Source organism: Corylus avellana, chromosome 7, assembly GCF_965113065.1.
Source record: "Corylus avellana chromosome 7, dhCorAvel1.hap1.2, whole genome shotgun sequence".
In the NCBI taxonomy this organism is placed as follows: domain Eukaryota; kingdom Viridiplantae; phylum Streptophyta; class Magnoliopsida; order Fagales; family Betulaceae; genus Corylus; species Corylus avellana.
The window spans coordinates 23,752,101-23,892,984 of NC_142496.1; the positions used below are offsets into that span (position 1 = coordinate 23,752,101).

The window sequence follows — 140,884 nt, forward strand, 5'->3', positions numbered from 1 at the left end:
AATTTATTAAAAAAAAAAACAAAACAAAACATGTTTTAGAGGGTTTGTTTTGTTTTTTGTTTGAAAAAATATTTTGATGTGTTTTGGGTCGTGCGGATATATAGTTTTGTTTGGTTTAATGGATTTGTTGCTATTTATTAGTTAGAAACGAATCATTTTTCTTTAGAGATGGGTTCCGTTTGTTAATGTGTTTTGGAGAGTGTTTATGAAGTGAAAAGGGGCATGAAAATAATCCAAGTGAGGTATAGTTAATGGTGGCCATAGAAAATGGGGGACAAGTAGTTCCTTTTGGGAAAAAAGGGCATGATTTTATAAAATCAGATTCGCTTTAGGAGGCACTCATGATGTAATAAAAGCTTCCAATCAACTTTTTTGAGGGGAGAATTTTGTGTGTTTAGATAAAAAGAAAGTCAAATTGAAGCCAAATCATGAAGGACTTAATTTTGCTGTCAAAAGTTAGGGTGGATCGGATCCTTATTCGGTTTAATAGTTTAATCTTGATATTAATCAAGAGTATTCCTTTACAGCTTAGGGTGGCATCTCCACTTTTCACCTAAAGTTTGCAGCAAACATACGTGACATATGCTTCTTCTTCTTTATTTTTTAAGCTTTTTTTGTACCCAATAGGCGGAGTGTGCAAATTTTAGCGGTTCTCACGGTTGAGACAGTTTCGGCCGGCTTCTAATGACAAGAAGAGGCAGGGTCAGAGTTAAACACAATTTAGGGTTTATGATGGAATTCGAAGGCAATGACATGAATATTTATATATTTTCGACCGTTTCCGATTTGACATACCTTCGCTTAATATATAAGTTTTCTTCTGTCTAAAGGTTAATATATAAGACATCAAGCTCGGATGGATCAATCATGTTGGACCTCCTATTTGTCTTTTCATACTGCTGTCAGGAAGATAAAGATTGATTACAAAATAAAAGCAAAACGACGTCATTTCAGGTTTATTTAAATTTTGAAGGTAAAACAATGTCATTTTGAAGCCGATATACATTCACCGTTTTGGCATAGTTCCTAAAAGCTTAATAGGTGAGGTCTAAAACACGTGGAATATTTAATTTAAATTTGGTAAATTGACGGAGTCAAAGTTTAAAGTCAAGATCTTTAACTGTAATACCATGTTAAATAACCACTTATCCATTATAGAAATATGTAAATTTAATAATTTAATCAATACTTTAACATTGTGATGACCAACACGTATAATATTTTAGTTAAATGGAGGGTAAATGATGGAATCAAGGTTCGAACTTATGACCTTTATGACCTTTGGCTATGATACTATGTTAAATAACCATTTGTCACAAAAACTTAAGCAGATAAGAAGAGATAAATTTAATCATTTAATTAATACTTTAACACTTTCCATTATACCATTTCTTTTCGTCTTTGTTGCAGCTTTGTCAGATGAAGATAAATCTTTATCTTCTGGCCCATCTCCGACACTTTTGTCCGACTCCACCTCTGACATTTTTGGTAGCAGAGGCGGAGTGAAAAATCAAAGGAATAGTCGAACCCTTTCAAATCTGGCAAAAGTGGGATCCAGAAACCTAATTAGTAATTTCCAATTCCGAAACTTCCTATGCAAACCCTAGTATGAAAATAATTATTTATTTATTTATTATTATTTTTTTTTTTAAAATGTAATGCATCCTTTTACGTACACTTTAAAGAGGAGGGTAGTACATTAATGCTCAAAACTTTAAAAGATACGGGATTTAGCATTATACAAAAAGGCAAGGTCGTGGGCCAAAAGGTTATAGGCTTTGGAGTGAACTTTCTACTATACCATAATATTTGAACATCCCACCTGAAACATCCCACCTGCACTTTCTTATTCTTTTTACATTAAGGTACCAAGTGACTTGCCCACTATTATTTGTTTTCTATTTCTTTCTTCTATATTCCTATTTTTTTAACCTTTTTTTTAAAAAAAAAAAATTAAAATTTTTTTTTGGGAAATTAAAGGTGATGACTAGGTAATTAGGTATGTAGTGGAACTTATGCTAAACAGTCCAAAACGGCATCTTGAGACAACTAAAGTTGATTACAAAGATTAATGTGCCTCAAAAGAAGCAAAGGGACAAATTATATCCTCATTGTCGAGATCTTAAGGTTTAAGAATCCTTCACCTATAAAAAAAAAATAAAAAAGGTTTAAGAATCCTTCATATTGGGCTGCGCAGCCCTAAATTATATTATATATAATCATTCCCACATAAAAAAAAAAAAAAAAAAAAAAAACCGTTAAATATATAGTTTTAGAGAATAATTTTAGTCGGGGTGGGAATTGGGTGGTGTTTTGCGCCATTCAATAAGAAGTAAACACTTTGTCATTAAGGAGTAGCTCAATCGACAGAGAATCATGCCTCATGAAGCGAAGGTTAGTAGTTCGAATCCCTTTCTCCTCCCCTCGTGCAAATATGTAAAAAAAAAAAAACTTAACTTAAAACACCAAAAATTAATATAACCATTCAGAATTGATAAAATCATTGGAATCACCATCTTGGTTGGTTTTAGAGACTCCGGTGTTGAGGGCTTGGAGGTGGGTGTGGGGTTCTGTTGTGGGTGATGGGCGTTGGGTTAGAACAAATTAAATATTCAATGAGATTGATTTGAATTAAAGACACGGTGTTTTCATCCCCACTGTATTTGATGTTTTTACATGATGTGTCAAATTTCTATTGAAAGTTGTAAAATGAAATTTTACAAACAAAAATTTAGCTCTCATAGTTTTATGTATAGATGCATCTTTGCCTTTATGTTTTTTTTTTTATTCCATACTTTTGGTAAAGATACATTAATAAGACTATATATATTAATATATCTTTACCAAAAGGAAGAGAATTATCAATTAAAAGTCGCATCCATCGATTGGCCCTATATGGCAAACTAATGGTGTAATAATAATATAATTATATGACTCAACGTTCCATAGATAAAAAAATTATTTACAAATGATGAATATACATTATCTTAATCTCCAACTTCACTCTTTTAGAGCATTCTTATCCAATCCTTTAAACAACATTTTTCTTCATAATTATGGTTTACAAAGATCCTTCAAGTGCGTTTGGCACTGCAGTTTCTTGAACAAAAAATACGATTTTAAATTAAACTCGCAAAAAATTGATCGTTTGGGACTGCGATTTGAAAACATAGAAAATTTGCGTTTTCAAATCATAGGTAATGTGATGTATTTTTTTTTTTTTTTTTTTGAAAATGTACAATTTTGAAAGGCTAAACTACGGTTTTGTCAAACTCTTAACTCCGTTTTTAAAAATCAAGTTTTTAAATTGCACATTTTATAACAACTATTTTAAAATCGCAAACCCAAAGGAACTCGATATGAAAGAATCAATGCAGCTTATTTATTTATTTAAACTTTTAAAGAAGGATGAATGGAAATTAGATATAGGGTGATTTTAAGAAGTGGTTCTTCAAACAAACAAAAAAAAAACCCAATAATTTAATGTCATATAAAAAAAGCCTTAAAAGCCTTGGCACTCTTGAAGTTTGGATATATATATATATATATATATATATATATATATATATATATATATATATATATATATATATATAAAATGTTAGGCGCTATCTTTTTATCCTATTTTTATTCTTTTAAAGCTGGTGTGACTTTCAAAATCATCATTGAATTTCATTAGATATTTTACAACTAGAATCCCTCTTTTTTCCGATCCAATTCCTCTACCACCGCAAAACCCAATTCAAGTATGATTCATCTAAAACTTAATAATAATTTTAAAAGCCACATCATCTTTACGAGAAGAAAAAAATGATCCTTAGCATTACTCATATATATATATATATATATATATATATATATATATATAGAGAGAGAGAGAGAGAGAGAGAGAGAGAGAGAAAGAGAATGATTCTTTTTATAAAAAAAAAAGTATTATTTTGTTGGCCAAAAGTTGTGTTTTTTTAGTAGAGTTTTTTATTTTTTTTTAATTTTATGATACACTGCTGACTCTCATGTGTACATAAATTCTAGGGTTGTGGATTTTGACATGAAAGAATAACTTTAATCTTTGGGAAATCATCAAATCACTATCAAATATATATTGATGTAACATGATTGATCAAGCCATTTCTATGGAGGATTATTGAAGAAAGAGAAATATTATAGTGCAATAAAAAAACTATTTTTAGCCCATAAAAGTCTTAAGTGGCAAGATGCCATAGGCCCCACCCATAGTTGCTATGGCCCCACCTACTAATGGGCCTATGACTTCTTGCTACTTAAAACTTTTATGGGCCAACAATTATCTTTTTATTGCACTATAATATATCTTTCGAAAAAAATGAGGATCACCAAGTTTGATCCAAGAGAATATTTTGATGATTGGGCCAACTCCCACTGTTGGATCAGTTCCTGGCTATTCCCTGCCTGCCCCCAGCAGTGAGCCCACAGCCCAAGCACAAATCCTATTTTTGTATGAATAAAAATGTAAAAAATAAGAATAAAAATGCTTTGCCTCTCTAATAAAAACAATTTGTTTAAAATTAAAAACAAAAATGAAAAATGAAAGTGGTATAGTAGTCGTTTGGGTGATCCTGCCAAAAAAAGGTATCTAAATCATCTTGTTCTATTTTATTTCTTATTAATATTATAAAAACATTCTCCCTAAAATACCACAACACTTTTTTATTTATTTATTATTATTATTTTTATTTTAACTTAGACTCAAAAAATGGTTAAGTTCATAATGCATGAGATGAAGTGTTAATGAATTTAAATTCAATAATAAATTCTTCCATTCTTCTTTGTATTTGATTTGAAATAAAATTCCAAGAGAAGTATAAACTAGAAAAATTTTCAAACTGACGTGACAATGGTTTATAAATTAAAAAAAAAAAATGTAATTCTCTCTTTATTGTCTGCGATTCACGGTCTACCACGTCAGCTTGAAAATTTTTCTGAGTTCATTTGTTTGACTGTCTAACACTTCTCAAACTTTAAAAAGAGAAAAACGAGAGAAATAGGCAGCTAGGGTGAAAGGTGCTCTTTTGTAAATTTTCCTAACAAAAACTAAGTAAACAAAACAATCATAAAACTATGCTTAATAGGGCTTTGATTCATTTTGTAAGCTAACTTAGACCTAATTAAATGGGCCTCCACATTCTAAGCCCAACAGTTGGGCTTGCCTATGGACTTTCATAGGCTTAAGGTAGGGTCCGTAGGGAATGTTACAGTCTTACAGAATCAGAATTTACATTAAAAAAAAAAAAAAAAAAAAAAAAAAACAAGAGGTCAAAGCTAACATGGGAATCATCAAAATGAGAGCACATGAGCTCCAATTACACTGTAGATCAGAAAGTCAAAATCTGCCGTTGATAGCAACCATTTTAATAAAAGCAAGACCCCAGATGATCTGATCTCGATAATCCAATATATAGAAAAAACAGACAAGGGCTTGGATACGTACATGTACAGCAACAGAGCTACGAGTTTGCACATCCAATCAATTCCCTTCGTCACCGCGAATGAAAGAAAATGTATATATATGGCTACCAAAGATCCCTGACCGTCTCTTTGGACTGGCAGGTGAAGGAGCTTTCATCTTACTCCCTATTCAGATTCACTTTCTCGAAGTTGAACCCATCGCTTGATTTCTGCACTGCTGCACATTCAGTCTTGATATGTACGCATAGGTGTAGATATATATTCTTGGTTTGTTGGCAAGTTTGTGTCTTTTTCGGGTGATTGTTCAGATGAGAAATTGTACCCATCAATGGCTGCGTCTTTGGTGAACCCAGAAGCAATATACGTGTCGGCCTCCTTTGACGATAATCTCAAAGGGTTTATTCTTGCTGCTGTTTCTGGTGTGTTTATTGGGTCCAGCTTCATCATCAAGAAGTTGGGTCTCCAACGGGCTGGCGCCTCGGGGACTCGAGCCAGTAAGCGTTCTTTCCCAGATATAATTTCCTGATTCTATTCATCTTTTAAACGTTTTGGTTTGGTTCATTTTCACTTCAGAAGAATGCAGTTAGTTAATTACAGTTCTGGTGTTATGCCAGCACGATGAGGAAGGATACAAACCATTAGCCTACTTGAAAAGGGTTAAAAAGTAATGCACTATTCATTTATCAAGTCAATATCAGTATTCACTACCCAATTGAGCTGATTATTAGAACCTTGCTATGACTTATTGGGATGATTACAATGATAGGATTGTAATTTTTTTCTTCCTGCTGAGAGGCATTTTTTTTTTAAAATTTTTTATAGCAAAGTCATTTACTTGTTAAATTGAAATTGCATGTAACTTGAGTTCACTAATATGAATTATTGTGCTGGTGGATTGTCTGGTTAATGGAATAAAGGTTCGGGTGGATACGGGTATCTGAAGGAGCCTCTATGGTGGATTGGCATGGTGACAAGTAAGTCTTGCATTGTTGAATTGTGAATGTGTTGATTTTGGAAAGCTGTGAGGAAATATGAGACAACTTTTTGTTTTTATCTCAAATTTTGACAGTGATCGTTGGTGAACTCTCCAATTTTGTCGCTTACATGTTTGCTCCTGCGGTGCTTGTGACGCCACTTGGAGCTTTGAGTATAATTGTTAGGTGCATCAGATGTCCTTAGTTTAAATTCTAGTGCTGGTGTGCTTGGTTGCAATAGAACCAGATTTTAGTTGAAATTCAAAATCTTTGAAAGTCAAACTACTGGATTAGTTGTGGAATAGTTGTGATTTGTGATCCATTTTCAGTTCAGTTTATATTGTTCTCATAAGCAAACAGATTTTGGAATTAGATTTTGGCTTCAATCCCTATTCCATGACTTCATTTCCTTGCAACCAAATGCAACCTGCCAACCTTTGTGTTTCAGATGAATAAATTTGTGGTTTTGACTTTGTTGTTCATTTTGTCACAAGTGCTATTCTAGCACACTTCTTCTTGAAGGAAAAATTGCAGAAAATGGGTATACTGGGGTGTGTCTTATGCATTGTGGGGTCTACTTTGATTGTGCTTCATGCTCCAAGTGAACGTAGTCTTACATCAGTGGAAGAAATTTGGGAGTTAGCAACTCAACCAGGTAAACTTTTTGAATATTGTTTTGCTGTTTCTATGTTTAGTTTTTCTCTTCTCTCTGTTGATTGTTTTCATGTTTTGGGTCCAGCTTTTCTTTTATATACAGCCTCAGCAATAGCTGTTTCTTTGTTGCTGATCTTGTATTTTGAACCACGCCATGGGCAGACAAACATAATGGTGTATGTTGGCATATGTTCCATAATTGGATCTCTAACGGTTAGCATTCCTTGTTTCTTCCATAAAGAGTTGCCTTTTTAATATGATAGTATTTGCAAATATGTTGTGTTGCTCCTACTATCATTTTCTTTTTCTAATTATGGGCATATGCTATCCATCTTACGAAAATATCCTATCCCTAGATAATCGTTGGAAGCACATGCAGACAATAGATTTTATGCTTCTTTTGCAGGTTATGAGTATTAAAGCTGTAGGTATTGCAATAAAACTCACATTCGAGGGTTCAAGCCAGGTAGCATGCTTCCAAACATGGGTTTTCGTAATGGTTGCAATTACATGCGTTATCACTCAACTGAATTATTTGAACAAGGTCAGTGATTTTATTTCTTCCTTTTTGCTTCCATTAACATCCCCCTCCCCCCCCGAAATATGAAAATTTTGAAGTCTGGTCTTCATAAAATGCACAAATAACTTACTCTTTAGACTCCCCTCTATATAACAGATTGCAACTAGAATGAAAAATGTGGTGAGTTCAGCACTCAGTATAAACGGAACTTATTACTTAATAAAAACCCAATCCTCAAAGTAAAATGTCATTAGTTTGACATTTTCAATGTTTAGTACTTCATTTTCCACCACCTTCAAATGCATCTGTCCTGTTAAAACTCTGCATTCATGTATATCTTCATCTGAAACTGTATCCATACTGTATTTGATGGAAACTGGTCCTCCATATCTGTAATGCAAACTTCTCTGCTAACAACTTAGATAGGGACTGCACTTTAAGTTCTTAGCGCCAGGTCGAGAAACAACCACATCTAGCTTCAGTCTAATTATATAGGCATCCGACAGCTAAACCTTTGAGTCAATTTCAAAATCTTGACACAGGTTATCACACGCATTTAATTCAGGAGCCATTTTTCTCCTGAAGCTCACTTGGAGCTTCTCCGTGATCTCCTATCTCATGAATGTTAGAATAGGGGATCTATTGAAAACACTAGTCTACCCTTTGCCATCAACAGCTACGATAGTTTTGATCTTCTTTTAATCTTTATATGGATTGCAATTGCTTTCCCTAGGTTCTTTTTCTAGGTTATGCCATTGGACCCTAGTTCATTTGTTTATATATTTCTTGCGTCTTAAGGGACATACTTTTGGACCCTAGGGATAGAGATAGTTAACTTTCTTTGTCAGATGGACTTGCAATCCAAGATTTTACTCTCTCTCTCTCTCTCTCTCTCTCTCTCTCTTGGTCCTTGGTGTCTCATTGAGTTTGTGGACTACACAACAGTTGGTGGCCATTGAGTTTTTGGACTTCACAATGCTTGGCAGTCTTCTTCCTTCCCTGGCGTAGGTGGGATTTGGTTCCAGGCCTCTTGATATGTATTGAAATAGGTGCCTTTCAATTATTTGGTGGTGTGTGTGTGTAGATAGTCATTCAGCATGTGTTGTGCCAAGTGCCTGTTTGTCAAGATCTTTCAACTCAAGTCAATATATGTTAGTGATGATCAATGTTGGCCAATTTGTTACCACTAGAAGTATTCACGTGTTTTAGAATCATTTAAGCTCCTGTCTGTGTGGTTTTGTAACAAGAATGGTCATGAGATTATTGGATTAATGACGGCATTTAATATCAATTTCATCATAAGTCCAAGAAAAAAAAATTAAGAAAATGATGAGGATAGATGTATAACTTGTATACCTTTCTCTTAAATGCCTTGATGCCTTCTTGTTCTTTTTATTTGTTCATCTACTTATTTTCCTTTTTCTGGGTGTAGAGGTGGTTAGTGTTATTCAAATACCAGCAAAGTTCTTTCTGAAAAGGAGGATTTTTTTGACACTTAGATGTTGTGAATTCTAGATATCTTAATTTGACTGCAATGGTCTCTGCTCCTCTGTAACTTTTCATCATATTTGAGATTTATCAAGAATCGTTGGTATGGTGACGGTACGATTTTTGGTTCATTCTTAATATGAATGGAATGAGATGATAGAAGAGAATATTATGTTTATGTAACATAACCAATGTTAAAAGCACCCACAATTAGGAGTGGGCAAATATCCACCCCGCCCGGTTTTCCTCACAAAAAATGCAGATCCAGGTCAAATATTAGGATACCTGCGCGGGGCGGGGCGTGTAGCATTTTTTTAAATTCTGGGTACCCACCCTGCAATAACCCTAAACCTAGAAAACTAAGACCCACAAACAATAACCTATCTCTTTCTTCAAGCCGCCTCTTCTTCATCTTTCTTCATGTTCTTCTTCTTTCTTCTTTCCTCTTTCTCTCTCTCTCTCCTCTGCGCAGCTTCTTCTTTCTTTCATTTTATTCTTTCTTCTTTCTTCTTTCCTCTCTCTCTCTCTCTCCCCTTTGCGCCCTTCACTCTCTCTCCTCTGCGCAGCTGCGGCCCTCTCTATCATCTGCGCCTCTCTCTCTCTCTCTCTCTTCTCTGCACCTCCCTCTCTCTCATCTGCACCTATCTCTCTCTCATTTGTGGCTCTCTCCTCTCTCTAGACCTGGATGATGCCCAAACCCGCACAAACCCACACCATCCGGCCCACCCCGCACAACCCGAAACCCAGTGGATATTGATAATTTGGTTGCGGGTCTAATTTTTAATACCCACAACCTGCGGGTCGGGTACTAAAATACCCAATACCCGGCCTGATCCGACCTGTGCCCACCCCTACCCACAATTGTAACTCATGAAATGATACATTTCAATTTGCATGCACCATTAGAAAGTTGTAAACGGATTCAAAATGTTTTTCTGTAGATATGCTTCACTGTTGTTTATAATTGGTGCCATTTGTTTGTCCTGTCTTTATTTAGAAAATAATGCAAATCAATGACCCAGGCTTTGGACACATTCAACGCAGCACTTGTTTCTCCAATCTATTATGCTCTGTTCACATCACTTACAATTTTTGCCAGTGCCATAATGTTCAAGGTATCTTTGATTCATTCGCTGGAAGCAATCTGCATTTTTAATTTCAGAGTGTATTATATTTTTTTCTTTCTGTTTTTCTAGGATTGGTCTGGTCAGAGTGCTAGCAATATTGTGTCAGTGCTTTGCGGACTCATAGTTGTGCTTTCTGGGACTTTGGTATTGCATAGTACAAGAGAACGGGATCCAGCTTCTGTTATAGGTATGTAATTGTGAACATGTTGACATACACCCATGCGTATACACTGACTAAATGGCATGATTTTCAATTGTATGGTTTAATTTGTGTGGCTTTTGTTTGCGTCTGCCCAGTTTATCATATTCTTGCAAAGGTTAAGTGCCCAGGCTAGATTCCAACATCAATAAATTGGCACTTTGGTTTATCTGTAGGAACCTCCTGGTGCAACATTTTGTCTACTGAAGCTCACCTTTCTAGGTTTCTCAGAAGCACGTTAATTCTTAATAATTAGCACACTGACTATGTATATAAATAGGACACCAATTGAGTTGGAAGATTCTGTCTCAAAAAGTAACATGTATCCTTTGAATATATGAGAAGCACATATTTTTTTTTGCTATTAAAAAAAATACTTCTCAGTTCTCACATGTTAAGGAATATGTGTCACTTTTAGGCGCTGGGTTGAAGAAAAATTCCTCCAACCTAGCTTGTAGGAAATTTCTGTCTATATAAAAATAATCAAACATCATCAATAACTTTCTCACTTTCAGCTTGTGTGTATGTAATTGATTCATTATTAGCTTTTTCTTCTAATCATGTTCTGTAATATTCTCGTGTGAAAAATGCCAGTATTTTGAGATCTGAATTTCTTTGTTCTTCTGGTGCGTAGTTAAGATCAACAATACAGATTATAATAGGCGGCTTGACTTGTTAAAAAAAAAAAAAAAAAAAGGAGAAGAAAACTTACCACTCTGGTTTTCTAATTCTTGAACTTTCAATCTAACACATTGAGGTTTCATAAGAAGCACTGCTAGATGCCACTAGACCATTAGAACCTGAAGTCATTCTAATTGCTTTTGGTAATTATGGTGTTTCTCCATATAATGTACTTAAAGTACTGATTAGTTATTCAGATTCTCTATGAAACAAAAGGAATTTGATTTCTTCGTGACTTCTTGACACCACCTTATAAGTTAACAGCACTTTGAGCATATCTGCATTATGCTTGTATTATAAATTTAGGTACAGTTATCGTGATTGTTTGCAAATGAAAACTAAGCATACGCACAAGCATATACCCCATGAAGTTCTGAACACAGACCAGATAAGAAATGCTTATGCATAGGCAGACTGGTCACTGTGGTAATAAAATTGGCTTTGCAACTTTAACATAGGCTAAACTAATCACAAAGAGAATTGTTGCTGAAGTAACTTATGAGTTGTTGCTTCTTTCACAATGAAAACTGCCTCCAATTTGCAGATCCCATTTAAATTGGAGTTATATATAAGGCTTTTTTTTTTTTTACTTGAGCAATGAGCTTAAATTATCATCAAATTTCAAGCCAAGACAATCCACTAGTGGAGATTTCTATATAGTCTGCACTATTAATATTACGAAACTCAAGTAAATAGTCGTGGTGTCGATAAGGATAAGTTATACCATAAATTAAAGGCTCTTAAGCTATTTTCTATAGCCAGCTTCCCTTTAATTATTTGAAAACATTTCAAATGAATCACCAGTGATTTCTAGTTATCTAGTGAGAATGTTTTATGTGGCTATTTCGAATATATGCAGATATGTATTCATCCGTGTCTCCTCAAGTATCATGGTTTGTCCATATGAATGGTGAAACTTGGAAACAGAATGCTGATGAACTATGCCCTGATTTTGACGCAATTCTTAAACAAGACCATTTCAAATAAGAATGGAAAATATCTGGGAACATCCATTCAGCATCTCATGCAGCCTGCTGAAGCCTGTGTAGTGCATAAGTGGCAAAAACCTGCCAGATATTTTTGCGTACACTGCCATTTCTTGATTCCAGATTCTATTTGGTTCTTCAGTTGGCGGCTTGACATTGACTTGTGGAGGGTAATAGTTGGAATTTAGTTGGAATTTTTCCCTTTCCTTCTTATGTGCTTGTAGGGTTTGACAATTAGCTGCAGCACCGTGTAGCTAATTTAGTTTGTGATTAATACCTGATAGTTATCGATTTTGTTTTGTATTCTTACCATAGCTCCTTATGTTTTCTTTGTACAAGTCAGGTCACCAGCACACAGATTGTAAAATTGATTCAACTCAATTCATTATCACCAGAGGAATTTTTTATTTGATTTGTAAATTCAATATTTTAATTTGTTGTTCCTCCTTCTATTCAATGCTTTATTTTTGGTCAATCTGCCTCTGATGCCACGCATTCCACTCCCATACTCAAGTGCATGTTTCCAGACGTGATAGTAAAAATTAAAGTTTGGATCTAAGATTCAACAGTAATCCATCTAAAATCTAATGGTAAATTTTATTACCATGTGAAAGAGTGTATACTTAAGAGTGTGGAAGTGAGAGTTGTGTGTAGCATTTCCCTTCTTTTCATTGTCAGTAGACTTGATGACTTGCTCCACTCAAACTCGCACCGAAAATTGCAATATTCTCTCAAACTTTACAAACTTGCAATATCTTCCCAAATTACTTGGCTCTTTCACTTAACACTCTTCCTTATAATTTTTTGTTAAATCTGACGGAACAAAAATGACAATAATACCCCTCACCCGTTTTTTTTTTTTTTTTTTTTGGGAGGATACCAAGTACATTTTCTCCATTATTATACTGTACTTGTCAAGAGTCCATTTCAAAATCTCTCAATTTTTTTCATTTACTGCATGTATGCATTTTGAAGGGTATTACATTTAATGCACTACCATTATTAAAACTTTTGGATTGCAATGCCCTTCAAAATGCACTAAATGAAAGAAATTAAGAGATTTTGAAATGAAAAGGATCATTTTCCTCAGTTTTAATGGCCTATGTTGCCTCTTGCCCTGGTCCATCTAATCTAGCTGTGAGAAGATTTGATCATGGTGCCACAGCCACTAAGAGGGCATCGGACGGGAGAGAGGGTAAGATGAAGGACAAGGTGAGACGATTAATGTTGTTGATGTCCAAATAGGTTGGCAAAGAAGCTTCAATAATTAATGTCGGCAGTTGGAAAAGACATTCACTACCATTTTAAGATGTGTGGCATAAAATATTTGAGATTTGCAGTTGGCTTCTTTTGACAATTGCACTTCTTATCAGCATCATCAGGAGCTGGCTCGCATTACACTGGAAACGTCTTCTTTGAAACGGTCAAACATATTTAGCATGCAAAATGTTAAGGATACTATTATAATTTTCCAGTCTATTTACAAAAATGGTTTGACAATTTAGGCAACAGTGTTGCGTTAGCCACAATCAAATTTAATTGTTTAGTGGTTGACTGAATGAATGACATGTGAACTTACAAGCTGAGGCAAGAGTCATGTGATACTACCATATCAGCCACAATTAAATTTAATAGTTTAGTAGCTGACGCGGTATGTGCCATGTAATTTGCCACATTAGTTTGTAACGAAATTATAGTAAAAATTGTAAGCCCCCTAACAATACCCATTTATTACAAGTATTTTCAAGTGCTTACTCTCTGATGTGACAGTAAAAACCACAATTGATGTGAAATATACAGATTAAGTCGTTCAAAATCTAATTGTAATTTTCACTGGCACATTAGAAAGTAAAGACTTGGGAGTAAGTAACATTTCTCATGTAAATATCTTAACCTACAAATGTAGGGCATCTTCCAAAGGAAACTGCATGTAACATGCTTTTTCTTTTTTTAATGAATAATAATTTATTAGAAAGAAGAGCTCTTACACATGCGAGCTTGGAAAGTAGGAGAGGACTTTTGACTTCCTTGGCAGTAAACAAATACGCAACAAATAAAATAATAGGGGTGCATTGAGCTTTCAAACTGTTGGAAAAACGATCTTTCACCAAACACCAGAAATATTCATTGTTGCAAGACTCATTCCACGAAAGACTACAGCTACCCATTCCCCTACGTTTGGATTTGGGAAAAGAAATGGAAGTCACAAATCAAAAGAATGCTCATGAGAAAAGAATAACCTGGTTTTTTCAGCAATTTCAAACCTTCACCTTGTTCTTTCTGAGATCCAAGCAAGACATATGCCCTGCAATCAACAAGCACTAGTAGGGTACTATTATTTTTATGAAAGTTTGTTTAAAAGGGTCATGAAAGATGAGAGCCCTAGTGGACTAAACAATTATCTTTCCCTGACTCTGATCATTTTGGATGGTTTATAGTCATCTGTTCTTTCCACATTAGGAGAATGTTATCCCACTATCCAAATCTTGGAAACTGCAACAAAGACAAGCTGGGAAGAAAAATGTATTGCATACAATGGTTCTTCTCACGATTAATTTACACATTCAATGGATCAACTCAAATTGAACCTATACAAATTGGTCATCCGTTCTTGCAAAGAGGATAAGAACATTATATATACTATGGTTGTAACAATTTCTACAAGATAATATACCAATATCATGTAATGGTACTTGGACCACAGAACCTTACCTCTTTCAAGCTTTTCTATGGTCAAATCTGGATGAGAAAATTGAGAACTCAAATGCGGTTTGCGAGTAAAAATATAAGCATGCAACTAAACTTGACTCTGGCCCTCTGGGTATGATTGTAAAAGGGATGACGATGCCCTCTCTACATTCTTCCCTGAAGCATAAAGTGAAACTCCTGCGGCTTGGAATGATGAAGAGGAAGAGAGAGCTGGGGCTGAAGCTGCAGTGGTGGAGAAAGCGCTAATGTTGCTGCTCACATTCATGCTGCTTCCATTAATGGACCCTTCAGTCAAGCCCTTAGGAGCAGGTGGCCTCTCAATCTCTGTAATCCCTTCTAACATCTGCACCACTTTGCTCATCATTGGTCTGTGTGACGGTTGCTCCTGGATGCACCAAAAGCTGACTTTAATTGCCCTCACCACTTGCTCCATATCAACCTCTTGGTCAGCAAGCCTCCGGTCAAGAATTGCCTTGATATTACCCTTCTCAAACTCTTCATAAGCCCACACACAGAACTTTTGCCTACGGGTTTCTGCAGATACTTCGAAATTACGTCTCCCACTCACTATCTCCAAAAGAACCATACCATAACCATAAACATCAGATTTTGAAGTTATTGGAAGATTTGCCAGCCATTCTGGTGCCAAATATCCTCTTGTACCTCTGACGCTTGTCAAGGTTCGGTATCTATGGTCCTTTGGATTAATCAGCTTGGCAAGACCAAAATCTGAGACTTTGGCAGCATAGTTCTCATCCAAGAGAATGTTTTCTGGCTTTATATCACAGTGGACGATGCAGTCCCGACACTCCTCGTGCAGGTATGTCATCCCCCTTGCAGTACCAAGGGCAATGTTGAACCGGTATTCCCAATTCAAGATTTTTTCTGACTGGCCTTCTGATACGAAAAGGAAATGATCAAGAGACCCGTTTTTCATGAACTCGTATACTAGAAGCCTATGGCGCCCTTCGGAGCAAAAACCAATCAATCTCACCAAATTCAAATGATGGGTGCTACTTATAGTCGCAACCTCCATTCTAAACTGTTTTTCCCCCTGTTCAATTCCCTCAAGTTGCTTCACTGCAGCAACCGTTCTATTAGTAAGAATCCCTTTGTACACAGCACCAAATCCTCCAGTTCCAAGCTTCTCCTTGAATCCCTTGGTTGAGCGCTGGAGCTCCTTATATGTGAACTGGACTGGAGCACCAGAAGCATACTCAAGAAGGGCATAGTGAGCTGACAATACTCCGAACTTGGGGCTGTTTCTACAACACCACCACCACAAACTACCCTCCAGGGCAACCAAACCCAAAATGGTGCCTATAACCACAACAGCTACAACCCACGGATGCATCCTCCAACCGCCGCCCTTCCCAGAAAGCTGGGCATTAGGTGACGGGTTTGGATCCACCGGTGAGCAAACCTTGATGTATGAACTGCTCGGCAGCGCCGGACTCTGATAGCCACTAATAAAACCTGGAGTCTTGAAATAACACAACCCCGTCCCATCTGACAACGAAGTTGAAGCATCGCAACTAGGATTCACAAGACAATTCGACCGACATGCGGATATACCCACAAAGAAAATCTGCGACTCTGTCTCCGGAGGGTATGTTAGGAACTGTGTATTTTCCATATCCAACATAGTCGGATTCCCTGGACAATTCACAGTCTCCACCTTCCTCTTACACCCTTTCCTACCATCTTTTGGATCAACGAGCTCGAAATTCTGAGATGGGCACCCGCAAATCGGGTCCGTATCATTGTAACTACAAATTCCCATATTCCCACAGTACCCAAAAACCTCACATTGATCCTCAACAGCTGCCCATCTCGCAATTTCAGTCCCACTCCCACGATCAGAGCTAAGTATCCTCAAATTCCCATCACCGCCCAACTTCAAATACCTCAGTGTGTCCCTATTCTCGGCATAATCATTGCTGTAAGCCATGATACCCCCACCAGACAAATTGGAATCGAAAATCGACAGAATCCCAATGTTCTGTATTCCCAAACTCGGGGAAGTCATATTGACATCATACGAGGAATTCAAACCCTGAGTGAAATACACAATACTATCGTTCCAACTAAGCGTGAGATTCCCAGAACTAATAAGACGAAAGGAGTACAACCCAGATCGCAGAACCTTACCGGTGGTGAAGTTCTGGGACGGCACGACCGTATCGGTGGGGTTGTCGAAGGAGGACCAGACGACGGTGTCGTTTCGGAGGAGGGAGAGTTTGCCGGTGTCCTCGAGTGAGGCGGAGGAGACGCCTTTTCCGGCGGTGCCTGAGTCCCAGACGGTATTTCCGTCGCCGTTGACGAGGCGGAGGGCGCCAGAGGGGAGGAACTGGAGGGAGGCCGCGGAGTCCACTGGGGTGGAGCCCGCTGTCCAGATGGGGACGCCGCCGGAGTAGGAGATGGCGGCGATGAAGGAGTTGGGGAGGCCAGTGGAGATGAAGCCTAAGGAGAAGGTGGAGCTTGGGGAGGACCACGTCGCCTGGTTCTCGTTGGAGGCGTCGAGGGTTGAGCCTGGTGCGATTGTGCCTGCTGCTTCTGATGCTTTTGCTGCCACTAACAGAAAAACAACAAGGAAGAGTGATCTGGGTTGGATTTGGAGGATCATTTCTTCCCTTTTCTGGGTATAATCCGTGGATTGATGGTTGTGAAGAGATTGAGAGAACGCAGACAAGAGGGCTTAAAACGGTGGGGAAGGAGAAAGGAGAGCGAAGACTTTGACTTGAAAATGTGCAGCTTGAGACTTTGTGGCGGCGGCTGCCAGGTGGGGGCGCGCCAGTCCCTCACGATTCAATTGCCCCTCATTTGGGGATAGTTTAGTCATTATATGGCCATAGAGTCAAACATTTTGAATTCTAAGTTTTGACAAAGTCCCACCATTTGGCATTTGATATTCTTAGGCCCGTAGGCCAATATCCCGGCCCAGACCAGCCCAAGGAGAGACCAATGGTCCAGTACATAATGAGTTTAAAGGACTATTTGAGATTGCGTTTGAGTGGCTTAAAGAGTGGCTTAAAAGTACTTTTAACACTCAAAAAGTCAGTTTGAAAAAAAAAATACTAATTTGGTAAAAAAAAAAAAAACACTTTTAAGGGTCCAAAAAATCTAAAAATGACCAAAACACGCTTTTAGCAAAAACCTAAAAGTGAAGTTTCTACCTAAAAGCGCTTTTTGGCAAAATTTTTATTTTTAAGCCTTTTTACCAAAAATACGTTTTAGTTATTTTTAGACTTTTTGAACTCTTAAAAGCGCTTTTAATTTTTTTACCAAACAAATATTTCTTTTTTCAAACGGATTTTTTGATTGTTAAAAACACTTATAAGCCTCCTCAAACACAACCCCAAACAAGCCCTGAATAGGAGTGCCCCATGAGATCATGCCACGTTATGTCATTTTAATCATTTCTCATATCCTCGATAGAATATTAGACAATGCTACACTAAAGCACACGTGTCACGCCTTACTTTTCTACATTCCTGCAATAGTAGCATGTGACGTTTAATTGACACAATTGCCTTGTTAGAACTACGTTGTGATAGAAGGTGAAACTTGGCGTGAAATGTGATTTGTTAAAGTTAGTAATTAAATATAACAACCAATCAAAACGCTAGCCAATGACAAGGATACACATCGCAAATCCCACATAATGAAGAGAATTCGTGAAAGCATCTTTAGCAAGAGTTTTTATTTTACTATTCAAAATACAACTTTTTTTCATTTTAGCTATTAGTTTTTCACTACACACTTCAACAAGAACATCTATTTTAACTATCTACTCTAATTAAATATCATTTTTTTAGTATTATTTTATTAGTTTTTTTTTTTTTATCATTTCTTTGTCTTCTCCATAAAAAGAGATAAAAAGAGAAGGAGAGAGAAAATATTAAAAAAAACAGAAAAAAATATAATAAAATATTACTTACAAGTTGTTAAAGTAACTTGTAAATATAAAAGTTTACTGTAGCAGTAGTAGGAAAACCTTCTATTTTATAATATCTGTTTAGAGCAAGAAAAGTTAACAAAATAGTTAAATTTATCTAAAAAGCTAGTTTAAAAACTGCTTAGATGCTCTCAACACAAGGAAACCAACCCAAAAGAAAAAAAGGTACACACTCTCACGACTCTCTTGAACTTCTGTTACACTCATCTCATTTTCACAAAAAAGAAAAAAAAAATTATTTCTATATGACTACACAAGTAATTAACTGAGAAAGAATTTCCCGCTTTGATTAGGAAAAAAAAAAAAAAACTGAGAAAGAAAAACCAATTGATTGTGATAAAGAAAGAAAGTTGATTTGATGCTCTTCAATTTAGTATGGTTGCAGTAGGTAGCAGAGCATTGAGGGCCTTTGGGGGAGGCGGCCTATGAATCTCTGTGATGCCTTCTAGCATGTGCACCACTTTTCCCATTCTTGGCCTCTCTGATGGCTGCTCCTGGATGCACCAAAAGCTTACTTTAATGGCTCTCATTACTTGCTCCACATCCACCTCTTGCCCACCCAGCCTTCTGTCAACAATTCCCACCACATTACCCTTCTCAAACTCTTCATACGCCCAAGCCCACAACTCTTTCCAATTCGTTTCTGCAGATACTTCCATATTCCTTCTCCCACTCACTGTCTCCAACAAAACCATACCATAACTGTAAACATCGGATTTTGAAGTTATTGCAGCATTTTCCTGCACCCATTCTGGTGCCAAATAATCTATATGGCCCTTTAAAGTAGCAACCTTTGCAAGACCAAAATCTGATACTTTTGCAGAATAGTTCTTATCCAGGAGAATGTTTTCAGGTTTTATGTCGCAATGGATTATGCTTTCAGGGCACTCATCGTGAAGGTAAGTGATGCCCCTCGCAGTGCCAAGGGCAATGTTAAACCGAGTCTCCCAATTCAGCAATTTCCCCGGCTTATCATCTGTTTGGAAAAGAAAATTGTCAAGGGACTTGTTTTGCATGAACTCATATACCAAAAGCCTGTGGCTCCTTTCACAGCAAAAACCAATCAATCTCACCAAATTCAAATGGTGGGTGCAACTTAGAGTTGAAACAACCATTCTAAACTGCCTCTCTCCCTCCTCAATCCCCTCGACTCGCTTCACCGCAACAACTGTTCTGTCAGCAAGAACCCCTCTGTACACAGCTCCAAATCCTCCGCTTCCAAGCTTCTCCTTGAACTCCTTGGTTAAGCGCCGGAGCTCCCTATATGAGAACTCGACCGGAGCACCAGAAGCATATTCAATAAGAGCATATTTGGCTGACAAAGACAATCCTCCGATTTTGCGGCTGCTTCTACAACACCACCACCATAAACTACCCTCCAAGGCAATCAAACCCAAGATGGTCCCGATAACCACCATAGCTAGTGCCCAAGCATGCATCCTCCAACCGTCGCTCCGCATAGAAGGCGATGCGTTTGGGACCGCCGGTGAGCAGACCTTGACATATGAAGTGCTGGGGAGTGCCGGATTAGTATACCCGGAGATAAAACCCGGCATCTTGTAGTAGCACATGCCACCCCCATCTGACAATATAGTCGAAGCATCACAAGTAGGATTGACTAGGCAACTCATCCTACAAGAGGATATACCCACCATAAAGATCTCGGAGCCCTCGACGGCAAATAGACTCTGAGGAGGAAACGTTAAGAACAGAGTATGTTCCATTGTCAACATGGTCAAATTCCCCGCACAATCCTCAGTCGCCACCTTCCTCTTACACCCTTTTCTGCTATCTTTTGGATCAAGCAGCTCGAAATTCTGAGAGGGGCACCTACAAATGGGATTCTTACCGCTATAACTACAGATTCCCATGTTCCCACAGAACCCAAAAACTCTGCATTGATCCTCAACAGCTACCCATCTCACAGTTTGAATCCCACTCCCTTTATCAGAGCCATAAATCCTCAAATTCCCATCACTATCTAACCTCAAGAACCTGAAGATCTCACCTGATTGATTATAATCATTACTATAAGCCATTATAGCCCCCCTAGTCAACGTGGGATCTGAAACCGACAAAATACCAGTAGGCTGTAATCCTAAAGTAGGCGAAGTTCTGTTATTCGAAGAATTAAAAGTACCTCGACTCCAATATGCAGTACTGTCATTCCACTTGAGATTAACAGTACCATTACTAAGAAGACGAAACGAGTACAACCCATTTCGCAAAACGTGACGAGTTGAAAATTTCTGCCCCGGCACGACGGTGTCGGTTGGGTGTTCGAAAGAAGCCCAGACCGGGATGGTCCCATTTCTCGTGAGGACAAGGTTGCCGTAGTCGTCGAGGGAGGCGGAGGAGACACCGAGGTTGGCGGTGGCAGAGTCCCAGACGGTATGGCCAGAGCCGCTGACGAGCCGGAGGTTGCCTTCTGTGGGATGGAGTTGGAGGTAGGCAGCAGAGTCGACGGGAATGGTGCCTGCGGACCAGATGGGGATACCTCCAGAGTAAACAATGGCGGCTAGGAAGGTCGGTGGAGAGGTAGGGGGGTTGATGGGGATGAAGCCGAGTGAAAATGTGCCGTTTGGGGAGGACCAGGCTTGGTTTGTGTTGGAGGCGTTAAGGGTTGAGCCTGGTGATATTATGTTCACCATTGCTAAGCAAATTGTGGGGAGGAGGAGGATCGAGAGTAGGAGGATTTGGATTTTGGTTGTCATCTTTCTTTTCCTCCTCTGTTTTTTGGGTTATTTCTGTTTCTGGGTTTGTCAGAAACAGAGATGGTGGGTTTAACAGGACAGAAATCCAATCATCCGGGGAAGGGAATGAGGAAAAGATCAGAGCTTTGAGTTTTGGCGATATCAAAATTCAATGGCCTCTGTTTTCCCGAGCCAATGTCCTCCGAATACATATACCGAATAATATTGACCGTGAAGGGGCTGCTACTAACAAAGCTCAGAACTTTGATCTTGTCCTCCTTAGAAGACTTCAGAGTAGAAGATCACAAATATTTCCGTTCAAGTCTTCGTTAAAAGCGACGACGAAGAAGAAGATAGTTTATGATTTCATCAAAAAAGAAAAAAGAAAAAGATAGTTTATGAAGGAATATTCAGATTTTGTGGACGTTGGTAAAACAAGTTATTGGGCACAAGAAAACCCATTTACGTTCAAGTCTTTCACCGCGTATGAAAATGTATTCCAAATTTTTGAACAAATATGTAGAATAATTTTTATATATACGTTAAATGATAAACTTCAACTCAAACATGTCGCAAGGTTGATAGTTGGTGTCTTGTAGGACTTGTTCCTTGAACATAATTACAGTTAATCACTAGATGTGGTGAAGGATTTATTTATTAATCATACTTTTAGATTACGATTTTCTTTACTAAAAAAACTAGATATAAACAATTTAAACCATAAGTTTTCGCTCTACCTACCCAATTAATTGCATATAAATTATGTTGACAAGTGACATGATGATCTTCATTTCTGATACGATTAAGAATTTTTTATCCTTTGATATGACTCATATAATGAAAAATATGGCAGCAATTATTGCAACAAATATAACTAAGCTTTACTAACAAAGATAAATCGATTGGATTAAGATCCACTGCAATAACTTTATTATGACAAAAAAAAAAAAAAAAAAGTGACTTGTAATGCAAGGAGTGATTGTTTGACCATCCATTTGGCCATAAGGGCAATCAACCACCTTCGTAAATTAGTTTAGAAAGTGGTCAAATCATTCATTTTGGTCACATGAGTGATTCGACGGCTTCCAAATACCAAGAAAAAAATGTTGAGGGGTAGATAAAAAAGGGTTTACTTTTTTAAGTTGTTTCACATGCATAATATACAGCCAACAAAAGGAAAAGAAACACATCTTGGCTAAACTACACTAAATTCATTAGCCTGCATCCTAGTAAATTAACCTCACAATTCTAAGTACCCATCAAACATAGAATTTAGATTAAGACTACTCAAAAAACATATGAGTTGACGAGATTTTTAATGTTAGTGGGATAAACTTCAGTTTTGAGATTAGATTCATAGGCCTTGCTTGCTATCTGGGCATTCACAGCTTCCGTTGGATGCAGCCCATCAAAGAACACATGGCTGCTCCTCTCTGCACACGCTTGCCCACCTCTTTTGCACAATATTCCATTTCCACCTTCATTCATTGATGCCACTTCACAACAAGATCTACTAGCGTCCTTGAAACCTGTAGACCATGCATCCATGGATTCAAATACTCATTCTCAAATCTCAATATATATATATAGGAGAAGTGATATTTACCTTTGGAAATGGGATTTCTGATGATATCCCTGATAATCTTATATGAGTTGACATAAACAAAAGTAGAACCAGGCATCTCTGACTTGAGAACATCCACCAGTGACTTCAAGTGAGTATTGAAGAGATGAGCTGCCCGGTTCAGACCCTGTACGCAGCCATTGCGACTAATTTGCTGGTTCAACATAACCGTTGGACTGCACCCAAGTGGGTTTACCGACATTAACACAAACCTTCGAGCCCCAAAATTGAACAGCTTCTGCATCAAATCAACAATCTCAGACGAACATATATAACTAAGTAATTAATAGAGGCATGCATTTACTATTGTTGTTGATGTTTGGTGGGTCTTGATAGAAACCATTAATATAAAGTTTCCCAAGCTAATTAAAGATTCTGGGACAGAGAAGTTTTGATTTGGTGAAGAAATGTAGTAGCCTATGTGTTGTTTTTGTCAAACGCACCATTAATTGCTGAGACAATGATGCTGTCAGGTTGGCAGTGAAGGCTTGAAGACTGACATTGCTGTCGGATTTGCCCAGGAAGTAGTTGAAGGAGTAATCGTTTCCCCCTGTTCCAACAACAAACAAGTATTTGGGAAGCACCACCCTGCTTCTGCACTCCAACTGAGCTTCTAGGTCCGGCAAGGTCACCTTCTCAAAGTTTCTGATCTGTTGACTCAGACTGATCACATGGCCCTGAAAACGAAACCCCATTTGCACAGATGTGAGCTTCATCTGTCAGAGCTTATTGTTGTGGCAATCAAAAAAATGTAAAATCCCAAGACTTTTGCTTCTCAATCAAAAACACTATTAATTAAAAGTTTCGATCCTATAACATGCCACAACCAATGAGAAGAAAAAGAAGAAAAAAGTCTATATATATGTTGTTACCGCAATTAAGCCAGTATCATCTAGAATACCAGAGGCACCAGAAGCATAATTGACACCATGAACAATTTTGCTTCCCTTAGTAGAGGGGTCAGCAAAAGCTGGAATCAATGAGGGGAGCTTAAGGTGGTCACCCAGAAGGTCAATCACATTCTTCCCATTTGTGAACCTTCCTGTGGGCCCAAGAGGGAAATCTATCCCATAAGGCAAGTAGTCAGCCTTAGCCATGGAGTCCTGGAGGAAGTTGTTGTTGCCATTATCAACCAGAGAGCTTCCAAATATAAACAACCCTTTGATCCCAGCTCCTTTATCATCATTGGCACTAGAATGACAAGTGCATGTGGAAAAACAAGCAAGGAGGGAGAGGGATAAGAGAAGTTTTGAAGGTGTCTTTCTAGTCATTTTGTTGAGAGGGGGATATATGGCCTTGGCTAGGGCTACTTTGTTGCTGGTTTGAACCAATGATTTGTCAAGATGGAATGGAATGGGATGGGATGGCTTATTCTTATATTGTTGTAACTTGTAAAGGAAGACTCTTGATCAGTCGAGGACATGGGAGAGGAAATTTAGTGAATCATGCATTTTTAATGAAGTTGATGAGATTCACCATCAACAATGAATGATATTTTCTTGTGGTAATTTGCATTTTATGATGGAGTGTGACGTGGTGCTTACGGTACAAACTTCTTTTTTTTCCAACGAACAATGTGTATTTCCATTTTATTCTCGTCATCTTTTTACTTATTAGGGCATATATCGGCATGCTATTAAGGGATAAATACAAAATTGTTCCATGCAATTTTAGGTTTTGACAAATAGTTTGTTAGAGTTTAAAAATGGTTTAAACATTTTTTGTGATAAAAACAAAATAGATATTAAAAAAGTTGATAGAATTCATTAACGTGCATTATACTCACAACTCATTGTGTGACACGTATCACTTACAATAAAAAAACGCATGAGTGGTCAGACCATTCTTTTTAACTAAATGAAGGTGACCGAACCACCCCAATGCATATTAGGGGTCTCATGAGTGGTTCAAACCATCCAAATGGGCAAAACAAAAAAAAAATAAAAAAATGAGCCATCTCCTAATGGGGGTCGCTCAATTAAATCCGAGAGACAAGTCCTGCAATTTCAAACCATCTTACCCACACATCTTTTCCTAGATAATGATTGATGAATCATGGAGGTTGGCAATTAATATCAAATATACATGTAGGGCATAAACAACTCTTCAATCATGAAAAGACCTTATATATGTTTCTTCGTAAAACGCAAATGTCATGTACCAAAAACGTATCACCATGCTTCTATCATTTATATGTATATCCCTGTCACATAAAGAAATAAAAATTTCATCATAAATATTCTAACTTAAAAAACGAGGGAACTTTATAGTGCACCTATAGTTTTTATATATTTTTCAATTGAATGCATTTAAGACATGTAGCTAAAGCAATCTTTTCTTTTATGTTTCCTTTTTACCTTTCATGAGCAATCTTTTCATTTCTTCAGCCCCACAAACAATTTGTAAGTGGGTGACGCCTTGAAAAGTTAGTCCCGTCATAATTAGTATCAGAGCAACTCAATAATGTTATGTGGTATGAAGGCACTACATAAGGTGGCTCGTGGGACCTTATTTAAGACTTCAAGGATCGAGTGGAGGAGATTGTGAAAATAATAACTCTTTTAGAAAATGAAAGAGAAATAAATCATATTCGATGAACTTATCATAAATACTTTATGTGATTTTTCTCTATCACATGCCAGTTTAGATCTTTAACAAGTCTCTCACTTACTCACGAGGCAAAACGTATTAAAAAAAAAATATATTGTTTTGGATTATATCCGACTCCCAGATAAATATTCTGGTTCCGTCCTTGTTTATAATGTTTTTTTTTTTTTTTTGCTTAAAGGATCTATCTTTTACCCTTTACAGATTGAATTTAATCTCAAGTACTCTCTAATACAACAAACAAAGCTATGGTAGGATGGATTAAAGCTATTGTCTCATTACTGCATAAAATGCACTACAACTTTGAGTCCAGTCTTGCCCTTAAAGGCTTAAAAGAAAATGACATTCATGAGTGATATCCACATGAAAATGCATTGATTGCATAACGACCACTTTTACACAGATTTTTCCTTAAAAAACTTGTGAAAAGATCATGTGGACAGCAGTCAAAGGCACAGAGATTTGTATATCTATGCAGTAGTATGCATTGGCTTCTGTGCCTTCTATCCCATAATTGTTACCGTAGCACAAATGAGAAAGAAGGAAAGAAGGAATACAGTAGAGTAGAGTGGAGTGCTTCTCTGAGGTGAGAGCAGCACTGCAGGCAGTCTTGGAAATGGGGTGTACGCTTCAAATCATAAATGTAGCAAATGGGGAGGACTGAGGAGTGTTTGACCGCCTCAGCTCAGTGGGTAGCTCGGTTATTGATTAACATCACAAAGGAAAGTCCTGGAAGAAGACACTCTGATATTGCATAAACAGACAAGAGTTCACAGCAATTTTTCTGTCTTGAATTGCTAACAATTTATCTATTTAGATGAGTGATTGGACAACCCAAAATTTATTTAAGCAAATAAATTTTATATATCATCTACTACAATTTCTAACCATTTGAACAAATCATTACAGTGAATGCCAATCCTGCAGAAACTAGCTATTAATGCATGGAGGGGGGGTTGGGGGGATGGTGTCCTTGGAGCTGACAGACTACTGGAAAAACGTTAATGGAACCTACCAAGACAATGCACATTAATTGCCTTTCTTTTCTTTTCCTTGTTCAGTATGTTGGAGGAATTGTCTACATGCAGTGTGCGGTTGGTAATGGGACACTATCACTTGCACCCAATCCAACGGCCGCTTGTGGCCTATTTATGAACTCGTAAGAACGGGTTGACTTCCTCCTGCCATTCTAAAGATTCAGGTGTAAGAGGTTACTTATTGCATTGCAATGTGCAGCTTCAAATGAGAGGGCACTTAGGCCCATCTTGTTCAGGTAGATGCTCGAACAAGGTAGAGCCCTCTCATTCTACATTTCATATGAAGTTGTCCATTACTCCCTCTCATCTGAAGTTGTCTCATATGCCTTAATATAAATTGGGTTTTTAAATCAAATAAGTAGAATTGCATAGGAATATATAAAATGTCAAACCACAATTTATCATAACAGCTTAAGCTTAAATTTAATTATTTAACTAATACTTTAATACTCTTCCTCACGTAAGATCAGATGATGTGTATATTATTTTAAGGGAAATCATATATAAAATTCTTATTCTTAGGTCAACGCGCTTTTATTAAAAACTCTCTGGGTTTTTGAAATTTAGTTCCTGAGTCACTCGAAATTATTAGAATACTCTCTATCGTCAATTTTTGTTAACTGCCGTTAGTCCACTCAAAACTCTCCGTTTTATCTGATTAAAATATTAATTTTTTATTAATTTAATTTAAAAAATTAAATCTAAAAAAAAAAAAAAATTAAAAAAAAATTGAAGGGTGGCCAGGGGTGGCGGCGCCACCCCTGGCCACCCCCCAACCCCTATGGGGTGGCTTGCCCACCCCTAGGGTGGCTTGCGGCCACCCATGGGGTGGTTTGCCCACCCCTAGGGTGGCTTGCGGCCACCCATGGGGTGGCTTGGGGTGGCTCGTGGCCACCCCATTCCACCCATGGGGTGACCCGCAGCCACCCCATGGGTGGTTTGGGGTGGCCGCAAGCCACCCCATAGGGGTTGGGAGGGTGGCCACCCTTCAAATTTTTTTTTTTTTTTTTTTTTAAGATTTAATTTTTTAAATTAAATTAATAAAAATTTAATATTTTAATCAAATAAAACGGGGAGTTTTGAGTGGACTAACAGCAGTTAACAAGAATTGACAGTAGGGAGTTTTTAATAGTTTCGAGTTACCCAGAGACTAAATTTCCAAAAAAAAATACCTAGTGAGTTTTTAATAAAAAGCGCGTTGACCTAAGGATTTTATATATGATTTCCCTTGTTTTAATTTAAACGAAAAATAAATGCTGAGAGAAGGTTCAAACTCTGGACCTTTGCTCATGAAACTATGTTAAATTGCCAATTATCACATAAGCTTAAGCTGATAGGAAGAGATAAATTTAATCACTTAATCAACACTTTAACGCTCATCCTCACGTGTGGACTCAAACTCTCTTTTAATATGTGAGGCCCAACATGTGAAATATTTAATTTAAATGGGAGGTGATTTGACAGAGATAAGGTCCGATCTCAGGACATTTGACTCTGATACCATGTAAAATTATCACTTATCCTATAAGCCTAAGCTTTCGGGACAAGTGGTAATTTAACACATAATAATATGCAAAACTCAACTAAACTATCCCACTTTTTCTGCATCAAACAAGAAAGCAAAGCATCAATCTTGGCACCATCCTACAGCATTTAAGGCTTTTAAAACAGATTTATCTTCTTTCATTGAAAAATTAAAAGAGAAATAATATACACTATGAAGATCGACTGCGGAATAGTATACATATGAAACTGAAAATTCAACTACTTTAAAGATCATTAATGCAGCACCAAATTGGGCTGAAGGATGAGAGAAAAACATTAGCAAAGGAATACTCCACAAAAACCAACTCTCAAGGATTATCTAAGTTAAGTGACATGTGTAAGTGAAATCAGATACCTCTCAAGTATAACCCAACTTGCTTTACAGGGCTACCTCTTGTACAGTAACCTGCTTAATTGGAAAGCCTGCAGTAATTTGGACTTCAATGCTGACCTGAACGTCAAATTAAAAAAGTAAGATGAAGAAAAGGGCAAAAAATAAAGGAGAAAAAACAATATCCTTACTTAAGAGAACCCAGTCACATAGTGAAAATAGGTTTAGGTACACTAATACTTTCAGTTACAAAGTTTATATATCAACTGTTACAACCCAGAAAGAAGCTAAACGCATTAAAGGCTTAAAAGCTTCCAAATTATTTTCCCTCAGTTTCCTCCTACAAACACCGAAGCTGTTGATTTTTTCTTTTGATAGTTTAGGTCATGCGTTTATCCACCAACCACCGTTGACACAAAGCTAGAAGTCTAATAAAAAAATTTCATCAAACAATGTCTTACTGTTTTGGCAGCTTCCTAAGGCAAGAAATCAGAAAGCATTCATACAAGCTTACCAAGGAAGAATTTGGATAAGTCAAGGAAAAAAGCAAGTCGTAAAAGAAAACATCTCCACAGATTTATGAATTTAAGATGTAGGAAGAATAGAGCTTACCATTTTTCCTGACCTGTTGACCTGCATTCTGTCCTTTAATATTTCTATTAGTTTGCTAATCGTTTGCGGATTAATTTGGTGATATTCTTACAAGATAGAGTAGTCTACTGAGCCAAAAAGAAATCATATCAAAACTCCCAAAGTGTTCCATGAGAAACCATAGGGATCACCAAGAAACTACTTGGATCGCTGTAAGAATAATGGTGATGTGCTGTTTCCAAATTCTTTTTTGAGTTTGAAATAGGGAGGAAACCTATCTCAAAGAGAACTAGACTAAATATACAGATAAAGGGATGCCAGAAGATGGCAACACTTGTCATATCTCAAACGAACCATAAATACGCAAATGAAGCATTACCCAAATTTTCTGAGTGAAAAGAAGTTTACCCTCATGAACTTTTGTGTTTGAAATTAATAAGCACAAAGTATACCAAGGTCTTTAAATAAACTCAAAAAGAAATATACCAATAGCTGTATCAGTTAATGTGAACATGAAGGACTCTTGTTGTCCTGCCCACTTCACTGTTCCTCCCACTTCAGCACCCGCTTTCTCACACCATTGTCAGAAATAACCTTTATCCTCTATCTCCCAAATCAACAATCTCAACACCAAATAAATTTCTTTCCCTCCATGATGCTGTAATTGGTTTGTCTTAAACATATGTATGTGATTTTTTATCCAAATCCAACTGCATCCAGTGACCTTCTTGACAACTTTATGTTCTATGGACTTTCTTACCCGAACCATACTCTCCCATCTGCCCCTCATCTCATATAACCGAGCCAATACCAAATAAGGTAGAGACGACTGCGGTTCAAACTCCATCATCCTCTCTGCAATTGTTTCAGTGAGTTTCAAGTCTCCATGAATCAGACTAGCACGAAGAATTGATCCCCATATAATACAACTAGGTTCATAAGGCATTGCATGTATAATATCCATTGCTTCTTTTAACTTACCAGCTTGACTCAACAACTCCACTATGCAAGCATAATGTTCATCCCTGGGTAGAACTCCATATTCCTTCTCCATTGATGAAAAAATAATCATTCCATCATCAACAAAACTCCCATACTTGCAAGCCAATAGCACTCCAGCTAGAGTTATTCGATCTGGTGGAGGACCTTCCTGAATTAGTTCCTTAAATATGTCCAGGGTCTCATACACTCTACCATTGTTAGTCAAACCCAAAATTATTGTGTTCCAGGATATCAAATCTCGTACACCCATATTAGTAAAGATTTTCATGGAAAAGTCAATGGACCCAACTTTAGCATACATTTCCACAAGTGAATTAGCAACAACTGAATCTGACTCGAAACCCACTTTAATAACTAAAGAATGAATTTGACTACCCTGTTCTGGTGGGTGGAAAGTGGAAACAGCACTTAGAACACTGCTTAGTGTGAACTCAGTCGGCCTGAGGTTCTCCCTCAAGGTCAACACAAAGAGTTGCAAAGCATCCTCCACAAAACCATGTGCTGCATAGCTTGGAATCATGGTATTGCTAAGTGCTGAATCCCATTGACCTAGTTCTTCAAAAAGCTGAACTGAATCCTCCAATCTGTTGCATTTAGAAAACATATCAATAACAGCACTTGATACAATGCTATTAGAATTAAATCCCACCTTGATGCAGAAAGCGAAAACCTGCTTACCCTTTTCCAAATCTTGCAAGTCTGAACAGACACTGATGACTGTTGATACAGTAAACTGATCGGGAGAATGCTCTGTGGTTCTCATTAAACAGAATTGATCCAGTGCCAATTCTCTGTACCCAGATCTATGACAAACTAAAATTAAAGAGTTCCAGGAGATCATATCCAACTTCTCCATGGTCAGAAACACACCAAAAGCATAATCAACAAGACCTAGCTTGCCATACATATCAATTAATGAATTCCCAAGCACCACATTAGATAAATTCAGACCATGCCGAATCATACAGCCATGAATCTGCTTACCATGACGAGCACGCGACACAGGCGACAACAGAATCGACAAGGTGAACCCACTTGGTCTCACACCAGCATTTTGCATTTCCATGAAAGTTTTTAACGCATAATCAACAAAGCCACACGAAAAATAACCTGAAATCATCGTGTTCCAAGTAACAACGTCTCTAACAGGCATTTCATCAAACAAACGACCTGCCCTTTCAACTTGGCCGTGTCCTAACACCCCTTTCAGGCAAACATTCCAAGATATACAATTCTTGTCGGAAATGCCATCAAACACTTTCAAGGCATCATTAACGCTGCCAAACTGAGAGTACAGGTCGAGACAGCGATTACCCAGAAAAGTATGGCTATCAAATCCCACTTTTATCAACTGGGCGTGGATGGCTTTGGCAAAATTTAACGACTTTAGTGCTAAACAGTGATCTATCAGGTTAGAGTAATAGGACAGCGAAGTTCTGCGAGGGCCTTGCGCTTGCTTTAGAAATGGGTACATGCAAATGCTGCGACACTGCGTATTACATAGCTTGTTGCTTGTATAAAATCTTTAAACAAAGAGACTAAACCATACCCTCATCATAAGCGAATATATGTTATGACATATAGTTGACGTCGCCTTGTTGAAGACCTTGCTGGGTGAAGGAAATGGATGCTGCAGCCTGCAGGGTTATTTTCTTCACTTTAGTAGTGACTGTGTAAGTATGGTATTATTTGGAATAATGACGATATAATGCGTTTCTGTCGATTTCTAGAGCTGACGAATAGGTGAAAATCCCAGATGTTTGGAAGAAAAAAATTTCGTCAATAAAACTAAGGAAATAAATAAACAATTCAACAAATTTAATTATTATTTAAAACATATAAATGTAACTTATAATTTATTTTATCATGCCTAACATTAATTTATTTTATTGTCATCGATAAGTCTTCATATGCTCTTCGGATTTAATTGGTTTACCATAATGCTATTAAAAAAAGAAAAAATTCCTAAGCAACGATTTACCGGCAAATATGCTAAATCTACTATGGCACAAGCTCGTTTAGAATTTTATTGGAGCATAATAAAACCATTACTTTTTTTCATAATCTCAAGTAACTAAAATTATATGAAAATATAAATAAAATACATAATAAAAATTATATATATTCATAAACTATTAATTTAAAAGAGCAGTATAAATATAAAAGTTTGATCAATGTTAAAGTTTGGTTACATACCTAAAACTTTTTTTTTTTTTTTTTGACAAATTTGATTACTCGGAAGAAATATAATAACAAAGGGTTTAAAGTTTGTGCCAAAAAAATTAAAAAATTATTATTATTTTTTTTTTCTTTTTACATGTCCACGTAAGAGGGAGAAGGAGAATTCAAACTAGTAACATCCGCTTTATAAAATGTGATCCCTAGTAGATTGAGCTACGGTTGGGACGGGTCATCCTTTTAGTTGCCAGGTCATTTGATAATTTGTTGGTGTCTCAAAGTCTGGAACACTACGAGCATTTCTCCAATTTAAACAGTGCGTATTTCTTTTATGAAAACGATGCGTTTTTGCCAAAAAATCAAAAGACACTCGTCTTCCCATCTTTCTTCTTCTACCTTACATCTGACCTAAAATATCTTAACACCTGAAACTACAGTGACAAAAAAAAAAAAAATCATGTCGGCGGCCAAGCGTGAATCCGGTCATCTTGAAAAATATTTGCTCGTGTAAAGTTGATGCCCCCTGATGATCGCTTGATGATTGTTTGAGGGTGGGCTTTGAAAAAATTCTACCGAAGCAAGGGGGATTTTTGGGAGGTGAGGGGTGGCACTTGACCCCCCTCACCTCTTATCTCCTATTCCTCACCGGAGAAGGAGCTCAACCCGCGAGTATTCCCAGGCAGGATTTTAATTACTACCCGTTTATTCTTATAACCCGACTATTATCCGTTTTAGCAAGTCAGTTATAAGAAAAAAAAGGAGTCAAAATCAACCTCGGAGTACCGGATCCGGGTTCAAAGGTTTATGACCGGTGTCCAGTAGTAGGTCGGCTCGTTCTCCCAACAAATCTAGGAGACAAAGAAGTCGGTGGTTCTATATATATATATATATATATATATGAAAAAATTTATTTTACTCCCTTAAAGTTTCAACGATTTTTTAATTTAAACTCTAAATTTAAAAATTGACAATGTACTCTTTTAATATTTAAAAAATTTTCAATTTAAACCTTCTGTTACTAATTTTCATTAAATTGGACGGAAATTTAAATTTTTTTTAAAAAAAAAACTGAGGGTAATTACGTAATTTTAGAGATTTCCGTCTAATTTGACGGAAATTAATAACATAAGGTTCAAATTGAAAATTTTTAAAACATTAGGAGAGTACATTACCAATTTTTAATTTTTTAGGTTCAAATTGAAAAACTCTTGAAACTTCAGGGGTGAAGTAAATTTTTCTCGTGAATATATATATATATATATATAAAAGAAGGCCTTCATCATCCATTGTTTAATCATCTCTCTCTAAGGCCACAAAAGAATCCTAAATTTGCATATGAATTTGCACCAAAAATAATAATAAGAACAAATTTATTCCAAACAACGCTTATAAGTTTGTTAGGATATAATTAATTCACACATATGATAAGATTTGTCGATTCAAAAGAAAAAAAATGAGAAGATTTGATAAATAAAATAAAAAAGCATCCATCTGAAGAAGTAAAATAAAAAACTATCAAATTGTAAAAGGAAAAAAAAAATGATCAACATCATTAATCTTGATCCACTTCACGCCGGCAGGTGGGACAAGTGTTCCGCTTCTCCAACCAGGGAAGAATACAACCCTGGTGATAAAGATGAGAGCAATCCATCCGAAGAAGCTCTGCCCCCTCCGGCGATGAAAGCTCTTCCAAACATACGCTGCAGGTACCCAGTAGTTCTTGATCACTCTTGCATGCAACAAAGCAGCCCTTCTTGATCAACTTCTCAATCGCGCTACTTGATCCTCCGCCACCGCACGTGGGTGCCAAATCCACATCGTCCAGAACTTGAACAGAATCCAGATTAGGCAACCCCGATTGAACAGGAGCGCCGACGCTTCCAACGTCAAATATCTCGTCATGATCATCTCCGAAGTGATCGAACTCGACCACCATGGAAAAGTTCATCTGCAATGCGCGCGTAATCATGCGCTGGGTAGTACCAGGGTCCAGAGGCCCGAAGTTGAGGTGAAAGTGCATGGCCACCTCGGAAAAGCAGTGCTGGTAAAAGGCCGGTTCTAGGAGCCAAAGCGCAGGAAAACCTTCAAAAAGCAGAGTCCACGGCGGGGTTAATATGATGTCATTTAGGACTTCCAAGCCGTTGTGGGTCCGCACCAGTATTCGGTAATGAGGGAAGATTCGAAGTTCAAGCCTGCCGGTTCCCGTAGGCCTTCTTTCCATGTGTCTGGACAAACCCGATGGGAGTGAGCTGAGAGCTGGAAGGGAAAGTTGGTGACGAATGAAAGAGACCCACTTGGCTCACGTATTTATATAGATATAGCCCATCGACTTCTTATCTCCTATTCCTCACCGGAGAAGGCGCTCTAGCCGCGGGTATTCCCAAGCAGGATTTTTCTACCCGATTATTCTTATAACCCGACTATTATCTGTTTTAGCAAGTCGGTTATAAGGGAAAAAAAAAAAAAAAAGGTTCAAAATCAACCTGGAGTACCGGATCCAGGTTCAAAGGTTTATGACCCGTGTCTGTAGTGTCAAATACTACCTAAATTAATAGATAATAATTTGTATGTTTTAACTCGCAAATGTACAAGATCAAAACAGTAGTATAGTGCAACAAGTACGAGATCGTTCCATTAGAGATTGTTGATTTCGCTTAGAATTGATTAAAATATCAACTTTGTCACGAAATTGATATTGATATATTGAAAGGAAATAAAGATAAATAAAAGGTAGGGCTTTGATATCCACCACTAATCATGCTCAAATAATATAACAATATGCCAATACTCTAATCATATTATGAATACTTCAACTTTGCCAACCTAAGAGTATGGGTGTCAACTCCTTAAGGTATTGATTTTTCTAAGCAATGAATTAGGCATGAGTGTCTACTCTAATTCTTTTATTTCTTAAAGGATTTAGTATGGGTGTCTACTAAGTTGTTCTTTAAGAAATAATAAATCTGTGAAAATCGACAAATACATAAGGCCTAGGGCATGAGTGTCTACTCCCGGTTCCCTATGTTGATTAACCCAAGAACCCCTGAGGAATTCTTTTATCACTCTATTAAACCCAGGACCCGATCATCCAAATTGACTTAAAGGTTAAATTTACTCTACTCCCCTGAAGTTTCAGGAGTTTTTCAATTCGAACCCCAATGTTTAAAAGTTGGCAATGTACCTCTCTAATGTTTCAAAAAATTTCAATTCAGGCCCTCCGCTACTAATTTCCGTCTAATTTGACGAAAATCATCCCACGTGCGTCTCACGTGGGATTTTGATGCCCTCTATTTCAATTTTTTTCTCATTAAAACCTTTGAAATTATATAATAACACTCAATTTCATAGGTTTAAATGATGGTAATTACATAATTTCATAAGTTTTAATGAGGGCAAAATTGTAATAAAGAGCATTAAAATTTCACGTGAGACGCATGTGGGATGATTTCTGTCCAATTAGACGGAAATTAGTAACGGAGGGTCTGAATTGAAATTTTTTGAAACATTAGGGTGGTACATTGCCAATTTTAAAACATTGAGGTTCGAATTGAAAAACCTCTAAAACTTTAGGAGGTAAAGTGAATTTTCTCCTTTACTTAAATAACTAATTCATACCACATGCATATAATGGCCAATCACACACATATGAGGAATTCAATAAAACAGGAATTAATCAAGTTAAGCATCGCAATATGATTATCACAAAGGCACCAATATTGAAATATTAAATAAATATAATTAGGGCTTCAATCTAGCCCTACTAAATGTTTAGTTACGCATAATTAAAATAAAACAAAAAAGAAAAGGGAAAGAAAGAACCAAAAACGACTCTTTGAAGTACCCTCCAATTCCTCTCCCTAAGATTGTATGTTGTATTGTGTGGTCTAGAGGTCTATTTATAGAGCTTAGGAGAGTCCTAGAAGCCCTAGTAATCCTAGGAAATTTGGAGTCCAGTCTCCTTGTCAAATTTGAAAGCAATCCTAGTTAGGAGTGGGCAAATTAACCGTTACCGTTTAACCGGCCGTCTACCGGCTTCGACCGAACCAATATAAACCGTAGCTAATATGCTGATATCCTTATCGGTTAAAAAAAGTATACCGGAATTTGGTCCGGTCCGGTTAAGATGTTCTTATCGGTTAACCGGTTTAACCGATAAGAACCGGTATACTGTTCACCAAGTGAAAACGGCGCCGTTTTAGTGTAGGTTTTAAATTCCCATTTTTTGGTTTTTGCCCTCTGTTAGTCGAATAAGAATTGCAATTTTCATTTTTCAAGCCCTAACTCCCAGTTGACCGTCACCCACTCCATTCACTCATAGACCCACTATTTGCGCCACTCTCTCCCCAGACCCAGTCCCCACTCCCAGTCCAGTCCGGCTGAGTCCCCTCTCTCGCAAGTCGCAACTCGCAAGCCGCGTCTCTCAGACTCTCACTCTCTCGGTCTCTCGCCTCTCGCAAGCCGAGTCTCTCAGACTCTCACTCTCTCGGTCTCTCCCCTCTCTCGCCAAACTCGAAGTCTCGAACGGTCGAACGACTCGAACCCACTCAACCCAGTGAACCCACTGTAACTCTGTAAGTGCACCGTGCACGGCCATTGCTCACTTGCTCCGAATCTCCGATTGCCTAGCCTATTCACCCAAATCCACTCATCCCAGACTCCCAAAGTCCCAGTACGATCAGAAACTCTTGATTCCTTGCCTGAGTCGCCTCTCTGTTACAGGTAAACCGTAAACTCTGTAATTTTATTTATTTTTTTTCTTTTGTTGTTTTCTTATCTGGCGTCTCTGACCCTCAGGCAGTGCACCGTGTGTGAATTATTTCAGTTCACTTCCAATTTCCGACTTCCCACCAAATCAAGCTCTGAGCCCTTGCTTCAGGTAACGAAATCGTTTATGAATTATGCTCAATAGTTTGGAAAATCTTTAGTTGTTGGTTGAGATTTAGAATGGGTATTTCAGTGTTGTGTTTTGATATTATTTCGTTGTTGATTTGTTGGCGGTTGAGAATGGGAAAAGTTTTCTTGGCTAATTTTATGGTACCCACGGCCACGGGTTCACTGGATAACACATTACAATTTACACATGTATCTTGAATCATTGATTTGCATTTTGCACTATTAGGTGAAAAACTCAGTTTTATGAACACCATAAATCAGCAAATTAATTTTGCTAATTAAAACCAACCATTAGTTTGAGTTTTAGTCATAGCCCATAGGTCAAACATTGTCACATTAACTAATTAATTTCAACTATTACTTTTTACTTCAGAAGTTCATATGACTGCACCTCGACCTTCGACATCAACTAGTGCTTCTTGTCCCATAGGCATAGATGATAATGAAACCTTTGATGAAAACACATTTGATGAAGAAACCTTTGATGATATTGATGAATCTGATGAGTTTGATACCTAAGGGATTAGATGTGCTGGTTCTAGGGGTTTTAGGGGAGCATCTCATGGTCGTACTCGTGGTCGACGACCCCCAATCCCTTGTAAAAAAAGATTAAGAACAAAAAGATCTTCAGTATGGGACCATTTTACTAAAGATGCAAATAGTTCTGAAGAAGCTCCTATTGCAAGTTGTAACTATTGTGGGGCTCAGTATAAATGTCATGGGACAAACAATGACACCTCGAGCATGTTGTACCATTTCAAAAAATGCCAAAAGTATAAGAGCTTAAAAGCAAAAACAGATGGCTCTTAATCTACATTCACCTTTATGGCCAGGCAGAGTCAGAGTGATGGTAGTATTGGTAATAACCTAATTGTTGGGAAGTATTCTGAAAAACTTATTAGGGAGACTCTTTGTGAAATGATCATTGTTGATGAATTTCCCTTTTCAATTGTGGAGAAGATGGGTGTTAAGAAAATGTTTAAGGTTCTTGAGCCTCGTTTTGAGCTTCCTTCTCACTATACAGTGATGAAAGATTGTGTTAAGTTGTTTATGACCAAAAAAGAAATAATCAAAAAGAAGTTGATGATGGTTGGTCAAAGGGTTTGTTTGACAACTGACACTTGGACTTCGATTCAGAATATGAATTATATGGTTGTAATGGGACATTTCATTGACTCTACTTGGAAATATCAGAAAAGAATATTGGCATTTCGCCAAGTGTCGGATCACAAGACAATAACAATTACTAAGGAAATAGAGCAATGTTTGGTGGAATGGGGGATTACTCGTGTGTTGGCGATAACACTTGACAATGCAAGTGCTAATGATAAAGCAATTAGTGAGTTTAGTAAAAGAAATATGTCCAATGATGATGTTATTTGTCGCCATGAGTTTGTTCATGTGAGGTGTTGTGCCCATGTTCTAAATTTAATTGTGAAGGAGGGTATGAAGGGTGCACATGATTCAATTGAAAGTGTTCGAAATATGGTGAAATATGTGAAGGGATCCCCCCAAAGATTAGCCCGCTTTAAGTCTTGTGTAGAAAGGAAGAATCTTGGGTGTTGGTCTTCCTTGACTCTTGATGTTTCCACTAGATGGAACTCTACTTATACCATGTTGGAGGCGGCACAAAAGTATGAAAGGGCATTTAATCTTATGTTAGATGAAAATTTGAATTTTGTACATTATTTGAATGATGATTGTGGAGGGAGGGATGTGTTGGGGGCTCCAAATGAAGATGATTGGAATAAGGTTCGACACATTGTTAAATTCTTGCGTGTATTTTATGACGAAACAATTCAGATGTCGGGTTCCTTGTATTCAACTTCTAACTTGTTTTTTGGTATTCTTCAAAATGTGTATCATTGTTTGGATGAGTATTGTAAAAGTAGTGATTATTCATTGAGTACCATGGCAATGCAAATGAAAGAGAAATATGATAAGTATTGGGGAAATTTTTTGTCTATTAACCCCTTGTTGTTTGTTGCATCGGTGCTTGATCCACGTTACAAGATAAATGTCTTGGAATTTTGGTTCCAAACGAATGTGGTTCTAGTAAAAGCAAAAGAAATTGTTACCAAATTAAAGGATGTCTTGAGCCGGTATATGAGCAATATGCTAAGAATGAAAATGGGGCTAGCCTGGCTAGGTTTGGAAATGAAGAGCGTAGTTGCACAAGGTCCGAAGGTGTGGGTACTAATAAGAAAGATGCTTTAGCTATTTACCATTCATTTCGGGCATCCAAAAATGTGACGATGTGTCGGACAGAGATAGAGCAATATTATACGAAAGAGATGGAGACTCCAAGTGACAACTTTGATATTTTAATGTGGTGGAGGGTAAATAAGGTAAAGTTTCCAATTCTCGCCGAGATAGCACGACTATTCGTAACAGAATTATCCGACTCCCAACCCTAACTGAGTCATATAAAAACTCTACTGGAGACTTTGCTCCCAGATGTAAATCGATATATAATCTTTTTGTCAACTGAAACCAAAAATTGGAAAATGTATCTTTGTGGCCTTCTAATATCGAACTCTCATGTTTTAGGCGTTGGGAATTTCCGAATTTGTACCAAAGGAAGATTTTATGAAAAAAAAAGTTTGTTTGTATATGATTAATTCACACACATGAGAAGATTTGGTCCCGTAGCCTCTCACCTGTCACCCAAAGATCCTTGGTTGGTTTGATTATGGAATTTCTTGGAGAAGCATTCCGTAAAGTTATCAATTATTTTAAAGATTTAAGTTGGTAGAAAATGATAAATTTAATTATTTAATTAATATTTTAATACTTTCATTTACGTAGGTTCAAATTTAATACTTATACTTTGATGTCATGTTAAATTATTAATAATCCAAAAAATTTAAGCTTATAAAAAATGAAATTTAATAATTTAACTAAAATTTTAACACAATTGTAAAGAACTAAACTCGATTTTTTTAAGAGTGTCACTTGGGCGCTCCAAACTACCCACCAATGTCAAATTAAACACTTTTGTATTCGTCTTCCTGAAAAACCCATTAAGTAATCAAAATATAACAATTTGATAAAATTAAAAAAAAAAAAAAAAACAATAAATCTAAAAACTCAACTTTTATACAACAGAATTGTTCTTAAAAAAAAAAAAAAAAAAAAAAATCTGAAAATACAAAATAGAACGGCTCTTTTCAAATTAGTCCATTAATTTTTTTATTTTTAATAAGTTGAAAGGTAATTGGGGGTGAAAAACGCTGAATTAATAAGTAAAAACTCCTAATTAAACCGAAAGAATTATGGAAAGAAAAAACAGAACACCTTGAATTCATCAAAACGACAACGTTGCTTACAATATATTGGAAGAATTACAACTCCAGTAAAATCAAAAACTAAGGAAACTGGGCGGAAGCATGAAGAATCGAACATCATTCTTCTTCCTCCACCTCGTGGTGGCAGTAGGGACAAGTATTCTGCTTCTCCAGCAGGGGAAGAATGCAAGATTGGTGATAAAGATGAGAGCAATCCATCCGAAGAAGCTCCTTCGTCTGATCCGACGACGAAATTAGCTCATCCAAACAGATACTGCACGTGCCCAATTCTTGATCACTCTTCTCTGCAACGAAGCCGCCCTTCTCCATCAACTTCTCGATCGCACGTCTTGATGCGCCCGCAAAGTGTTCGACTTTGAAGTATTGCAACTCCACCGCCATGAAATACCCCATGAGACCGGTTGGGGCGGCGGCCAGGCGCAGGGCGTGAGACACGATGTGCTCCGCCGCGTGGTCGTGGGAACACCTGGAGCAAATCGGGAGGCCGAGGGTTGAGAGCAAAGCGGAGATGAAGTTTTTGTGCGAGGGCGGGTGTAGGAGAACTTGGTTAGGAACTTGGAGTAAAAGGTCAGGCCTCAAAGTGGTTCTCCGATCATCAAACACTACGACGTCGTTGAGAGACGCCCGTCGGAGTTTTAGATGTCTACGGATGAAGCTAATTTTCACCATGCCCGTCGGTTTGGCTTCCTGCACTCGGTTTAATCTTTTCACGTCTACTGATAGCCATCGATCTGTAGAAGTAGCCATCGATCGAACAAAACTCAGACACCCACTTGGCTAACTTTCCAAATCTTTTTCTCAAAAAAAAAAACTTTCCAAATCTTGAATTTCTGTATGACATAATTGTGTGTATATATATATTGGCATTGAGTTGTAGCTTGTTTCCTGAACCTGGCCGGACAAGGAATTCTGGTACAATTACGATCTTCAAACGGGGAGTAACCGACCTAGTAGACACGGATATGGATCGAAAACCTTTGAACCTGGGCCGGTACTATGAGATTGTTTTTGACCCGGTGTCTTTTTTCTTTTTTTAAAACATTGAATTAAAAAAAAAAAAAAAAAAAAGATTTTGTTTTAGAAAAGAAATTAGATTCTAACTTTCGTGCAAAATTTAACGAAAATCCATGTCAGAACTCTTAAAAAATTGACACGTGTCCATATATCTAACTAAAAATAAAACTAAAATTATTAAAAATATTAAAAAAAAAATGGAAAAGGGATGGCTCGAGCCACCCTTGGCCGGTTCGACCACCCCCAAGGTTGTTAAGGTTTAAATTTTTTTAAAAAAATTAAATTTTTAATGTTTTTTATAATTTTAGTTTTAAATTTATTTATTTATTTTTAATCAGGTATATGGACACATGTTGACTTTTTAAGGGTGCTGACGTGAATTTTTGTCAATTTTTTTTTACGAAACTTGGACAGAAGTACCATTTCCATTTTTAGCCATTTTCGAGATATTATTTATGATACAAAATGAAATTAAGGTGACAAAAAATAAAGTTGTTAAATCACGAGGACAAAAAAAGTATTTAACTCTACTAAAATTAGAAAGTCAACGACTAAATTTAAATCAGATAAAAATTTTAAGCCTAAATACGATTTTTTTCAAAAGAAAATGCATTGTTTTCTAATGCATGGTCTAGTTAATGTGTTAATTAGATAGTTATATGAATTAACAATTTTTTGATAAATTTGATGATATAATAAAATGTCATTTTGGTAGACTTCATTTTGAATTTAGTTTGACATAGGGAAGCTTTGTATACTTATAAGTATCTTACAAGTATTTTCTCTTTTGAATTAAAAAATTTGGTTTTATATTAAAGAAAAAAGATGATGAAATCATTTATAAAAACCGGTTAATAACCCGTCTATATATATACCTAGTCTTCATCAATAACCGCATAAATGGCGGTTATTTAAAATTGAATAATCGCCTAAGAGTTTGAAGATTGGTTTTTATTCCATAAAATGATATTTACTTTGCTCCGGGATGTAAATCATTATAAACCGAAAATTGGAAAATGTATCTTTGTGGCCTTATAATCTCTAACTTTGCATATAAGGCCACAAAAGAATCCTAATTAATTTTGCATATGAATTTGCACCAAAAATAATAATAAGAACAAATTTATTCCAAACAACGCTTATAAGTTTATTAGTATATAATTAATTCACACATATGGGAAGATTTGCCGATTTAAAAGAAAAAAATGAGATGATTTGATAAAAAAAAAATAATAATAATAAAATAAAATAACATCGATATGAAGAAGTAAAATAAAAAACTATCAAATTGTAAAGGAAAAAAAAAAAATGATCAACGTCATTAATCTTGATCCACTTCGCACCGGCAGGTGGGACAAGTGTTCCGCTTCTCCAACCAGGGAAGAATACAACCCTAGTGATAAAGATGAGAGCAATCCCTCCGAAGAAGCTCCACCCCTTTCGGCGATGAAAGCTCTTCCAAACATACGCTGCAGATACCCAGTAGTTCTTGATCACTCTTGTCTGCAACAAAGCTGTCCTTCTTGATCAACTTTTCAATCATGCTTCTTGATCTTCCGCCGCCGCATGTGGGTGCCAAATCCACACTGTCCAGAACTTGAATAGAATCCAAATTAGGCAACCTTGATTGAAAAAGACCGCCGACGCTTTCTACGACAAATATCTCATCATGATCATCTCCGAAGTGATCAAACTCGACCACCATGGAAAAGTTCATTTGTAACGCGCGCGTAATCATGCGCTGGGTAGTACCGAGGTCCAGAGGCCTGAAGTCAAGGCGAAAGCGCGCGACCACCTCGTAAAAGCAGTGTTGGTAAAAGGCTGGTTCTAGGAGCCAATGTGCAGGAAAACCTTCAAAAAGCAGAGTCCACGGCGGGGTTAATATGATGTCATTTAGGACTTCCAAGTCATTGTGGGTCCTCACCAGTATTCGGTGATGAGGGAAGATTTGAAGTTCGAGCCTGCCAGTTCCCGTAGGCCTTCTTTCCATGTGTCCAGACAAACCCGATGGGAGCGAGCTAAGAGCTGGAAGGGAAAGTTGGAGACGAATGAAAGAGACCCACTTGGCGCACGTATTTATATAGATATAGCTCGACTTCTTATCTCTTATTCCTCACCGAAGAAGGAACTCTACCAGGTATTCTCAAGCAGGATTTTACTACCCGTTTATTCTTATAACCCGACTATTATCCGTTTTAGCAAGTCGGTTATAAGCAAAAAATCGGGTCAAAATCAACCTCGGAGTACCGGATCCGGATTCAAAGGTTTGTGATTCCTTCTACCAACAAGTCTAGGAGACAAAGAAGTCGGTGGTTCTATATATATATATATTAAAAAAACAGTAAATCTAAAAACTCAACTTTTATACAACTAGAATTGTTCTTATTTTTTTTAAAAAAAAAAAAAAAAAATCTGAAAATACAAAAAAGAACGGCTCTTTTCAAATTAGTCCATTAATTTTTTTATTTTTAATAACTTGAAGGGTAATTGTGGGTGAAAAACGCTGAATTAATAAGTAAAAACTCCAAATTAAACCGAAAGAACCATGGAAATAAAAAACAGAACACCTTGAATTCATCAAAACGACAACGGTTGCTTACAATATATTGGAAGAATTACAACTCCAGTAAAATCAAAAACTAAGGAAACTGGGCGGAAGCATGAAGAATCGAACATCATTCTTCTTCCTCCACCTCGCGGCGGCAGTAGGGACAAGTATTCTGCTTTTCCAGCCAGGGAAGAATGCAAGATTGGTGATAAAGATGAGAGCAATCCATCCGAAGAAGCTCCTCCGTCCGATCCGACGACGAAATTAGCTCATCCAAACAGATACTGCACGTGCCCAATTCTTGATCACTCTTCTCTGCAACGAAGCCGCCCTTCTCCATCAACTTCTCGATCGCGCGTCTTGATGTGCCCGCAAAGTGTTCGACTTTGAAGAATCGCAACTCCACCGCCATGAAATACCCCATGAGACCGGTTGGGGCGGCGGCCAGGCGCAGGGCGCGAGACACGATGTGCTCCGCCACGTGGTCGTGGGAACACCTGGAACAAATCGGGAGGCCGAGGGTTGAGAGTGAGGCGGAGATGAAGTTTTCGTGCGAGGGCGGGTGTAGGAGAACTTGGTTAGGAACTTGGAGGAAAAGGTCAGGCCTCAAAGTGGTTCTCCGATCATCAAACACTACGACGTCGTTGAGAGACGCCCGTCGGAGTATTAGATGTCTACGGATGAAGCTAATTTTCACCATGCCCGTCGGTTTGGCTTCCTGCACTCGGTTTAATCTTTTCACGTCTACTGATAGCCATCGACCTGTAGAAGTAGCCATCGATCGAACAAAACTCAGACACCCACTTGGCTAACTTTCCAAATCTTTTTCTCAAAAAAAAATACTTTCCAAATCTTGAATTTCTGTATGATATATATCGGCATTGAGTTGTAGCTTGTTTCCTAAACCTGGCCGGACAAGGAATTCTGGTACAATTACGATCTTCAAACGGGGAGTAACCGACCTAGTAGACACGGATATGGATCGAAAACCTTTGAACCTGGGCCTGGTACTATGAGATTGTTTTTGACCCGGTGTCTTTTTTCTTTTCTTTTCTTTTTTTTTTTTTTTTTTAAAAATATTTTTAAATTGATTTTTTTTTTTTTTAAAAAAAAGAGATTTTGTTTTAGAATTTCTAGTTTCCTTTCAAATTATATATATATATATATATATATATATGATGCAATTGCAAACTAGCCCAATTTTAAGTATGAAAAATTTGTGGGGTACTATAACTAAGGAGTGTTTAGGTGAGCAGTTAAAATCGCTCCGCATCTATTATTTATGTGTCCGTATGAGTTATGAGCGAATGTTTAGCAATGGGTGAATACCATATCCCTATATACACATATGCAGACGAATAGTGGAATTTGGGTAGGCGGAAGAAGATAATATCCACTTCCGCCCACCCGTGTACATATATATATATATATATATATATATATATATATATTATGTCCAAAATATTTTTATTTCTTTACATCAAACAACCCAAAAATACAAAGCAGATGTCACATATAGTTAGAACAAAAAAAAAGGGTCCCACCCATGTACGGTTACTAAAATCCATCATCTACAAAGTGTACTTTACACCCCTAACTACAACTTTTACTACAAATCATTTATTTACAAATTGGCGTGGCAATTCATATTTTACATAAATTAATAAATCAATTTTTTTTTTTACTTAATTATTTCAACGAATTTGTGGATTCATGTGAGTTCCACAAAAATTTAATAGCAGATTCACTTGTTCACTATGATATCATAGTTGAGATAATGATTTTTATTATTTCTCTTAATTATTACATCAATTTGTAAATGAATTTGTAATATCTCTAGCATCATTCAAATGCTATAATAAATTAGACTGACATGGACGCTCTTATCAACTTTTAATTTCGGTTTATCAAGAAAATAATTGATACTGCCATATCAGTCTAGCGGAGTGGAGTCTCTTATGTTTAACACTCTTACTATAAAATTACATGTTTAGTTTTAAATTCTAATCTTGAAACTTGAAAGGCAGAAGTCATGATATAAATTATAATTATATAAATATGATTAATATGTGGTTCATCATAAAAATAAAAATAAAAATAATAATAAAAAAAAATTAAAAAAAGAAAAGAAGAAGTGGGACCTAAACGCACAGCTTATCATAGTACATTCACACGGGGCAGGAACTTCTCTGTAGATGCTCACAGAATCTGATCCCCCTCTGCATCTCCCCCTACATATAAAAAGAAGTCTACTTTGTTAGATCCTTCGTTGCCAGCCTCTCAGGAATCGAAACCTCTATAATCACGTCACGGTACGCATAGACTAGACAGATTGACGGACAGAGAGAAAAGAGGTTTGTTTCTCAGATCTTAATTAGTCCCTTCACGTTAAATTCTCTCAAGCATTTGGGCAACTTCTTTCATGTTATATTCACAAACTACAAACCCATGTGCAAAGTCTTTTAATTCATATATTTTAGTCTCTACCTAGATTTGATTGGCTTATTTTTCTTCTGTGTATCCATATATTTGTGTTCTTTAACTGTCAATTTTGATGTTATTTGAAGTTCTTGTCTTTTTCATTCAATTGTCAAAGATTTCAGTATGGGTTTCTGTTTTTTGACTTTATAGAGTGATGGGAGCAAGAAAATTGTTTGTTGCTGTGAGGGTCTTAGGGCATGGGTTAATGGGTCTATAGGATGCGCATATACAATAATTTAGGGCGTGCAAGTGAATGACATTTTGATATATTAGGTCATAAGGTGCAGTCGGTTAAATTGGGAAGAGAATTACTCTGTACTTGTTGAGGCAAACATACACGTTTTATGAAAAGGAATGACTAAAAATGAAATTTGAATTTCTTGTTTCAGTCTGCATTATCAGCAATCACTGTGGCTAAAATCTTTATTTTTCATCAAATCTTGAAAGCTTAAGAACAGACTAATAAAGATAAAAATGATGGTGATGTTTATTATTGCCACCATGTTTCTTTGTAAGTTTGTAACCATGGAGCAACAAGGATATATATGAAAACTATTAGGCCATTGTTTGTTCTCCCCCCCCCCACCCCCCCCAAAAAAAGAAAAGAAAAGAAAATTGGGATGTAAAACCTCTTTTTCTTTTCTTATTGAGAGGTGTTTTAGCATGCGGGTTGATTGCAGTACTCTTACTATTTGTTCAAATGGTTACCATGTTGAGTAGCACAACATCCGTTTTGGGCCCTGGCTTCCTTCTTTGTGATCTTATAAAATAGTTGTACATGATGTGCTTCAACATTGTTGTGGACAAGCTTTTGAAGGAAAAAGGATGAAAAATCAAAAGTAGAAATTTAGTCCACCAGCAAGCAATTGTTGTCCACATTTCCATTTTTTTTCTTGGTTCATTAGTTGATCAAAAACTTTATAGGTATTGTGTATCTGTGATGTAGAACCAAACCTTAACTGGTAGATTGTTGTCCATATTTTCATTTTTTTTCTTGGTTCATTAGTTGATCAAAAATTTTATAGGTATTGTGTATCTGTGATGTAACAAAACCTTAACTAGTGGTGAAAGCATTTGCTGTTGTCTGCTTGTCTGGGCAATTGAGAGAGAGAGAGAGATTTGATTATAACTTCTTATCCTTATGGTTTTTATACAATATGCAATTACTTTATACCCAGAATAACAGGTATATAGTAACAAAATGCGACCGCTTCTCTCTCTCCTCTCCCCATGTTAGAGCTTTTCCTCCTCCTAGGGAGAGGCCTTCCTCTGCCTAGTGAGTGTCACCCTTCGCCCTCCTCCCCCCTCCCCACAAACGCCACGCTTGCTCCCTTGCTCTCCTTCTCCTTCCCTCTCTCGATTCTCTATTTTTCTTCTTCTTTTTTTTTTTTCTTTTTGTGTGTGTGTGTTTTGAAAGTCAGATCTAGTGGCCATCCTCCTCCACCTTCGCCCAGTAACCCCTTATCACCTTCCCGCACCATCTCCCCTCCACCACGAGTGGCTATACGCACCACTGCTCTTTTTGGTTTCGCGCAGCAGTTTCTTGGCTCTTGTGTACATCATCTCTTTCCTTTTCCTTTTCCTTTGCCCCTCTATAGCCGGTGCCCCCTTTTTGCCTATGAAAACTGTCAATTCCAAATCTGATGTCCTTTTCAAGCGTTAATCCTTGGAAACCTCTCTTGTTGGACATTGAAGTGGAGTTCCTCTTTAGTGGCTTCAATCCAAACATTCTCAGGGCAATCTTCCTTGTTGTGACCATCAAGTTTTCTTGTCGCTGCAGTAGGAGTTTCTCCAGGCAGCTAATCCTCTAGACTATCTAAAAAACCGTCGGTTCTGACCGCCTTTCTTGACGGGTCTGGTCCATTCCCACATGTTAAAAAAAAAAAGGTTTTTTAGGGCATCTTCTAACTGTTATGGGGTCTTTGTTGGGGTCCCCCATCCTCTCCTTCTGTACTCCTTTTTTTTTTTTTTTTTTTTTTTTTAATTAATGCAATCTTGTTTAGAAAAAGAAAAAAAAAAAACTGCTCATGTTAGATTATGCAAATGTGTTTAGAATGTTGTGTAAGGCACATGAAGATAATACTTCTATTTAAACAACAATCTGAAATATGCAGTTTTGAGTCTTCACAAAAAAATTTGCTGGTCTGCCCTTAAGTTCTAGGATATTGGATTATTATGTCTTGTGATGATTGGTAGTAGTGAAATTATGCCCTGTTCTTGATCTTTCTGGGCCCCAATTGATCCTCAAATTCTATTTTTGGTTATTAATATTGTTTATGTTGAGAGAGAGAGGACCAGTTTTATTTCACTGGTTTTATTTATATTCTCTAAATTATTTTGTTGGTACTTTTACTACTATGAATTTGGATAATGGATGAGATCTGCTCTTTGTCCATTACACACCAAAAATGCGAACATCAGTATGATTGCAAGACTCCTATATATTCTCTTTGTGCAATTTGTAAATTGAAAATTCTCATGTATGATAGTAGATTTCTGATTGTTTCTTTTGTTCTATTGTGGCATAAGCTGCAGCAGACGTCTTTTCCAGTGGGAGACTGCTCAAGAGTCCAAACATGAGTCTGAAATGTCTTACTTGTCACAGTGTAGAAAGTCCATCACAATCTTTTAGGAGTTACTCTGTTTCAAGTTCTGACAACGATGGAAGATGTTCTGCTATTGCCAACTGCCTAGCCCGGCGGTCATCTCTTATACCCACATCGGCAAATCCTTGTGTCACATTGTCATCCAAAGTGACCCCGCAACCAACATTACCAAGCAACAACGGCATGCCGGGCACCCCACGTCTCGTCCGAAGCCGTGCTGTGAGGAGGGATCTTGTTAGAGACTGGAATTTTGATGAGGTTGTTGTGATGGAGCGTTGATTTTGTAAGTTTAGGAATAGGAAGGGTACAGCCCTTTTTCTCGTATGATAGGTTTAGAGCACGACCTTGCTTTATTTTTGTAATTGTATTTTGTTATGGGTGCAATCGAACTCACTTTCCTTGTGGAAGAGTTTGGGCATTTGTAACCATTTAAGAAAACTTGATTTTTTTTTTTTTTTAATTACTTTGTCCATATTTCTGTTCTCTTGGTATTCTTTTGCTGGGTTTGTGTTCTATTTGTTCACACACAAACACAAAAATTTCTATGTATGTCTTGCAGTTTCCTTGGTGTGTCTAGGTTATTTTTTGTGGTTCTGACTTCTGTGGGTTTTGGGGAGGATAAATTATTCTCTGGGTTGCTGAATGTTTTAGTGAAAATTAGTGCAGTTTTGGTGGCATACTGCTATGGCATTTCTTGTTCAATCTAATAAAAATTCCCATAAGATATTTAGAACATAATTTGCTTCTTAATATTGGCTATCATCACCTTTCTCTACCGTGGCTCCATTTCAGTTTGGACTTTGTTTCTCTTCAAATTGGGTTGGAGGAATTTCTTTCAACTTAGTCTATAAAAGTGATATAAGTTCATTTTTTTAATAACATGTGAGATGCAAATAATTTTTTAATAAAATTTATTCTAATGTTGTCCGTGCTATTAAAAAGGCATGTGCTTTTCACATGTTCAAGGGACACATGTAATTTTGATTGATTAGGTTTGATATCTAGGTTTCTTCTATTTTCTTCTTTCGCTTCATTTTTACTCTACACAGTTCCAGCCTCTGAAAGGAATTTATTCCTTTCGGCCCTGAACCACACGTCAGGAATTTTCATGGCCAAGAAAAACAACAAAGCATAATAATAGATGAACATGCTTAGCCCTTCATCGATTTGAGATGAACGGAAGCAATAACAAAAGAGTAATACTACATACTTCTACTTTCTTACCCCTATTTTTTCATATTTGTAAGTGACTTTTAAAACTACTATTAGATTAAAATTTAATAAAATTCGTCTTTTATTCAATAATAGTTTTAAAAGTCACCATAGGTGTGGAGAAAATACTACTTATTCCAACTTTGAAATGTGCCTTATGGTGAATTGAGGTTCTATAAATCTAAGTGATCAAGGATTTAGAATACAATTCATAAATAAAAAAGGCAAAAAATTGAAGGAAAAATTGTGACCAATGTTGTCTGCCAATCCACTTTATCCTCCTCAATTAGGGATGCCATAGGAATTATCTTAGCATCCTACTAAAATTGCACTATTGGCATAATTTTACTTCCAACTAATAAAGCTTTTCCTTGGATTAAGCATGTCCCTATAATTCCCCATTTTCCCTTTCTCATATTGACTAGAAAAAAGAAAAAGCATGTCCCTATAACACTGTTTTACATTAATTTTTTTTTTCCCTTCCCTTTAATAAATAATAACAACAAATTCTATATTGATAAGTGCACCTATCACTAGACAAGTTTTGTAATATTTAAAATAATTGTTATATCATTGCTTTTTAAATAGCAATGTTTCAATTTTGTAATGTCCCTCCCAATTTATCATTAAGATTGCAATGTTTCCGTTTTGAAATTTAAAATAACAAAAATATTCCACATAAGAAAAAAAAAAAAAAAAAAAAAAAAAGAAGAAAGAGAAAGCAAAAATTTAGAATAGATTTTTTGCTTACTCCTCAAGATGCCCCTAGGCTAGGGCTAAAGTGTTTTTTTTTTTTAAAAAAAAAATCTCAAAAAAAAAAGTTTAATACAAAATAGCAAATAAATAAATTAAAAAACACACAAAATAATTTTTTTTAAAAAAATTTTAAAAAAAAAATGAGAATGGTCGAAACCACCCCCAAATGGCCACCCCCATTTGGTTGAAGTGCTTCTTCCTGTATCGCCACCGCCCTCTCCCGCTCTCTCCTTGGCACTCACACAATCCTCTGCACAGAGCTCAACAGCGCTCTTCCTTCCTTCCTTCTGACTCAGGTAAGCCAAACATTCCATTCAATTTGAATACACAAAATCTATTTCCCATTTCTTCAGTTCAGTTTGCCATATCACACACACACACACACACACTAACACACCAAGCTGTTCTTGCAATGACCTCACTCCTCAGAAGAGCAAAACCCATCAAAGCCATCCGAAACCCAGCACAAATACCTCACAAACTCACTCAAACCCCAACCCCAGCCCGACCCCGCCAAAACCCATGCCCCTCACAGCTCCAAACCCTAAACCCTTCAAGGGTTTTACAGTTTGTCTCGTTTTCGACCCAATCCTCCTCCAAATTCCCTGAGTACGAAATGCCTTCTGTCACCTGGGGTGTGGTCCAGGGCCGAAAGGAAAAGCTCGTTTCCCGTGTAATCATTTGCGATTACTTGAAGACCTTAGGCATAGTTCCTGATGAACTGGAAAACCTCGAGCTTCCCTCAACGGTCGAGGTCATGAGGGAGCGCGTCGAGTTCCTACAGAAGCTAGGCTTGACCATTGATGATATTAACGAGTACCCATTGATGCTAGGATGTAGTGTGCGCAAGAACATTATCCCTGTGTTGGGTTACTTGGAGAAAATTGGGATTCAGAGGTCGAAATTAGGAGAGTTTGTTAAGAATTACCCGCAAGTGTTGCACGCAAGTGTGGTTGTTGAGCTCGCGCCGGTTGTCAAGTTCCTTCGCGGGCTTGATGTGGAGAAGCTGGATATTGGGTATGTGTTGCAGAAGTATCCTGAGCTTCTCGGGTTTAAGCTAGAAGGGACCATGAGTACTTCGGTTGCATATCTGGTTAGCATTGGCGTTAGTCCTAGAGATATTGGTCCGATGGTCACACAATATCCTTATCTTTTGGGGATGAGAGTTGGGACTATGATTAAACCGCTTGTAGATTACTTGGTGTCTTTTGGTTTGCCGAAGAAGATTTTGGCTAGGATGTTGGAGAAGCGGGCTTATATACTTGGGTATGATCTTGAAGAGACTGTTAAACCAAATGTGGAATGTTTGCTTAGTTTTGGGATTAGGAGGGAAGCACTTGCTTCGGTTATTGCTCAATACCCCCAAATTATTGGGCTGCCTCTGAAAGCAAAGTTGTCTTCGCAGCAGTACTTTTTCAATTTGAAGCTCAAGATTGATCCCGACGGGTTTGCTCGAGTGATAGAGAAAATGCCACAGATAGTTAGCCTTCACCAACATGTGATTATGAAACCTGTTGACTTCCTCATAGGGCGGGTGATATCCTCTGAGGATGTGGCCAAGATGATTGTCAAATGTCCCCAATTAATTGCATTGCGGGTTGAGCTAATGAAGAACAGCTATTACTTTTTTAAGACTGAGATGGGGAGACCTATAAAAGAACTCGTGGAATTCCCAGAATATTTTACTTATAGCTTGGAGTCTAGGATTAAACCCAGGTACCAGAGGTTAAAGAGCAGGGGAATCAGGTGTTCCTTGAATTGGCTCCTCAACTGTAGTGACCAGAGATTCGAAGAAAGATTGCAGGGTGATTATATTGAAACAGAGGGTGTAGGCCCAACATTCTGTGTGGGTGGAAAGTTGGAGCTACCAGGGAGTGAGATTGTGTCCGATGAGGAAGATGAGAGTGATGATGAAGTACTTTACAGACGTACTGTTTGTCTTTAATGAATCAATGAGTCAAGCTCAAAATGAATTTGGTATTCATAGAGATTGACTTTTGTTTATGTTTTTCTTCTTTAATATATTTCTTGGTTTCTGTTATTTTTGAATTATGTGCAGCTCATGTTGCTATCTGTATTCAGCGTGTATACTCAGAGTTAGAGATATTAGTTTCAAAGATCGCCCAATATGGTGATATACAAATCCTGGTAATTATTTCACTCTTATTTATATGTTAAACCAATTCTGTTCAGAATTTTATCCAAAGTAATGGTAGTAGAGATCCATAGGATTTGAATCAATGGGATTTATACTGTAGTGTGATCTTAGTTGCCAACTACAAAGTAGTAAGGAAAACCTACAAATATTTTAGGGGCATGCGTCTTTGGAGCTTTTCATAATAAGATACAACTAGAAATTTTATGCAATAATTTTTTGTTTTTTTTCCTGGGTTGATGCAGTGTAAAACGCAAGTCATTTAGCTCTTCTCCTGGGTCAGATTTAACATTCTTTGACGAAAATCACCAATTTTTTTAATCATCCAACGTAGTGAAGGTAGAATTATTTCATCGAATGGGATTTTAATGCTTGATACTGACTGCAAGGTTCGCTTACTTAGTTTGGCCTTCTCAAGTCATATTTTTCGTGAGGTTACTTTGAATGGAATTTGGATCATTGTCAAGATTTTGTCTTAACACTAGCATGTTTTATTGAGCTATACCTCATGTAAGTGTGATTCTTTTATTGGTCGCCTCTTTTGTATCCTTCTAGTTTAACATGCTTTTGTGCATCAATGACAAAAAACTTTTGCTTATTACCTTTGTTTAACTAGCCAGGCTTCAGTCTAAAAGTTATTTGAAACTTAGCTGAAACTGTTCACTTTGTCTCTGAGATTTTCACTCTTTTTTTTTTTTTTTTTTTGAAGTTTATGGAGGCAAATTAATCATTTTTGGCCTAAATACGCATAGTCTGTATTTATGTTGCTCCAAATGTATACTACCATGGCATGAAATAGAACATGTTAAGAGGTAGAGTTGTGTTTGTCTCGTTAATTGGATGAAAGTCTGTATATCCCAGCAATGAAAAGCAAACCTGAGCAGAAGCTGAAATTTTGGAGGCTCTTCTAGTTCTCTTGCATGTTCAGTATTTTTTTTTTTGGGGGGGGGGGGGGGGGGGTGGTGGAGAAATAAAGGCCTAACTGCGTATGCTGTTAATTGTTATTTTTCAAAGATCATTAGCTTTGAGTTCTCTATAGACTATAAACACTCATCAAAACCGCTTTGCTTTTTGGTGTCTACCCAATCTGCTGGTTTTTATGGTGTAGTGGACGAAGCAGTGACCACACTTACACCTTGAACTTAAAATTCATTGAAGGACAGAAAGGTCTGTGAGGGTTCTTCCCAGATTGCTTGGCAGCTTCTAATTCATGGACAACAAATTTGGATTGAGAATAATGTAAGAAGGCATGAAACTTAGTTAGGACTATGTCCTGACACAAGCTCAAATAGAGATGCTTGGAAGATGTGGGGTTTTAGTTCAGCTACTTGAGTCATTACCCTCACTATGCTTTACCATCCGTTACGCGTCGCATCTTGATCTTTTTGGGTTCTTATGTTTTATTTTATTTTTTTCACAAGATTGCATTAATAAAAAAAATAAAAACTCGAACGAGGGAGTGGGGCACTCCAACAAAGACCACATAGTAAAGATTTTAGTGTAATAAAGAATGGTATGGCACCAGGCCAAGAAAGGGACTGTTGGAAATTACAGTTTTTAAGATAGTTTAGTAAATGGGCTACTTGGAGAAACTTTATGGTACGAGATCTTGTTAGTCACAACAGGCAAGATAATACTGATAACAACTGCACCGAAGCTATTGAAGAGAAACTCCATTGTGATGTTTAGCAATGGAGGAACTTTGTTAATGATGCTTAGGGGACATCAAATATAGATTTGGCCGTCTCTGTAGACGAAAAAAGGGCATCGGCTATGAGAAAAGGCAAATGAGAAAGTAGAGGGAAAGAATATACATGAGAGTTGAGAATCGGCCAAAAGTGAAAAGAAAAAAGTATGCTGGTGTGTTTAATAAAGAGTTTTGAGAAGAAAAAGAAAAATGAAATTGATTGATGTGATATAAAGATGAAATGAGTTTTGAATTTTTTGGGAAAGAAAAGTTAAAAAAAGTTGTTTGTGTAATGTGAAGAAATGAGGTTGACTTTTTTTTAGAAGAAAGAGGAAGAATGGTTTGCCAAACATAGCCAACAGTATGTAGGGTACACGTATGATGGGTGGTGCAAAGGTAAGAGAAGGTGGTGGAGTGACATATGGGTGAAAGTGGAGTCAGATGGGCAGTAGATTCAACTTCCAAAACAAAAACATAGAGGGAGAAAAAAAAAAGGAAGAGGACGGGAGGGAGGAGATAGAACTTCTCTCCTCTCCTCTCCGGCACTTTTTGGAGGGTCCATCAATAGGCTAAAATTTATAACAAGGCTAAACAATTAGCAATCTTTTGGCCTTGAAGATTGAGCTAGAAATTTTTGTGTGATGGTCTAGGAAGAAAAGAAAGGAAATGCACCAGAAACTATCTCATCAACACTTTCCCTAGGCCGACCAGATCTCCAAAATAAGTTAAATTTTTAGAGAGAAATAGGTGTAAGTAAGAAACTGTACGTAGCCAAACTTAAGTTTTTTTTTTTTTTTTTTTTCATCGTCACTTTATTTATATTACTAAATCAAAGAAAATAATGTAGATTTCTTGCTATTCTTTTCTCTTCTTCCCTTTTCTCCTCTTCTCTTGTTTTCTTCTTTATCACTTGAAATGTTCATCAGACCGTGTGTTGAGGTTCATTTTCTAATTATTCTCTGACCAACTTTTGTGTATCGCTCAAGTGTTTAAACAGACAGAGGGCTCTAACTCTGCATTTGATAACAGCAACATAAATAGGAACCGAAGATAAATGAAGAAACTTTACAAAGTACATCACTTCTAAGAGTCTATATATAGTAGCATGTGACGAATTTGGTCACAAAGCATGTATTGTTAATGATCAATTTGTTTCCTTGTAAATTAAAAGCTTGGCTACAGGAGGACCTCAAATACTTTAAGGATAGAAAGGCTTATATGTTTACAGAAACTCTGAAATCTCAAAAACTCTGGCAGTTTCATCAATTGAAACTGAAACAAGGAAATCGCAGTTAGCCGATACAGATAGAGACTGAATCACACCGACATGGCCACCGAAGGTCCTTATACAATCACCGGAGCGACCATCCCATACTCGTACTTTCCCATCAACACAACCTGTTGCAAGGTAATTAGATGCACCAAGCCATGTCAAGCATGTCACTCCATCCTGTCAAAAGAAATCCCTCTGTTAGATTAGTTATAGAAATCTTAATTACAGAGCTTAGTCCACCAAACGCAGATGACTGGAAATTAATTAAGATATATAGAGCACTAATTTTATGCAAACATAAAATTCAGACAAACCTCATGCTCGCATGTGCTACGAGGCATCGAGTGCTGCAGATCCCAGACAATAAGCTTACGGTCCATGCCTCCTGTTGCAGCCCAATTGGAGCTGGAATGCACAATATTGAGTCATAAACGTGTTACCAATAGACACATCAACAGAAAGCCATATCAATTACAGATTTCTCCAACCAATATGAAAATTGTAAAAGATCTTATGTTCATTTTGGGAGGAGAAACTGCAAAAAAAAAAATTACGAGATCTTATGAATTTTATCTCTTCATAGTTGCACAATCTTTTACTTCTTATTTGGTCACAGCTGTCTTGGATATCTCAGGCATTCTTCAACCCAATCAGAACAATCAATACTTGAGCTATTCAATTCTTATAGTTTACTTAGAACTAAAACAATGGAAGGTCCAGTGAGTGAAATGCCACTTATGCAATTCACATACTGACATCAAGCAGACAGACACAACTCAAGGGATTGGGTGCATTGAATTGATGAACAAATGTCTCCTACAGGAACACCCAGGAGGCCTCTCAATTTGATAGACAACTCAAAGGCATCAAACTTGTGATTGTTCTCCACTCTCCATATTGTCCACATAAGGCAAAGGGCTGCTTTCCAATTAAAACTGTTTCTATGCCTTCCAAAAATGCATTTCCAAGTCAAATCAAAGCATGATATGCATGTAGACATCCACTAATATCTATCATAATTAATTTTATGTCTAAGTACTTTATTTTCCCTCCTTTTCCAACCAAATAATACTTGTTTATATTATCAGGGAGAGAGCTTCATGTTGCTGTTTTATCCTGCCTACCCTTATCTACCGATTTGTTTCTCAGATGAAGTCCGATTCAGAATGCAATGGGGTATCAAAACGAAGATGCACGCCACTTGGGAGCTTACACGGTAATATTAGTCTGGAGTCTTAGCACATTTAGATTATGGTTATAGCTGGTAGGTTTGCAGCCATAAAGTTGTGTTTATACTGTTAAGGGTATTTAGGTCATCTTATGTTTTATACAGCAGCAACTTAGTTTGCTTTGTGGTCTTATGTGTCAGGTTCGATCAGTTGTGTGGGTCTTTTAGGTTCAATTTTTGGCCCCAGTATGTTCGACTTGGGCCAACTTGGTCCAACCCAAGTTTGGTTGATAGGACCCTATTTAACTTATGATACAATATTTTCTCAAGCAAATAAATGAATGAAAGAAAAAAAATTGACTGCTTGATGATTTATTGGTGTTATGTCAAGCCATATTATGGATGCATAAGCATCCTTTCTTGGCAGTAATGCCTAAGTATAGGTTTGATGCCTAGGTTTCTTCTATTTTATTCTTTCTCTTCATTTTTACCCTGCACAGTTCCGGCCCCTAAAAATAATAAAAGTCCTAATTGTTGCCAGTTATTGTAGCGCCCAAACCTTCTTCCCAAAATCTTTACTACATACCCTCCTTTTCTTCAAGTTTCAGTGCTGAAACTAAAGATGATGCTTCAGTTTTGGTGTCAAACATCCTGTCCTATGTCTTTCATTTCAAATGTGCACCAAATCTTAAAATCTCTCTTAGTGCAAATATGCATTTACAATTAATAGAACCGCTTTTTCTTTCTTTTTTTTCTCTTTTCTGGGCAGTTAATAGAGCCTCCTTACCGATGAAGAGAGATTAGATTACCTTGGTCCTTGGCTTGGTGCAAAACCAACACATTCAATTGAATCTGAATGAGAATCCAGTTTACTAACAACCTGTCGGTAGCAACATGCAAATCTATTAAAGGGCTGCATTTAGATTAGATATAACCACATCTACTACATACTTTGATGACATTAAACAAGAAAATATAGACATATATGCTGACATAATGTACCAATTATCAACTAAAATAAACTATAAAAAAAATCAATTATCAACTAAAATACGATCAAAATGGACACTAAATCTCAATGTGATTAGGAGGCACAATCAACCTAGCTGAACTGAAGAAAAGAGAAACAAGCAAATGTAAGACTACTACAAAACAAAATCCCATTTTAAACATGCTACAACACCTAGGAGCCGTGACAAGCCAGCCTCCAAGTTCACCATGATACATGGGCACAAAGGCACATCCCATGCAAGCTTATTTGGCTCCATGAAGACAGTCAAAAAGGAGTTGAATACTATAGAGCATAGCCAAAAAGAAGGTGAATCCTATAGAACCCAGGGCAGCTCTCAGCACCAGTGGCAACATTGAAGTTATAGTTGCTCTAGCACTGAAAAATAACACAAGCAGTCCTTAACCCTCAATCAAATCTGACTTGAGAATGGAAGCCAGGGGCTCCAGAGACACATGTAGACAGCATTTCACAAGGCTAAGGATTCACAGTGGCAGACGCCTAAAGAAACATCCATGACCATCCAGTAACATGGACCATTTCTGTTGATTGATGGTAAGAATTCCAAACACCTTTGTACTATTGATTATTTATTCAATTAGAACATATAATTCCCTATGGAAATTGCTACACTTAACGAATTTTCTCCCAAAAAGTTAGTTCACAAATAATGTGTCACCATCCCATGAGATCTATTATTTTGAGAAATGTGACATATCACTTGGGAATCAACTTTTGAGGAGAAATTTTGGTAAATGTAGCCTTTCTCAATTCCTATTAGAACATGGTAAATTTTTAGAAGAAAAAAACAAAATCCCCAGCATGCCTGAACATTACCTAACAGGAATTTTCTTAAATGATGAAGCAACTTCTGATTGCTACTTTGAGACACATAGTTAGGTAATTTGCTCCCATGTTTGTGTATATAATTATGCCTCGCCATGAATTTAGAAGGTTCAAAGCTTGCAATCAATTTAGTGAGGCTTGAGGCACCATCCCAAACTTATCATACTCACACAGTAAGGCAAGATGGTCTCAAATGAACCCGTGTAGAACCTAGGTTTGACTCGCGCTAGACATACCCCCTTAAGCCCTCTTTTATTAATCCAAAAAAAAAAAAAAAAAGATTTACACAAAAATAAAAGATTATGATAGTAAATGCAGCGAATGTACTTACCCTCCCAGTTGTTATATTCACAATGCGTAGAGAACCATCCTTAGAACCGGTAAGGGCACATGTAGAATCAGGGCTTATTGCCATGCATGTAAGTCCCTCAGTATGATAGGGATGACCTGAGAAGACAAAAGTTCCAAGAATGTCAAACAAAAGCTCAAAAACAAGTACTAGCCATTTTCATTCCAATATTCTTTAAAAATGAAACTATCCCAATTCAGAGAGAATATTCCAGCTTGTCAGTTCCTGTTTTTTGTAATTCTTGTAACATCACTCTTATAGGCCATGGTTATGGGCAAGGAGTTTATTTTATTAACAGGTGAGTCTTATATGGTCTATGGGCTTTTATGTGTGGGCTTTGGTTCAATCCAATAAGGAGTTTGTTCACTATGAGAAACTACATCTAGAGTCTATACAAACGTGCCCTTGTATTAAAATGAATCAGAGTTGATTCTGGCATGATATTTGGTGTAGGGACAACTCTTTGAAGCAAGCCTTCCCGTCCTTATACAGTATCGCCAGACACAAAGAAGCTTGGGTGAAGGATAATTTTATTGAGAGGACTGGGGTTGTTGAGTGGAATGTCATTTTCGTACGGTCGGTCCAAGATTGGGAGATGGATTTGATTTCTCCTTTTTTTGATCGATTGTATTCTTGCAAGGTCTCCCTAGGCAGTGTAGACCGTATTTGCTGGTCTTCGTCCAAGAAGGGCAAGTTCGAGGTTAAGTTGTTCTATAAGGCCTTGTCCATTTCTAATCAAGAGGAGTTTCCTTGGAAGAGCATCTGGCGTACTAAGGCGCCTCTGTGGGTGGCTTTTTTCGGATGGATTGCGGCCTTAGGCAAAATTTTGACTCATGATACGCTGCGTAAGAGGAACATAGTGGTTGTGGAGTGGTGTTGTATGTGCAAGAAGACCGGAGAGTCAGTCGATCACCTTCTTCTCCATTGTGAGCTCGCAAGTGCTCTTTGGCATATGATTTTTCAGCGATTTGGATTGCATTGGGTCATGCCTTGCAGGGTGAGGGCCTTGTTTGGTAGCTGGTGGTCGGGAAGATGTTCTCGAAGCGCGATTGTGTGGAAGATGATCCCTCTGTGTCTTATGTGGTGTATTTGGAATGAAAGAAATGCTAGATGTTTTAAAAATTCCACTAGGACCATAGAGGAATTGACTCATTTCTTCTTCTTTACTCTTTACTCTTGGACGGCCGCTTGGCTAGCTCCTTTAGTGATTAGTTTCTCTGATTTGCTTTTCATTTCTCCCCCTCCTAGGCGCTCTCGGCTTATACTTCCCGTGTACATGGGTTGCCCCCCTCTGCGCTCTTTTTATATATCATCATTACTTATCAAAAAAAAAAATGAATCAGAGTTGATTAATAGAAAAATTGAGCGTTTTGCTTAGTGGAAGTTCTGTATGCCAAGAGTGCTTTTTATTCTTCTTTTTCTTTCATAGGGACTGTTCACAGCCTCTGGACAAATTCAATCTCAGCTTCTTCTCACCTCTTTTGCAACCCCAAAACAGGCCTTCTTCTTGACCCTATCAAAACCCTATAATCCAACATATATTCCACGGCCTTTAGCCAACAATTAATACCAAAGAAAGAACATAACATGCCTGTTTTTACTACTGCCCAGAATTCTTGCAACCTTTGTTCTTTATTTTAGCCCCTTTTCACCAATTTAAACCCAGTCTTTTCCAAATCATATTCAAACCATAAACCCGATACATACTTATATTTCCAAACCATTAACCTAAATGCACCAAAGCACAAGTAGATAGATCCACTAAATCTGTCCAACATCATAAGGTACAGCAGACGGACAAGCTTCTTTACATTCTTCCTGAAGTTGCTTCAGAAACTTTGTGCTAATATTTCCAGTTTCTACCAAGCAAGTTTGAAGATCATCAAGGAATTTATCCATTATCATTGGTTTCAGCGTTTGACAGTTCCTCTTATACTTTCTTTTCTTAAGGTTGAAACTTTAACTGTGTTACTTTCCAATGGAAAAACAAACCAGAAGATTTTAAATACGTACCTCCAACCACATGAATGTTTTTACCACTTTTTGGATCCCATATCCTCAAAGTTGCATCATCAGAACCGGTACAGACTAGTTTACCTTAAGCAACAAGAAAAAGGCAGATTTTTTAGTTTTTATTTTTTAAAAAGAAGAAATAAATAATAATGATAATAATGAAGGTTCTTTAATCAAAAAAATAACCGAGAAGAAGAGTAGATAGATACCATCAGGGGTAAAATCGCCACATGTGACACTACCGCCATGTCCTGAAAATGTGTTGATACAGGCACCTTTGTCAGCATTCCACATCCAAACAGTGGAATCCTCTGAACCAGCTAAGACCAAATGTCCTCTTGGATGCCACCTGATCCACTGAGAGGGAAACTCATAGTCAATTTTCAATAAATGAGAGCACAACTATAATATGTTTAAAGGTACATAACAAATTTACCTCAATCCCCATTCCAGGACCGTCAAGTGAACATTTGAGATTTCCGGACTGTATGTCCCAGATTTGAATAAGTCCACCCAAGCATCCAGATGCTAGCAACTGTCCATCAGTGCTAAAGGCTAAATTACAGACAGAATCCCCATGACCTACAGAAAAATTTATAAGAGGTTTAGTTGAAAAATAGGTGATGAATGGCCACAGGACCCAGCCTATGCATGTTTTACCACTTTAGTGACCACAGACAGAAGAAGAATTTGGTTCACTTGAAAACCATGAGAGGAAATACTTATAAACAATAAGTATTTAAAAACTTATAAACACCACTGAAATTTAAAAAACAGGTGGGGTTGGTGGGGTTCCTTATATTTAAAACTTCTGCTAGGTTTTCAAAGTTGCCCCACTAAAGAGGAGTGTATCATATGAAATATTGAAAATGTGCTAAAGCTTATTAAAAGCAATTAAAAAGTAGGGGCCAATTTCGAATCTTCAAAAGAAAACTAGATAGTCAATTTAAGATATTGAAATGCTCATAGGTATTCCATAATATTAAACCATTACTTCCAAATCATCTTAAACATCCAATATTTCTTCTCTTCTACTATTCTTTAACATTTAGAAGCATCATTGAATACAGAGGAAAACCCCCAAATGTATTCTTTTAAATTTGACTCATTTTATCCAAAAATTGATTGCTTTTGCAAAAAAAAGAGATAGGTTGTATGTGGAATGAATTGCTCATCCTTTTTAGTTTGCATTAGATCAACTATTATTTAAAGTTATACTTTCAATTTTTCTTAATTAAAAACCATGAAATTAGAGGTGTGGCAGCGATTTTAACTCCTGCAATTTGATAGAAACCTCAAGTGGTTATCATTTCTTTCAAAAAAAAGTTTTATCAAGTTAATTTTTTTAACAAATGAATAAGTTGTATCATGAAAAAATTGTTACTTGCTCCCATTGGAGGAAAATTCTGGCTCTGTCACCGTAAACAGTGAAGAGAGAAACTATGTAACTACTGCGCCACTCACATACCTTGGAGCTCAAAAGCCCAATCTCCTTGACCAATCCTCCAAAGAAACCCTTTGTCATCTCCACCCCCAGTTGCCACTAACCTAGCATCCGTTGGGCTGCAGGCAACCGTGTAAAGCTCACCTGTGAAAAAAAGAAAATCATACAAATAAAGGAGGATGTATACATAAACATAAATTTCTCAGTATAACGCATGGAATACATTTTTCTTCAGACGTCAATCTATGAAATTCAAAGCCATATTGTTCCCAACCCAACAAATGAATAAATATAATCAGATAATCCACATTCATACATAACTTACACAAACTAAGAATTAGAGAATAAAGTAATAGCCTAAAGTTTCAGGATACAAAAAAAGTTACTTTTGTACTAGGTAAAGCCCTCAAACATAATACGGGGTAGAAAAATCTTCACTCTTTTATTATCACCCTAGCACAAAAAGAAAAGGGTGTGAACATAATTCCAAAGCTCATCAAAAAAATATTTTCTTTTCCACTTGTTCAATTGGAGTTCTACTCCTTTCGAAGAGCTAATAAACTTAACGTATTAAAAAGAAAAATCAAATTTGGATAGTAACTTCCAGCTATGTCACTTCTCACTATACTCTAACCAATTTAAACAGAAAAATTGAAAACCCTTACCGGTATGACCAGTGAACACGTGCATGGAATCATCATCGGGCTCCTCTGAAACCAACCAAAACAGTTTATTCCACGTCAAATTTGTTAGAATATTAACTAAATGATTAAATTCAACCCTTTTCTATCAGCTTAAGCTTTTGGAATAAATTGTCTTGTACTGAAAATGAATCGAAAAAAAAAATATATATATATATATATATATATACGAACAAACAAAAAACACACATGAATTGGGAGCTGAGTGGCTTACCGAAAACATCGGCATCAGAGCCGGCTTCGTCTTCTTCTGCATCAGGAAGATCTGCGTCCACAAAAAAACACACACACACATTGAATACATATTCACAAGTAAAGCGAGAGAGAGAGAGAGAGAGAGGGGGGGGGGGGAGTAAGGACCTTCTTCGTCAATAGGGAGTTCGTGGATGATATCGGCCTCATCGAGAAAGACCTCGCCGTCATCGTCCTCTTCGTCGTGCTGGTGTGCGGTTGGGCTCTTCATTGCCCCTTGCCCTTTTCCTTCTCTGCTTAGTGAAGTCTTCACAGAGCTAAATGATACAGACGAGAAAAAGGGGTTTTTCGGGGGGTTTAAAGCCCCCTCAATTGTGGCCCAAGCCTACTGTCTGCCTCGGCCCAAAATGATCTCTCCTTTTTCTTTTTAGAAGATGGATTAGTGGACCGGATCAAAACCAATCAAATTTTTTTTTTTTTTTTTTTCTGGAAATTATGTCACACCACCGTTCTAGATTGAGAAAGCATTTATAATTTGATATGTCATGGATTAATTAAAAAAATTCCCAAACTTCTTGTGGTCGGTCAATCTCTATGAGAAGGACAAACTTACTCAACCATAGAGATTTCAACTCCACGACACATCAATATCAATAGAATAATACTCAAGTAAATGATGTACATTTTCTTGTCTTTATATGTCAAGTAAAGTGAGATTTAATATATCAAAATCAGATTAAATTAAAGTTATTCACCTCACATTGCTAATAATCTAACGGTATGTTATATATTAGAAAATCAGCGAAGCTTACTTGTTTGAACAAATAGAGACAGTCTAAGACTTGATTGAACCATAAAAATTACCTTACATTTATTATCCAAATTACAGTAAAATTGATGGGATATCCTTAAAAATCCTATAGATGTGGTAAAAGGTTGAGCTTTGGCACTCAAGCAAGTTAAAATGTAACGTCATTATTTGTATGAATACCCCATGACCCATGTAGACGCAGGTTCCCCAGAAGGATCCCGAAAAAAATTGTCCCACAATTGAGAAAGCCAGCGGAGCTCCGCGCGTCCACACCTGCCATTTGTTTTTCTTTTTTTGGTTACCTTCCCTCCTAAGGAAACAGACACCGCGTCTGGTCCGTAGCAACAAGCTCCACTCCCTCTTCTTGTATTAGAATTATCCGGTTGCCTCTCTTCCTCAATTTCCAAAGATTCAATTTTTTTTGCGCGATTTGGAATCAGGGTCTGATTGTGATCTAACTGAGTCATGTCGATGCTCGACTCCTTCTTCAACAAGGGCTTCAAAGCTGCCAAATGGTCTCTCTCTCAATTTTATCTGCTTTATATCAATTGATTTCTGATCTCTTTTGAAATATAACACTCAGATGCAAACTCTTTTACGTTTGTGTCGTGTACAACTATTGGGCATACGATAGTTAGAGTTTCCTTTCTGTGTTAGTTTCTCGGCTACTAAAAGGAGGGATCGTGAATTGTTTGAATAATCTGCGTACTGTTAATTAAATAAGAAGAGAAAAATTGGGATTTTTTTTATTGGTTCGTAAGCTTTTTGGGTTTGCAATATTGAAAGGTAATTCCTTGTGATATATATAGCAGTTGAGCTTTTTGGGTTTGGTTGAAATTTAATTCCTTGTGTATCTTTGATATATGTATGCATACAACAGTAAAACCCTACTGAAATTGACGATTCCGAGGATAAAGTTGCTGAGGAACAGGAGAGAGATTCAGATAAAGCAGATGCGCCGAGACATTGCCAAGCTTCTTGAGACGGGTCAAGAAGCCACAGCTCGCATTCGGGTAATAACTGCGTGTAGATGTTCTTTATCAGCTTTCTTTTTGCTACAAATTTTTATATGCGAAGTATGTGAACCCCTTGCCTTTAAATTGAAAGTGGAAAAATCAAATTCTTGGTGGTAATGATTTGTTGAAATTTCACTTCCAGGTCGAGCATATTGTGAGAGAAGAGAACATGATGGCTGCTCAGGAGATCATTGAGCTGTTCTCTGAGCTTATTTCCGTCCGCCTTCCAATTATTGAATCACAAAGGTTTTAAATTTTAATCAAACAAATTGCTCCACTTGTCTTGTATTATGATTTTTGCTTTTTGTTTACTTGGTATTTTGGCTGAGCATTGGATACTACCTAAAGTTGTTATCCCATCATACAAGGATCATAAAACAAAGAGTTAATACTAGTCAATGTGTGCTCAACACTATTGAAGGTCTGACTATTCTGTTTTTGCCAAATGATCCACTTCAGACGAATAGGAACTGCACTCCACATCCTGTCCCTCTAGGAGCCACCCAATTTCCCCTTAAGTAAAAAATATGTGTTTGTTTAAATTTTTTAACATCAAACCAAAAACACTTGAATCTGTTTGAAAAGATTCAAAGTGTCATATAAATAGTCCATTGTAGCAAGTACTTTTATTGATATCATCAATCAAAATTTCCATACTTTAGTTGACCAGTATACTTGATCACCATAACCCCCTTCCTTGCACAAATGCACACATAGACAAAAAGAAAAGCAAAAAACAGAAGAAACAGGGAGTAAAGAGGAACACAAAAAATACTTTCTGTATAAACATGGATATGTACATAAGGAAACAGTAGTTGGTAGATGTTATGCCCATGGTTTTTTTGTGAAAATGTGTTCAATATGTACTACATCATTGTACTTTTTTAGACTTTCGTGCTGCTACTTTACCTTTGAAACTTGTGACATGGAGCTACATGTATTGGCTTTTTAATCATTAGTCCAGCTTAAATGTTAGAACTGACTTTCAAGGAGGAGTTTATTACATTGGATCAATTTTCACCGGATAGATTTAAGGTCGTCATGTGCTAGGACTTACAAGAAGCTGAGCTTATTCATTGCTGATGGCAGCTTAGCAGTGGTCTAGTGGGCTCCGCAGATAATGTTGGGACTGAACATGTTGCTTCACCACCTGAATTGATGTAGTTTGGTGGTTATGACCTTGTGGGTATCAAATCCATCTGGTCACCAAGCCATTGGTTGTGGGAAGCTTTATAGATTTTACTTTGTGTTTTGGTTTTTGAAGAAGCATTTGATGAGCCCAATGAGTTATATTTGGTTTTAATGGAGATTTCCTGCAGTTCATGCTGTTGATTTGTCTGTGATTCCCAATATTCCCTCCATTTGGCATAATTCCATGATATCAGCTACTTCATTGGTTAAGTCAGCATTCAAATTTCTTATAACCTCTCCATAAATGGTCATTGGTTATCTTTTTGAATTTCCTGGGGCTCTTCAGTAGTTCATGCCGTCAATTGTTTATGCTTCCCAATATTCCCACCATTTGTTTCTGCTAATCTCATGAATGCTATTGCGTATATATGTGTGCTGCTTGATTTGTTAGATTCAACAATTAATTTCTTGTAAACCTCAAACAAAAATTCTAATACTCATTAGAACCTTTCTAGTTTTTTTTTTTTTTTTCTATTCAAACGAGAGCATACTCACAGTTATTACTCAACCTATCTTCAGTAATTGAATATTCAACATTTTTCAGGGAATGTCCTCTAGATTTGAAGGAAGCAATATCAAGTGTTTGCTTTGCAGCACCAAGATGTGCCGATCTACCAGAGTTGCTGCAGGTTCAAATGCTATTTGCAACCAAATATGGAAAGGAATTTGTATCAGCTGCATCAGAGCTTATGCCAGATTGTGGTGTTAATCGCCAGGTTTCATGCACCCTATCTTTTGGTTTGACTTAATTGTGAGGATAACTTTTATTTACTCCTGTATCCGTTTATGACATCTTCCTCTGAATTGTACTGCAGTTAATAGAACTGCTTTCAGTTCGTGCCCCTTCACCCGAGAAGAAACTAAAGCTTCTGAAAGAAATAGCTGAAGAGCATGAGTTAGATTGGGATCCAGCAGCCTCTGAAACTGAGTTTTTCAAAACTCATGAAGATTTATTGGTCTGTGAAATACTTGCCTGCCTCTTACTCTTATCTATTTTCAAATCCTTTGTTATCTCTCTTCCTCCCTCACATGTTTTATTTTCTTTTCAGAACGGCTCAACACAGTTTGTAAGTGGGTCTAAATTGCCCCTTCCTAAAGAAAAACATGATGAGGCATTGTATTCTACCACTGAACAATCATACAAAGAACAGCCAGAATCTGATTCCGGCTTTGATGCATTAGATCTTCCTGAAGTTCCTAAGGTATCATTACAGCCAAGTGCAAGTGTTGCTTCAGCGCCAGCAGTGGTCCCATCTTTTCAAGCTGCTCAGCATCCTATTATTGGTCATGAATCACCAAAGCATTCTGGAGTTATTGAAAATTCGTCACAGGAGCCGCATTTAGAACCTGAGGAAGTGATGCAAGAAAGATCAGTGGCGAACAAAAATGAACAACCTAGTGTTCCAGCTGGTGTTGTGGAAGATAAACAATTTGTGCCATTTATCTCTGCTCCATCCCTATCTTCTGCATCATTTTCTGCAACACAAAGTAACCCACCAGCCACATCATTTATCTCTCCCCCATCCCTATCTTCTGCATCATTTTCTGCAACACAAAGTAACCCACCAGCCACACTCTCAAGAGCAAAAAGTGAGGCCAACGTGGATTTTCAGGATGTCTTGGCTGCAGCTCAGGCTGCTGCAGAAAGTGCAGAACGTGCAGCAGCCGCAGCTCGCTCAGCAGCTAGTCTTGCACAGGTCAGAATTAATGAGCTCACCAAGAAAAGTAGTGACCAATTCCTTGAGAATAGCTCTGAGGAGCGGTTTGATAACGATATTCCTGACCAGTCGGGAGCCAATGAAAATCCACATTATGATCATCAAAGCTTGTTTGGCAATTCCAATGATGTTGTTGTAAATTCCCCTGAGCCCCAGCTAGATGATGAAGACTCCCAGAGATCAGAGACATCAAGTTTTGACACGCTCAAAGTTGATTTTGATTCCTCTCTTCCCAATGATCATGGTTTTGAAAATGAGCTTGCTCGTCACCACCAGCCCCAGAGATTGCCTTCAATGGATGATGACCCGTATTTCTCATATCCGAACTTGTTTACATCACAGAATCCAGGTCTTGGATCTGCTGCTCATTCTTCCTCAGATAATTCCCGATCCACCCATGAGGTCTAAGTTTAATTATGTGCCCATGAGGCCTTTGCTCATCTTTGTTTCAAGGTCTTACTGTTGAGTGGATGTAACCTCCAGTTATGGTTTTTCTTTTTCTTTCATTTGTAAAGAGCGCAGTTATAATGTTATTAGATGTTATAGGCGTGTAATTTGCGTCAAAAGGTCTCCCTCCCTGTGTTTATGAACATGTAGCCATCAAGAATATTCAACTGCTTTTGCACTTGTTAAACTGCCCTTGATGGCTATGCTAGAGTATGTTGAGTGTGCAACATTTTTATATTGTTTTTGTCAACAAACATTGATTGCTGTGATCATAATGACATCTGGTTATTCATGTTGTAAGAATTTTTTTGGAGATTCTTACGACCCAGAATTGCATGCTTTTAACGGTTAAGTGAACTTGGAAAATGGAGGTCACTTGCTGATTAAATGACAGTAAAGAGGAGAATGTGTATTGTGTATTTCATATGCAAAGGCAGCTATAAGGGCAGTCTAACAAGATTAGCAATACATGAAACTCCGCAACCGCCATTCTTTCATATTGTTAGATTGATGTTATCTTCAAATTCAAAAATGGAGGTTGCTTACTGGTTAAACGTCGTTTTGATCGATCGCAGTGGCTAGAGGTAGAGGGTGTGGCATGTGGACGTAGGTTGGGTCTCATGTGATCGATCGGAAGACTTTATGCATAGGAGGAGGCGGAATGGTGGCCCTCGACGTATATCTGCAGTGGCCTTCGCAAAGGAGGTAAGTGTAGGTAAAAATTCGGTGGTATCTATTGAATGGGAAAACGTAGCCTTTATTGATAAATGTAATGGTTTATGAGATTAGGCAACGCAATTTTTTTATTTTTTTTATTTTTTTTTTTTGTATTTTTTGAAACAGTTGAACTCCAAAGATTCCCTTCTGAAATGATTCACTTCGTCCCCAGTTTGTGGGCTAAAATAACACATCATAATCAAATTAGAACAGCAATTAAACATGCAGTGCAAAAAGATATTAAAAGAGCCACAAGCTTCATTTGAGCAAAAACATCAGGGCTTCGTGAAACTGCACCTCGAGAACTTCCACCTTCTGCCACTCATCCCATCTCTCTGCCAAGCCGTCACCTTCAAGCATTCTCACAACTTCCGACATCTTCGGCCGGTCCATTGGGGAGCCTTGAGTACAAAGCAGCGCCACCTGGATTAGCTGCTCCACCTCAGCTTCTACGTAATTATTCTGGAGATCAGGATCAACTAGCATTTCTAGTTTCTTCTCTTTCAGTAGTCCTTTCACCTGAGAAAGAGTATCATTGGTGACCTTACAGCACTTCTAATCAAGATTCAAAATTTACCTACTGGGTTTCTACAGGGACAAGTTTTGTTTTGCTAGGTTCAAGAAATCACACTCAGCTGACTCCAAGTTTGTCTTCCTTGGTTTCATACATTAACAAGGGAATATATATGTGAATAATTCATCAAAATTCTTCACTTTTTGGCAATTCCCTCGCCGGGCTAATAAACTTGGTTATGTTTTCTTTTTCCTCCAACGGTATATAGAACAACAATTCAGTATGAAAGATGTGCAAGCAAAACCTCTACAGCAAATATTTTTCTTTCCTCATTTCACTTGAGATTTATTTCCTTTTGGTACATAGAAGTAGTCTTCTTAAAGAAATGCCTAAATATTCCTAACCTACAATCAAAATAAAATGGAAGAGGAAAGTGATTGAACCAATACAGTGCATATATACATACCCAATCAAGCAGCATGACATCATCATCATTTGCAAGCCGAGTAGGATCAAAAGCCCTCTGCCTAGTGATTAGCTCCAGAAGCATAATCCCATACCCAAAAACATCAGTCTTCTCAGATGACTTCCCGGTAGAGAGGTACTCTGGAGCTATATGCCCAATTGTGCCCCGTACAGCGGTTGTCACATGGGTATCCTTGTAGTCCATACGTTTAGCCAACCCAAAGTCCCCAACAACAGCCTCAAACTCCTCGTCCAATAAAATGCTTGCAGCTTTTACGTCACGATGAATAATCTTTGGGTCACAATGATCATGCAGATAAGAAAGGCCCCTTGCAGATCCCAAAGCAATCCGCTTCCTTGTGGGCCAATCAAGGGGTGGTTGAGATGGTGGGCGTTCTATAGGAATATATAAACAAAAAAAGGTGAATAGACTTTTCTTTTATATTGGCAAGTTACACACGCACCCAATGGGACTAGAACCCACGACCTCACCCTCTACCTTGCTACGAAGGGAGGAAGTACCATTTGAAAAATACAAAAATACAAAGGTCATTTCTTCTGGTAGGTTGTGAAGTGGCTGACAATTATAACTCACTATATACTTCATTATTTAGCATTTTATTGGAAAGAGATATACACATGAAATTATAAAGAATAAAAAAATTGCGAGGGTGAAAAGTTGAAATCTGATAATAGGCAGAAGAATTCCACCCAAAGAGACAAAGGAAACAGTCTATGCGGAAGCAGTAAAAAATATCATAAAAATGTAGAAACCACTAACAAGCTATACCTCTTAAACATGATGCAACGCTTCCGTTAGCCATGTAAGGATAAACAAGAAGCCGCTCAGTTGGTGTCATACAGAAACCTCGTAACCGGAGGAGGTTTCGATGCACAGCCACGCTGATCATCTCTACTTCTGTTTGAAACTGCAGCTCACCACCAGGTGTAAGCTCTTCGTTCAGTCTTTTTACAGCTACCAGTGAACCATCTGCCAGACGACCTTTGTAAACCTTCCCAAATCCACCCCTACCCAGAATGTTTTTGTTGCTAAAACTATCTGTTGCAACTTGTAATTCTCGTAGTGAAAACCTTTTAAGCTGCCCCAGATGGACTTCTGGATCCTCCTCAGCTGAAAATAGATGTAAAGAGGTGACGATCTATCCACCAAACAAGTTAAACACATCCAACATTAGTTAAATCACTAACCAGGCACATCAAAGAAAAAATCTTGAGGTTTCCTTCTACGCCACCATGCAAACGCAATTGTAGGGGCTGCAAACAGTAAAGCAGCACCTGCAGCAACTCCTCCAGCAATTGCCCCAGTGGCACTATTCCCACCTGAAATGTGATGGAAAAGAAATATTAGAACACTCGTTCATATCTCCTTCTGATATGCCCCCATATACATAGCAACTGCCTAAAACATAAACATGGATGATCAATGAAATAGATGTAATCCACCAAAATTTCTAGCCTAATAGAACGGGTTACTCGCCAATGCATTCAAATTAGGAGTTGAAGTTCATCTGAATTTTGGAACTAAAGTACTTGTAAAAAAAATGGTACCAAAGTTCTTGAAAATCAATAGCATTGAAGAAAAGAAGAAGCAACCTATGCAAGATGCAATGCAATTGACATGCAGACGGAGGACCAAAATGAACATCACCACTGGTTGTGATGTTCATTTTGGTTGCTATATAAACAATAAAAATTTAATTTATTTTTAAAAACAGAAAATTAAAAACAAAAACAATAAAAAGGGAAGCATGAAGTAAAGTTTCTTGGTTGCTATATAATAAATTAAAATTTAATTAAAAACTACCACTTAAATGAGATCTCAAATGGACGTTGACAACGGTAGATCAATGAAAGCATGTAAACAGCAAAGCCAAAATCAGATTTCAGAAACTGAGAGCGATCATGCGCCCACCCAAAAAAAAAATTATGCCTCAGGAATAAAGGGCTGTAAACGAGCCGAGCTTGGGCGAGCGTAGGCTGCTCAATCTCAACTCGTCTTGCTTATTCACGAGCTCGAGCTCGTGACGGGTTCAAAAAACTGTGTTTGACTCTACTCGCCAAAAGGACTTTCCTGTCCAAGACCGAGCTCGAGCTCGGTTCATAGGCAAGCCGAGCCCCTTATCGGGTACTCGGCTCGCCCGCCCGTTACAGATTGTAGAAGGAATGCTCTACACAAAAATCACCAAGAAAATCGTAAATCACAGAAATAAACACTACAAAAAGAAAATTCAATTTTTTTATGAATCTTTACCCACTGCCACTTCTCCTCTTTCTCTTTCTTTCACCGTGGGTGTGCAACAAAACCCACCAAAATAATTGTCAAAAATTCATACAAAACTCACCAAGAAAATCATCAAGCACATAAATAAACACTAAAAAAATTAATCTTTGTTTTTATGAATCCTTACCCAGATCTCCTCTTTCTTTCACCATGGGTGTGCATGTGAGGAATGAGAAGAAGAGAGGGAGGGCATGAGTGAGGCGCTGAGGCGCGTGAAGGGGAAGGAGGGGGAGATAAGAAAGAAAGAAAGCAAAAGAAAAGAAAGAGGGGACATAAAAGAGGAAAGAAATAGAAAAATATATAAGTGGGTGGCCTGTTGGGAAGCGCGCGGGGGGGGGGGGGGGGGGGGGGGGGAGGAGAGGAGAAATGGAGTAGACTGACTAGTTGCGTGAGCTTAGGGAGAAAGGGATGTATGGTTGGAAAGCTCCCGGAAATTGCAGAAGAGTTCCATTCATGAGGAGGCTTTTGCAGATGTTGTTGAGCAACTGTCGGCTGGTTTGGACATGGAGGAGATGCAGCTTTTTGCAATTATAGCACGCCAAATTTGGCTCCGTCGAAATGCATTTGTGTTTGGGAGACCGTTACTTGAGCCAACTGAAGTGATTCGCAGGGCACGGGACCAAATGTCCGCTTTTGAGAGGGCAGAAACTGGACGGTGCAAGCTTCAATTATCCTCAAGAAACCATGCAAACCATACATGGCAGAAGCCACCTGAAGGTTTCGTAAAGCTCAATTGGGATGCTTCCATAGATGATCGACGAAGGCGCATTGGGATCGGAGTGGCGGTCCGAAACTCTGCTGGAGCCCTCTTAGCTTTGTTGTGTGTGTCCAAAAATATGCAGACAGATCCTGGGACGGCAGAAGCTCTAGCGGCGTGGCATGCAGCTAAAATCACACGAAGGATGGGGTTGACACAGGTGGTTCTAGAGGGAGATGCATTGGAAGTCATAAATATCCTCAAGATGGAAGGGGGCTGGCTAGGCAGATATGGGCAGGTCATAAGCGATGCTAAAAATATTTTGGGACACTGTATTCAGTGGAGGGTCAGCCATATTTATCGTGAAGGTAATAACGTAGCTCACAGTCTTGCCAAACTGGCACTATCGCTAGGGCAGGATATGTTTTGGGTTGATGATTTTCCTTTATGTATTCGAGATCTTGTATACACTGAGCAAGGCTCGATTTAATTCAATCAATACTACTAGCTTCAAAAAAAAAAAAAAAAAAAGAGTTTAGGGAGAAAGGGAGAAAAAAGAGAAAAAATAAGGGGAAACTTCAGAAAACCCCCTGAAGTTCCAGCCGATTTGAAATACCCCCTGAATTTTCAAAACTCTCATTTAAGCCCCCTGAACTTCCGTTTTCTCTCACTTTGGACCCCTTTAACATTAAATTACGTCGTTTTGAATGTTTTATACCCATTTTACCCTTCCCCAAAACTACGTCGTTTTGTGTCCTAAAATTACCCAGCCTAAAACGACGTCGTTTTAAGCATTAATTTTTTTTTTAAAAAAAAAAAAAAACTGAAGCCACCCCCTTGGCCAAAATGGGGTGGCCGAACCACCCCATTTTTGGCCAAGGGGGTGGCAGAGCCACCCCCTGGCCGGTCTGGGGGTGGCCGGACCACCCCCTTGGCCAGGCCACCCCCAAAAAAAAAAAAAAAAAAAAGGGGATGGGGTGTTTTTGGGGGTGGCCGGACCACCCCCAAGGGGCTGGGGGTGGTTTCGGCCACCCCATACGGCCGGTATGGGGTGGCCGAAACCACCCCAGCCCCTTGGGGGTGGTCCGGCCACCCCCAAAAACACCCCATCCCCTTTTTTTTTTTTTTTTTTTTTTTTTTGGTCAAGGGGGTGGCCGGACCACCCCTTGGCCATGGGGGTGGTTCGACCACCCCCAGATCGGCCAGGGGGTGGCTGTAGCCACCCCCTTGGCCAAAAATGGGGTGGTCTGGCCACCCCATTTTGGCCAAGGGGTGGCTGAAGCCACCCACGGTTTTTTTTTTTTTTTTTTTAATTTTTAAAAAAAAAATTATGCTTAAAACGATGTCGTTTTGGGCTAGATATGTGTTGTGATTTTAGGACACAAAACAACATAGTTTTGGGGAAGGGTAAAATGGGTATAAAACATCCAAAACGACGTAGTTTAATGTTAAAGGGGTCCAAAGTGAGAGAAAACCAAAGTTCAAGGGGTCTAAGTGAGAGCTTTGAAAATTCAGGGGGGGTTTTTCAAATCGGCTAGAACTTCAGAGGGGTTTTCTGAAGTTTCCCCAAAAAATAAATAAAGAAAAACGGGGGTGAGAGACAGCTTGCGTGGCTCTAGTCTCTAGAAAAGGTTTTCCCCTTATTTTTAAGTAAACGACATTAATACCCATAATGTTTTAAAATTACAATGCATTACAATAAAATGCAATTTGACCCCAATTTTACAGTAATTTTCATGCTTAAAACAAATAAATAAATAAATAAATCATTAAATATAAATCTTGTTAAGAATACAAGTTATACTATAATCATATGATTTAGTAATCAATTGATCGTGTGATATAATCATATATATTATAATGATAATACATTAATACTTTAATTGTGGTTACGAGTAACACATTGTTTAATCCAATGTCAATTACTTAATTTGATACTATATGAATCACACTATCATTGTACATAAATAATATGATTAACTTTATTAAGTATTTGAATTGTCATTTAATCATATGATTTTAAAAAAATATATGGAACTTCCCTTGAATCATATGATTAAGTATTGATCTTATACATTTATATTATTCAATATGCATATATGTATAATTATAATTTATAACATATATAGACTTAGAAAGTTTATAACATACATTGAAACTAAGTCTCTAGGCACTTAATTATTGTAATAGTATGAATTTGTATATTTATGTCTTATATCATATTATATATGTATAAATATTTGTTACTATATAATCATATGATTTATCATCAATTGATCATGTGATATAATCATATAAATTATAATGATAATATATTAATACTTCAATTGTAGTTAGAAGTAACACATTGTTTAATCCAATGTCAATTACTTACTTATCATACATTAAAATTGGAACTAAGTCTATAGTACTTAATTGTTGTATTAATATGGATTTGTATACTTATGACTTATGTCATATTATATGTGTATAATTTGTTAGTATATAATCATCAATTGATCATGTGATATAATCATATAAATTTAGTGATAATACATTAATATATAAATTGTGATTTAACTTTTCAAAAACAAATTGTGATTTAATGATCAATTGATCATGTTATAAGTATAAATATTATCACTATTATTATTATTATTATTATAAAAGGCAGTTAGCGGGCCACCCGCTTTTTTACATAAAAGGAACCTAAATACTTTCGAAACACCAAAGAAATAGTAGCATTGAACTTTATGTGATGATTGATTTGATTGCGTTAAGTGTTTAGTGAAAGATTTTGTTTTATTTTGTATTCACAAACCTTATGTAATGATTGATCATATGATTCATATTAATAATATCATCATTTTTTTGTTTCTTAAGATATCATTAACTTATCAACAATATCATCTCATGCTATCAATTCCAAATTTTCAACGACAATGTGAATACTTAATTTGTGACTATAGGAGTAATAGGACATTACATACATTGTTAATTTGTTATTGTCAATTGTAAATTTTTAATGCTAATCATTTCATTTGGGATTATTCTAACCATATTGTCATTGTATATGATATGAATTATATGAATGCCGTCTCTTTTCTCTCTAGCCACTAGAGAGAAAAGCGAAATCCTTCAGCCACATAGGGGAGGAGGGTTGGCCGTTTGGCTGCCTTCCTCCTCCCCTCGTCCTTCTCGCTCCGGTGCTAGTTATTTACCTGATGCCCTAGCCTCGGTGCCTCCTCTCTTCCCCTTCCTTGCCGCTCCTTTCCCCATCTGTTTTTCTCTGTTTTTGCTCCTTCCCTACCACTTTTCTTCCCCCGCCTTTATTTTCTGCAACAGGCTCCTTGGCCTTGTTTTGGCTCTTTATGGATTCGAATTTTGTCTGTGGTTGCCGCCGACCTGTGTTGCCGCTTCATTGCCCACTATTAGGGTTTTCTTTCATGCGTCCCCACCACGTCGAGATCCCACGCCCCTTATGCGGCGGTTTCCGGCCTGCACGGGTCCGGCTCCCTTCCGGCTACCGTCTTCCCACTTTGTGCTCCTTTTTCCTTGTTTTTTTTCCTGTTTAGGTGGTTCCTTTTTTTTTTTTTTTTTTTTTTTCTTGTTTGTAGTTGTTTTCAGGTCCTGCTTTGCTAATCTTCTCTGCGCCTGTTCAACGCCCACCGTCCACTGTTGGGCCTTTCGATGAGTCCCCACCGCAATGAGCTTCCAACGCCCTTTCGGTTTTCGGTTCCCAGCATGTGCGTGATCGGAGTGTGCTGTTTCTTTTCTTGTTTTATTTCTCTGTTTTGTTGCTTCTTTAAGATGTATTTGTGTTTTGACGTGTGTTTTTTCCCTGTATGGTTTAATTTCCCTGTTTTGTTAGGCTTGTAATAAGGCTATTTCTCCTCTCACTCGATCTATGTCGCCTTCGGGTTAATTATTTTGGTCCAGACCTTTGAGTTGTGGATGTAATCATTATCCTGGCCTTCGGGTCGAGGAGGAAGAGTTTCAGCATGAGAGTCTTTCCGCTCTCAGGGTCGAGGAATAATTGTTATCCATGCATTTGGTTAAGTCTTTCTGTCACAGATCTAGTATTAAATCTGATTTTAGTCATGGGTTAGCAGATTGGTCTCGAATCTTGTACTAAACCTGGTAATCTTGTAGCTTTATGCTATGGTTGCTTCAGAGCTTTGCTCTGTGATGTAAGAGCGTTATGCTCGTGGTATTATTGAATGAAATATTATGTTTTTCTCAAAATTATATGAATCGATATGATTATATTAATATATGATTAAGTATCATGATTTTCATTTAATCATATGATTAATAATTCAAATTGTCTATTCAAGTTTCAACTATCATTAATTATTTGATCATTTAAGATACTTAGTGGTTAGGTCATTTGAAATATAACCATATGATTAACTTTTATCATTCAATTATATATTATATAGATACTTATAATCATAGATATAATTATATATTGTATACAAATTAATTATTGTTACTTAATCATTTTTTTGAGAAATACTTAATAATTAATATACATGGACTATTGTTAATTTGTTACTTAATAAATAATAAGTAATATACTATATAAGTTACTTCTATTAAATTAATATGTATATATAATAAATATTTACGAGCCGCGCTAATAAGCGAGTCGAGCCCTTATACGAGTACGTTCGCGAGCTTTAAACGAGCGAGTCAGGTTTTATACGAGTATGTATCGTTTAATAATCGAGTTTAGTTTTGTATCCACGAGCGGCTCATTTAATAATCGAGTCGCGCACTGGCCGAGCCCGAGCGGGTTCACGGGTAGCTTTGTTCGTCTACAGTCCTGTCAGGATGCAGACGTACTGAGCAAAAGTAGCATCAAGCATCATCTTAACTCTGAAATCCTAATGAGTAAGAGTGAGATCACCTGGTGTAGAAATTGGAGATGGTGGAACAAAAGGAGGAGGGGGAGAAAATGGAGGAGAGCCTGGGCAGGGGTGCCCAGTAATTGGGCCACAAAGACCCAGGTTGTTAGCAAAACTGCAAACAGGAAAACGAGTTATCAGCATACTCCTAAAAATCAAAGTCAATGGACACAACTACAGCTCACATAATTAATTAGCAACAAAACCTGATGGGAGTAAATAACGAAAAGGAGCCATTGTCTGGAACTACTCCAGAGAGATGGTTATTTGATAGATCCCTGCATTTGGAAAATGCAACATGAAAACATAGAATTCTTTCAATCAGAAAATGCCTCCACACACGCACACTAATGACAGAGATATATTGAATATTGAGATAATCTTGGCACTCACAGCACTTGCAGTGAAGAGATACTAGTCAATGACATAGGAATAGGACCCGTTAGGCTGTTGTTGTTAAGCCGACTACCCTCGCACAAACATTAGAAGAAAATATAATATGAAGATCTAAAAGCAATCAAGGAATGCTACACAAAATTGGAATCAAAATGAACTGGGATCATTACACATCAATAGGACTCTGTATCCAGAAAACTGAATGTAACATTCGTTCTGATATATATTTGTGCAACGTGGAACACAATTAGAATTTAAAATTGCATTCTCTCATTAGGTTGCCAAGAGCCCTTCTTTCAAAAAGAGTTCACTTATCTCTAGCCCCAACTCTAGAATAGATGATCCGAGAAGTACAGAAATGACACACTATGAGAAACAATTTACAAATACACCAACAACATGGAAAGAAAATTAAATAACACTCACAGAAATCTCAGTTTTGACAGCTTGCCCAATGAATCTGGGATGGGACTGGTAAAACTGTTCAAGTAAAGATCCAAGCTCACCAAGCTAGTAAGATTCCCTAGGTCACTGGGAATTGGTCCACTTATGTTGTTACTGTAAAGCTCCCTGTCATTAAAATTGGATAAATGACTTGTGCAAGAAATGGTTTAAAATAGCAAATAACGTCAACAGAAACAAATCAAAAGACTACCATCTAGTACAATCTTTATAAACCTAGTCAAAATCTAAATATAAAGTGACACAAAGAGGCTTTCTAGCTATAATTTGCGCTAAGAGCATGTCCCTCTAGCCTTCAATGGGATACGGCCTCGATAAAATTCACAAGTAATTAAAGTAATAAAACAAATGTGAACCTAACACTTTTCTTTGGGAATTTGTGCCAGTGTAAAACACTGCACTCTGTCTATTCTAAATTCAATAAACAGCTCAATAGATTAAATATCTCAAGAAATGGATGATGATGGATGAATATATCAAACTGAAAATATCACTTAGCAACAGAAATTAATGCCATCATACAGATTCAACAAGCAGATGATCGTGCTTCTCATTCTTAGATATATAAATACTCAATTTCATCTCATTATGACATCATCATACTCTGGAGCTGCAAGCAAATAGTACTTAAGTTGATAGCAAATTCCAAACTCAAGGCACAGCTAGATTAGTTGTAAGATCTCGTGGTTGGGAATTGGGATGAAATATCACCTTCACTTTAGTTGACCAGTATACTTGATCACCATAACCCCCTTCCTTGCACAAATGCACACATAGACAAAAAGAAAAGCAAAAAACAGAAGAAACAGGGAGTAAAGAGGAACACAAGAAATACTTTCTGTATAAACATGGATATGTATATAAGGAAACAGTAGTTGGTAGATGTTGAAAATTCTAAAAACGACTCCAAACGACACCAATGAGGGGGTTGAATAGGTGTATGCAAATAATACGCAGAATTAAAAATTAAACAATCATACAACCAAAATATGTAGAACAATAGATCACAGAGACACAAATATTTTGGTTACGAAGAGGAAACCATTTAGAGAACTCTCTAAAATGTAAAACCTCTCCGAGGCAGCCAAACCCAGGAAATCAATCAACTATAAAAGAATAAGGATTACAAGAAGTTCACACTTACAAAACCTTTGCAATTGACACTTCCTTGCATAAGACAAGCGACCCACTTGACTTCTACCGCAGTAACCCTTTCCAGAACATCTGGCACAATCCTTCTACTTGATCTCCTTTACCGGAACTCCGGTAGACTTCGGTTATATATGATTTGTGATGAAGACACAACCTTTAACTCTAAGAGAGACTAACCATAACACTCAATATCTTAAGCGCTCTCTTAGCACATGGAATTCTTATGTGGAATTCCTTACAATTTCGTGCATAACAGCTCTCTATATATAGACTACAAGAAAACCTGGTACTAGTTGAAATGGGAAGAAAAACTAGTTCTAGTTGGAATAGGATTCATCCAAATTTTCTTCCTTATCTTGCGAGACGATTTTGGCATAGCTAACTTTCGAATTTTGAAAATCTTATTTCACAAAGATTTGTATAATTTTGTGTTAGCTTTCCAATGCCGCTGGTTTCACCTCAATCCGATTCTTTAGCCGAAAGTTATGGTCCGAATACTGATACATGTGCAGGATACGAAATTTAATCAAATCCTATTTTAACTCTAATTAAAGAATTCCGATTTGATTAAACTTAACGATATCATATAGGTCTTCTATTATGATTGGTTAAGCTTAACCACATCTTCTAGGTCTTCTCTTGACACAACACCTCGTGTATGCACTGCTGACGGGATTGCAGATGAATGTATTTTGTCACTGAATTTGGCAATTCAAAACCCAACAAACTCCCCTTTTGACAATTCTGTGACAAAATTTACAAGTTATATCTGAATAGATAACTCCTGTTTCCTGAAACACTCACAAAACATATTAAACGTATGTGGAATAGAAATACCCAATGTACCAATAATATAACAGATTTGAATATAATATAATCATGAATAGCTCACCAAATCAGTTAAAACACAAAACAAATATCATTCATAGATGCAACAAGTATATCAAAATCAAAATCAAAATCATCTATGGTGTTCTATCTATTCCCAATCTGCACTCTCTAAAACTTTCTCTCCCCCTTTTTGTCATGAATGGACAAAGGGCAGTAAAATACCAATAAGCCCAAGGAAAGTCAGAGAAACATAAACAAAATCAAAACTATGAATGCATAATGAGTGAAATGCAAGAGCATGATAAAAAACAATTCTCCCCCTTAGTGAATGACATAAAAAAAATGAAGAAAAAAGTCAGATTTTTTTTTTTCTCAATATAAGACTTGTTATGTCAAATACACTCACATGATAAAACATAAAAGACTCATGTATTAAGCAATGATTATCTGGTAATATCTCAAAATGTCCAAAATATACATGAGAATAAAAAAATATGAAACAAAAGTTTTTTCAACACAAGCAAAGCAACATGTTCCACTCGACCCATGCTTGTGTGTTGTGTGTGAAAGCTAACCATCAAGTAAGTTTAAGAACTTATACGGTAATGGGATAGGCTAGCAAGCAAAAACTTAAATTACCTCATGGGAAGATTGACATGTATATCTAAACAAAAGTCAAACCTTGCTAGGGCCGTGTCACCCTCATCTAATACACTTCCCATGCAGTAGTAGCACATACTCAAACATTGTCCGGTAGTGACTGTCTCTTTCCACAATGAATATGGTCACGACTATTTTTATAGGGACAAGTTGAGCACAAATAAGACATAATGAAATAGATTCCTTTTGGAATATGTTCATATGTTTTCTTGTTTCACTATTTTTTTCTTTGAGAGAGTGTCTTTAATCATTTACTGCTTAAACCAAATTAGAGGAATGCTGGAATTTTTAGGTCCTAGGTTCAACTAGCATTTGGTCAATTTGATAGACACAACTAGTCAATCTTCTTCATATGGTTGCCTAACATAACTCACCCTTAAGGCCAAATTCATACTCAATTTAAGCTTAAATGTGCACAAGAGTTCAAGCATAGGTAAAATGTACCATAGAAGCATAAGCTTAGGCCAAAAAAAAATCAGTCCATTAATAAATATTCATCCCATGTATAGTAAGCACATTTTGAGATATAAGGAATTGGATCCATGAAGTATACATGAGAAATTTATGGACTATCAAGGTGCATATGACAAAAATAAGGAGACAACCTAAAAACTATATTTTTGTCTTTTTGAATTTTTTTTTTTAAATAAAATGCACAAAATTAATGCAATGCATATATATGCAAAACTGAAATTTAAAAACAAACAAACAAACAAAAACAAAAAAAATAATAAATGCAATGCAATGCAATGAATGCTACATGCTCTAGGATATGAAGAAATATGCAAGACAACCAATCCTAAGCATGTTATGGACCACCTTACTTTAGGTGAGTTCACTACCACTCCCCCTCAAAGGGTGAATGGTATCGACCTTCCTAACCCAAACCTTCTTAACCCTAGGTACAGATTTATGACTCTTGTCAAACTCATCTAACCTAGATAACACTCCCTTCATCATTATGCATAGCCCCTCAAAACCTTTCCTAGAATATGAATTCTCACTCTTATGCTCACGAGGTCTCAACTTAAAACAGTTAGGTCGAATATGACCAACTTTTCTACAATGATGGCAGGTAGGGACAAATTTCGGAAAAGCTTGTCTCATATGAGGAGGGATATACATATACTTAGATCTAGACAAACATGACTCTACACCACCTTTTTCTTTCTTAGGAGCAGCCTTTTTATTCCAAGGTCTTTGGGATTTCAACTTAGAACAATTTGGTCTAATATGACCAATGATCCCACAATGGTGGCATGTAGGAACAAACTTTGCATGAGTTTGTTTCCTTGAAAGAGCCTTGAATTCGGGCTTCACACAAGTATTCATACAAGAAGTTTTGCCCTTATCCAAGCAAGCTATATTGGCTTTGACTTCTTCAACTTTCACATGCTTAACAAACAAATTTTTTCTTTCAGAATTAGAAGCATGTGAAGTAGAGGCACCCAATTTATCAATAAGCATAGTATTTTCAGATTTCAAAGAGTCAATTAAGGCATGTGATTTAGACAAATTAATAACCAAAGACTCTTTCTCATGCTCAACATCATTAAGCTTTTTAAGGGAAATTTGATGATGATGAGTTAATTTAACAAATTTCTTAAAGAGCTTGTTATAGGCCATCTGAAGGTCAATCTCCTCATCAGAATCCATGCTAAGGGATTGAGGAGTATTCATAGCAAAGGAGTCAAGGATCTCACTCAGGAATTTAATCCAAACAAAGTGAACCCGCTCTGATACCAATTGAAAATTCTAAAAACGACTCCAAACGACACCAATGAGGGGGTTGAATAGGTGTATGCAAATAATACGCAGAATTAAAAATTAAACAATCATACAACCAAAATATGTAGAACAATAGATCACAGAGACACAAATATTTTGGTTACGAAGAGGAAACCATTTAGAGAACTCTCTAAAATGTAAAACCTCTCCGGGGCAGCCAAACCCATGAAATCAATCAACTATAAAAGAATAAGGATTACAAGAAGTTCACACTTACAAAACCTTTGCAATTGACACTTCCTTGCATAAGACAAGCGACCCACTTGACTTCTACCGCAGTAGCCCTTTCCAGAACATCTGGCACAATCCTTCTACTTGATCTCCTTTACCGGAACTCCGGTAGACTTCGGTTATATATGATTTGTGATGAAGACACAACCTTTAACTCTAAGAGAGACTAACCCTAACACTCAATATCTTAAACGCGCTCTTAGCACATGGAATTCTTATGTGGAATTCCTTACAATTTCGTGCATAACAGCTCTCTATATATAGACTACAAGAAAACCTGGTACTAGTTGAAATGGGAAGAAAAACTAGTTCTAGTTGGAATAGGATTCATCCAAATTTTCTTCCTTATCTTGCGAGACGATTTTGGCATAGCTAACTTTCGAATTTTGAAAATCTTATTTCACAAAGATTTGTATAATTTTGTGTTAGCTTTCCAATGCCGCTGGTTTCACCTCAATCCGATTCTTGAACCGAAAGTTATGGTCCGAATACTGATACATGTGCAGGATACGAAATTTAATCAAATCCTATTTTAACTCTAATTAAAGAATTCCGATTTGATTAAACTTAACCATATCATATAGGTCTTCTATTATGATTGGTTAAGCTTAACCACATCTTCTAGGTCTTCTCTTGACACAACACCTCGTGTATGCACTGCTGTCGGGATTGCAGATGAATGTATTTTGTCATTGAATTTGGCAATTCAAAACCCAACAGATGTTATGCCCATGGTTTTTTTGTGAAAATGTGTTCAATATGTACTACATCATTGTACTTTTTTAGACTTTCGCGCTGCTACTTTACCTTTGAAACTTGTGACATGGAGCTACATGTATTGGCTTTTTAATCATTAGTCCAGCTTAAATGTTAGAACTGACTTTCAAGGAGTTTATTACATTGGATCAATTTTCACTGGATAGATTTAAGGTTGTCATGTGCTAGGACTTAGAAGAAGCTGAGCTTATTCATTGTTGATGGCAGCTTAGCAGTGGTCTAGTGGGCTCCGCAGATAATGTTGGGACTGAACATGTTGCTTCACCACCTGAATTGATGTAGTTTGGCGGTTATGACGTTGTGGGTATCAAATCCATCTGGTCACCAATGCCATTGGTTGTGGGAAGCTTTATAGATTTTACTTTGTGTTTTGGTTTTTGAAGAAGCATTTGATGAGCCCAATGAGTTATATTTGGTTTTAATGGAGATTTCCTGCGGTTCATGCTGTTGATTTGTCTGTGATTCCCAATATTCCCTCCATTTGGCATAATTCCATGATATCAGCTACTTCATTGGTTAAGTCAGCATTCAAATTTCTTATAACCTCTCCATAAATGGTCATTGGTTATCTATTTGAATTTCCTGGGGCTCTTCAGTAGTTCATGCTGTCAATTGTTTATGCTTCCCAATATTCCCACCATTTGTTTCTGCTAATCTCATGAATGCTATTGCGTATATATGTGTGCTGCTTGATTTGTTAGATTCAACAATTAATTTCTTGTAAACCTCAAACAAAAATTCTAATACTCATTAGAACCTTTCTAGTTTTTTTTTTTTTCTATTCAAACGAGAGCATACTCACAGTTATTACTCAACCTATCTTCAGTAATTGAATATTCAACATTTTTCAGGGAATGTCCTCTAGATTTGAAGGAAGCAATATCAAGTGTTTGCTTTGCAGCACCAAGATGTGCCGATCTACCAGAGTTGCTGCAGGTTCAAATGCTATTTGCAACCAAATATGGAAAGGAATTTGTATCAGCTGCATCAGAGCTTATGCCAGATTGTGGTGTTAATCGCCAGGTTTCATGCACCCTATCTTTTGGTTTGACTTAATTGTGAGGATAACTATTATTTACTCCTGTATCCGTTTATGACATCTTCCTCTGAATTGTACTGCAGTTAATAGAACTGCTTTCAGTTCGTGCCCCTTCACCCGAGAAGAAACTAAAGCTTCTGAAAGAAATAGCTGAAGAGCATGAGTTAGATTGGGATCCAGCAGCCTCTGAAACTGAGTTTTTCAAAACTCATGAAGATTTATTGGTATGTGAAATACTTGCCTGCGTCTTACTCTTATCTATTTTCAAATCCTTTGTTATCTCTCTTCCTCCCTCACATGTTTTATTTTATTTTCAGAACGGCTCAACACAGTTTGTAAGTGGGTCTAAATTGCCCCTTCCTAAAGAAAAACATGATGAGACATTGTATTCTACCACTGAACAATCATACAAAGAACAGCCAGAATCTGATTCCGGCTTTGATGCATTAGATCTTCCTGAAGTTCCTAAGGTATCATTACAGCCAAGTGCAAGTGTTGCTTCAGCGCCAGCAGTGGTCCCATCTTTTCAAGCTGCTCAGCATCCTATTATTGGTCATGAATCACCAAAGCATTCTGGAGTTATTGAAAATCCGTCACAGGAGCCACATTTAGAACCTGAGGAAGTGATGCAAGAAAGATCAGTGGCGAACAAAAATGAACAACCTAGTGTTCCAGCTGGTGTTGTGGAAGATAAACAATTTGTGCCATTTATCTCTGCTCCATCCCTATCTTCTGCAACACAAAGTAACCCACCAGCCACATCATTTATCTCTCCCCCATCCCTATCTTCTGCATCATTTTCTGCAACACAAAGTAACCCACCAGCCACACTCTCAAGAGCAAAAAGTGAGGCCAACGTGGATTTTCAGGATGTCTTGGCTGCAGCACAGGCTGCTGCAGAAAGTGCAGAACGTGCAGCAGCCGCAGCTCGCTCAGCAGCTAGTCTCGCACGGTCAGAATTAATGAGCTCACCAAGAAAAGTAGTGACCAATTCCTTGAGAATAGCTCTGAGGAGCGGTTTGATAACGATATTCCTGACCAGTCGGGAGCCAAAGAAAATCCACATTATGATCATCAAAGCTTGTTTGGCAATTCCAATGATGTTGTTGTAAATTCCCCTGAGCCCCATCTATATGATGAAGACTCCCAGAGATCAGAGACATCAAGTTTTGACACGCTCAAAGTTGATTTTGATTCCTCTCTTCCCAATGATCATGGTTTTGAAAATGAGCTTGCTCGTCACCACCAGCCCCAGAGATTGCCTTCAATGGATGATGACCCGTATTTCTCATATCCGAACTTGTTTACATCACAGAATCCAGGTCTTGGATCTGCTGCTCATTCTTCCTCAGATAATTCCCGATCCACCCATGAGGTCTAAGTTTAATTATGTGCCCATGAGGCCTTTGCTCATCTTTGTTTCAAGGTCATACTGTTGAGTGGATGTAACCTCCAGTTATGGCTTTTCTTTTTCTTTCATATGTAAAGAGCGCAGTTATAATGTTATTAAATGTTATAGGCGTGTAATTTGCGTCAAAAGGTCTCCCCCCCCTGTGTTTATGAACATGTAGCCATCAAGAATATTCAACTGCTTTTGCAGTTGTTAAACTGCCTTTGATGGCTATGCTAGAGTATGTTGAGTGTGCAACATTTTTATATTGTTTTTGTCAACAAACATTGATTGCTGTGATCATAGTGTCATCTGGTTATTCATGTTGTAAGAATTTTTTTGGTGATTCTTACGACCCAGAATTGCATGCTTTTAACGGTTAAGTGAACTTGGAAAATGGAGGTCACTTCCTGGTTAAATGACAGTAAAGAGGAGAATGTGTATTTCATATGCAAAGGCAGTTATAAAGGGCAGTCTAGCAAGATTAGCAATACAAGAAACTCAACAACCGCCGTTCTTTTTTTTATATTGTTAGATTGCTGTTATCTTCAAATTCGAAAATGGAGGTCGCTTACTGGTTAAACAACATCCTTTTGATCGATAACATTACCTCTTGTACATAGAGGCTGTAATGAGAGCCAAAGACAGTGGCTAGAGGGTGTGGCATGTAGGTTGGGTCTCATGTGATCGATCAGAAGACTTTACGCTTAGGAGGAGGTGGAACGGTGGCCCTCGACGTATATCGGCAGTGGCCTTCTCTATTGAATGGGAAAACGTAGCTTGTATTGATAAATGTGATGGTTTATGGTAATAGGCAACGCAATTTTTTATTTTTTGTTTTTGTATTTTTTGAAACAGTTGAACTCCAAAGATTCCCTTCTGAAATGATTCACTTCGTCCCCAGTTTGTGGGCTAAAATAACACACCACTTCCCCTCCCACATCATAATCAAATTAGAACAGCAATTAAACAAGCAGTGCAAAAAGAGATTAAAAGTGCCACAAGCTTCATTTGGGCAAAAACATCAGGGCTTCGTGAAACTGCACCTCGACAAGGCTGACTGATATGCACAAATGTAATGAATACAATGCAGAGTGGACTTACAGGAGACATCATCAGAATATTTGGTCACTAAGAAAAGAAAAAAGAAAGGGAAGAAAATTTTATATTAAAAAAAAAAAAAAAAAAAGTAGTAATTTCTTTCTTTAATTTTACTGTGGCAGGGTCACCTTGGACCAGATAACTCAACTGCATGTAGATTTTCTGTGGAGTCAACAATCCAATCAGAGTTGGGATGAGGAGCGAGTTCCACTTCCTGGCGGAGAACTTCCACCTTCTGCCACTCATCCCATCTCTCTGCCAAGCCATCACCTTCAAGCATTCTCACAACTTCCGACATCTTCGGCCGGTCCATTGGGGAGCCTTGAGTACAAAGCAGCGCCACCTGGATTAGCTGCTCCACCTCAGCTTCTACGTAATTATTCTGGAGATCAGGATCAACTAGCATTTCTAGTTTCTTCTCTTTCAGTAGTCCTTTCACCTGAGAAAGAGTATCATTGGTGACCTTAGAGCACTTCTAATCAAGATTCAAAATTTACCTATTGGGTTTCTACAGGGACAAGTTTTGTTTTGCTAGGTTCAAGAAATCACACTCAGCTGACTCCAAGTTTGTCTTCCTTGGTTTCATACATTAACAAGGGAATATATATGTGAATAGTTCATCAAAATTCTTCACTTTTTGGCAATTCCCTCGCCAGACTAATAAACTTGGTTATGTTTTCTTTTTCCTCTAACGGTGTATAGAACAACAATTCAGTATGAAAGATGTGCAAGCAAAACCTCTACAGCAAATATTTATCTTTCCTCATTTCACTTGAGATTTATTTCCTTTTGGTACATAGAAGTAGTCTTGGACTGGCAACTTAAAGAAATGCCTACATATTCCTAACCTACAATCAAAATAAAATGGAAGAGGAAAGTGATTGAACCAATACAGTGCATATATACATACCCAATCAAGCAGCATGACATCATCATCATTTGCAAGCCGAGCAAGATCAAAAGCCCTCTGTCCAGTGATTAGCTCCAGAAGCATAATCCCATACCCAAAAACATCAGTCTTCTCAGATGACTTCCCGGTAGAGAGGTACTCTGGAGCTATATGCCCAATTGTGCCCCGTACAGCGGTTGTCACATGGGTATCCTTGTAGTCCATAAGTTTAGCCAACCCAAAGTCCCCAACAACAGCCTCAAACTCCTCGTCCAATAAAATGTTTGCAGCTTTTACATCACGATGAATAATCTTTGGGTCACAATGATCATGCAGATAAGAAAGACCCCTTGCAGATCCCAAAGCAATCCGCTTCCTTGTGGGCCAATCAAGGGGTAGTTGAGATGGTGGACGTTCTATAGGAATATATAAACAAAAAAAGGTGAATAGACTTTTCTTTTTTATTGGCAAGTTACACGCACCCAATGGGACTAGAACCCATGACCTCACCCTCTACCTTGCTACGAAGGGAGGAAGTACCATTTGAAAAATACAAAAATACAAAGGTCATTTCTTCTGGTAGGTTGTGAAGTGGCTGACAATTATAACTCACTATATACTTCATTATTTAGCATTTTATTGGAAAGAGATATACACAAGAAATTATAAAGAATAAAAAAATTGCGAGGGTGAAAAGTTGAAATCTGATAATAGGCAGAAGAATTCCACCCAAAGAGACAAAGGAAACAGTATGTGGAAGCAGTAAAAAATATCATAAAGATGTAGAAACCACTAACAAGCTATACCTCTTAAACAAGATGCAACGCTTCCATTAGCCATGTAAGGATAAACAAGAAGCCGCTCAGTTGGTGTCATACAGAAACCTCGTAACCGGAGGAGGTTTCGATGCACAGCCATGCTGATCATCTCTACTTCTGTTTGAAACTGCAGCTCACCACCAGGTGTACGCTCTTCTTTCAGTCTTTTTACAGCAACCAGTGAACCATCTGCCAGACGACCTTTGTAAACCTTCCCAAATCCACCCCTACCCAGAATGTTTTTGTTGCTAAAACTATCTGTTGCAACTTGTAATTCTCGTAGTGAAAACCTTTTAAGCTGCCCCAGATGGACTTCTGGATCCTCCTCAGCTGAAAATAGATGTACAGAGGTGACGATCTATCCACCAAACAAGTTAAACACATCCAACATTAGTTAAATCACTAACCAGGCACATCAAAGAAAAATTCTTGAGGTTTCCTTCTACGCCACCATGCAAACGCAATTGCAGGGGCTGCAAATAGTAAAGCAGCACCTGCAGCAACTCCTCCAGCAATTGCCCCAGTGGCACTATTCCCACCTGAAATGTGATGGAAAAGAAATATTAGAACACTCGTGCATATCATATCTCCTTCTGATATGCCCCCATATACATAGCAACTGCCTAAAACATAAACATGATCAATGAAATAGATGTAATCCACCAAAATTTCTAGCCTAATAGAATGGGTTACTAGCCAATGCATTCAAATTAGGAGTTGAAGTTCATCTGAATTTTGGAACTAAAGTACTTGTAAAAAAAATGGTACCAAAGTTCTTGAAAATCAATAGCATTGAAGAAAAGAAGAAGCAACCTATGCAAGATGCAATGCAATTGACATGCAGACAGAGGACCAAAATGAACATCACCACTGGTTGTGATGTTCATTTTGGTTGCTATATAAACAATAAAAATTTAATTTATTTTTAAAAACAAAAACAATAAAGAGGGAAGCATGAAGTAAAGTTTCTTGGTTGCTATACAATAAATTAAAATTTAATTAAAAACTACCACTTAAATGAGATCTCAAATGGACATTGACAATGATAGATCAATGAAAGCATGTAAACAGCAAAGCCAAAATCAGATTTCAGAAACTGAGAGCAATCATGCGCCCACCAAAAAAAAAAATTATGCCTCAGGATGCAGACGTACTGAGCAAAAGTAGCATCAAGCATCATCTTAACTCTGAAATCCTAATGAGTAACAGTGAGATCACCTGGTGTAGAAATTGGAGGTGGTGGAACAAAAGGAGGAGGGGGAGAAAATGGAGGAGAGCCTGGGCAGGGGTGCCCAGTAACTGGGCCACAAAGACCCAGGTTGTTAGCAAAACTGCAAACAAGAAAACGAGTTATCAGCATACTCCTAAAAATCAAAGTCAATGGACACAACTACAGCTCACATAATTAGCAACAAAACCTGATGGGAGTAAATAACGAAAAGGAGCCATTGTCTGGAACTACTCCAGAGAGATGGTTATTTGATAGATCCCTGCATTTGGAAAATGCAACATGAAAACATAGAATTCTTTCAATCAGAAAATGCCTCCACACACGCACACTAATGACAGAGATATATTGAATATTGAGATAATCTTGGCACTCACAGCACTTGCAGTGAAGTGATATTAGTCAATGACATAGGAATAGGACCCGTCAGGCTGTTGTTGTTAAGCCGACTACCCTCGCACAAACATTAGAAGAAAATATAATATGAAGATCTAAAAGCAATCAAGGGATGCTACACAAAATTGGAATCAAAATGAACTGGGATCATTACACATCAATAGGACTCTGTATCCAGAAAACTGAATGTAACATTCGTTCTGATATATATTTGTGCACTGTGGAACACAATTAGAATTTAAAATTGCATTCTCTCATTAAGTTGCCAAGAGCCCAGAGATTATGGAATTTTGGAATATCAACCAATAATATAAAAATTATTTTCTCTTTCACTACAAAAATAAAATGCAAAACCTCTAGAGTTTTGCAAAATTTCTTTGCACTTTACCATCCCAAGAATATTTCATACAAGGTGTGATGCATCAAAAACCTAATTTCAATCTTACACATGAAGAATATAAAGTTTACATGTTCTGTTACATAAATTTTCCAAGTAATTGCATATTACTATTCCTATTTCTTTTTATTTAAGTATATTGTACGGAATAGAAAATGATTTAATTAAATATTTGTTTCTCAAGGTGCTCATTGCAGTTCCTGGGCCTTTGGACTCTTTGTTAGGCCTCTAGAATAGATGATCCGAGAAGTACAGAAATGACACACTATGAGAAACAATTTACAAATACACCAACAACATGGAAAGAACATTAAATAACACTCACAGAAATCTCAGTTTTGACAGCTTGCCCAATGAATCTGGGATGGGACCGGTAAAACTGTTCAAATAAAGATCCAAGCTCACCAAGCTAGTAAGATTCCCTAGGTCACTGGGAATTGGTCCACTTATGTTGTTACTGTAAAGCTCCCTGTCATAAAAATTGGATAAATGACTTGTGCAAGAAATGGTTTAAAATAGCAAATAACGTCAACAGAAACAAATCAAAAGACTACCATCTAGTACAATCTTTATAAACCTAGTCAAAATCTAAATATAAAGTGACACAAAGAGGCTTTCTAGCTATAATTTGCGCTAAGAGCATGTCCCTCTGGCCTTCAATGGGATACGGCCTGGATAAAATTCACAAGTAATTAAAGTAATAAAACAAATGTGAACCTAACACTTTTCTTTGGGAATTTGTGCCGGTGTAAAACACTGCACACAGTCTATTCTGAATTCAATAAACAGCTCAATAGATTAAATATCTCAAGAAATGGATGATGATGGATGAATATATCAAACTGAAAATATCACTTAGCAACAGAAATTAATGCCATCATACAGATTCAACAAGCAGATGATCGTGCTTCTCATTCTTAGATATATAAATACTCAATTTCATCTCATTATGACATCATCATACTCTGGAGCTGCAAGTAAATACTACTTAAGTTGATAGCAAATTCCAAACTTAAGGCACAGGTAGATTAGTTGTAAGATCTCGTGGAGGTGTACCAGAGACTTGGGAATTGGGATGAAATGTCACCTTCACCTAGGAATATTAATTGGTGAGATCGGGATACACCGTGACATATCTACAATCGCCACTCAAAGGGACAAAAAAAATCCTCCAGTTATCAAACATATTTCTCCACCACATGAGCATGGGTAAGAAGCAAAATTAGAACAATCAAGACTACAACATCCTCTCAGTCGCAAGAAAGTTCTTACATGGAGACACAATGTCATTCACTGCAAATGGTATTTCAATCTACAAATTACAAAATCTAACCCGAACCACCCAAGACAAACGAGGTCCTACTAGATGTTTGAAAACAGATTAGTTTCACAAAACAACATCCTTTCTATAAGATGAATAGGTTTCATTAAGGCATCTAGAGATGACAACTTAACTAGTGGTATACAGGGCCGCAAATAAACCAAGTTGTTCATAAACAAAGAAAATGCATTCCCAACATCAAAGAACCAATTCTAGAAACTAAAAAAGGCAGTAAATGATTTTGAAGCAACAAGCATGACGTACAAATACTGTAAATTCCTGAGCAGGCCAAGTTGAGGGACAAGTGTACCAGACAAAGCGGCATTCCCAAGATCACTGAGATAGCACATTAAAACAGGTATCAGAATAGCTGTTAGTGCAAATCATGATTCAAAATTTTTGTAAAGTTAACAGAAAAAATCCAAAAGTTACATCATGTGCATGGAAGACACAAAAAGACAGACAGCTTACACTCTTATGACACTATTATCATTGTTGCAGGTGACATGAAACCATGTACAGGGGTTAACGAGGGTAGGATCCCAACTCTGCAGGACACTGTTAGGATCCTGTAAGTTGGTCCTTAGGCTGTGCAAAGCATCACCTGTTTCAAGAGGCAGTAAACACAATTAGGTGCTGACTATAAAAGGCTATAAACTTGAAAAGACATACTGAGAGAGTAAACTCATCTCCAATTACCACAAACACCGCCAAATGTCTCAAACAAAGCATGCTGAATGTAGCTCAAAGCAATACATTGACACTAACATATTTCATGATATATAAATTTCTTGAGTTTAAGCTAACTAACATCGAATGTAAAGAAAATGTACCACTAAGTTCAACTAGTGGATCCCTGGTTGATCATAAATGGGGACAAATGGTATAAAAATCTATTTATGCACTAATGTATGCGCCCAACATGAACCATATCCAAATCATCTGATAAGGGCATCCAGAAAAGAAAGAATTGCCTTTAGAATTCTTTCAAGAACCAATGTCACTGTTGTAACAAAAACACCAGACTGCAAGTAACAACTCTCTGTTGCACTGAAGGATCAGCACCCATCCACTCAAACTTATTACTTTGAATAGAAACAAAGTAACACAAAGCAATCAATGAAAGAAAATGACATTCTAAATTAAGAAATACCATCAATAACAATTATCACACAACTAACTAGACTAAGTTAAACACACCCACTTACGCTAGCACCAAAAAAGAACCTTTTTTGTCACAATTAGGGAAAAAAAAAATACCTCCCACTCCCAAAAAGCGATAAATATTGCAAAAACACTAAGAGAGCACAGCAAGTATATCCAAACAAACCTTCCATGTTAGCTGAAATCAAGCATAATGGACGAACCACCAAGATCAACCAGAGTAAAAGAGCAGCCCCAACAACCCTCACTTCCATCTCTGTCAGTAAATCCCTCTCAGATCCAAACAATATTCCACACCCACCAAACCCACCATCACAGAGAACCCTCACAAAAACCCTAGCACCCAAATCTCACAAAACAATCTCCACCATTACAAAACCAAAAAAAAGTTACACCCAGAAAAGAACCACAATCCAAACCCCGATCTCTTCCAGAATGCTCACCAGTGTGCCCAAAAAGCCACCCTCCCATCACCATAAACACACCAACCAAAAACAATCAAAGATTTTCCCAGCCATTTTCTGCTCTCCTTTCTCAAACAAACAAAAAAAAAACTATCCCTTTTCCCCCTCTCTCTCCCCCAGCGAGTGTTGAGTGAGTGTGTGTGCCTGGGGGATTGTTATCTATCTTTCTCTTTTCCTTTTCTTTCTTTCTTTTTTTTTTTTTTCATTTTTTAGTGAAGCGTGCACAGAGAGAGAGAGAGAGAGAGAGAAAGATGGACCCTGCCCGAAACGGTGCTGACCGCTGCCCGAACGCAGTCAAAACCAGTTGCGCGCTATATCGTGGAAAGTGACGTGACTCGGGGCTGTGGGTGCTGAGCCCAACCCCGTTCTTTTGCTGGTCAAACGTGTGGGGTTCTTTTGCCACGCTCAGATTCGGTCCTATTTTCTTTTCAAATCCTCAAAACTTCAATTACTAGTGCATTTTATTAAATAATTTTTAGATTAATTTTTAATATAAAAAAAATGTGATTTTTTACATGTATGTTTTAATATATATATATATATATATATATATATATATATGAAAATCACTTGTTTTATAAGAACATAGGTCAATTTAATATATTGAATAAAAAAAAAATCAATCAGTTTTGAGAAAAATTTTGTCGATTGCTTTTATGCTATGACCTATTTACACATTTCCTTCTCAATGGTGTCACGGAACATCGGCGCGAATATTCGACCCATTATTTTTGTTCATTTAATAAAGAAGTTTTTTTTTTTCAATACCTACTCTTTTTTGGAAAGGTTTTTAGATGTAGATGAGATCTAAGTGAATTTCATGTAAATTTTATTGTATGAATTTGTTAGAAACGTGAGATAATGTGTAATGATCCATGAAAAAATACTAACCACATTTGCGCTATAATTCATTATAAAACACAGTTTCTCCTAGTAACTAAGCAATGTGGGACTTAGCACTCATGACTATCTTTATAAACTACATACTCTATGTGGACTTATTCTCATCTTTTCAATATAAGACCGGAGTGTTACATAATAATTAATGAGCAAGAAGATTGTGATATATGAAACGAATAAACGAACAAAAACATACTCTTATTATGAGTTTTTTTTTTTTTTTTTTTTTTTTAAGCATGCTTCAAATAACCCTAAACATAGTTTTTCTTTTTGTTTTCTTTTCACATATTTATCTACTTTTACAGTCATGTGATTTTTATGCTTGCTGGGGTTCCTATTTGATTGGTTCAAAGCCAATTTATATGAGGCCTCGCAAAAAGAGTAACTACTTTTATATTGGTTATCTTGGCATATTTTAACTGACTTTTTATATAAATTATTTATAAAAAAACAAAAAAAAAAAACACTTAAAATATGTGTTTAAAAAAATATAAGAAATGGGTTTGAAGTAGTTGAAACAATAAATAAGGTATATAATTGTTTTAAAAATCAATCACAAATATGAGGAATGGAGAATTTTTTTTTCATAGCATGAGGATGGAGATTTATTTTTTTTTATTTTTTTATAGAAGTAATATGTTATACAACTATCATACAACTTGATGACATGACAATAAAAATCAATATTTGTAAAAAAACACTAAAAGACGATTTTTATTATCACATCATATGACAATCACATACAAAGTTGACTCCACAATATAGGCAACTTTTGTTATGGACCTCCATAGAGGAATTTTTCATAACGACATCTCCAACTTAGGTGGAGAAATGTTAGGCTTATAAACAAATTTTATAGAAAAACTTTTACAAACTGATGTGGCACAACGTGATTGGATATAAGATAAGTTCAAATTTTGAAAAACTTAATCATGTTGTACCACATCAGTTTGTAAAAAAATTTCTGTAAAATTTGTATATAAGCATAGCACTCCTCACTTAGGTCACTGCCTTAGGCCCCCTAAAATAATGCATTTACCAATATATATATATATATATATATATATATATAATAATAGAATGTGAAAGGCCTTAAAAAAATTACTAAAAGGTCATTTGGCATGCTAGGAGGACCTTAAAAATAGAAAATGAAAAACAAAAGGGGACAATGGGTACTTAAAATCTAAACAATTTGAGATGAGTTTTATGTAAATTCTTTTTGGAATAAATGTAAAATTGGTCCTTGCGGTTGACCTAATTTACAAATCACTCCCCGTTGTTTAAAAAATAATTTATAGATTCCTATGGTAGGCCAAAATAACATTTTACACCCTGAACTCATTTTCCGTTAAATGACTTAACGGAACTGTTATATTGCCATACCACACCCAATAAAAATAAGACATGCATTCTTTTTTATTTATGCTTTTAAAAAATGACAAATAAGCTTTTTCATGTTATTTTGAGGCTCCAACACACACTCCACGTCAAATTAAATAAACATAATCCCTATATATCCCCAGTGCCGCCGTCGTCTTCATCTTCCCCAACGATTCTTGCCGTCGTATCCATCTTCATCTTCATGTCGTTGTCTTCATCTTCCCCACAGATTCTTGTGTCAATCTCCAAGTGAGCTGTTGGGTTTCATAGTACGACTGAAATCGCCGTTAGAAAATTGCTGGAAACGTCACGATGGTAAGCCACCTTGCTTTGAAGCTTTTTTACTTTCACCTTGATTTGAGTCGTATTACGAAACCCAACAACTTACCTAGAGATGGACGCAAGAATTGGTGGGGAAGATGAAGACAACAGCATGAAGACGAAGATGAATACGACGGCAATAATCATTGGGAAAGATGAAGACAACGGCGGCACAGAAGATATAGAGGGATCATGTTTATTTAATTTGATATGGAGTGTGTGTTAGAGCCTCAAAATGACGTGGAAAAACTTATTTGTCAATTTTTTAAAAGCTTAAATAAAAAAATAACACATGTCTTATTTTTATTAGGTGTGATGCGGCAATGTAATGGTTTCCGTTAAGTCATTTAACGAAAAATGAATTCAGTGAGTAAAATATTATTTTTGCCTACTCTAGGGACCTATAAATTAATTTTTAAACCACAGGGAGTGATTTGTAAATTAGGCCAACCACATGGACCAATTTTGCATTTATCCCATTCTTTTTTTTTTTCCCCAGATCTTTTATCCATCTCTTTTGCAAATACACAACAGATTTAATGGTAGATTTACACCTTCCTTATATGGAGATGGACAAAAAATGTACAAAAAAATGAAAGCAAACATTTCTTTAAAAATTTCAAACAGGACAGAAAGGACAAGTGAGTTTTAAACTGCTATTAATGTTGTTAAGAATTTAATGTGAATTTTAAATGTTTATAGACACTTTGCACTATTTTAAATGGGTTTGAGAATATTTCCTTCAAACTAGTTTCAAGAAAATTTATGTCCAAAGCATATACACCTATCATTGTCCCTAAGGAGTGGCTCAATCGGCTATGGACCACGCCTAATGAAGCAAAAGTCACTAGTTTGAATTCCCCCTCCCCTTCCCTTGTGTGGACATGTCAAATATATATATATATATTCACCTATCATTTTTGTTTCTTTTTTCACTTTTTTGTTTCATCATCCCTAATCAAATCTTGAATACAAATATTTAATTAGTAATTTTCCATCTAATAAAAAGAAGAAGACGAATTTATTTAATTATATTATTACATTAATTAAAAAAACTTTACTTTAAACTTTTTGCCTCATATCTTAATTTACATTGAGCCACTTTGAATGATGTAACAATGTTTACTGTTTTGATAATACATGCCCCTTACCAGCCGATCATGTCAATTGAATAGACACTCTCTCCAAACTGTACCATCGGTTTAGAAACTTGTCATATATATATATATATATATATATATATATATATGTGTGTGTGTGTGTGTGTGACGTCTATTGCCACCCCCACCTTTCTTTATATTGTCTTTGTCTACCAACAAAATCATCTCATAGTAAATCATAAACCCTAATTGGACGCCGCATTTAAACATTTAACCAAAAGACAAATTTAAGGTTACGGGGTATAATTAGTTGTACATCTGTTCGAACGGGTGCGGAGCTCACTTGTCCTTTCATGTTAACTGTTCGTATTACATGCACGATCCATTTCATCGTTCCATTGAAAATGAAAGGTCCTCAATTCCGCCCGATCATTATGCTAGAAAAAGGGTTTATAAGGTGCCATTTTAAAAGGTAAGAATCGAACAATAATTTTTCTTTTTTTGACAAATTTTGAAAGAAAAAAAAAAGATGGTTATTTATACAAAGAGAAACAAAGAAATTGGAATGGTAAGTTGTTTGACACCATTGAGTCAGTAGTGGTGTCAATTATGTGATGAGACCCTTAGGATGATACAAGTGTGAGTCGTCTGATTTGAGTGAGAAACTTTTATGTTGGACAAAGTTCAACCACTACCTCCACTGCCTCCTTTCAGTCGGTTGCAAGCTTAATTACTCTTGCAACTTTGATGTTCCACAATATGGTCTGTTTGGCAATCATATTTTCTCATTTCTCTTAAACAAAGTTGACTTCATTTTTTCACATTAACAAACAAATTTGTCCATTTTCTTTCAAAAAAATTCAAATCACATGTATACTTTATAACACATCAATCAATTTCTTCTTCCTGTTTTGTTTTTCCTCTCAAAATTCTTTGCTGTATACACCCGAAAAAAGAGAAAAAATTAGGATCATCTCCAGTTCATATGAATTGGATAATATCTAATTAATTATATTATAAGGGTATTTTTATCAATTCAAAAAGTGAAAAAACAAAAATACCCCTAAAATATAACTAAGATCTTATTCCAAAAAGAGGCAAGTGTCAAACAAGATGTTAATAAATGTGGATGATCTCCATGAACGTCGACCGCAAAGCATATTCTGATAGTAGTATGTTACGATCTTTCATGTCTCGTATAACTTAAGTTCTTTAGTATAACGTATAAAACTCAATCGCTTCTAATAATAAAGTAATGTAAAACTTAGTACTCATGAGCACCATTATACTCCACTACTTAATGTGAACAATTCACCCACTTAGGGTTTGTTTGGATGTGTGTTTGAAAGGGTTAAAAGTGCATTTAACACTCAAAAAGTCAGTTCGAAACAAAAAATACTCGTTTGATAAAAAAAAATTAAAAGCGTTTTTAAGGGTTCAAAAAGCCTAAAAATGACCGAAACGTATTTTGAATAAAAGCTTAAAAATAAAGCTTTTGTCAAAAAACATTTTTTGACTTAAAAGTTTTATTTCTCAAATACAATCACAAATAATCTCTTAATGTAAGATTAAATTTCTAAATGTTACAGTCCAATTTATATCAACCGAAGAGGATCTAATTTACCATATTTATAGAGAATAATCCTCTTTCCAATCAAGAGTTATTTTGTTAAACAAGGTGAGTGTTTTGAGGGGTTTTTTTTTATAAAAAAATAAAAATAAATAATAATAATAATAAATAAATAAAATAAAGGACAAATGAAGTGCCTTTGCAATGTGAAGTGTTCATGTAGTGGATGTATGTCCTTAGGCTCCGAGGGCTTCCGATATGGTGAAGTTGACTATTTGACTTCTTTTTTAACCTAGAATGAACATTTACAATTATCAAATCAAGCATGCCCTACAATCACGTAATTAGGTTTCATGATTGCGTTTCAACTTGTTTGACTTCCATCATAACATATATATTTGAAACGCATGCTCACACAAACATACCTAAAAGGCCTTACAAAAGCAGTTTACCAAGCTTTTTCCTTAACTAAGGCTACTTCTGTAGGATTTTTATAGAACCAAAAATTGTTTTTATCATTTTTTTTTTTCTTCTAAGCCAATGGTAAAAGAGATAATGAAAAACCAATTGAAAACGCTTCCAAACAACAAGCCAAAAGCAACCCATTTAGCTAAAAGATGTGCACGACACCAAGTCTTCTTGCTATGAAAAAAAGGGCAAATGAAAATGAATATCGGAAATGATAGAAGCAAAATTTCAATCGCTAACGAGTTCCCGTTATTAAATTGCAAGGAGGATATTCATGGCAACACTTTTGAACTAGGTATAATTTGATGTTGTTGCATTGGTACTACTAAGGTTTTTGTCCATAGCCTTTGATTCCCAATACTTGCAGCCAAAATTAGAGTGCAGAGCTTAGTACTTGGAATTTGCTCCTATTCTCTTCCAGAAAAATTGACTGATTTCTGTTTGGTTGAAAATTCAGCAACTTTTATCACCATATTGTGTCCAACCTGTCCCTTTCGGGCATCATTTTCTTGAAGAAAATGATGGCGTCCTTCACTCTTTGAAGTGCCAAAGAAAAGGTACGAGTGGGGTTTTAAGTTTGCATTCCAATTGACATCTACTACTAGTGTTGGAGACAGGTGGAAGACTGTCTTTCTTTTGACAAAAATTTCCAGCATACACATCACCAGCTTCCATATATATTAACAAAAAAAAAAAAAAATCAAATTTTTATAGTTAAATCGTATTTCACGTTATAGTGGTTACAGTTAGTCGTCCCCTCTTGCCCTTATGAATAAAAAAATATATATATTATATTTAAGAAATGAAAGACAAGGCATGCATTAAAGAAAAAATAACAATGGAAAAATAAAAAGAATATTAACAAAGATTTCATTGTATATATATATGTTGTGTTCGGAGCATTATAGCTTTTACTATAAGTCTCTTACATATTGATGTAGCAATTTTCACGTCAGTCACTAAACAATTAAATTTACATGTTAAATTTTAATATTTATGCAACACTACATGACACTCATGAAAACTGTCGCCTGGGCTTTTTTTTTTTTTTTTTTTTTCTCTTCTCTTCTAATCTATAATATAAAAAAAGGTTATAAAGAATCGAATAGTCGAAATGAGAAGAGTTCTCCCGCAAGAAAACCCAAATGGAAAGGCAACACATAGAAAGAAACAGACAGTAGACAATGAGTCCAAATAAAAGTCGGGTATTTTTAAAGATTACACCAAGCGGTAATCAAAAGTAAATGAACTCGGTGAGGAGCCCAAAAAAGTAGGGTATCTTTTGTGGGGGGGGGGGGGGGGGGAGTGTATTTGATGAGTGTTTTGTATATGCAAATAGCCACAAGGAGAGGGCCCTAATCGTATATATTTGAACTAATTTTTGGTTACTTTAGGAATAAAAATCTTGACTACACTAATGACATTGTTTAATGTGTTTCCCCAAAAGCCAAATGGGAATCTTCAGCAGAAAAAACCCAAATAGTCAACAATCTTCAAACACTTGTGGAGGGTCCCCTTCAAAAGGCTATTGCCTTTTTGTGAATGGAGAAACTGGGCCCTGCATATGTGGGTTGACATCTTTACACGTGTCCACTTATTTTGGTCTGTTTCACACCTTTGTTTTGCTGTTTTCTCACGCTGGACTTTCTGGATAAATTGTATTCGTGTTTCTTAATTTTTTTTTTTTTTAAAAAAACAAATATATTAATAAACAATCCAAGTCAAAACATTCTTTAAAATAAATAAATAAATAAAAAATACTCCCAAGGCCAAAACACATTCACAAAAACTTTATTTCCTTTATATAGACTAACCGAAAAAATTTAAACATTTTCAAAACTTGTATGGATATTTTCATGCATGTTAAAAGTTTTAATGATTAATTAAATTTCTTACTAAAAATTGTAGTAGATTTAGATTAAAATATTGTTTGCAACCCCAAAATAGAAAAAGAAAGTTAAATTATATCTATCATGCTTTCACATACTTTTCATTGGGATTTGGCTTACGAGTACCCAACACAAGATAAGCTTACGAAATTTATTCTTATTGTTCACTTTCTTTCTTTTTTAATAAAAGTTGACTCTTTAATTTGTTTCTCTATATAATTTTTTTTTTTTTTTGGCTTATTTAGGCTTATGAGATACCCAACACTAGATAAGTTTAGGACATTTGGGATTTGGCTTATACAATTTTTTTTTTTTTTTTTCATGAAAATCTGAAAATTTCAAAGATCACGACACAGTAGAGCAAAAAGCTCTTATAGCACAAATCATAAAATTATGTAAAAATCATAATCACATGCTATGAGATTACAAAGTCATAGATACAAACAAAAATTCTTACAATCAGGTGTTATCTATAACTTCAATCTTCCGTTAACTTATGTACAGATACAGTTAAATAACAGATCAATTCTAAGCAGACTAGATCTAAGACATGGGTAGCCAAATTCCCTAACAAAATTTATTTAAACCGATCATGAGAGATAACCTCTCACACCTAATTATCCAAGTCGTGAGAAATAACCTCTCACACCTAATTATTCCTCATCACTCATATGGATAGATTTAAAGAGAAGAAAACTCTTATTCAACAAAAAAAAAAAAAAAAAAAACACAAACACAAACACAAACAAACAACCAACAAACAACAGTAGAGACCGGATAGGAGATGAATGGTACAACACTGTAGAAGGCGGACGAACGCATAGCGTAGAGGGCGAAGTTGCTGATCTAGTCGGAGAACACCAACAAACATAATTTAAAAAATTAAAATTAAAATAAAAAATAAATAAAAAATAAAAACAAAAGGGGAAGGGGAGAGGAGGGAGCATATCTGCTTTCTCCTCCTCTAAAAATTGTTTTATGAGGAGAAGGGCCGAGAGACAGCTTTTAGGATTTTTTTTGCCCAATCCTGGGGAAGGTTATAATTTGAATGGTTTATACATTTTTTTTTTTTTAAAACGGAAATTTACAGCATAAAGCTCTGCAAAAATCATAACCACATGCTATGAGATTACAAAATCATAGATACAAACAAAAATTCTTACAATCAGGTGCTATCTATGACTTAAATCTTCTGATAACCCGTGTACAAATACAGTTAAAGAGCAGATCTGCTCAAAGCATATTAGATTTAAGACATGGGTAGCCAAATTTCCTAACAAAATTTATTCAAATTGGCTGTGAGAGATAACCCATCACACCTAATTATCCAAGCCGTGAGAAATAACCTCTCACATCTAATTATTACTCATCACTCATGATGACGGATCTAAAGAGAATAAACCTCTTATTCAAAACAAAAAAAACACAAACAAACAACCAGCAAGCAGTAGTGGCCGGAGAGGAGATGAACAGCACAACACTGTGCAAAGTGGGCAGACACATAGCGGAGAGGCCGAAGTTACTAATATGGTCGAAAAACACCTACAAACATAAAGAAAAAAGCGTATCCGCTCCCTCTTCCTCTCAAAACTGTTTTCTAAGGAGAAGGGCTGAAAGACGGCTTCTAAGGTTTTCTCCCAGCCTTCCACTGGCTCATACAATTTTAGTTTCTCTCAAAAGCTATAATTTTTTTTTTTTTATTATTATTATTTTTCATTTGGGGTTGGGCTTAGTTTCATTTTATAAGTAGGCTAATAACTTTTGGGATTCAGCTTCGTGAGATGCACAACACTAGATACATTTAGGAGATTTGGATTGGGCTTTTACCATTTTAGTTTCTCTCAAAAATCAAAAGCTATTCCTTTTTTTTTGGGGGGGGGGGGGGGCGGGGGAGTAGGCTTATGAGTTATGACAACCCCTCCATTCACTTAAAAATTATTCAATTATTGATGAAAGTGAAATTTAATTCCATATATTTTTATGTAAAGAAACTACTATATTTGCTTAAACTTTTTCAACGTACCTTGGAGGTTTTTTTTTTTCAAATTTTAATTATATTCCTCTCAATTTTTTTTAACAATGCTTATTTGTACATTCTTTTTTGTTATTATTATTATTTTTTTATATATATATAAGTCCCTTATATCAGGATGTAGGGTAAAACCTCATTTTACATTCTTCAATAAAAATTTAACATATCATGTAAAAACATCAAATACAATAGAGATGAAAATACTGTATCTTTAATTTAAAGCAGTATCATAGATTTTTTTCATTAATTATAACCTAACACCCACCACCCACCATCAAACAAGTCGTCCAATCCAACTAAGGCAGCGGCTTTGGTGGTTTTGTCAATGTGTATTTTATTTATAAGATATTTTGTTAAGAAAATAAAAATTATTTTGTGTGAAGTGTTATATTATTTTTTGGGATTTCAAGCCTAAGTTTTTGGTTCTTATTCAATAGTGCAAAACACCTAATGTTAACAATTTGAATTTTATTTTGGGGTAATTACCTTTCTTCTCATCAACTATAACGCATTGTCACTTTGCCCTCATGAACTGCCTAACCTTATCAAACTACCATTTTGTGCCCAAAACTCCTTTCTGTCGGTAAAAGGCGTTAACTCAGACGGTCAATCCGTCACGTGCACCCCACATGCCATCGAAGACTTGAAATGACAATGCGTTGTAGTTGATGAGAAAAAATGTGGAATAAAAAATTTCATTAGTTAGGCCCATCAAGAGATGGAACAAGATCATTTTTATTTCAAATACATTGAATAATATCAAGTTAATTATAATGGAGGGGCATTTTTTTTTTTTACTTTTTAAGAGAACAAAAATACTCTCTATTATAACTAGTTGATTTGAAATAGAAGATCATAATTCTCAAGACATCATGTCATCGATCAGATTCCATTTTTATATGTTTTTTTCTTTTTTGGATAAAATTAATCCAAGGAAATGTGAAACCTTTGGGTTTGGGTGGAGAAATGATAAGATGAGTTTAATATGAGATTAGGTGTAAAACGACAAGGAGAGAGCGTCCATGAGTTAAATGCCTGTCGTCTGACATCCTCCGCCAAGAGTAGGTAGCCTAGCTGTTATGGCTATTTATTTATATTTACTATCACATGCACTTGACATTACTTGAATGCCCTTATCATTTAATCATATTTCCCATGACATTAATTTCCCCTCCTCTTCAAATTAACTATCTATCTATGTTCTCTTAAAAGCACAAATCAATGAATCGAGATCTCCCAGTCAACGCGGTGCCCTTCTGCTCAGTTGAAACCACTGCATTAATTGCCCCAACAAATAATCAAAAACTTTATTTTTTATGAAGAAAAAAACAAATTGGTTAAGAGAAATTCTTTTCAATTGTCTCGACTATTTGCTATCTTTTTAATAATAAGTAACATTTTTCAAATGTTTCGATCACACTTAAAAACGGAACAAGATCCTTTTTTTATTTCAAATGAACAAGATAATATTCAATTAGTTATAGTGGATTGGTATTTTTGTCTTTTCACTTTTTGAGGGGACAAAAATACACATCTACTATAACTAGCTAGATATTATTCAGTTCATTTGTAATGGGGAGGATCCTAATTCCTTAAAAATAGCCTAAATTTTGTAATTTGAGAATTGACAATTTCAAAAAAAAAAAAAAAAAAAAAAAATCTAAATATAAAAAAAAAATCCTAAAACTTTCTCTAACCAAGTAAGATGGAAAACCAACAATAAAATATTTAATTTAAATTTAAATAAATTGTAAAATCAAGGTTTAAACTACTTGGTAAAAGGAAACTCTGGATTCTCTTTAGTTCATTTGAACTAGAGAATATTTTATTAGTTATATTTGAAAGATATTTTTATTTTTTTATTTTTGAGAGATAAAAATACAATTTCAACATAACTATCTGGATATCATCCCGTTCAAATGGTTTTGCCATCATAATGATGGTGTAATAGAAAAGAAATAAAGGATAGAAGTGTACTTGGGCATGGCAATAAAGAAGCTCATTAATTAAGGGCAAAGGAGACCACCAAACAAGTCGTGGTGAAGCAGAGGTATTGCAGTGGGTGTAGAAGTAGTAGAGAGGAAGAAGATCGAAGAGAGCTCAAAAATGGAGTCGTCATCATCAGCTTCTAAGGTCCAGGACCCATGCTATTTTCTGGAAGCTGCTCTAAGGGCTCTTTTAAAGTGTTTGGGTGTCGAGACTAGTAAACCTCAAGAGGATCCTCCAACTACTAGCCAAGATGATCCTCCTCCTTCAACCACAGAAACACAAACTTCTGTAAGCTCCTCTCTCTATCTCTCTCATTTTAAGAATCTTGCTATGTAGAAATATACCACGAAATGAATAATATGAAAAAGAGAAAGGGTCGATCGAGCGGAAGCAGACAGACAGAGAAAGAAACTGATGAAGCGTTAGGGCTACATCTTTACCGAATTAATAATAAGAATAATTCATTAATATATATTTTAACACATGCAGGAAGTTGTTGCGAGTGAAAGGGCTCTGACTGTGAGTGCGGTGCCTTCAAGGCCATCGTTGAGCAACGGGAGTGGCCCTCAGATTAACTAACTTCTCTTCTCAAATTAAAAGATCTGTGCATGGGTAAAAATCTGCAATATATATAATTAGCTTCAGTATTTGTTCCTTTTTTCTAATGTTTTCTTAATTTTCTCCCCCCATCGGCCATCCCCATGTATTTATAGTTGATCTGCTAATTATGTGTGTGAGAGAGTGATGAAAATGTAGGATGCATGGCGGCCATCCACGCGTTTTATATATATATATATATAGCTTGTGAATCTCAATCCAATAACACATGAATTATGTTGATTATCATCTAGCTAATTCATATATATATAACTATATTATTGTTTGTACGATCGAATTCGAGGGATATAATCCCTGATAAAATTTGATACTTCAAGGGCTTATAATTAACCAAGGGTGGTATGATTTGATTGGCCTAGCAGCTTGTTTCCGACATTAATTTGAAGGGTTTGTCAGGACAGCTAGCTGGACAGTCATACATTGTCTGATATTGAGACAATTTATTAATTAATATTACTGTCTACTTTTAAAGGTATTTCCCAGTTTTACTAAAAGTTTTAGTATTTGTTCAAACGTGACTATACCTTAATTTAACCAGAAATTAGGGCATTTGCAGCTTTTATATATATATATATATATATATATATATATATATATATGAGTAATAATATAAGAAAGATTAGAGTTTTTCTAGAGTTCTCTAAAATGTGACATAACATTTAAAATCACCATTAAATTTTTGATAATTATTATTGAGTTTTGATCTATTAGTTATTTTAAATGTCGATCACATCTCCGAAATATGCTATAATTTTTGGCAATGAATGATTTGCTTTATTATGTGATCAAAGGTGGCGGAGGCAGGTGGCTGGTCTTGTCCCTCAGTAAATTCTCAGGCAATATTCATATTAATGGATATTCATCTTATTCATTACTCCTCTTTTAAGCATACATATTCAATGTAAAAATTCACATAATTAAGTAGAATTAAGTAAGACAGGCTTATTTACAAATGATATAGCTTGAGTTACTAATTCTCAATTTTATTTTTATTTTGAGAGAAAATATTCCGTACTTCTTTCAATTTTAAGAAAATATATTGTTTTTGTTTTTTTTTTTCTTGTAATAAGGCTCTGTCCCCTTTTGATCTACATGTGTGATGCCCTCTGGGTTATTTGCTATGGTCCAAACCTTTGGGTTGTGAATGTGAACATTATCCTGGCTTTCGGGTCGAGGAGGAAGAGTTTTGGTTGGGGGTTTGTCTATCCTCAGTTCCAAAGAATAAACATTATCTATGTATTAGTTTGAATCTATTTGACACAGATCTGTTTTTTAATATACAAATTAGTCATAGGTTGGTGGATTGGTTTTGGGTTTGAAATGTAATGCATCATCTGTGACGCTTATAACCTCGTAACTTTGACTATGGTTACTTGTAAGAGTTTTATGCTCATCATTTCTATGAATGAGACTGATATGAATTCCGTTTCAAATATATATATATATAATGTCATAGATACAACCTAGAATCTCTTTTATGAAAATGAATTGGGTCCAATCTCATTAAAGAGGTCTTCTAGTCCAATCGCTCTATTTTATTTTGTTCATACTTAATTACATCTATTTTATTTTGTCCACCAATTAATTAGTTACTCAACCAAGATATACTTTCACTTCATAACTTTAAAGTTGTTTATTGAAATAAAGGAAAATTCACAACTTTATAGAAAGGAGGGTACTGGGGGTAAAGTAATAGTACCTGAGAAATGTTACGGGTACTAAATCTTTTATTAACAAAAATTTACTAAACTAATGTGTAGTTTATTTATTGGTAACCATTACATTTTTCTTAATTAATTGTTTTGATTTTTGTCTAATGAATGAGCTATACACCAGTTTAGTAAGCCTCTTTTAGTAAAATATTTAATACCCCTAGCATTTTTCAAGTGTAAAATGTGCAGATATTCTTTTGTGGGTGTTTATTATATTCAAGATCATATTACTTAGCGCTAACATTTGTCAAATATCTAATTGCTAAAATGCTATTATTGATGAGGTTAATTTAAATGATATGTTTGTATTTGAAATTATTCAAATCAGTAAAGCTCTATAAATAGAATATAGGGAATGCTAGGTGCTCTCTTAGTGTCTTCCTAGTTTTATGTGGATATTATTTTCTATGAAAGCAAACAAAAAAATTGTTCTTATTTATCTCACTTGGTTTTTAGAAAATAATATCCACTTATGACCAAGGTAAGTTCGATATATTTTGAGGCATAAGGCGAAAAGTTTAAGTAGTGCATTTTTTTAAAAAAAATATTTAAATATTAATTTTAATATTAATAATGTCTTTATTATTATTTGGTTGTCTTAGGTGCAATAGTTGCCCATGAATTACATAGGCCAAAAAGAAAAACCAAGTAGAAAACTTTATGTTTTCCTTTCAACCGAATTCTCAGCAACCAAATAGCTAGATGTTTAGGGCCCGGCAAAAGTTGTTCTGTTTTTATTTCTAAAAAGTATCGATAACAATAACATAAAATTTTTAGGCCCAAACCTTTTTTTTTTATTAAAAAAAAAAAAAACTATGGAACTTTCATCGATGAAATTTCATAAGCATAAAGCTCTTATATCACAAAGCATATAGCTCTAAAAAATCATAGCAAAAAACTATGAAGGTTACAAAGTCATAAAAATGACTTAAAGCTTTTGTTAACCTATGTACAATTACATTTAAGGAATAGATCTAGGACATAGATAACTCAAATTCAAAACAAAAAGAAAAAACAATTAGAAACTAAAAAATCAGCCGTGAGAGTTAAGCTCCTGCACCGATCTACTCTATCCTCAATCCGAAGGTCAGAACAACAAATTCATCATCAACCCGAAGGCCAGGACTAATAAAAAACAAAAAACAAAAACCCCACAAGCAGCAGCAGAGGAGCATGACATCGTAGACATCCCTTCAGAAGACACGCCTTGGTCGAAAAAAACGATCAAATCTAAGGTTAAAGAGACTAGATCTGAATCTAGATCTACAAACTAGATTTAAAGCAACCCGTCAGAAACGAAAATTGGTGAAACCTACAGAAAAGACACCTCCTCTTGAAATTCTTCTTGATGTTGTCTAGAAAAAGAGAGAAATTTTAGAGAGAATGCAGAGTCTCTCTCTAGAAACATAGAAAAATAACTCATCCCAAACCCTTTTATGCCATACTTTAAGTCATATGCATGAGATTAAAAAGATTTGGATTACTATGATTAGTTGCCAAATTAAAAAATATATATATATATATATATATATATATATATATATATATATATAGTTGATAAAAGTAAAGACTTGAAATTAGAATAGCCATGTCGACGAATTAGGTCCTTATTCCCCCAAAAGAAAAATCTCAAGTTCTTATTTGACAATACGTCAAAACACATGGGAGTTTTGGATAATTTTTCAAAAGATAGATAAAAATAAAAAAAAATAAAAGAGGACGAAAATGCAAAGGACTATTGCGTCATTGTGTAAAATTATCAATGAAGCAAACCCAGCCCAGCCATAGAGCCCAAGCAGCATATGGGATTTTTTTTTTTATTCTCTTGGCCCACCTATGAAATGGTGGATTATTTCTCATTATAGTCTCTGCAAAGGGTTTGTGTGGTTTCTATTTTTTTTTTTTTGTAAAAAAAAGAAAGAAAAAGAATTCACCTTTATATTTTAAAATAAAAATAAAGCATAAAGGTGCTAGTAAATTTATTTAAAAACAGATTCCATAACATTTTTTTAAAATATATATATATATATATATATATATATATATATATATATATATATTTTGTTTGAATTCAAAAAACCCATTAAAACAATATGTTTACATTTTTTTTATTAAAAAAAGAAAAGAAAAAAACCCAATTTCAGAAAACACAAACAAAAAACAAATTTTATAGAGACCCGTGGGTGGTTGCCCAAAAACAGGAATGGGGCACCATTCACCCATAATAAAGTCAAGGAATGAAGAGATGTTCATTTAAGGCCAAGGCCTGAACTTCACGTTTATGGCAGAGACCTTCTTCAATTTCCCCTTCACACATTGCATCTAATATATATATGATCAATATATCACCCCACGTGAATTCCCTCATGCATAGTTATTAAATTCATGTCCAACAATATATAAATATAAATATATCAGACAAAAATAGTATAATATAATGACAAAATAACAATGGGAAAATGTACAGTACTATAATATATGAAGCTTTAATTAATGATTTTGTTTTTGTTTTTTAATGACTGTACAAAACATGTGAAACTTTGAAAGATTGCCGTGGATCATGTGAAGAGCACCAGGTGTACCTCCTTCTACATTTAAATCCCTTTTCCTTTCCATCTATATATATATGAATTCGTACGTACCTCCTTCCCCCCATTGAATTCCACCTCCTCATGCTTTTGATCTTCATCAAGTTTGAAGAACATGAAGATCAACTTGTCTTTCCTACTACTTTTCTTCTTCTCCATGCTACTCACTAGTACCACTAGAAGCCTTCGAGTCACTCATCCTTGTAACTCATCATCTTCCCTTTTCTTTTGTATTCTTTTTCTTGTTCTTTTTTTCATATATCATTTGTATTTTTTCATTATTCTGATCACTTTATGATAAATATTTCAGTCAGTTTAGGAGATCAAGAAGGCAGCCCTTTTGGAGACCAAGGAAATCTCTCCCCTAAGGTCTGTTTTCCAATAATGGCTACATTAATTAATTTCTGAGAAAACACACACACCCACACACACACACATATATATATGCAGGAATATGATTACTGATAAGATTGAATATGGTTAATTTGGTTAATTATGGAATATTTTGATTATTAATTGTGTGTGTTATATATATGTAGGAAGAAGTTGGGATGGAATTATACCCAACAGGGTCGAGCTTGCCGGACTGTTCCCATGCGTGTGGGCCGTGCTTTCCATGCAAGAGGGTGATTGTGAGCTTCAAGTGCTCCACAGAGTCGTGCCCAATTGTTTACAGATGCACGTGTAAAGGAAAATACTACCATGTACCTTCAAATTGATTTAACCATGCACAAAACCCACATGCATGCAAGGAATTATGCAATGGAATATGAAAATCTTTATTGAAATATATCGATCAAGCTAGCTAGTGTTAACATGATTGTCAGATTGTGGGTATTTTATGTAGTTTTTGCAGGCATGTTGTGTAGTCTTTATGTTCACAAAGAGGGAATATTGAGGTGAGAAATTGCAGGGAAAAGTTTATAATATAGGAGAATGAGTTTTTGGTAATTACTGGGATTCTTCTTTCTTTTTCTTTTTTGGATCCCAAATCGCCTTCTCCAAGAAAATTCGATTTCAGTGCATGAAATTTTTCATACCATCAAGCTGATGATTCGGTATCAAATTCATCTGTTTAAACTGATAGAAATAGATGAAATTAATCTATACACGTTAAAAAAATAAAAATAAAAATACTAGGAGAAATGTCATTGTGAAATATGTGAAACCTTGATCTTAAACAAACTCTTTTACAAAGTAATCACTTGGGCCTCCCTACCATTAGGAGCTTAAGGAGAGGGTACTAAACAAATTTTTGGCCCAAGCAGGAAGGACTATGTTGAAAAATAGGCTGCCTTGTGTATTCAAAGCCGGACCATATTTGGGTCGAGTAATTCTATACATTACCTCACCGCAACTCTTCCGTCTTGCAAGCTTTAAATAATCCAATGTAATTTTAAGTAAAAGTAATGTTAAAAATTATATTTTCATTTCATAATGATTATCACATTAATATTATAAATTAGTTGTGAAATAAAAAATGTAGTATCATCTTTTAATCCACATTATATATAACTACAGTGGATAATGGTTTTTTCTGTTTCTTAGTTTTTTACAAAATAGAATTTACCATGAATCAAGACAGCCCTGCAAATTGCAATAGGACTATATAGTTTGTTGGAACTTGGAGGTGACATCTTCCACCCACAAAAAAATATGTTTGAATCTTGAATTTTTAAAGTTATTAAATTCTGACATCTTTATATACATATTGTGGGGGTGAGTATTTGTATTTGGCTGCAGCCTGCAGGGTCAAGCTGCTTATGATTGACTTGGTAAGAAATATTAATGGAGGGTACTGTTTCCTTATTTCACTTTTTTGCTTCTTTGTAATTGTCCTGAAAGTGACATGAGGAAGAATGGGCCATTCATTGTTGAAAATTAATAGCTTGCAAAATAAAATAAAAAATAAAAAAAACAAAAAATAAAAGGAAAAAAACAAAAAAGATATTTTGGGGAAAGAATGGGAAATGGTTTTAGTTTGGTAGAGGATCTTCAATATGGTTGTTGCAGAAAAGTGTGCTTCTTTTCTGTCGTCAAATAGAAGTTGCCACATAAGCCTATCATCCCAAGCTTACACTTATGAAAAAAATACAATCACACTTAATTATACTAAATTTAAATTAAAAAAATGAATTATTGTTTAAAAAAACAAAATTAAAAAGCTACAGTAAAAAGAAGTTGGGGGTTGCCGGTGAGCAACCCCAAATGGGCTGGAGTGGCTGTGCGGTCCGCCCCATACCATCTAGGGTGGCCAGAGCCACCCCTTCAATTTTTTTTTTTTTTTTTAATTAATTACTTTTTTAAGTGTTTTTTCTTCTAATATTTGGTATATAATCAGGTTTTTTTATATATTTATTTTATTTTTTATTTTTTAATGTTCTATGATGATGTGTCATACATTGGTTGGTGGGCAAAAAAGCAGGCTTTTATGCCATGATCATGTTAAAGATATTCTGTTTAGTTTAATTGCAAGTTGAAAACAAGTGGTTGGAGATTAAACAAAGCACTAATGGAATTTTTCTTTTCTCTAATGGGTGTCATCATTACATGAATCTGAAAGCTCATCCTAGGCTCTTAGCTAGGTAATGGCATGCATCACGTTTCAGTAAGATAATTATTTTAAAGTAATGTTAGGTACCATCTTTTTATTCTTAAAAAATTCTCTTAAAGCTGATGTGGCTTTTAAAATTACCATTAAATTTTAGATGAATCATACTTAAATTTTGATCTAATAGTGATTTTGAAAGCCATATCAATTTTAAAAGAATTTTAAGAAGATAAAAAGATGATACTTAACAGTACTCTTTGTTTTACAAAAATAAAATAAAGAGTTATCACTGTCCTCGACAACATTAAAGAATAAAGAGGGATAATTCATGAAAATATTCGAAATATAGAATATAATTTTTTAAGACATTTTATTTTTTGTCTGTTTCTTTTGAAGAAAATTGTTAATATATATTTGTTATATATGTTAGAATTTAGAGGATTTTCTATCGTATTTCTCGGTATCAAATCATAATCTGTAAGTTTTTTTTTCTTAATTCTATCACTGTAAGGTAATTAGGTAAATTAGGTAGGAAAATAGTCAAAAATATCTTCAAGATTTTCATCTTGCGAATATCTTCGTTGGAACCAACATATCCTCATGGAAGTGTCAATAGCAAGACGCTGCTACTTTATTTTTTCTTGCTTTTGACAAAAAAAAAAGACTAAATAAAGGTTTTTTTTTTTTTTAGACAGATTAAACAAAGAATATATTGAAATACTTTTTTTTTTTTTAAGAGGAAAACATTCCGGTCACATTCATTTAAAGATAATACGAGCATAAAGCTCTTATAATACAGAGTAAAAAGCTTTGAAGCAACCATAGCTGAAGTTACGAGGTTACAAGCGTCGAAGATGACGTCAAAGATACAACCATTCAAATCTCAAACAAGATCCGCTAATCCATAACTAATCTTCAGATATAACAACATATCTGCTCCAGACAGACTCATTTCAATGCATAGGTAGCTTTTATTCTTCAACCTGAGAGTAGAAAATCCCCATATCGAAACTCTTCATCCTCGACCTTAGGTGGGTGTCAATAGCAAAACATGGTTAGGTTTCATATTTTTTCCTGTTTGCCAAAGAACGTGACACTTTTTTTTTTTTTTTTTCATAACAAATTCCGTACTTTATTGATAAAATCAATGATCGAACAACATGGGCATCTTGCTTTCTTATTACAATACCAGATATACAGTTTGAGATTTCTTCTAATAAAAGTCATTAAATTAGTTCAAATTTTAATTGGCTTGAAGACTTTGAATTTTTGCAGGCATTAATATCATCAATAATCATGCCCTTTCAAATCCATACAGCGTTGAATGCCTGACATTTTCTTCATTAAATACATAATAAACAAGGAGAATAAATCAAATCAAAATCAAGGTGGTCTTCCATCTATATCAACCCTTGATTTGCATTATCTTTGTAAATTGCCAAAACCGTTTTGTTTTTCTGTCACATTACAAATTAATCATAACATATAAATTCCAAAGTCACAACATATATATAAAATGTTTAAATGTTGAAAAGGAACCCTAAAAAAAAAGTAAAATAGCTATTCGGCGGATAAATTCTTAAGATTCTTCGAAGGTAAATTATTTCAAATAACTACAAAATGTATATACCTTTCATGCATTCAACTTGTACTTTCTGTCTTGGTGTTTAAATCGCTTTTTGCGGTTCTTATGGAGACGACTTTAATATATATATATATATATATTAAAAAAAAAAAAGATCAGAGGAGAAGCCCAAAATCAATATATCACCTTGAAATTTACTCAACCATATTATATATATATATATATATATATATATATATATATAGTCTTATCGAAAGGCTTATTGGTCAAATTTAGAGACGGATAAGGGATTCGACATTTCATGTTGACTTTCTTTGTAGGGTCCAATGAGGACGCACCCTTTATGTTCGCCACAAGCTCTGTTCTTAATTTCTATATTTTTGAAATGGTCGTTAAAACCAACTGAACAAGACTGGCCCATACTATGAAATTTTGTCCAAACATTTGTCAACACGACAAGAGATAGGACACATATATATAGCCCACTCAAGACTTTGAGCCTGGTCTGAATAGCAAAAACGACCACGTCGGTTTTTATTGATGTTTTAGCGGGTTTTGATCAGATTATGGCTCGATCAAACTTGAAAGAGTATCTGTAGTTCTCACCGTATAGACTCTTCGTATACAACTCACATTGAATAAGTGATCTGTTTTTGAAATTGAATGCTGAAAATTTTATTAGGGGTAAGTTTGTTCTAGTGTAATTTATACGTATAGGTGAAAATGCATGGGAATGGTCAAATGATGTTTGGTCAAAATGGTGTGAAAATGAATGTCGTCAATGAGGTTTACTTCAAATTTTGCTATTGGTCTTTTCTGGTTAAGTGTGAAGGCAGGAATTTGAATCCCTATTGTTGGGGGTAAGATAGAATTTATCCTATCGCAACATGTCAAAGATTCTAAGCTTATGTTGTCTTTACTTGTGTTAATTGCAAATAAAGTTTGGTATTCACCCATTTTTCTTTATGTTTTTTTATTAATTTATTAAAGTGAACAACCTTGTACTCAAACGGCCTTTCTTAGCTAGCTAATTTGTAGGGGATATCCCCCCTCCCCTTTTCATTTTTTAATGTCTTCCTAAGTTAAACACATTCTCGTCATAATAAGATTAATCTTGAAAGTGATCTGCATGTTATGTCATATTAGTCATTAGAGACAGAAAAAACTACAAATAGGGCGACCTCTTGTTAACTATCTCTTAATCCAAACTTGTCTTCTAATATTTAATACTGTCGATTTTATTGTGGTTTAGTAAATAAACGTGTTGTTATCAAATGTTGCCTTGATTAGTCACGTATTTATATCTCTTGAAATAGAGTCTGTTCGAAGTTTTCTTAAAAGTTTGAGTACCACGTTAAGGATCACTCTCATGTATTTTTGGCTCAAATTTCACCAAATATTTTTTTATGATGTGACCAAAAAAAAAATGGTGCATGTTAAAAAAATACGAAGAGAGAGACGGTGTAGATGAGATGCGGAGGAAGAGAGAGACGCAAAAATATAAGGCCTTCGGGGGCATGGGGCGAGGGAGATGGTAAGCGTAAACCTAAAAAAAAAAGGAAAATTTTTTTTTTTGGGCCTATTTGGGATTGCGTTTGAGGGGTCTAAAAGTGCATTTAACACTCAAAATATTTGTTTGAAAAAAGAAGAAGATTCGTTTGGTAAAAAAATTAAAAGCGCTTTTAAGAGTCTAAAAAATCTAAAAATGACCAAAACACATTTTTACCAAAAAATTAAAAATAAAGCTTTTGCCATTTTTTTTTTTTTTTTTTTTTTTTTGATTTAAAAGCTATACTTCTCAAACGCAAATTACGCAATCCCAAATAGGCTCTTAGAGCCCGTTTGGGAATGAGATTTTAAAAATTGCGTTTTTGAAATCGCCACTTTTTAAAATCGCACAGACGTTTGGAAAAACATGTTAAAATCGCACATGAGTTTTCCACGATTTTAAAATTTGCGTTTTTAAAATCGCAATCCCAAACACTCTAAAATTGCGATTTGGTTTTAAAACGCGAATTATTTATTTAAAAACGCACTGCCAAACGAGCTCTTAATCATATACATTTTCGTTTTGACCAAAATTTCTGGCGAGACCTCATGGCATTTCAACATATGCAAAAGAGTGTGTCGAAAATGTTAATGATTAACTAAACATTTCTCTCCCTCTCTCTCCACATTAATTTGGAAAGTATTTTTCAATACTAATTTTTAACAGTCGAGTAAATATCCAAGTGATTTACTTGATTCACCACAAGGACAAAGGCCACCAAGTGATTTTTCAATACTATTTTAACAGTCAAGTAAATAAATATCCCATTTTCAACACAGTCGAGTAAAAATATCCGTTCTCAGCATAGACGATTTTGAGATGAATCTTACGTGGTCTGCACTCAGCTTTGTAGAGTATTTTCAAAGACATATATAAACCAATTGATGCATTTCTTACACCGTTCACCAGTTGCTGTCATGCAAGCAAACATGTTTTTTCAGTGCATATGAAAAATGGAAATTTCGACGGTAGAACAGTTGCCGAAGAAATTGAACCCCCACCCACGTTGGCTGCCACCATTATTTGACCAAGAGTTAACAATTTTTTTCTTTTTTAAGGAAAAACGGTAGGATGAGGCGACCGGAATGGCTTCCCTGCCTAGATGTGACTATATAGTACATACTTGCCGCTATATATACACCAATAATTAATTGTAAGTTTGTTCAACCATAACCTAATTTAGTCTCATCGAATGCATTAATGAACATCTATGGGGCCACTTGTCGGAGCATGTCGATGGATTGCTTGAGATCTACTAGTACATGTGGGTAGAACGCTCACATTTACTACATAAAGGTTATTTCACATTTACTACATGAATTTCTAGCTTTTCAATGAGCAAATTTGTTAGAGATTTCTATCTATATTTATAAACTATATATGGACCATAGGGTAAGCCCATATAATGGCATGCACATGCTCTAGATACTTCATATATTTTTCCTATCTAAACCATGTCATACAATGCAATTAATTATTTCATTTTACGTGCATGTGTTTATAAAACTCACACGGTGCATCATTCTTGTCGGGTTAGGGGGTAATACCTCTCAGTTGGAAGGTGGTATCCCTAATTAGTTCATGTACACCTTGGAGGTAATATATAAATTGTCCTAAAGGGAACACATCAACTTTTTTTTTTAAAAAAAAAAAAAGGGAAGAAGAAAGACAGACAGAATAACAGAAAGGAAAAAAGAAAAAGAAAAAACAGACAACCCTAGCTAGTTTTTCCCATATAGGGATCATATATAGTCGTCAAAGCTTAGAACAAGGTGGGGCTATGATGGGACTGACCAATTCGGCATCTGCAACTCTGCTGCTCCACATGGAGGAGCCAAAATTTGAAATGTATTCATAAAAAAAACACCATTTTCATATGTAATTTGAAAGTTCAAATTTAAATAAGATCACAAAATTAATGTTTAAAAAGAAGACAGAGTTTTCCTCTAAACTGAGTTGGAGGAGCTTTCTTTAATTCAGTCTATAAAAATGACATGCGTTTATTTTTTTAATAACATATGAGATGCACATGAGTTTTTAATATTATTACTTTCAACTTTGTCCCTACTATTAAAACTCATGTGCATCTCACATGTTATTAAAAAAATGGATACATGTCATTTTTATAGATTGAGTTAGAGGGTGTTCCTCCAACCCAGTTTGGAGAAAAACTCTGTCCTACCAAAAAACAAAAACGTGGTTCATTATTGGATAAAGTTTTCCTCCAAACTGGGTTTGAAGAATTTTCTTCAACCTAATCTATAAAAGTGACACGTGTCCTTTTTTTTTTTTTTAATAACATATGAAATGCACATTAATTTTTAATAAAATTTATTTTAACTTTATCCCTATTATTAAAAAAAGAAAAATATGTGTATTTTACATATTCAAATGACATAGACTACTTTTATAGATTAAGGTTAAGAAAATTCCTCTAATGGGAAGATTTTGTTGAATTTTTTTAAGGAGAGAATTATTGATTTCCGTTCACTACACGGATCAATCATTTTCACACTCTGGCCAATCACAGCGCTCCACGTCATAACAAGATAGAATCGCCTTCACTTCACGGAAGAGGGCAATTCGGTAATCTACTCTTCCTCAAATGTCGGAAACAAGCTCTTTCCCCCCACGTGGCGGACTACCATAGCACCAAGTTGCCCTTTCCGATAATTGAGTGTCCCAAGAAATCAGCTGGTTCTAGGATCTCCTCAATTGTTGGCACGTGGCATCCCAATTTCGGCCCCAGGCGCAAGAGTCAACATCTTGATGCCGGTTCTACAGTGTTCCCACCCACAGTTGATTTTTCCACGCTTTGAAGAAGGGTGTGCGGCGTGTGCCCTTAGCAACGTAGCTTCTAAAATTTTCTACGGTTGTCAAATCAACGGTAGGAAAGGAGTCAAATGGAATTTCAAGGACATGAAAAGTGAAATTACCTCGTAAATACCCTTATGTCGATCCTATAAAAAGACAATATGCCGTCTTAGGGTCTAGGGCCTTGGACACGGTTTTCAAACCAGGGCTTACATATACGTTTATTTGAATTTCTGCCCTTGAATTTTCGGTATTTGTTTTTGGGCACATTTTGGGTTGATAATATCGAGCCGTTAAATTTGACATCTCAAAGAATAAAAAATAAGAAAAAAAAAAAAAAACAACATGTCATCCACGAATACTTGTTGACTTATGGATTTTTAAGAAATTTTATTTATTTATGTTTAACTTGTAAAAAACACTACAAAGTATATATATTAAAATGGAAAAAGATAAACGTACACTACATTAAATGATATTATGGGAAGATAATGATTGATTAAAATAGTTTAAATATAGTCATAATATATAAAATAGTTAGGGACTTTGGTTGTTCTAATTGGTTGATTGTTGAAAAAATAAGCATCATCAATGTCATATTAATTAGATTTCTAATTTTCCCTTTTCCCTTTCCCTCATCTGAATAGAAAAAATAAATAAATAAAAATTTAGATTTCTAATTTGACTCACAAAAAAAAGAAAAAGAAAAAAAGATTTCTAATTTTTTAAGGCGAAAATTTCATACTCATTCATTGATAAAAGGTTGCAAGTAAAGCTTTTACAAATAGAGCAAAAGTTCTGAAAGCAAATCATAGCCGATGCTAAAATTACATACGTCAACAACATATCAATCAACCATTACAAAACATCCGCTAACTCATGACTATTCACCAGGTTTAAAAACAGATATGCACCAAATGGATACCTTCCAATGCATAGGTAGAGCTTATTCTTCGGCCTTGAGAGTAAAGAACCTCCAATCCGAAACTCTTCATTCTCAACCCGATAGTCAGGATATCGTTCACATCCACCACCCAAGAGTTTAGATTTCTAATTAGGTCCATATAAGCCTTCAGACAAAAAGACTAATACAGTCAATTTTCATAATTAATAATGAATTTATAATGACAAATAACCCAATTTTTATTTATTTATTTTTCAGATGGAATAACCCAATGTTGTCCATTACATCATCAATCCGTCGACATGCTTGTAATAAGAAAACAAAATATAAGATTTTTTTTTTTTTGACATGTCCACACAACAAAATATAATATTTAATGCTAAGGTTTTATGCATAAATGTGGCAGACCATTATCAATGAACTTATCCACAAAATTAATACAATTAATAAGTTACTTTAGATGGATTATTATATGAACTTATCCTCACAATTAATATAATTAATAAGTTACTTTAGATTAGAACGAAGAACAAATTTTAAGCAAATTAACTATGCTTATAAAAATGGGGTAGGGATGCCTTCCAAGGCAAGGCTTGGATATCTACAGCAACGAAAAAAAGAAAAATGTTATATTGACTTTTATATTATTATTATTCTTTTTGGTATATGTATGCTTTGATGGGTAGGTCAAATCTTTATAGGATGAGTTAAATAAATGAACCAGTAAATCCATTTAAGCTGTAATTATTTAATAAATGAATTATATTAAGTTTAGCTAATTCGAGCATAATCCCGAACTTATTTACAAACAATTCTTTTTATTTACAGCCCTATTAATATTATCTTACCAAGCCGAACATACAATAAATAAAGGGGAAAATTCACTTTACTCCCATAAAGTTTTGGGGGTTTTTCAATTTGAATCCTAATGTTTAAAAATTGGTAATGTACACCCCTAATGTTTCAAAAATTTTCAATTCAGACCCTCCGTTACTAATTTCCGTCTAATTGGACGGAAATCATCCCACGTGCGTCTCACGTGGGATTTTGATGCCCTCTATTCCAATTTTACCCTCATTAAAACCTATAAAATTACATAATTACTCTAATTAAAACCTATGAAATTGAGGGTGATTACATAATTTCATAGGTTTTAATGAGGGCAAAATTGGAATAGAGGCCATCAAAATTCCACGTGAGACGCACGTGGGATGATTTCCGTCCAATTAGACTGAAATTAGTAACGGAGGGTCTGAATTTAAAATTTTTGAAATATTATGGGTGTATATTGTCAATTTTTAAACATTGTGGTTCGGATTGAAAAACTCCTAAAATTTGAGGGGGGTAAAGTGAATTTAACCCATAAATAAAATAGTCTCCAAGGGTAGCTCAGTTGGCTAGAGACCACGCCTCATGAAGCGGATGTCATTATTCGAATCTTCCATCATTTTCTTGTACGGACATGTCAAAAAAATAAAAAATAAAAGACATAAAAGAAGCACATGGAAATATTGGAAGTTGTAGGGGCATAAGTGAAAAAAGGGAGAACTAGAACATACCTTTCATGCATTGATGACGTCCACAATGAGCAATCTACACTGCCATAGACATCTCAACAATCGCCACAAATCTAGCGTATAGCTGTATAAAATTGTATTTATACGACGTACTTTTCTTATATTTATTATATTTATTTTAAAAAAAATTTATATATATATATATATATATATATATATATATATATATTTTGTAAGATAATTTTATATATTTGATTCAAGAGTATGGGTCCCGCTTCTAATAAAGTTTGATTTTTTTTTTTTTTTTCTTCTGAATTTATGATTTGTATAGGCACTTTCTCGTCCATTTTTCTTCACATTTCTTCTGGTTTTGTCCATCTCCCTAAATTCTCTGTCCGTGACACTTTTTCTTTGGACACTCACACAACAACTACTACAATTCTTTGCTTTTCTTGCTAAAGCAGAAATATTTGGACTTCTGGGTATCATAGAGATTTGTAATCTCTTTTGTTTTCTCCATTGTGTTTGGGATTGATTGATGAGGAGGTAAGAGCCATATCTCTGTTCTTTCAGATTGCTCTGTCAGTAAGTCATTTACTTTGTTTCTATTTTTTTATTTATTTATTTTTTTCTTGCAAGTTTTGGCTTTGCTCTGAGCTGAAAATGGAAGTTCCTTTGTGAAATCTTGGACTGATATGGGAAATATTTTGAAGATTTTTATTTGGTTACCATTGTAAACTTTGGAGATTGCTCCGAGAATTTAAGTGGGTTGGTCTTTTTAGCTTTAGCTACGATTTTGGGTTTATGGGTTTTCTCGAAGCTGTGAGTTTTCCTGTATCCTTGTCTGTGGGCAGTTTGAGGTGCTTCTCTTGGTGGATGTAAAGATTCAAGATTTGGGTCTCTCACCTGGTTTTCAATCTTTTTGTTTTGACTAGTGAAATTGTTATCGCCGATGATTTTTCTTTGAATTCCTGCTATCTGTACGTGGTTTTGATTTTATGGATTTTTCTTTATGTTGTAAATTTGGGTGTCTGAGGTAGTAGCACACGGTTGTGTTACTATCAAGTTCTGGTATTGATTCTGCAACATGATTACTTGAATGGCTTCTGGAGTAGATGTTTGGATAAGTTATTCTGTTAGGTGGATTCTGTTCCTGAATCCGGCAAAATTTGGGTCTTCGGGTGTGGACAATTTAATATCTGGGTAGTACAAAGTTGAGAGTTTGGAGAACTCTGACTATTGAATGTTGTAAATCTTAAAGGATTCGAGGGTATTATATATTATATGGTTTGGATAAATTCCTTTGTCTTCTCATTTTTTCTCTCATCCTTTGCTCATTTATGTGTATATATTTTGCAACTTGTTTGTATTTTAAGATTATTGGATTAAGTATTGGAGGTGGTGTTTGTGATAAGTGGTTGATAATCATAGTACTTGAACAAAGTTGGTCGATGCTTTTTTTGATTGTTAATTGAACTTTCCCTCTGCTTGAACTAAATAGGTGACAAACGTTGGACCTCAACTATTTTCTGGTTCTTTCCATTTTAGGATGAGATGTGTAGCATGTGTCACAATTGTGGTGCAGAATTGTTGAAGTTGGAGGAAAAGAACAAACAGAAGGATGGGAATTCTTTAAAATTTGATACGGGAGGTCCCATTTGGTCTTGTAAATTCTGTGGGGATAAGCAGCAGGGAGAATCTATAAAACGGGATAGTTTGAATCCATATACAACACTGATTATCAGTCCAACTACTTCATTATCAAGCAGTGATAGCTTTGGATCTAATTGCAGTAAATTTCTATCTTGTTATTGTTTTGATATATATTGGCTAAACCAGATGTTCATCTTGGACAGTTCTGATGTAGCCTAAACTAATGTTTATTTTATCTTCTGCTGTTACAGGTGAGTTTTCGGTTGATGTAAACTCATATGACAGGTATACGCCCCCCCATTTACTGAATCGTAGTGGTAGTAGAGTACTTGTCCTTGCTATTTTGAATTATTTATGATTTATCATATTTCTACTTCTGATTCTGTCAGGTGTAATCGGGAAGAAAGTACGACGGATGATAGTCAAGAGGGTCATAGAAGAATGGAAAACAACTCAAAGGAAATCAATGGTGGCAATGATAGACACATTGCAAGGGATGTGGAAATACTAATAAGTAATGGTCAAGAGCCAAAAGATGGTGTTCCTGGCTATGATGGCAAATTGTCTAATGAAGTAGCTGAGAATTCTCAATCTATTGATGATGAATTGGACACCAAAATTTGGGAACCTCCAGAAGCAGAAGACCCAGAGGATGACATGGAGGGGAGCATGGCTTATGATGATGATGATGATGATGAGTGTGGTGATGGCACTGAGTGGGGCAAGCCAGCTTCTTTGAGTCGCTTTAGAGATGAAGGAAGTGGGAGTTACAAGTTTAAAGTGGAAAAACAAAAAGCAATGGAAGAGGTGATAAATGGGAGGTTCAAGGCCCTTGTTTGCCATCTTCTTAAATCCGTGGGTATTGCATTTTCTAGGGAAGATGGTGAAAGTTGGGTGGATATAGTTACTTCTTTATCATGGGAAGCTGCTTCATTTTTGAAGTCTGATGCTATTGATGGTAAAGCAATGGATCCAAACGGCTATGTGAAAGTGAAATGCATTGCAACTGGTTCTCGCAGCCAAAGGTAATAGCCTTTGGATTTTTCTTTTTTCTTTCTAATCTTTATTTTTCATCTTAGTTCCACTAAACATCCATTTGACGTAAAATCTACGTGTCCATACTTGGAAACAATCAGTCTATCACTGTATTGACATTACTAAGTTTAATTGCGTTAAAGGATGTTAACTGCATGTTAAGGACCATGAGAGGACATTGGAGGAGATTAAGTGTTTTTTTTTTTCCTTCTAGCTAAGTGTTTTCTCTTGTATACTTTAGGTGCCTTACACTTTTATTGATATCTCGATTACTTATAAAAAAAAGAAAAAGAAAGCCCTCCAAGCTATCTGATTGTTTTTCCCTTTCTCTTGGTTATTTATTTACCCCTTACATGTTGAAGTGCATATGCTTATGCTTACAAGTGACACTGAATGGCATTTAACCCATTCAATGCATTTCAACATGGCATCAGATCACCTCACATATGTCAGTTTGAGTTGTGGGATGATACTCTTTCTCAACCACCACCACCACCACCCCTCCCCCCCCCACCCCTTCCCCACCACCCCCCCCCCCCCCCTGCGGGTCATGGATTAATTTTGGGTTTGATGTGTTGCAGTCAAGTAGTAAAAGGTCTGGTCTTCAAAAAGCGTGCTGCTCACAAGCACATGCCAACTAGCTACAAGAATCCAAGGTTGTTGCTGATCAGGGGCGAGCTTGGTCAATTTTCTAGTGGGTTGTCATCGTTCGCTTCAATAGAGCAGCAGGTAAAATGATCAGAATGTCCTCAATTTTTGCACATGGAAATTATACTAACTCCTTTTCTAATCTTTTGCTTGCAAACAGGGAAAAGATTATCTGAAGTCTCTCATTGAGATGATAGAATTGTGCCATCCAAATGTGATTTTAGTAGAAAAAACTGTTTCTCGTGATATCCAGGAGTCTATTCGTGCACAAGGAATGACACTGGTCTATGATATGAAGCTTCATCGCCTAGAGAGAATAGCCCGTTGTACTGGCTCACCAATGCTATCATCTGATACTTTGACCACTCAAAAGCTAAAACGATGCGAGTCTTTTCATATCGAAAAATTTATAGAGGAACATGCACCTTTTGGTGAAGGGGGAAAGAGGCCCAGTAAAACACTGATGTTTCTTGAAGGCTGTCCCACGCGTCGTGGTTGTACGGTCAGTCTATTGCTTCTCATTATTGTTTTGTTACATACATTGTAAGGCTTTGTATATGAAAGTTTGATTTTAGGGTTGTACTCCATTTACTAGGCCGCCTTCACTTTCTTGGTGATTGAGGAATAGACTCTTAGACATGTATGCATAGATTCACATGTAGCATGAGATATTATTGATAGTTATTAAACCCGAACGGATATTGACCCGGTCTAAGTCTCGGTTCACCAAGTCACTAGTTCAACTAGTGGATTATTGGTCTAACCGAAAGGTCATTTAAAAATTAACTAAAAAATTTATTGTATTCGTAAAAAAAAAAAAAAAAAAAATTGAGAACCCAATTTAAAAAATTGAAAATAATTTTTATATAACTTATTCGAAATAAAAATATATAAATTTACATAACACAATATTAAATGTTTTTTTTTTTTTTTTTGATAAGTATAACACAATATTAAATGTTGAGCTCTCTTTTTGCAACACAGAGATAAGGAGCATTCAGCAATGTTACTTTTGAATCTCCTTGGAGTCGATTACTTTTGAAAAAAAAAAAATCTTTGGTCAGCAAATCTTTAAATTACAATATAGATGTGTGAAGTCGGTTTTTAGGCAAATATATACATGGTATATTATAAAAAAGATTGGGTTCAACTTATTAAGTAAATAAATCAAAAGATCCAATCATGAAAAGAAAAATTAGGCATATATTAATAACGTCAATGCAAACAAAAATGAAGAGAATTTATTAAAGGAAAATATTATAAAAAAGGTAAAAAATTTAAAACGGGTATAATTTTTTCAAAAACTTTTATGACTTCTCTTCGTAATTGGTTTACATAAACTATAGATACAATTATGGAGAGAATTGCAAATAAATCAAAGAAAATGTTCATTTATTGATTTTTTCTTTAATATAACCTTTTCTCCCGTCAAAGAACAAAATGCCAAGCTTAATTAAAAAGCATTTACAAAATTAGATAGATTTGTAATTTAAAATACAGGAACAAACCCAGACAGTTCTGAAAAACATGTTTAGGTTGAACACACAATCCATTTGGTTTGACTGGGTCATATGATAAAGCACTCTAATTAAAGACAGACTATTCTAGGCACTGGGTCATCATTTCACTTGCTCGACTGGCTGGGCCGTCAAGGTTTAATAACTATAGTGTTGCTTCTCAGAAATTTTTTGATCTAGCCTATCATGTGATTAGTTGGTTTGTAGACTTGGTAATATGAACTAGTCTATGTTTTTTGCCAGCTAAATGCTGCATCAAAATTTATTGTCTCTAATTGTAGAGGATGACATAAAATAAGTTCTCTAACCTCATTTAATCTTGTGTGTTAAAGGCTCAATAGTTGGTGACATGCTAGGTCCTTTGAATAAAGTGATGGCTAATAGTTCATGACGTCTAAGGCCTTGATCCAGAAAGAGTTGTTATAAGTTTCTAATAAGTTAACCTCATACATCATATTATTTTAAGTGATAATAGGACTTAAATTTTGAGGTTAACCTTCTTTCCATTTTTGCTATGCATGCTTAGAAGTTAGATTTTAATTCAAGATTTCCTTGAGCCAGAATTCTCATGGTATATGGAAGCACTTGACTTTCTGCATGACATGACATTGCAGATTTTGCTGAAAGGCGCACACAGCGATGAATTGAAGCGGACTAAATGTATTGTGCAGTGTGCGGTTATCATGGCATATCATTTAATTCTTGAGACATCTTTCCTTGTTGATCAGAGGGCAATGTTCTCTACAATTCGATTTCCTGAAGTGGTGAATTTCTTGCCAACTGATCAACAATCCCCTAATTTAGGATCTGCTAACTCAAGTGTTCCTTGTATTGAGGATTTTACTTCCACAAATGGGTCACATACAGTTGATATTCCCATTTCCAATGGATTCCTTGAAGAAAATACCCACAATTCAAACTTAGAATCAGAAAGCAACTCCACATTAACTTATGAGCCATATAATCCAGCTGTTTTCTCTGGGTTGTCGTCTCTTTCTACTTCGTTAAAGAAAGTTATAGCAGACAGTTTCCCTCTTGCCACCTCTACTCCGTATCAGTCACTGTCATCATACTTTGGATTCAATGGAAGGCAATCCAACAGTCATGGCAGTGAAGCTGTTTCTCTTTCAACAACTCCAGGGGCAGTTGACTATTCAGATATGGGAGCTAAAGGTAGTTCCATCGAAGCAAAGTCATTTGATGGTGGGCAGTTTCAGACTTCTTCAGATTTCACTGAAGTCCCTCTAGAGATAAAAATAGATGGCGGTACTAGTGAAGACCAACTGCAAAGTAGGGATGGCATCAACACGGTGACAAATTCTCAGAGTATTTTGGTTTTGATGTCTTCCCGGAATGCTGTAAGGGGGACAATATGTGAGCAGAGCCATTTTTCTCATATCATGTTCTACAAGAATTTTGATGTTCCTCTTGGAAAGTTTCTGAGGGATAATTTACTCAATCAGGTTTTCTCATAACTCCACTTACTAAGACATCATTTTATAGTTATGAATTTTTCACTCTATGTATATGCTTCTAAAACAAGCTAAGTTTATCACACATTATTGGAAGTGAATAATGCTTCAATATGTCATGTTTCTGAATGTTTTTCTTTTTTAAAATTTAATTTCATTGAACATACGGTTTATGGTTCTAAAGAGTGGACTATCCTCTATGAAGGGGCTTTGTATACTTCCTATGTACTAGGGCTTTGTGCTTTTCTTTCTCGTTTCCTTTCAGTAAACATTTTCTATTTCTCTATCAATGACGAGAAAAAAAGGTTTATGCTTGTCAGTTTCCTGACTTTAGTTACATTCAGTTTCACGATGTGGTGGGTTGGGATTAGCGTCCAAATTTCCTTTATTTATTTATTATTTTTAAAAATATTTAGCTTGCATTAAGTGAACATGGCACTGATAAAAACTGATCAATATGCAGAGAAGCCAGTGCACCACATGTGGTGAATTACCAGAAGCTCATTTTTACTATTATGCACATTATAATAGGCAGCTTACTATACAAGTTAAACGGCTTCCTGAAGAAAAACATTTGCCCGGGGAAGCAGAAGGGAAGCTTTGGATGTGGAGTTGTTGTGGTAGATGTAAACCTGAGAATGGAATCTCAAAATCTACAAAAAGAGTGTTGATTTCCAATGCTGCCCGTGGTTTATCCTTTGGAAAGTTCTTGGAGCTCAATTTCTCTCACGCCTCTTCGTCTAGCAGATTATCCAGCTGTGGCCATTCTCTGCATAGGGACTTCCTGTACTTCTTTGGGTATGGGTTGTTTATCAGCTCTTATCTTATTGTGTATCTGTTATATTTTTAGTGTGAAACAAAAGAAATGTCTGTGCTCTGTTCAGGAAGTGGGTTTTCACCCTTCTAGAAGGGGTTCTGTACAACTAGTCAGTGAGGAAATTTTTGTTTGCACTGGAATAAATTAGGATTTTCATAGGCCTGTAGCTTATATATAAATTTTTTTAATAAGCCCGCTATAGTACTAGGGATGGTGTGTGTGGGTGGCTAGGTGTTTGTGAGTGTGAGAGAAGGGGACATGGGTTTGGAACTAGGGGCTTGAGGGCACTTCTGTGAAGCGTCTTTTTACACACTTCACCTGGGCATGAGAAAGTTTTTTTCCCCAATTTTCCTTTCATTGGTTTTTTTTTTTGTGCGCGCGCGTGGTGGGGGGTTGCTCGAATGCATTAATATTGGTCTACTTCTACAGAAGTGTGTGATGGAAATGACTTCCTGCATTTTGGTTATTGGTGTGTCTAGTAATATATGATTGATAATGATATGTTTATTATGGTAACTTGATCCAATAACTGCAGGTCAGGTCCCATGGTTGCAAAGTTCAAATACTCTACAGTAGCAATATATAATGTTTCTGTGCCTCCTCAGAAGCTGGAGTTTAGCAATTCAATTAGACAAGAGTGGCTCAGGAAAGAAACTGAGAATGTATGTCTTTTTTATGCCCACTTTTTGGTTTGTGATAATGCTTTGCGTCTCTTTTGGCATGTTGGAAGATACCATTGTGTTCCACTCCACCTTTTGTTAATTTATTTTATTGTCTTATCCTTCTTTTCTTCAAGGTGTACATGAAAGGGATGCTACTGTTCACAGAGGTTGCGAACTCTTTGAAGAAGATCAGATCTCAATTCTCAGGAAGAACTCTGAACTTGCGAGGCACATCATTAGATTTATCTGATATTGAAGAGATGTTGAAGCACGAAACGTCTGACTTTGAGGTTGGTTTTCCCATGGTACAATATTTTGACAGGTTGCATCTGTAACATGCTATTCATGTAGGACTGTCAAGCTTGGGAGTGCATTTGTCCCATCTGTGTGCATAAGTTTGCAACTCATAACAGAATGCTATTATAAGTTTAAACTTGGTTGTATTAAAACCTTAATAAATAATTCTTAATCTCTATGCATTTAGTGGGGAATGTTTTGGTGGACGCCAGCTTTTATTACTAGAGATATTGCTTGGTCCTCTGCTTGATCAAGGATTTCTTTTCCTTTCAGTTTCAAATGTGATGTTTGAGTTTTTCCAGTTCGACTGTCCTCTACTGGACATTTGTTGTTTTTCATACTTCTTTCTACTTTTTAAATGCAACTATTGCCTTTACTAATTCTCTTAGACATAATCTAGGCAATCTTTTTTGTTTTGGAAGGGTTCTCGTATAATAGTTATGATATAAAACAGGTAAACATTCAGAATGCTGTTTCTAAGAATGGGAATCCAGACCAGGCTGTTTACAAACTTCTCAGCTTGAACCGATTATTGTGGGAACTTCTGCTTGAATCATGTGTTTGGGATCGACGATTGCATTCGCTACTCTCACCCGAACATACAGTAGGTGACTCTAATACTGCTGAGAAAGTAATACAAGAACAAGTCAAATTGTTGGATGGCCCTGCTGCTGGAGGCATTGACGGGACCGCAACAATTTTGGAGAATGGCAATGTAGTCTTTGATGACAGTGCCAATTTGAAAGTTAAGTTAGATACATCTGTAGAAGCAAATGGATTTCCAATCAAAGAAATTCCAGTAGAAGGCCCAGTTCAAGAATCTAGTGATGGAGATGATGTATTTAATACATCTGCTGTGGCTGAGGGTGAGATGCCAACTCTGGGTCTAAGTACAAATGGATCATCTGACCAAGAGTGCGCTGTGAATGGCTCTGTCCATTGTCAGTCTGGTGATGATAATTGTCAGGCAGTGATTCTTTCTTCGTCTGATCATTCCCAAATGGATAGAACTGTTCCAATTTCCACAGGGCTTGAGAATGCCGATTCTATATCTGATTTTCATGTATCAAAGAAGGATAAATCTCTACGGTCACTCTCATCCAGCTTAGAAAATTCAATTGAATGGCCCTGGACACCTTTCTCAGAAATACGGCAGATAGGCATGATGGATCTCCTGAAAGGTTACTTGAAGAAATTTGGATCTATCAGTAGATATACTCCAGAATACATTCCCACAGCGGAGCAACTGATCATTGAGGAAGGCTCAAGGCTGCACATTCCTCTTGAAGCTGATAATTATATTGTATCAGACTATGATGGTGAACTCTCAAGCATAATTGCCTGTGCACTGGCGTCCTTGATGGATGTACCTGTTCCATCGGAAGTTCTTGATGAGGTTAGTAAGAGGGAGAATGGAATGGCCACCAAGTCATTTGAAAGTTTATACAGCCTAGGTCGAAGTTCCGCCAGTACTTACCCACCTTGGTCTTCAAATGGTTCTTCAGATTCAGATTCAGTCCATTCTACACCAAGCATTTCTTTAGAAGATCCACGGTTCTCCAGTTTTGATGGGTTGAATTTGTTGGATTCTCTAGTCCCTCCAGATCCTTTTAATCCAGTTGTGAATCTGCTTGGGAAGGGTAAATATACTGTAGCTTGTCTATATGCGAATGAATTCCGTGATCTTCGCCATCGCTGCTGCCCATCTGAGGTTGATTATATTGCTTCCCTAAGCCGTTGTAGGAACTGGGATGCCAAAGGTGGGAAGAGCAAATCATTTTTTGCTAAAACACTAGATGACAGGTTTATTATAAAGGAAATTAAAAAGACAGAATTTGATTCATTTATGAAGTTTGCTCGGGATTATTTCAAGTACATGAATCAGTCATTTGAGTTGGGGAACCAAACATGCCTTGCAAAAGTTCTTGGGATCTATCAGGTTTGTTAGATTGACTTTTCACCTTTTGATGACCTTGCAATTGCTAGTTTTTCACTTTTTGATGACCTTGCATTTGAGTTTCATTGCAGGTAAGTATCAGACAGGCAAAAAGCGGGAAAGAGAATAGGCATGATCTGATGGTCATGGAGAATCTTAACTATGGTCGGAAAACTACTCGTCAGTATGATCTTAAAGGTGCTCTACATGCTCGGTACACTGCAGCAGCTGATGGTTCAGGCAATGTTCTTTTGGATCAGAACTTTGTCAATGACATGAATTCCTCTCCCTTGTATGTTAGTAATAAATCCAAGCGTCTCTTGCTACGGGCTATTTGGAATGACACAGCTTTTCTTAATGTGAGCTTGCTGTTAATTCTTTCTATTAATAGACCTATACATCTGCATCTGTGTTATTTCCGTGCATTGTATTTGGTCCAGAACATATTTTTCACGAGGTCCAGATATCCTTATCTTGAGAAAACGTGAAGCTATCCTGTGAATCCTAAGAGCTGCTGCACTTCTGATTTTTCTACTGTCTGTCATTTATTGTTATTATTATTTTTAATTCATGTTGTTGTAGATTAGTTGGCTGACAATTTGCATATTTGCCATATCTGCAGTCAATCAACGTTATGGATTATTCTTTACTAGTGGATGTGGATACGGAGCGCCGGGAGCTTGTATGCGGGATCATTGATTATCTGAGGCAGTATACCTGGGACAAGCAACTAGAGACTTGGGTGAAATCTTCACTTGTTCCAAAGAACGTTTTGCCAACCGTAATTTCTCCAAAAGAATACAAAAGAAGATTCAGAAAGTTCATGGCTTCGCATTTCTTTTGTGTCCCAGATCATTGGTGCTCACAAATGTCCACTGAATCTTGTGAACTTTGTGGAGTCAGAGATGAAGATGATGATGATACTTCTCAGCCGAAATCCCAAAAGAAAGGGAGGCTTAATGGTTTTTCCGCATGAGTCTCATTTACTTGTTTATATTGATCATTTTACTTTTGCTGCTGCTTCACCCTTACAGTTTTTACATATACTGTAAATAGATGAGTATCCCAGTTTATATACCCAGCCCCAGTTATTCTGCGATTTTTAGCGAATATCTGGGGTCAGTTCCATTCCTTTAGGTCGGTCCAAGCTCACCCTGAGGTTTTTGTAAAGTCGAAGTGTTTTACTTGGAATCAATTACAAGTTGCAGTCCCCAAAATGTGTTACATGATGTATTTTTGACAATGTTCTTGTACACATTTGTCAATTGTCACTATCAATCACCATTATTACGTGGAATGAAATGCACATTTATCGCAATTTGGGTTTATGTCATCCTGTTGAAAATGAAAATTTGCTTCATTAATTTTAGTAAATATTTATTTCCCATACCTTACAAACACACAAGTAGATACTTGTACGCATCATACAAGCTGTATTTTGCACAGCATTATTCCTTGTGTGTGAACATCAATGACAATGAGTGATGGAAAGTGTCAACCATTTAATCAGTTTGAGAGTTGGGGCACTTTTTTTCTTCTCTCTTCAATTTGAATGCCAAAGAATAACCTTTTTTATTTTTTTATTTTTTATTTTTATTTTATTTTCATTTTTTTATTTTTTATAAAAATTCTAAAAAAGAGGGAAGGCCAATTGTGGTTATTCTAATTGGGCGTGACCATAGTACCACCAACTCTTAAGAAACTGTTTAGGAGGAACTTAAACGATAGCGAAAACCGTAAGCACACCTTCAAGACTAGCCGAGCTATAGCTTAATGGCTCATTCCACCGGAGCATTTATGAGACTCATGAAGGATAATACAAAATAGGCATGAGGATTCCCATAGTCGGGAGTCGAACCCATGCCCTTGCATTGTCCAAACCCAATGGAAATGCCTTTAAGACCATCAAACCGCTATCTCTTAAAGCATAACTGTTTCTTAAACCAAAAGCAAATACCTTCCACAAGAAACCGGACTAAGAAAAAAGTCGAAAAAAAAGAATAGCTTGTTCCCCTAACGTGAACAAAGAATCCCCACATTTCCATCCTCGGATGCCATTTATAAAGTACCCTCTTCCAGCCATGGCTCTCTCTGTGCAAGGCCTCCCTCGAGGATGGACGACGACAGCTCAATCTGCCAAGACTTGATTGAAAGGCATGAAGGGGAAGAAGACTATTACTACCTTAAAGATGGTGGCACCGATGAAACCCATTGCATGTATGGTATCAATGCAATCCTAAGTGGCACTGCACGCCTAAATGTTCTCTTACCCACAGCCACCATTCTTTCCTTCACCATTTTGACTCCTCTCTTCACCGATGATGGTGAATGCACCGGCTTGAACCGCTGGATAATGGGCTGCTTCTTGGCTCTTTCAGCAGCCTCTTGCATCTTCTTTACATTCACAGACAGCTTTCGGACGGCCACGGGTAGGTTGTATTACGGGGTGGCAACATTTAGAGGAATATGGACTTTCAATGGCGGCCGGAAGAAACCGCTTCTGCCATCTGATTATAGGCTGAGATGGGCTGATCTCTTCCATGCGTCACTTTCGTTGATTGCATTTCTTACCTTTGCAGCTTTACACATTGATGTGGTGCAATGTTATTATCCAGAAATGCCTAGGAGGGTGACCAACACTCTTCCTCTTGTGGTTGGTTTTGTGATAAGTGTCTTGTTTGTGGTTTTTCCTTCCAAGAGAAGGGGTATTGGGTATCCTTTTTTGCTGCAGAGGGACGCTTTGTACTCAAGATGCTGAGACATTCTCTGTTTTTTTTTCTTCTGCAGAATCCCAGAAAGCTGTAGCAATTTTCCTCTATATCAAACATCAAGACTTGTATACAACTCATTCTCCCAATGTTTACATGATAAAATATGGCAGAGTAAAAAAACAGGGTATTCTCCTCCTAATGGCAAGATAAAAGAGTTATGGTAGGAGTTTAAATCCTACAGTTTCCATGAAATGTTCCAGCTGTATACAAAGGAATTATGTGAAATACAAACTCTCTCAGGAAAGAACATCGGCAAATTCTTTAGCATCAGAACATTCTTCTTTTGGTGCTCTAATTTAGTATCAAAACATTTAAGGAATACAAAAAAGTTGATAAATTATATTTAAAGCAAAAGGGCACAAAAGCTAATAGGATAACAAAGAAATTTGACTCAGTGATTTTATGTACAATGACAACGTAGTGGAATTGATCCACCTGGGGGTTTTCTATTCTCTCGGACAATGGCTTCCTTAATCATGGGCAACTTCTGGTGAACCTTTTTCCATATGTGATTCACGGCACCATCCGGAGGAATTGGCCCAATACCACCCGGATGCCCATTGTCATATTCAAACATACGCTGAATGCGAGACATATTTTGCCGAAATTTATCCTTCTGCTCTTTAGAAAAGCTTCTGAGAAGACCCACTAGCCAATTTGGCCTTAAGGCGTCGTTAACTGCCACAAAAACTGAAAACTCTGAATAGTCTATCACACCTTCAAAGGGGAGCTCAATGTTATCACTGACAATAACAGGTATACAAAGACTTTGAATGGCATCAAAAAGGCGGCATGAAGTGGGGGTGTCCCCGGCCGGGTGCAAGCAGAACTCTGATGTTCTCATCCCTCTAATTGACTGCTCTCTTCCAGTGGCATTTGGGAAGCCTTCTTCCACGATAATGCCTGGCTCATTAACCAACAAGTCCCACAATTTCTCTCGAACTATGCCTCCCTGTTAATGGAAAAATATAACTTATGTTACATTGACAGTTGGAAATTCAGGATGATTCATAATCCAAAGTGGCGGCTGATATGGAAAAACACTTATGTAATAATGCTTTAAATAGAGACAAAAAAAAAAAAAAAAAAAGATTAGGAAAAGACAAAATGTATACTTTTAATCAGGTAAAACCCTAGAAAAGCCATTTAGTTTCTCATAATCTATTTAACACACACACACACACACAACTCCTTTTAAAAAAAAGTCAAAATTGTACATTATTTATTAAATGCACACAAACACACATATGGGGAACTTAACACGCCTTTACATCAAGAATGTGTTATTTGATGAACAATTTTATGGCAGAAGGAATTGATCTTTAAGAGACATTGCCTCTTGAGTCAAAGGTGTCCAATATAACAGGTGGTTTTTGAGGCTAAGTTCAGCTAAATTGGGCAACTGAATATCAAAAACAAAATAAAGCAATAAAAGTAGCATATCAATCTGCAGTAAAAATTGATAAATTATGCCTAGTCAATGAAAGAGATTTAGATATATGTCACTTACCCGGTGCCTATGTTTAGCCCCTTTAAAATAAAGAAGCGTTTGGCGTCTTTGGTCTTCTGACAAGTGCAATCTAGGTAGTAGATGGGTATATGGGATGATTACATCTTTGAGTAGGGAAACTTGAGTGTGTTGAATCATATCTTGTGAGCTACCATTGGATGACTTTGAATCAAGTCGGTACCATCCACCAAAATCCACCACGAGGAGAATAGCTGGGGCTATCTCAGCTCTGACATGCCACATTGCAACTGGGTCTGCCAAAGAATGCTTCAAGTTTTAACATAACCTGACAATCCAGAGACTAAATTATAAGCTGCTAAAACATGCAATTAATCTTTTGTTTCTTTCTCCCCTGTCAGGCAGTGTATAAATCAGGCAAAAAATGTCATAGTGACTGCTTTCCTTCTGTCTTTAGTTTTCATATTAAAGTTAGTAACGAAAGTTTGAGTTATCACTATAACTCCGTATGATTTTTGTTACACTTGGCACTGCCATCAACCAAATGATAAATCTAGTGAAACTTGAACTTCCAACAAAGTCGAGGATCAAGTTGCAAAACAGCCAGAAGAAACTGGAAATCTAACTTAGTCTCTCTCAAACAGCTTTATATTATTTCTAATTGATTTGAGAAGAAAACGTTCCAAGATTTTAATTGAAACCACAAAAGCCAACCTGAATTGCAGAACTGAATGATTCCTTCTGACATTTAGGTATCTTGCAGTCCCACTAAGTGGTCCAGGACAACTCTTAGAGAGTGACTAAGAACCCACCAGATTCTTTCAGGAAACCCACAATGCTAATTTTTAGTCATTATAGTTGAACTTAATTCGATTGGGTCCGCTTGGGTAATCTCAATAATCTACCTAACATAACGTACCATTTCAAAACTGGCACACTTTCTTGTCCTGAATGCCATCCAATCAACGATGCCCTTACTGTGTTTAGTTTGGCGGCAAAATAATTTCATGGGAAAATAATTTTTTCCTAAAATAAGAAGTACCTCAGTAGAATACCATGGGAAACTATTTTGCTTGTTTGGGATACAGATGGTTTTTAAATCCAACAGAAAAGAAAAGCACCCACGGGGAGACAGAGAGTGTTATTAACTTGTTGCATGTATTGGGTCAGTACGGCATTAATACTTTTCAAAGTGCATAAATACATCCCAAAAAGCATTCCTAAGTTGTTTTTTTTTGATAAGTAAACTGTAAACATATTCTTGTTGATTAGCATTCCTAAATTGTTAAGTCGGAACAAGAACTAAAAGACGATCCAAATCTAGACATTTCCTTAAAAGGCCATTAAGAAAAACAATAGCTTCCCCTCCTCGGATTCTAGCACAATACTAGAAGCGTCTATAAAGCTTCTTAATAAGGAAAACATCATTAATCCAGCCTCCAGAATCAAAAAATAAATGTCGTTTCCTACGTTATCCTCATCGTTCTCAGCAACCCAAAAGAGAGTAAATTCAGAAAAAAGTTCAACAACATCAATAAAAGAAACTAACCATTAACACCTACTCGCACCAAAGTCATCAATAACCAATACCCACAAGACAAACCAATCATGAACAACATCAACAACCAAAACTGAAACAAATTAAAACCCAAATATACCAGTGAGAACAAAGACGTGGTCGCGCCCACCGGACCGCTTCCAAGCCGGAGTTCCCCTCACCAAATCTACAACATGTCTCTGCCTCTCATAGTCATCGTTCCCCGCCTTCTTCCTAAACGCCCCCTTGGCCGTTCCCAGCTGCAACTCCGCGCTCAACGTCGCGAAGAACGGCACGAAAACGACGTCAGCTTCGTCGACATCGAAGACCCGCCTGGCAAACGACCCGGCTCGCAAGCTTTCCGGGGTCATGAGGTCCCCGGTGATCCAGTACTCGGCGCTGTACTGCTTGATCAGCGGGTTCTCGGGATAGGGAGGGAACCGGAGGTTTTTGGGGAGGTGGGTCGGGGCGATCTGGCTGCCGGATTCAGCAGAGATGCGTGAGTCGGTGGCGGAGGAGGACCAGTACCGGTCGAGGAGGCCGTAGTTGAGGGATCTGGGGAGGTCCGCGACGTAGACTTTGATGGAAGTGTAGGGCTTTTGAAGGGTAGTTAAAGTTTGGGGAGTGATTTGGGTGTTGGGGTTGGAGAAGAGGAAGAAGAGGATCAGGGAAAGGGTGAAGAGAAGGGTGGCGAGTGAGAGGAAGAGCGTGGGGAGTGAGCGTAGAGAAGAAGCGGTAGTGGTGGTGGTTGTTGTGGTGGTGGCGGTGGTGTTCTTGAGGGCCATGTTTGTTTGTTTGATATTGATTGTTTTCTGTTTGGGTGATCGGATCTCTGATATTCCCTGCTGTACTACTCTTTGATGATCACTTAGATTGCACTTTCTTTCTGTCTGTTTGTTAAGGTGTTCTCAATTTTATTTTATGTGGTCCATCTCTTTCTTAAATTAATCATTATCTTAAATTAATTATTAAATTTGTAAAAATTACTGCACACGTCATTATTGATCAGTTTTAACTGGGGTTGATTTTTTTTTTTTTTTTTGTAAATTAATAATTAAATTTTACGATTAACTGCATGGCATTATTGATAATACGGGGTTGATGATGTGGAATCCACTTCTCCGAGAAAGACAATTTTTTATTTATTTATTTATTTTATTATTTTTCCTAAGATGGGTGTCTTTTAAGGTTTCTCTATCAACAACTCCCTATCCATATAAAAGAAAAGAAACGGTTCCTACAAAAGACGGTGTCTTTTGTGCAGTTACCTTTGTCTCTGGCCTACAGTGTTATTTCTGGATGTGGTGGGTTCCCCACATTTACACATGCATGCCCACTTTGGGTGTTGGAACGTGAAAACCATACCATCACCATGCATTATTATTGTATTCACGTGGGTGACAAGGGAAACACTCTGCTGTTCATAAAAGGAAAGTGTTCATCTTCTCCGTGGCTGCCACGTTGCCATCCTTATTTGATATCAATAATAATAATAATAATAATTAATTGTTTATATTGTAAGATGTAAACTACAGTAAGATGAAATATTACCCTAAAAGAGTCGGTCTTGACTTTCTGTAAGATGGAAACATTAGAATTTTGAACACCCATGTATTTCAAATGATTTAGAGTTGAATACGTAGTAGTAATTATTTTGTTATTGCTTCCCTTCAACTCAAATTCTTTGAAGGACCAATCAAGTTCATTTATTATGCTTTTGTAAGAGCTGAAATGGAGCCACAGTAGAGAAAAATGATGATGGTCAATATTAATAAGATAAAAAAAAAAAAAAAAAAAAAAGTTTCAAGCATTGAAGAGCTTTCTGAAGGGCCCATCTTTCCGATCTTTTGCAGCTTCAGTTAGAGCAAGGAACCTCTTGAATCCTGTTGTAGCTGCACCTCTTCCAAGTGCAGCTGCTCTGGTTAGCACATCCTCCCGTGAAGCAATTAGTCCTATTGAAGCCAGATTGGGTATTGCAGGAGCTGCCGGGGCAGTAGGGACTGCCTGGACAACCGATGGCACGATAGAATGTTGCGTAATCCCTGGCCCACGTTTGACAAAGTCGTCTAGTATACTTTGCTGATCAGCTTTTTTAAGGCCCTGAACATGCCATTCAAACATTAACCTGCCGTCCTCAAAAGTTTATTAGTTTAATATAATTCCACCATCAAACCAAATACTTGTATCCAAATAATGGATCATAATGATCCGACAAAGCATACATTGAATGTGTGTCAACTGTATCCTATAGTAAATGCTATAGAGTAGTGACACGCAAAAACTTCTGATTTCAAAATAGTAAACTGCAG

At 36.3% G+C, this 140,884-nt stretch overlaps 18 protein-coding genes and 1 pseudogene across 27 annotated transcripts in view; 9 read left to right on the forward strand and 10 right to left on the reverse strand.

The window, feature by feature from the left end:
- The first annotated feature begins 5,587 nt into the window (after positions 1-5,587).
- Positions 5,588-12,484, forward strand: LOC132184098 (magnesium transporter, putative (DUF803)). Its single transcript, XM_059597595.2, has 9 exons — positions 5,588-5,939; positions 6,363-6,419; positions 6,515-6,605; positions 6,914-7,074; positions 7,159-7,286; positions 7,480-7,617; positions 10,104-10,196; positions 10,278-10,395; positions 11,948-12,484. The coding sequence occupies exons 1-9, from the start codon at positions 5,774-5,776 to the stop codon at positions 12,073-12,075; spliced, it is 1,080 nt and encodes a 359-aa protein (XP_059453578.2). The 5' UTR covers positions 5,588-5,773; the 3' UTR covers positions 12,076-12,484.
- A 2,100-nt stretch (positions 12,485-14,584) lies between these two features.
- Positions 14,585-17,578, reverse strand: LOC132184919 (lectin protein kinase family protein). The gene has a single exon (XM_059598708.2). The coding sequence runs from the start codon at positions 17,407-17,409 to the stop codon at positions 14,872-14,874; it is 2,538 nt and encodes an 845-aa protein (XP_059454691.2). The 5' UTR covers positions 17,410-17,578; the 3' UTR covers positions 14,585-14,871.
- A 1,485-nt stretch (positions 17,579-19,063) lies between these two features.
- On the reverse strand, positions 19,064-22,384 carry LOC132184766 (G-type lectin S-receptor-like serine/threonine-protein kinase At1g34300). The gene has a single exon (XM_059598507.2). It carries the CDS (start codon positions 21,453-21,455, stop codon positions 19,107-19,109), a length of 2,349 nt encoding a protein of 782 aa, XP_059454490.2. The 5' UTR covers positions 21,456-22,384; the 3' UTR covers positions 19,064-19,106.
- Positions 22,385-22,552: 168 nt separating this feature from the next.
- Positions 22,553-24,529, reverse strand: LOC132184767 (GDSL esterase/lipase At1g29670). 2 transcript variants are annotated; one of them, XM_059598509.2, is made up of 4 exons: positions 23,931-24,529; positions 23,502-23,735; positions 23,041-23,293; positions 22,553-22,963 (listed from the first exon to the last, which is right to left on the reverse strand). In XM_059598509.2, the coding sequence occupies exons 1-4, from the start codon at positions 24,327-24,329 to the stop codon at positions 22,722-22,724; spliced, it is 1,128 nt and encodes a 375-aa protein (XP_059454492.2). In that variant the 5' UTR covers positions 24,330-24,529; the 3' UTR covers positions 22,553-22,721. The 2 variants fall into 2 exon arrangements, with proteins under 2 accessions (XP_059454492.2, XP_059454491.2); XM_059598508.2 differs by having other exon boundaries at positions 23,041-23,296.
- A 3,836-nt stretch (positions 24,530-28,365) lies between these two features.
- On the reverse strand, positions 28,366-31,908 carry LOC132184571 (Tetratricopeptide repeat (TPR)-like superfamily protein). Its single transcript, XM_059598251.2, has 2 exons — positions 29,656-31,908; positions 28,366-28,698 (listed from the first exon to the last, which is right to left on the reverse strand). Exon 1 carries the CDS (start codon positions 31,643-31,645, stop codon positions 29,753-29,755), a length of 1,893 nt encoding a protein of 630 aa, XP_059454234.2. The 5' UTR covers positions 31,646-31,908; the 3' UTR covers positions 28,366-28,698; positions 29,656-29,752.
- A 12,331-nt stretch (positions 31,909-44,239) lies between these two features.
- Positions 44,240-44,890, reverse strand: LOC132185939 (uncharacterized). The gene has a single exon (XM_059599755.2). It carries the CDS (start codon positions 44,888-44,890, stop codon positions 44,240-44,242), a length of 651 nt encoding a protein of 216 aa, XP_059455738.2.
- A 1,408-nt stretch (positions 44,891-46,298) lies between these two features.
- On the forward strand, positions 46,299-49,657 carry LOC148584694 (PyrD). 3 transcript variants are annotated; one of them, XM_088518391.1, is made up of 2 exons: positions 46,299-46,466; positions 49,123-49,657. In XM_088518391.1, exon 2 carries the CDS (start codon positions 49,170-49,172, stop codon positions 49,476-49,478), a length of 309 nt encoding a protein of 102 aa, XP_088374517.1. In that variant the 5' UTR covers positions 46,299-46,466; positions 49,123-49,169; the 3' UTR covers positions 49,479-49,657. The 3 variants fall into 3 exon arrangements, with proteins under 3 accessions (XP_088374517.1, XP_088374518.1, XP_088374519.1); XM_088518392.1 differs by having other exon boundaries at positions 49,129-49,657; XM_088518393.1 differs by having other exon boundaries at positions 49,132-49,657.
- A 1,693-nt stretch (positions 49,658-51,350) lies between these two features.
- LOC132184257 (Mitochondrial transcription termination factor family protein) lies at positions 51,351-53,350 on the forward strand. The gene has a single exon (XM_059597818.2). The coding sequence runs from the start codon at positions 51,580-51,582 to the stop codon at positions 53,110-53,112; it is 1,533 nt and encodes a 510-aa protein (XP_059453801.2). The 5' UTR covers positions 51,351-51,579; the 3' UTR covers positions 53,113-53,350.
- Positions 53,351-56,027: 2,677 nt separating this feature from the next.
- LOC132184712 (transducin family protein / WD-40 repeat family protein) lies at positions 56,028-64,334 on the reverse strand. The gene is made up of 11 exons (XM_059598440.2): positions 64,173-64,334; positions 64,027-64,077; positions 63,777-63,821; positions 63,136-63,255; positions 62,104-62,249; positions 61,877-62,024; positions 61,668-61,751; positions 59,637-59,752; positions 58,260-58,330; positions 56,597-56,687; positions 56,028-56,459 (listed from the first exon to the last, which is right to left on the reverse strand). Exons 1-11 carry the CDS (start codon positions 64,273-64,275, stop codon positions 56,232-56,234), a joined length of 1,203 nt encoding a protein of 400 aa, XP_059454423.1. The 5' UTR covers positions 64,276-64,334; the 3' UTR covers positions 56,028-56,231.
- A 670-nt stretch (positions 64,335-65,004) lies between these two features.
- Positions 65,005-69,424, forward strand: LOC132184455 (uncharacterized). Its single transcript, XM_059598097.2, has 6 exons — positions 65,005-65,330; positions 65,696-65,828; positions 65,974-66,077; positions 67,567-67,738; positions 67,838-67,978; positions 68,072-69,424. The coding sequence occupies exons 1-6, from the start codon at positions 65,281-65,283 to the stop codon at positions 69,146-69,148; spliced, it is 1,677 nt and encodes a 558-aa protein (XP_059454080.2). The 5' UTR covers positions 65,005-65,280; the 3' UTR covers positions 69,149-69,424.
- A 738-nt stretch (positions 69,425-70,162) lies between these two features.
- LOC132184267 (somatic embryogenesis receptor kinase 1) lies at positions 70,163-83,928 on the reverse strand. The gene is made up of 9 exons (XM_088518574.1): positions 83,210-83,928; positions 79,594-79,737; positions 79,165-79,236; positions 78,978-79,049; positions 78,774-78,886; positions 72,093-72,224; positions 71,674-72,015; positions 70,885-71,279; positions 70,163-70,423 (listed from the first exon to the last, which is right to left on the reverse strand). Exons 1-9 carry the CDS (start codon positions 83,926-83,928, stop codon positions 70,163-70,165), a joined length of 2,250 nt encoding a protein of 749 aa, XP_088374700.1.
- Positions 83,929-85,158: 1,230 nt separating this feature from the next.
- Positions 85,159-87,763, forward strand: LOC148584695 (uncharacterized; annotated as a pseudogene). The gene is made up of 4 exons (XR_015912899.1): positions 85,159-85,221; positions 85,834-86,091; positions 86,191-86,331; positions 86,425-87,763. The product of XR_015912899.1 is annotated as an uncharacterized LOC148584695 (transcript).
- A 718-nt stretch (positions 87,764-88,481) lies between these two features.
- On the reverse strand, positions 88,482-95,470 carry LOC132184269 (somatic embryogenesis receptor kinase 2). Its single transcript, XM_088518021.1, has 11 exons — positions 94,978-95,470; positions 94,119-94,251; positions 93,912-93,983; positions 92,652-92,795; positions 91,911-91,982; positions 91,724-91,795; positions 91,524-91,636; positions 90,713-90,844; positions 90,294-90,635; positions 89,509-89,903; positions 88,482-89,037 (listed from the first exon to the last, which is right to left on the reverse strand). The coding sequence occupies exons 1-11, from the start codon at positions 95,063-95,065 to the stop codon at positions 88,723-88,725; spliced, it is 1,878 nt and encodes a 625-aa protein (XP_088374147.1). The 5' UTR covers positions 95,066-95,470; the 3' UTR covers positions 88,482-88,722.
- Positions 95,471-106,962: 11,492 nt separating this feature from the next.
- Positions 106,963-108,478, forward strand: PROPEP1 (precursor of peptide 1). Of its 2 annotated transcripts, XM_088518624.1 has the most exons (3): positions 106,963-107,212; positions 107,414-107,536; positions 108,334-108,478. In XM_088518624.1, the coding sequence occupies exons 1-2, from the start codon at positions 107,042-107,044 to the stop codon at positions 107,501-107,503; spliced, it is 261 nt and encodes an 86-aa protein (XP_088374750.1). In that variant the 5' UTR covers positions 106,963-107,041; the 3' UTR covers positions 107,504-107,536; positions 108,334-108,478. The 2 variants fall into 2 exon arrangements, with proteins under 2 accessions (XP_088374750.1, XP_059454781.1); XM_059598798.2 differs by lacking the exon at positions 108,334-108,478 and having other exon boundaries at positions 107,414-107,571.
- Positions 108,479-111,920: 3,442 nt separating this feature from the next.
- Positions 111,921-112,793, forward strand: EPF2 (Putative membrane lipoprotein). The gene is made up of 3 exons (XM_059599499.2): positions 111,921-112,045; positions 112,153-112,211; positions 112,382-112,793. Exons 1-3 carry the CDS (start codon positions 111,958-111,960, stop codon positions 112,559-112,561), a joined length of 327 nt encoding a protein of 108 aa, XP_059455482.1. The 5' UTR covers positions 111,921-111,957; the 3' UTR covers positions 112,562-112,793.
- A 10,342-nt stretch (positions 112,794-123,135) lies between these two features.
- On the forward strand, positions 123,136-134,121 carry FAB1D (FORMS APLOID AND BINUCLEATE CELLS 1A). 5 transcript variants are annotated; one of them, XM_059597123.2, is made up of 13 exons: positions 123,136-123,347; positions 124,264-124,554; positions 124,667-124,700; positions 124,805-125,440; positions 126,032-126,179; positions 126,259-126,600; positions 128,230-129,078; positions 129,551-129,885; positions 130,440-130,566; positions 130,701-130,856; positions 131,318-132,802; positions 132,892-133,158; positions 133,422-134,121. In XM_059597123.2, the coding sequence occupies exons 2-13, from the start codon at positions 124,317-124,319 to the stop codon at positions 133,773-133,775; spliced, it is 4,971 nt and encodes a 1,656-aa protein (XP_059453106.2). In that variant the 5' UTR covers positions 123,136-123,347; positions 124,264-124,316; the 3' UTR covers positions 133,776-134,121. The 5 variants fall into 5 exon arrangements, with proteins under 5 accessions (XP_059453106.2, XP_059453105.2, XP_059453107.2 ...); XM_059597122.2 differs by having other exon boundaries at positions 123,136-123,308; XM_059597124.2 differs by having other exon boundaries at positions 123,136-123,308; positions 124,311-124,554.
- A 649-nt stretch (positions 134,122-134,770) lies between these two features.
- On the forward strand, positions 134,771-135,557 carry LOC132184038 (protein DMP2-like). The gene has a single exon (XM_059597517.2). It carries the CDS (start codon positions 134,913-134,915, stop codon positions 135,555-135,557), a length of 645 nt encoding a protein of 214 aa, XP_059453500.2. The 5' UTR covers positions 134,771-134,912.
- An 89-nt stretch (positions 135,558-135,646) lies between these two features.
- LOC132184499 (Exostosin family protein) lies at positions 135,647-139,460 on the reverse strand. The gene is made up of 3 exons (XM_059598150.2): positions 138,697-139,460; positions 137,081-137,334; positions 135,647-136,522 (listed from the first exon to the last, which is right to left on the reverse strand). The coding sequence occupies exons 1-3, from the start codon at positions 139,358-139,360 to the stop codon at positions 135,971-135,973; spliced, it is 1,470 nt and encodes a 489-aa protein (XP_059454133.1). The 5' UTR covers positions 139,361-139,460; the 3' UTR covers positions 135,647-135,970.
- Positions 139,461-140,178: 718 nt separating this feature from the next.
- Positions 140,179-140,884, reverse strand: part of HIT1 (Membrane trafficking VPS53 family protein) — a 14,987-nt gene continuing 14,281 nt past the window's right edge. Inside the window, exon 24 of the mRNA XM_059597276.2 lies at positions 140,179-140,675. Coding sequence (XP_059453259.1) covers positions 140,379-140,675 — 297 coding nt within the window. The 3' untranslated portion in view covers positions 140,179-140,378. The remainder of the gene's footprint in view (positions 140,676-140,884) is intronic.

Coding starts and splice junctions, on each gene's coding strand:
- LOC132184098 (XM_059597595.2), top strand. CDS start 5,774: ATGGCTGCGTCTTTGGTGAACCCAGAAGCAATATACGTGTCGGCCTCC. Junction 7,287..7,479: donor CCATAATTGGATCTCTAACG/GTTAGCATTCCT, acceptor CTTCTTTTGCAG/GTTATGAGTATTAAAGCTGT. Junction 10,197..10,277: donor CCAGTGCCATAATGTTCAAG/GTATCTTTGATT, acceptor CTGTTTTTCTAG/GATTGGTCTGGTCAGAGTGC.
- LOC132184919 (XM_059598708.2), bottom strand. CDS start 17,409: ATGATCCTCCAAATCCAACCCAGATCACTCTTCCTTGTTGTTTTTCTG.
- LOC132184766 (XM_059598507.2), bottom strand. CDS start 21,455: ATGACAACCAAAATCCAAATCCTCCTACTCTCGATCCTCCTCCTCCCC.
- LOC132184767 (XM_059598508.2), bottom strand. CDS start 24,329: ATGACTAGAAAGACACCTTCAAAACTTCTCTTATCCCTCTCCCTCCTT. Junction 23,736..23,930: donor ATGATACTGGCTTAATTGCG/GTAACAACATAT, acceptor TTTCGTTTTCAG/GGCCATGTGATCAGTCTGAG. Junction 22,964..23,040: donor CAGAAATCCCATTTCCAAAG/GTAAATATCACT, acceptor CATGGTCTACAG/GTTTCAAGGACGCTAGTAGA.
- LOC132184571 (XM_059598251.2), bottom strand. CDS start 31,645: ATGTACCCATTTCTAAAGCAAGCGCAAGGCCCTCGCAGAACTTCGCTG.
- LOC132185939 (XM_059599755.2), bottom strand. CDS start 44,890: ATGGCTACTTCTACAGGTCGATGGCTATCAGTAGACGTGAAAAGATTA.
- LOC148584694 (XM_088518391.1), top strand. CDS start 49,170: ATGAGTCTGAAATGTCTTACTTGTCACAGTGTAGAAAGTCCATCACAA.
- LOC132184257 (XM_059597818.2), top strand. CDS start 51,580: ATGACCTCACTCCTCAGAAGAGCAAAACCCATCAAAGCCATCCGAAAC.
- LOC132184712 (XM_059598440.2), bottom strand. CDS start 64,275: ATGAAGAGCCCAACCGCACACCAGCACGACGAAGAGGACGATGACGGC. Junction 59,753..61,667: donor AAACATTCATGTGGTTGGAG/GTACGTATTTAA, acceptor TTGTCTTCTCAG/GTCATCCCTATCATACTGAG. Junction 56,460..56,596: donor GTAGCACATGCGAGCATGAG/GTTTGTCTGAAT, acceptor TTCTTTTGACAG/GATGGAGTGACATGCTTGAC.
- LOC132184455 (XM_059598097.2), top strand. CDS start 65,281: ATGTCGATGCTCGACTCCTTCTTCAACAAGGGCTTCAAAGCTGCCAAA. Junction 67,739..67,837: donor ATTGTGGTGTTAATCGCCAG/GTTTCATGCACC, acceptor ATTGTACTGCAG/TTAATAGAACTGCTTTCAGT. Junction 67,979..68,071: donor AAACTCATGAAGATTTATTG/GTCTGTGAAATA, acceptor TTTTCTTTTCAG/AACGGCTCAACACAGTTTGT.
- LOC132184267 (XM_088518574.1), bottom strand. CDS start 83,928: ATGGATTCTGATGAGGAGATTGACCTTCAGATGGCCTATAACAAGCTC. Junction 78,887..78,977: donor TCGTTATTTACTCCCATCAG/GTTTTGTTGCTA, acceptor TCCTGTTTGCAG/TTTTGCTAACAACCTGGGTC. Junction 72,225..78,773: donor ATCTCCAATTTCTACACCAG/GTGATCTCACTC, acceptor ATCACATTTCAG/GTGGGAATAGTGCCACTGGG.
- LOC132184269 (XM_088518021.1), bottom strand. CDS start 95,065: ATGGAAGTGAGGGTTGTTGGGGCTGCTCTTTTACTCTGGTTGATCTTG. Junction 93,984..94,118: donor GATAATAGTGTCATAAGAGT/GTAAGCTGTCTG, acceptor GTGCTATCTCAG/TGATCTTGGGAATGCCGCTT. Junction 90,636..90,712: donor ATTTTTCTTTGATGTGCCTG/GTTAGTGATTTA, acceptor ATCTATTTTCAG/CTGAGGAGGATCCAGAAGTC.
- PROPEP1 (XM_088518624.1), top strand. CDS start 107,042: ATGGAGTCGTCATCATCAGCTTCTAAGGTCCAGGACCCATGCTATTTT. Junction 107,213..107,413: donor CCACAGAAACACAAACTTCT/GTAAGCTCCTCT, acceptor TAACACATGCAG/GAAGTTGTTGCGAGTGAAAG.
- EPF2 (XM_059599499.2), top strand. CDS start 111,958: ATGAAGATCAACTTGTCTTTCCTACTACTTTTCTTCTTCTCCATGCTA. Junction 112,046..112,152: donor CCTTCGAGTCACTCATCCTT/GTAACTCATCAT, acceptor TAAATATTTCAG/TCAGTTTAGGAGATCAAGAA. Junction 112,212..112,381: donor AAGGAAATCTCTCCCCTAAG/GTCTGTTTTCCA, acceptor ATATATATGTAG/GAAGAAGTTGGGATGGAATT.
- FAB1D (XM_059597123.2), top strand. CDS start 124,317: ATGTGTAGCATGTGTCACAATTGTGGTGCAGAATTGTTGAAGTTGGAG. Junction 126,601..128,229: donor CCACGCGTCGTGGTTGTACG/GTCAGTCTATTG, acceptor ATGACATTGCAG/ATTTTGCTGAAAGGCGCACA. Junction 130,567..130,700: donor TCAGGAAAGAAACTGAGAAT/GTATGTCTTTTT, acceptor CTTTTCTTCAAG/GTGTACATGAAAGGGATGCT.
- LOC132184038 (XM_059597517.2), top strand. CDS start 134,913: ATGGACGACGACAGCTCAATCTGCCAAGACTTGATTGAAAGGCATGAA.
- LOC132184499 (XM_059598150.2), bottom strand. CDS start 139,360: ATGGCCCTCAAGAACACCACCGCCACCACCACAACAACCACCACCACT. Junction 137,335..138,696: donor CCACGTCTTTGTTCTCACTG/GTATATTTGGGT, acceptor ATTCTTTGGCAG/ACCCAGTTGCAATGTGGCAT. Junction 136,523..137,080: donor GGGCTAAACATAGGCACCGG/GTAAGTGACATA, acceptor TTCCATTAACAG/GGAGGCATAGTTCGAGAGAA.